Source organism: Syngnathoides biaculeatus, chromosome 11, assembly GCF_019802595.1.
Source record: "Syngnathoides biaculeatus isolate LvHL_M chromosome 11, ASM1980259v1, whole genome shotgun sequence".
NCBI lineage: Eukaryota > Metazoa > Chordata > Actinopteri > Syngnathiformes > Syngnathidae > Syngnathoides > Syngnathoides biaculeatus.
The window spans coordinates 22169069-22313247 of record NC_084650.1 but is presented as its reverse complement, the minus strand read 5'-3'; the positions used below and the strand labels follow the sequence as shown (position 1 = coordinate 22313247).

The following is a 144179-nucleotide window of genomic DNA, read 5'->3' as shown; positions in this document are numbered from 1 at the left end:
CAAAACTGTGAAGCAGATGTGCTAATCAGTCCACCAACATGCTGCCTCATAATGTTGCGATTAAACGAATGAGCTAGAATGAACTGACTAATAATTTCCACATTAAATATGTGGGTCATTTTGTTCAGAACATAATATTATGGTCCATACCAACAGCCAATTTTAATAACTAACAATCTACTTAGAGTAAACACTGCTTGTAAATGCATACATCCTCACTTTCTTCATCACCGTCATGTATGTTGGTCCCAATGCTGGGGATAGGCGCATTTACAGTAAAATTTGGATTGACGGTAAATTATAGCTGAATTTAAACAAACCAAAGTTCATATATTTTTTTTGTGTGACAGAACTAAAAGCAGCATGTTAAAATCTCTTCAAATAGCATTGAAATGGAAAGTGTACTTCATATAAATGAGTTTCTTTTCTCAACTTTTTTCATTTTACTCCTAAAAATTGTGAAATTGATTTGTGTTCAGACTTGAAGGGTTAAATCGTATTGGGATTTTGTTTTCTGTTCACATCACACCCAAATGCCACACAGCTGGTACGAATTTACACACCCGCTCCACGCTGTTATCAAACTGGATGTGTAGGTATGATGGCATATGGCAGCAATAAGTCACTCCTCACACTTCATGCCAAGTCAATTCTTAGACTTTTTGCCAGGTTATTTTTAGTCACAACCCTGGGTCATTCAAGTTGTCTTTACGAAGTTTGCCAAGGAAACGAAGCCTTGGCCGTGGACTCTCAGGATCTTTAGGCGCACACAGAAATACAAAAGCGTGTTGGTTTTAATTCATCCTTAAGCTGCTAATTTTATCACCCACCTGGATGTGACAGAAGTAGGACTACTTTTATTGTGTATTTGCATGCAAAAAAAATGAATAATTAGTGTGTGCTCTTGTGTGCCCTCCAGTGCATTAGGTTTATGTTATAATACAAGAGAATTCTGGCAAATGAGGACCAAATAAAAGTAGACCAGATGGTCGCTGATCAAATTTTCTATTAAGTATTTCTGCTATTAGAGTCTCTCTAAGATAAATACGGCATTGCATTTCTGAGCTTTGCAGAAGTAAATGTGAGCTCACACTAGGTCGGATAGCCACGCGCTCCGTATTTGATGAACCGATTCACCGATGGGCAGGAAATGAACTCATCCCTCTGTCCCTAGTGTTGGCTCAATGTCGGTGTTTCTATGTGCACTCAGAGCCAACGGGAACATGGACTGCATCCCAGACAAACAATGGAGTTAATTGATTAACTCAAGTTCAGATCAGGGACAAGCCTCGTCCACAATCAATCCTTTTCTGTCTGTTACTCGCTGAAGTCCAACATTACATCTTTCCATTCATAATGTCATACCTTATTCTGAGCTCTTAGGTCACAGTCGATCTTCATGATGGCTGCCTTTGTCTCTCTTTGTCCAACCTGTTGGACAGTAAAAGAGGATGGAGAGTCGCTTCAGAGGATGTCTGTTGTTGAAAGGCTCAAGAAGATGTTAGAGCAACTGTTTACTTCACTTGGGGAAGGACATCTTTGCTTTATTGCTTCGAGAAGGGAAAATCTGTTCAGGAAAATAGTTTAACATGAAGTTCATACCCTGAACTGGTCCCCGGCCAATCGCAATGCACATAGAAACAAAACGACCATTTGCACTCACATTTACACTTTTGGGCAATTCAGACTCTTCACTTAAGCTACCATCCAAGTATTGGGGATGTGGGAGGAAACCAAACTACTGAGTGCCAAAAATCATCTTCCTTTACAATCAATATTTGACAAAAAGGAGTCAAATGTTTGTATTAATCTCCTGCTGTGACAGAATATATGTAAATGGAGCAAATTTCCCTCTGGAACAATAAAGTTCAGAGTGATCCTGATTTCCTCACTACCAAAGCCATCAGATTACATCTTCTGGACAAGATGTAGTCGACCTGTGCGCTTCTACCAATAGTATGTTCATGCCTTCTCTGGAAGAAATCACAGCGGCCAGTTCCATCCATTGGCAAAATGTTCGACCACCTCCTTCCAGAATGTCTCCCTCTTCTATTCACATTAACACTCGTCATATTAAACATAACACCCTCCGTTTCTATTTTTAGTCTCATCACTTCATGTGACACATTTTTTTCACCTCCAGGACATTCTTAACAACGCTTCCTTTAAGATAAACACTTCTCTATTTCTCTTCCAGTCCACACCATGGTAAAATAATTGAACCCTGGTCCCTGCTCATAAAGCTCTAGCTTCACTGCTGTTCCACCTGCTTTCCGGGATACACAGTCCATATCCACTCTCATGCCCTGTAGTTCCTCTCTGGGTCACCCCCACCTCCCTGTATCTTTCCCTAGTCAGTAACTACCCCTATCAGCCATCCTTTCCACCGGACAAGGGACACCGTCTCGCCCTAGGACTGGGTATGGACTGACTACAATGTGGACATTGCAGATGTTGCAGGGAGGCTTCTTCGTCTCCTGGGGATTGGGAGGGGGCACGCGTGTGTTTGTGTGTGGGGGGTGTCAATGGGTCCCTGCGGCCTCCTCCGAGTAGCTGGTGTTCGGGACAACTCGGTGGAGCCTGTGGTGCCTATCGATTGACTGGTTGGGGTCCTCAGCCCCTGCGGTGCAGGCACAGCAATTACAGAACACTTCTGACGGTCCTTCCTCATGCAAAATGGTTTCAACTCACTTCCATGTTCCACAGACACACACCCCTGGGACTTACTTGCTAAGTGTGGGTCCACTCACTCATTGGACAAATAACTTATGATTATGTGAACTTCTTGGGTATCCCCTCTCTGACACTGTCGTCTTATAGATGTGTATAATTGATAGCCACTCCCACCATACTTACGTTCTACAGCCGGTTTCACCCCTGTTGTCCTGTATGCTTCCCCTCCTGTCCTTGTCCTGTCCTAGCTCATCCTATCCTTCCCTCACCGGTTGTAGCATGACCGCCCCATACAACACTCATCAAATGTGTCATTGTTTTTGGTATATCATGATTTGCTTTCTCTGCCTTGTTTCCAGCGAGTGCTCAGTCTTTTGTTTTGTCTTCTTTTATAACTCCCCTCTAGAGAGCTTGTTCTTTTCAACAGATCGCCTTTGATTCTCAATAAATATCCATTAAAATACTAAGAAAGTACAGCCTTAAAAAGTCCAGCATGACACAGGTAAACTGTTCCAGCATAAACAGGATACAGATGCTCCATTCTGCTTGACCTAACAGTACATCTGCTTTTCTCCGAATCATCATGTCAACAAACCCCCAACATTGGCCACAAGTCCCTTCTGTCAGTTCAAGGTGCTGTGCTTCCCTTTTCTCTTTCTTCCTACAAAGGCATTTCTAATTTCTCCTCTTGTTTATCTACAAAGTACAGTTGCTGCATTTCCACTGGGACATAACATAATTACACTTCATGAAACCAATTTCTTTCTTTCTATTATATTTTACATTTTATCATGTTTTTACAATGCTTTTGTCATTTTGCTTTATTTACAAATGCAAAATTTAAAAAAATCATTTTGGGGAAATGGAGCATACTAATGGCATTTTAATTTATTTTAATGGGGTAATATTGACCTAAAATAGTCAATTTAATTACAACCTTGGTCGCAAAACAAATTAACTCATAAGTCAAGTTAGCATTGTAATTATCTATTGTTCATCACAATCTTTATTGGCCAAGTATGCTGAAACAATTGGGGAAGTACAATATTTGCCACCCGTACTCACTCGAGTATAACAACAAACAGCCACAATGACACAAATCTACATTTAGGACAAAAAAAAAAAAAAATCAAGTACAGACAGGTATAGAGCAATAAATATCAATGTAACCAGTCTGGGAAGGAAACTGCCCATTGATCTCCCTTGGTTGTCCAACTTGGCTTTTTTTCAACTGGCCAAAGCAAAATCAGTTCTCTCCCTGGATCATTTTGACATTTTAGTAACTAAAATTTAGTTCATGCTTTTACCACAAATCCTTTAGACTACAATTATGCATTTATGTTCGGCTCAGTCAGACATCAATTGCACGACCACAGCTGGTTATTCTATTTGTTTATAAATCCCTCCATGGGGTCACTCAAAGACAAAATATGTTGGGCCCGGTCTGTGCTACAATCATGTAGTCTGTTTTAGGTATAACAGAATACTCTCTCAAAGGACCTGAAGTGGGAGACGAACATAAACTCCATCCTCAAAAATGCCCACCAAAGGATGTACTTCTTGCGGCTACTGGAGAAGCATGTTCTGTCATGCGAGCTGCTGGGTCAATTCTACACAGTGGTCATCCAATCAGTACTGTGTAGCTCCATCAAAGTCTTGTTTGGGGCCGGCACAAAAAAGGACAAACTCCGACTGCAACGGACAATCAAAACGTCTAAACGGATTATCAGCACCACTCTACCCACCAGTGAGGACTTACAACGCAAACTAGGTCCAAAGCAGGCAGGATTTTTTCCAGATCCTCCACATCCTGGCCACCAGCTCTTCCAGCTCCTTCCATCCGGCAAGCACTACAGATCAATGAATGTCAAAAGTAGCAGGCATTCAAATGTTTTTTTTCCCGCTGGCAATTAAGTCATTCAATTTTTGATCAGTGAACCTACTATTTTTCTGCCTTGTGCCATGTTAGGACACTCACTCACATCCTGCTGGTCCAATCGGTATTAGTAGTATAGTAATATATATATATATATATATATATAGTAGACCGCATGATTGGTCACTTTAAACTGCTCCCTTTTGCACAATTGACATGGTTAACATACTTAGCTGCATAGATTTTACACGTCTCATAAGGAATAGTCCCTATAAACACGTCTCTTGTTCTTTGTTCTTATTACTATGTTGTTCTTTGTTCTGTATGTTGCACCAGGGCAGCACTGACTCCTGGAGAAAAATTCCTTGACTGTTTTTACACACTTGGCCATTAAATCTGATTCTCACATGATGAAGACAACTGAAAATACCAGGGCCAGATTTGATCAATTCCAGAGTAAAGCACTGACTCATCATCAATAAGCCCCATTTCCAACTCTGCGGTTGTCATCACACACTTCATTTTGGCTATCGTTGGTGCATTGTCATCATTAGTGAGATCCCACCACACAAAAATAAAACAAAAGCCAAAGGAAAAGCAAAATATGCTGTTGGATCAAAATTTTACAAGATGTTGAGTTTCTTTGGTAATTAAAAAGACATTTAACTTCAACATTGGGGTATAATTTGCAAACTTCTCCAATCTTGAGGACTTTTGAATTAAGGTCCACTGTACACAATTCCCTCAATATAAACAAAGTAAAGTAAAAATGTTTTTTAGTTGTAAAAGTCTGTATGCCTCAGTATAATTTCATATATATCTCAGATTATGTACACTATATGTATACTTACTTAAGTATACTTACAGTACACTTGAACTCAAATTGAAGAATATTTTGTCAGGGTTTAACAGATGTTCCATTGTTACTATTTTGAATGCATGGACTGGATTGGACTGTTGGAGTGACAGAATTAATCTACCCAAATCTCCAACTACTCCCTCCGTGCGTGGCGCAATTCTATATTTATTTATTTATTTTGCATGTTTTAATCAACACTATATTCGTGTTGGTGTGTCAGTCCAGCTCATGTCGCGCCAAAGTGGATAATAGATCAGCATTGAAGGTGTGACCTGCTTCCTGCATAGACTCGATTCTTGCTGCCTCAGCTTGGCATTCTCTAGACAGTCGCCACTGCCAGGTGCTCACGATGGTTATTTTTGCCTGAGCGCCAGTGTTGTGCTTGGCCAGCCACAGTAAGAAATTGCCAGCAGTCGGGCCGCCAAATAAAGGCTCGCACACACAATGCCATTGCAGGCAAAAGGCTGTCACATAAATTTAATTTGAATGCATTTTAGCTTACTTTACTGTATGTGTGACTGACTGGTCATACTTGCATAAAGTGATGATTTTTTTTTTTTTTCAAGCATGCTCGTGACCATCGTGAGGATAAGTAGTACAGAAAATGGCTGGATGGATAATTATATCTGGAGTCTGGAGAAATTTTTCTGATATATCTGTGGCTGCCATCTTTGTGGAATTTTCTAAAAGGGAAAAAGAAAAATTGAATGAGAACTTCAAATGCCTCTAAAATTCTCCAAATTCTGAGTGCCTACATTGCTCTTATGACCAATGATGTTCCATTTGCACAAGTTGAGTTTGTAGGGCAAATGTTGCCATTAGAAACGTCACAATAATTTTGACACATCAATGTAATGGAATTTTGGATATAACTGAAACCCGCCAGTCAATTGGAAAAGGAGTTCCCCAAATATCACACAAAATTGGATAATCAAGGAGATAGGTTGGGAAATAAGTGAGTTCTACAGTTTGTTCTAATTTTAAGGTGTTTCTAACCTGATGTTTGAGATTGATAGATACCACACGGAAACTTTGCCCAAAAGAATTTCTTCGGAACGTAGGGCCAGGATGGCAATCAGTAATTTCCGGCAACTCTGGACTGGCCTGGCCTTTCAAGACCGACCTGGGTAAGTGACATTTTTTTTTTTTTTTTTTGGGAATAACATAATTTCTATATAATTTCCAATACGCTTAGCCATCGTTGAACAAAACGTAAATACAGACTTCTGTTCAACAAATACATTTACAAGGTCACCTTATGGCAATGCAACTGCACCAACTCACGGTGCACATGACTGATGCACTCAAAGACGATTGTCCTGGCTGCCGGATTACTGGTGTAGATTATAGCCTGTAGGCTGCAGCATGTGTTTATAATTCGCAGTGTTCAGAGTGACCAACAATTGTTGTTAAGCAGCAGACAAGCCCTCAAACCGTCAACTCCCTCAACCCCTTTCTCCAGGCACTCGGGTTTCCTCCCTCATCCCAAAAACATGCATTAATTGGAAACTCTAAATTGCCCTTAGGTGTGATTGTGGGTGCTGTCTTCATGTGCCCTGCGATTGGCTGGCAACCAGTTCAGGGTGTACTACCAACTCCTGCCCGATTAGCTGGGATAGCCTCCAGCACTTCCGCGACTCTTATGAGGATAAAGCAGCTCAGAAAATGGATAGATGGATTGGTGGATACATTGTAATAGTAGTGTTAAAAAGTGGGCATAGTTACTTCACTTAGAGCAAAATAAATAATAAATAATTACACTTAAATTGAACTACATTAAGATTTCTTTTTTTTTTTTGTAAGAAAGGCAACATGTACATGAACCAAAAGAGGGAGAGGTCCTAGACTGCTGTCTGTGGCTTCTAACTGAGTAAATCATATTGCAGACGTGTAACATCATCACAAATGAACCACTGAAAATCCTTTCTGTATGTTGTCATGACATTTGAGCATTTCTTGTCCTCGCATAATGACCACTTAAATGTTTTCTGGTCAAAATAAGATGTACTGATGGATATGATTTGTCTGATGCACTTTTTCCACCATTCATCACACAGGCAGCAGTTAATGTGTAGGGCACACACAATGGAACATCACATTAACGGACAAATAATGGGAGTGGATAGATTTAACATTCCCCCCCTTTCACGAACCAAAGTGTCCTCCATTGGGGCCAGTGTTCTGACGAATGAGTCAGTTTGTCTAGAATGGGCAGCAGTTTGATACAGTGACATGAAAACGCTCTTGGCAGAAACTTCACAAATCCTACAACAGGCCCTGAGAAACCATAATCACTACTTTCATTTTTCAGTCTTGTTTATTTCAGAGGCTGTGGTTTCCATTAAGACAATTTGCCTTGCAATTACTGGGTTAAAAATAATAAATACAATTTTGGCCTACCTAAAATACCTGCATTTTGTGTAATAAATTTAGGCCATGCAAATTGAAATTGCAATGTGTGGACATTGTCAGAGAGCTGTATGAAGCTGCCAGAGTGATAGAACTATGTTTTTGTGGGTGTTTGTCTGCTCCTGGATTGCTAGAACTTTTTGTCAGAATGCAGCCAAACCCTGCTCCAATTTTCTGCCTGACTTTAACGGGATAATTTTAGCTGCATGCATGTATAATGTCATGATTTACTGCAAGGATTAGTTTTTCAGCAGCCACAACGTAACCGAGGAACATCTCTCAAGGGTCAGTGAGTAAATTTCCCTGTCAGTAACTCTGCACCCACCATCCACTACGCACACACAAACACACTGTGCTCTTCACCACACTATGTACACTAATTTTTCCAATAAAGTCCCAGAGCTCAGCCAACGGCTCTGCTCATGCCAGCAGACAGGGACGTGTAGTAATACTTAGAGGGACATTGTTCACATACATAATGCCAAGACACACACACACACACTTTTAATTTAAAAACACAACATTGTGCCATGAGATACTTTCAACTTAAAATGTATTTCTAAAGGCCGATGTGAGTTTTTACCTCATATTTAAGCTGTCAAATAAGTTCACTACTGTGTGCACAAAAATTAAAGGAGGCCTTCCACAAGCCCTTCGTGTCAATTACAAACACAAGAGTGACTATAAATACCGTACTTGTTCCATGAGTACATCGTTACCATTAGTGAGTTTCACAGAAGAGATAGGCTGACATTCGGTAGTGCAGCATTGTCGGTCATTTTCAACGCAGGCCACATCGTAGTTAGCGGAGTCGTTAGAACTTTTTTACCCCCCAAACAATTAGGTGTTTGGAAAAAAAATTAATTAAAGTCATGGGAGCATTTTTCTACCCAAGAGTCAAGGTTCCAGTTCCACATTTCGTATTCATTTATACTTATTTCTGGACAAGTAAATTTGGACAGATTCACAACATAAAAGGTGGCATAAAGTTCTTAATCCTTACCCAATTCTTACAAACTAAGCCTCATTTTTCTTGTGTTTGAATCTTTATATAATTAGAGTCTTTATTTTGATATATAGGTAGTATGAATTTTTTATACTTTTTATCTCTGACTTACTATAAGTGATATTTAGGCTAACCTCAATCAAACCAACTGCTTTTTTGTTTGGCATTCTTGTGTGCCCGCTCATTCTCTGCTACCCCCAGAGGTGGACTAGCCCTCCAGCACACCGGGCACATGCCTGTGAGCCAGCAGGCCTTTGGGGCCAATTGCAACACAGTTTTTTCTTTTTTCCTTTCCTTTTTTCCAAGAGACCAGTCCACGATTGAGAGGGAACAGCCTAGTAGTACATATTTAATATAGACTGTGGACTGATCAGATTAGAGTGCAAAATCGCTTCAAGCACAGTAGAGGGATGTTCATTGGTCCGCCATTAATGATTAGTCAACCATTAATATAGACACTGTATTGAAACAAGCAGGATCTAGGACAGGGGTGCTCAGTGCGTCAATCGATCGCGAGGCAGTCATGGTCGATCGCAGGACAGCGTGCAAAGAAAAAAGATGTCATCTAATGTTCCCACTAAAGTGCGCGCATGCACAACTGTGCACCGTTGATGCAGTCTCTTCGCAGGTATTCTGCGTTAATTGCAAAAAGAATCCAATGCAAATTGAAACTATAACATACAGCTATTCAGTTTGTGGCATTTTGCAATGGGATTCAATGAGTGAGGGATGACTGGTTGTTACATCCAATGGCACAAGAAGCCACTGGTTTCTTTTAGGCAGCACACGGAACTTTCTCTAACAACGACCGTTGCTCCGCCACACTCTCATTTTCCTTGTTTACCTAACACCCCACACCCCACCCCCGGCTCTTAAAAGACGTACACTCATAATTACAAATGTTACAGTACTTACACAGGCCATCAGTGTTTTATAATGACAGCGTCCACCACCGCTGCTTTAGTTAGGAACACAGTCTGGGCAACGTAGTGCAAAGACGAGCTAGACATGCTGCATATCTTCACTTTCGATATTAATGGAGAAAGTTGAAAAAAGAAATGCTGTTGTTTTAAGATGCAATGACTGTCGGAGCATACGAATAATCAAAGAAAAAGTGGTTAAACTGGATGTGATTTTCTCTTTTCCGAGTGGGAAAGGTCTGGTCTGAAGCCAAAGTAGAAAGTGCAGGATGAGATGGTGTGTCATTTTAAAATGCCACCTTGGCACAGCCTGATCCAGGATGAAAGGACAGACAATACAGTGCACAAAATGCTAATTCTGTATTCTAAAAATAGGAGGCAACATAACATTAACCATAAAACGATTTGGGAGCATCATTAAGCCGCCGAGAGGCTGCCTGCTTGAAAAGTAGATCTTGGGATAAAAGTTTGGGTACTCCTGATCTAGGATGAATGTGGCCCCACCCCTTACTTGTTGGGTCCAGTTTTCAAACTCAACCACACCCGTGACTGCGGTGACTTCTTTTGCTGTGCTATCGGCAGCAGGTTGTAATGTGGAAAACCCAAGAAATGTTGAGTGAAATTAATATTGTGATCTTAGGTGAAGGAGAATGTACAAAAAAAACAGATATGTTGATTTGAAGAGGTGTTGTCGTGCCTACATCTGTGATAGCAGCACCAACAACAGCATCTTAAAAAGCTAAAGACATCAGCAAACGAACAGGTAGGATAGCATCCACAGAGACAGACTTTTGACACCGGTGGTCAGAGTAAACGATAAAGTACTCTGTGTCAAATTTACAAGACTTTTTTTGTTCCTTTATTGGCTCTTTCAGTTTTTCAAAATCATGTCTGTTTTAAGATTAAAAAAAGATTTCATTGCTTATATTCTCATTTATTCACTAAAGGATAGTGAATAAATTCCATTCATTTCCATTAATATTTCATAGCTACATTTACCCGCTACATCTTTTGTAGAATTCGGATGTTCTATTGCAGTCACTTGTCACATCTATTTATGTAAAAGTAACATTATACAAACAATCTACTTTCAGGTTCATCAGAAAAGTATTTTATTACACCATCATCTCGATCTACGAGTCACTCCGAGGCAGTTATGGTTGATCATGGCTCCGTGCCCCCCACCCACCCTAAAAAAAAAGACATCTTATCATCCATCTCATTGCTCGATTCAGGTATGGCCAATATGTCGACTGCATTGGAAGATTGATTGACATTCGGTTTGACCAATCCTGGCCTCTTCTGACATGTTGCGCATGTGCCCATAAAGGCGTGTTCGAGTAATCCGGCTTCCTATTTACCGTCTGTTTCTTGCTTTATCCACGGGTGTCGCTGCAATGCGCCCTCACGCTCCGCACATCGCAGTAGTGATGCACTCAGCCCTCCATCCAACCACCACCACCACTACCCCTGGCTGCTTGAAAAATAGATCTTGGGGCCAAAAAGGGTGGGCATGCTTGGTCTGCTATTTATGTCTCCCTTGAAATTCTTGGATACCCTTCAAAAACAAAATATATCAGTAATTTAAGCCAAGATTCCAGCGCGTAAATTACAGTATATGGGGGTTGTTTTCCAAGTCTTGCACTAAACCTTGAAAATTCTTGCCTATTGGGTTCTCGCAATCCATTGTACTATTAAGGTTGACCTATCAATGGTAAAGGTGGGACAGGCTCCATTGTTTCTCCCTGCATAAGATTTGCCTGACTCTTTTCCCAGGAGAGATCCCCATGTTCAAAAATGTTGCTGCTGCTTTCACAATTGTTCTTTTGTGATCCATTTTTGTTCTCAGCTGGTCTGCACAAAGCAATAAATAAAATGACATTTTCTGACATGACCATATTCTCCCTTGGGACTTGCCTCTGACTTTTGCTTGTCACTTGTGGTTGTGGGCCATCTTTTTGCGGCCTACTCTCCCCATTCTCCATTTTGACCACCTCAGCACATGATAAATTCTTAGTTGCTTGTACTTGTACAACTATTTTTTTCTTGCTAGTCAGCCGCTCTATGTGGCTGAATGACCCCACTACAGCCACAACATTTCCTCCCCGCATCCCCACATTATCCATATTCATGCTCTACACCAGATTTCCCACACCTTTGCTTTCTTCTGCAGACTTTTGCTTTGTCCATATCTTTGGGATTTACAACACCTTTCTGGACAAGGTTTCTATGTTCAAATATCCTACAATATCTACCAGCTACTTCTCTTTAAACTTTTTTTTTTAGCTTACTACTATTCTGTACTGTTTTTTGTCATCTATATGTTCCATTAATTACTTCTAGGAATAATACCACTTGCAATGTGTTATCCTAACGTTCTCACATCAATTACAGTATATCAGTCTTATAAATACATTGAGCTTTCATGACATAAAATACAGACAATTGCATGCAATGGCGTTGAAGGGGCACTCCATTCTTCTGAGAAGTGTTATTTTCAGTTACTTCATCTAGGAACAACACATTAAAAAACACCTCTGAGTATGATGCAGTGTGGTAACTTTGTGAAGCCAGCTGCAGTGAAAGCCTCACAAACACCTCCAGAGAGGACAACTTGGACTTCAGACACTCACTGACTACTAAAGGCTTGGTGCACACATACAAATTATAAGAGAAGATTTCCGCATTTCCCTCCCTTGTGAATAGCGAAGACCTGAGTTTAAGATGTCGCTCATCATCTAATGAGAGATTTCCCTTTGTTGTGGCATATATACAGAGTGATTTTTTTCCTCTCTGATCTGCTTGGGAAATGATCGGGCCCCATTGCATTTATCCAAGGTCAAGTTGCGGGGGCAGTAGCTTCAGCAGGGAAAGCCAGACTTCCCTCTCCCTAGCCATTGCAGCTCTTCTGAGGAGACCCCGAGGCATTCCAGGGCCAGCCGGAAGACATTGTCTTTAAAATGTGTTCTTGGTCGTCTCTGGCATCTCCTCTCATTGTGACATGCCTGGAATACCTCACCAGGGCGGTGTGCACGACGCACCCTAATCAGACGCCCGAGCAACCTCATCTGGTTCCTCTTTCTTCTGACCAATACTGAGGCCACCAAAGTGGACCCCTTTGCCACGGCTGCAAAGATTCTGTCTATAAATGTTATGAACAGAATCAGCAACGACCTCAGCCTTTGCAGAATCCAACCTCACCTGAAACAAATCTGACTTACAGCCAGCAATAAATAAAAAGCTCTGTGATTGATCGTACAGGAATTGAACAGCCAGGGAAATAGGTTGAGTATCCCTTGCTCCCAGAGTACCCCCCACTGGACACCCTGAGGGACACGGTTGAATGCCCGCCCCAAGTCCACAAAACATATGTAGACTGGTTGGTAGAACTGCTATGCACCCTCGAGGACCATGCCGAGGGTTTACTGCTGGTCCACTGTAAATTTGACATAAGGACAACCTAGGCTGCAGTTTGATGATGCTACAGAAGACACCTCGTAGACCTTAAACTAATTAACATTCACCCATCTGAACCTCCAAGCATCAAAGGACCCCCGATGTTTTCACTGGACCATCTATCTTTGAATTGGTACAACATCTGGGACAAGACAAAACCCGCTCGTGTTGAAAGGAACTGCAAACCCAAACTGTGAACTTGGGTACCTGGAACTTGGAACAAGGGATAGGCTCCGAGACCCCCGCGCCGCTCCTAAGTGGCTCAGAAAATGGATTGATGGATGATTATATTCAAAATTATAACAATTTTCCTAATATTAAAAACAAATAGCTGTCCTTATACCGCTAGATCAAACAGTAAGAAGACTACAGCTATATTTGGTGATGGGGAGAATGGTGTGTATACCTTCTGTTTCAGAAGAAAATGAATAATCAAAAATTGTATTCATTTGGTTCATCATAAAAATGTCTGAAATAATATTTCCTGGGTAGCATGGAGACACAGCTGTAGAGCATTGGCCTCACAGTTCTGAGGACTGGGGTTCAAATCCTGCCTCTGCCTGTGTGTGGCTTGCACGTTCTCCCCGTCCCTGTGTGAGTGTTCTCTGGGGCGACATCCGAAAAACATGCATTACTTGGAGACTTTCTATTGCCCCAAGGTGTGATTGTGACTGTCTGTGTCCATGTGCCCTGGGAATGTTGGCAACCAGTTCAGGGTGTACACTCTGTCCTGCCCGATGACAGCTGGGATTGGCCCCAGCACTCCCGGGACTCTCGTGAGGATAAGCGGCTCAGAAAATTGATGGCTGGATAATGTTTCCTTTCATTTTATTTACACGCAAAAATAGGTCATGCAAGTAAAAGAAGCAAATCATACATTTGATGAGCAATGGAAAAATGTGTGTGTGCGCGCGCGGGTGTGTGTTGGGGGAGCGAATTCTGAGTATTACGAGGAGAAACCTAGCCTAGGCTTTCAGGTAGTGAGAGGGATGAGATGATGGTGAAACAAATCAGCAAACAGTAGCGGTATTTCATATGGTATTCGTTGCTTTGATGGTGAAACAGCTGAGATGGAAAACACACATGCAGCCAACCACAGTGGTTGGGATTAAATCTCTTTGGCAGGCTTTCAGTCCACACTGGGAGCTGCTATTGCTTGAGTGTGTCTTGCCTGGGGGCCAACTGAGGTGAGAAAATCATTGTAAGTCATTTGTTGCACTCATGACTGAAAAGAAAAGGCCTGCATCTTGAAATGTCTGAAAGCCGCTAAAAAAAAAAAAAAACACCATTAGAATGGCGCACACATTCTGATCTTTGACATCTTAACCCAGTATTAAAATGTGAGAGAGCGCACACATGATGAGGGGAAAAAGGTTGTGTTTAGTGCTTATATGATTTGCTGTGTGGTGTGTTCACTTTGAAATACACAGGACACCACGCAAATAACGATCGCTCCATTAACAACTGCAAATCCCCCCGCTGCCAAAATAAATGTCTGTTGTGTACTTTGAGAAGCAACGTAGTACCATAGGGCATCCAGACTACTGGAAAATACAAAGAAGCCAACTATTAACTTAGGTGGTGACCACAGTACATTGTGTTTGTAATTAACTCATTTTTTACTGTAGAAGGGGACACGGTATAGAAATATTTACCAAACCAGTTCCTCCTCCATTTCTGTCTTTCCACAGCAGAAGAGCTTAAAGTCGCTTGTTTATTGTTTATCATCACAATCACAGAGGATGGTCTGCTGACCGCAAACATGAGGATTTGCCATTGTAAATATTGAGCAAGTTAATCATTAAAGGTTGTCGGCCTAACTGTTTTTCAAGCAGTCAGGGGAAGGAAAATTACTCTTAACACTACCCACACCACACGATCGTCTTCTGCCACTTTAAATGGTTGTGCAGCCGTGGCCAAGTGGTTACAGCGGAAGGAAACCCCAAATTTTGGGGGGTAAGAATAGGTTGTATGGGTCTCCACTTGTCCAAACACGGTACTCGGGTGAATATTGCATTCACGGAATAAGAATTAATCTGGTAAATACATCAGTTTTCACCGATACCAAAGGCAGCCATGTTGGGCAATCTCACCCTATGCTGTCAACTGAAATTTACTGGAAATCAGGATAGTGGCTTTCCCGTATATGCTGCAATGACTGGCAGAACTACTGTACAAGTTGATTACATGATGGTTTGAACTGAAACTTGCTAGACTATTGCCAATATTCCGTCAACCAGTACGGTCCCAAAACATCCAGAATCTTGAGGAACTCTGGGCAAATTCATCCACTCCTAGGGCCTTGTCACCAAGGAGCTTTTTAACCACATTGGTGACCTGAACCCTGGAAAAAGACTCCAGACTCTGCTTTCTCATGGGAAGGCATGTTGTTGGAATTGAGGACGTCTTGAAAGTATTCTTCTCACTGTCTCACAAAGTCCCATCCCCACCAGACACTGTTGTCTTATGACACCGGATGGTGGACCAGAATTTCCTTGAAGCCATTCAGAAATTGTTCTCCATGGCTCGTCAAGCTCCTCCCATGTCCTGGTTTTTGCCACAGCGACCATCAAAGCTGCAGTCCGCTTGGCTAGATGGTATTCATCAGGTCCCTCAGGATTCCCTCTTATAAAAAAAGAACCTATAGCATTCCTCACTGGTGATGTCCACTAACGGGTTGGGGGACTGCTGCCATGACTACCAGACTGCCAGAGCTCCGGTCGGGTGGCGATGGAGGTGTGGAACATGATCTATTTGGGCTTAATGTCCCCAGATTCCTCAAGATGTGGGTGATGTTCTGTTCTGCAGTAGGAGTTTAATATATACACACATATATATATATATATAGATATATATATATATATACACACATATATATATACACATATATATAGATACACACATATATATACACATATATATATATACACACATATATATATACACATATATACACACACATATATATATAGATATATATATATAGATATATATAGATATATATATATATATAGATATATATACACATATATACACATATATACACACATATATACACATATATACACACATATATATATATATATATATATATATATATATATATATATATATATATATATATATATATGGCCTTCCATGGTCTCCTGTGCTGGCGTAGGTCTTCTCAGAGCACTCCAGTTTTCCCACACATCCCAAAAATATGCATGGTAGGTTAATTAAAGACTCTAAATTGCCGTAGGTCTGAATGTCACTGTGAATGATTGTTTGTACTTGCCTTGAGATTGGCTGGCAACCAGTTCAGGGTGTAACCCGCCTCACGCCTGAAGATGGGATAGGCTTCAACATGCCCGCGACCCTACTGAGGACAAAGTGACAGAGAAAATGGATTAATATATAAATATACTTTTAACCTTACAGCACCCCATTTTCAATTTCTGATAGCATCCTGTCGCTGTGTATTACTTTCTCTTCAAATACTAATTTGCCTGTTTTGCTGTTCAAAGTTTGTTACTCTCCACTGTGTGACAAGTGTCCTGTGCCTCCAAGCACTTAAAGGGCCACTGTCATGAAATGCATGATTTTTAGAATGTTATTAAGGAAAAAATGACAGCCGACATGGACCCATGCGTTTTTTTTAACCACAAAACATGATTTTGACATATACAGCTTTTTATAACTCCTGGCATGAAAATCCTCTCTTTTTGAGAAGAAGCAGTAAGTGACGTACAATGCGGGACCACCCTCAAGTGGACTCGTTTGTTTCTATTAGTTTTACCTCCGGGAAGGCAGCTCGTTGTTCCTTCATGTTAGGCAAAATGCTGGCTCCTTGCATTGTTGGACATTGCTTGAACACTCGGGAGGATGGATTTACCCTTCATAAATTTGCAAGAGACCTGGTTCGTCGTGAAAAATGGATTGCATGGGTGCAAAGGATGAGAGCTTCGTGGGTTCCAAATGACAGGTAGGTGTGTATACAACTACTAAAAAAAAAAAAAAAAAAACTAATAGTTGGGTGGGGGGTGTGCGTAATCCATAGGGTTGCTAGGGTTGCTAAATGTGTTGATGTGCGAATCGGAAGGTTTCTGTGCAGCAGCCGCTGAAGGACGGCCTCCGCAGGCCTTGCGGATCACTACCAGCCTTTTTGACAAGGCCGAGCCTGCTGCTGGCCTTGCTCGTCGCCTCGTGGCTCATGTCCGCCGCGGATGTGGGCGTTTATCACCACCGCGGTGGATAGGGCAAGGAGGTGGTTTGGCCGTGATAGCATGTCATCTAAATATGGCTCGAAACAATAGGGTAATGTTGCCTCTTAACTTCACTTGGTTGTGTGATGTTCTCTTATTCGAAAAGAGCTTCCGTGTCAAAAGGGGCGTGTTCGTCTCCCATAGTAGGGTCCACCACGTGTTTTCAATGGCGAATGTCCGGGATGAGGTCATGGACAGGGGATGGAGCAAATATGGCGACCACTTGGATGTCGTCGAATGACACGTCCGCAACTTTACGCATGGATGACGCTCTCCGCTCATATTTCGTTTTTCGTATAGACATTGAAGAGAATAATGTATTTTTATTTCAATATCTATTTTCAAATGTTTATAGAGATGACACTAGACCTTTAAGCTATGATTTAATGACAATTAGCAATGCTTCTCTATCAGTCTCTTGTAATTACACCTTGTCCTCACTCAGTGATAACTATACTTCTCAGAAATATAACAAATTCCCTTCAATGATTTGTGATTCTTGCTACGGTGACTCAAACTTTCACTTCCTCGGCTCGGCATCATGTTTTGCTCATGTACATGAGCAGGCCAACTGGATCTTGTAGGTCGCTAGGGGCAGCGCAAAATAGCATGCACCAAGAATTTGTCAATATGAAAAACGGAAAGCATGGAGGTTTGGTGACTATTTAATGTGGATGCCTCAATGTTTCTTTATTTACGTAAATGTATTGTTTACTTTGTGAGTCAGTGATGGTGTAGTGGTACACATGCCTGCCTGTAGTGTGGGCAGCGTGGGATCAACGTGATGGTGTCGATATCTGCCCTCTGACTGACTGGCGACCAGTTCAGGGTGTAGTCCGCCTTTCGCCCGAAGCTAGCTGGCATAGGCTCCAGCTTTCCTGGAACCCTTGTGAGGATAAGCAGCTTGGATAATGAAATGACATTGTTTATTTTTTAAATTCTTGAAGCGGCTGAAATGAGTTTCCTCCGCAGGGTGTCCGGCTCTCCCTTAGAGATAGGGTGAGAAGCTCGGTCTTCCGGAAGGGGCTCAGTGCCGAGCCGCTGCTCCTCCACATTGAGAGGAGCCAGATGAGGTGGCTGGGGCATCTGATTTGGATGCCTCCCAAACACCTCCCTGCATGTCCTACCGGAAAGAGACCCCGAGGACGACCCAGGACACGCTGGAGTGTCTATGTCTTTCGGCTGGCTTGGGACCGCCTCGGGATCCCTCCGGAAGAGGTGGAAGAAGTGGCTGGGGAAAGGGAAGTCTCGGTATCCCTGCTGAAGCTACTTCCCCGGTGACCCAACCCGAAAAAGCGGTGGATAATGGATGGATGAAATGAAATTTGAACTGGCCAGTGTCTGAACCGTCTTGGTGCCCTAACAGAGTGAAGTACTGGCCCCAGGCCACGGTTAATGTCAGATGATGGATTTTTTTTTTTTAATATCCAGAACAATTGGTCGTAATGTCCAAGCTATTCTAAACCTTTATGGTAATGTAAGTAATGAAAAACATCTCAAGCTATTAATGCTATTACTTGAGCATAAAGCACATATTGTGTATCATTTTAAAATACATCCACATTATGACTTCATGCACAATATTATCCAATATAAGATCCATAGCTAAAAGAATGTATGTCAGCCAACTGTATGTCGCAACCATCCGATCCAAATCCAGTTCACCACAAAAAAAATGTGCCACACATCATTCATAGTGCCTAACAGCTGCTTTATGCATGAAGTAAGCACACACAAGCACCAAGATGATCCATCATGTTCCACACATGTAGCTGAGGGTAACTGCACAAGCAGTTATAAATAGTGACATATAGGAAATAACATTAATACTATTATGATTATTAATAAGAAGTCGTAAATTTCTGTTTTGAATACATGCAGTGTGACATACTGTACGCTGGAGCTTTTGGTATGTAAACAAACCGTAGTGTGTGTGCACGTATTATTGTCATGAAACGCATGTCCAGTGTTATTAAAAAGAAAGAAAACACACCAATAAAGTTTATGCATAACAAACTATGTAATACGAGCCATCAATTTGAGCCTTGCAGGTTGGCAGTCGAACCATGCGGGGGCTCTTACGCCAGTGCGAGTGCTCTAAGGTTGCATATAATAATTGGATGTGATTTCCTGGCTGATTTGGGCCGGTATCATGTTGCCTGGCCTTAGAATGGTGCAGGGTATTTGTTTCCATCCGCTGGTATCAGGTCAGGTCCGTAGCCCCCAAATACATTTCTCTGTTGATGATTTGGAGAGGGGAAAGTGATACTGCAAGTAAAATTCCCTAACTTATTGAGGGTGTAAATAGATGTGGAGGTTTGCACTCTGGCAGGAATCCGCAGCTCCAAGCCAATTGTCCATGTGGCGACAGTTTCAGCTTCACACAGAAATGAGAAGCATGCAGTGTACAGCAGGCAGCGCTGGCCGTGGCAGTCGGCCAACCATACCAGGTGCTCTCTCTGTCCCTGATAGAGTCTGCGCCCCGTGCTGAATGCGCTCTGCTCCTTCCTGGGTTGCTGAATGATACCACACAAAGATTGCCTTTGACTCTCCTTTTATATTTAGCTTTTTATTAGTTTTTTCCCAAGCAAGATGATCATTTATCGCCTCCTTTCACTATTATGTCAATGTTTCTCCTAAAACAGACCACACGGGAGGAATTTAAATGGAATGTTTTTTACTCTAACTCGAGGCAGGCATCTGGTACATGGAGCTATCCATTAGAAAGAGTTTAGTTTCGCGATCTTCCTTTGAGAATTGAGGTTTTCATTGTTTTTAAGACAATATGGAGAGTGACTGAATTCCATTTGAACTGTTGGAGGACATGAGACTTTTCATAAGGGCACACAAAAGAATCTCACTGTAAAATATATAATATATATATATATATATATATACACTGGGAGCAGGAACACCAATAATTTCATTTGACAGTGCATTTGTTGTAATTTCAGTTTTACAGTAAATTAACATTTTTGATTACAGCTTTTATGTTAAAATTAATTACTGTGTGATAAATTGCAGTAGGTTATCCTAATCTAATGGTGAGTTTTAATCATTTTATTTTGTGTATCTGTATTTTGGATTATAGTATGTTATCATAATTTAATGGTGAGTTGTGGTAATTTACTGTATTTTAACAGTATGTTACTTTATTTTGGATGACCGTACACAATAGTAGGATTACTGTGGGTCATTTTATAGTATGATATATATATATATATATATATATATATATATATCCTTTATCCACGTTGCTATGTCTTCTCATACAGAATTTACAATTGTGAAAACATACAATTTTTTCCTCTGCATTTAACTTGTTAGTGGGGACACACACACTGAAGCATGGTGTATCTTAAGCGACCGGGGTATTGGTGTCTTGCTTAAAGACACCACAGCCGTGGGTCGGGGGAATGCTGGAGTGGCTGACCCAATGCGGCAGGGCCTCTTATTTGAGACTAAATGGCATATCAATCTTGAGGTCAGCCATGTTCATCATGACATCCAGTTAATATCGGAAAGTCCTGATAGAGTTCTTCTTTTGAGTGTAACAAGGAGGAGGCTTTGTTTTCCAAAATCCAAATAGTCGTGTCTTCTCACTCAAAAATGAGTAGTTTAACTAATCACAACATGTTGCCACAAAAAAACATAAGCCCTCAATCTTCAGTAAGATGCCTGGGCTTGGGCATGTGGCGGGATAATGATGCCTACTTCCATCACTTCAGAGCAAGGCACACCGCATCTGTGGTTTGGTTGGTCGAGCCAGTCATCCACTGACCAAAGAGTTGGTGGTTTGAGTTCTGGCTTTGACTGTTTGCTCTTGACGCATCTTTGGGAAAGACACTGAACCCTAAAATCCCTCCAGGTCGGCGTTATAAATCAGGAACATTTCAAATTCCCTTTTCTTGAAAAACAAAGGCAATTGCTATTTTACTGTTCTACACTGTAAAATTACAGTTCATGACAAACAGGCATTGTGTTTTAATTTATTTGACAGGGATGACTATTTTACAGTGTACACTACAATGATTCACAAACATTGTAATAGATTACAGATTGTAGTAGACATTGACACCTACACTTGTGTTCAAAATAATAGCAGTCCAATGTGACGAAATCAAATTAATCCACATTTTTAGTATTTTTTTTTTATTGCTACGTCAAACACATTACCAGTAGGTCCAATAGATTCTCAGAAAATCAACACGACCCTGTATTTTTTACATACACATTCTTAAGTCTGTGCAATTGGGCAATTTGTTGTGTTAAAAAAAAAAAAAACAGCAATCTGCTTTTGCCTTTACAAACTCAAAACTATTTTGTACCCACTGTTTGGTTTCTCAGATTTACCAATCCTTTGAATCACTAAACTCATATTTGACCACAGTTTTTTTGGTTTTGGTCACATCTGTGGAGTTGACCAACTTGTGACACCTTTCAGCTGTTATTCCACTCGAAGATTCCTTGATGGCATTCCGCAATTCATTTACATTTCTTAGTTTTGCTTGACAAACAGTATTTTTTATTTCACCCAGCAAGTTCTCAATTAGATTAAGGTCCGTGGATTGTGCTGGCCACTCCATAACATTAATTTTGTTGGTTTGGAACCAAGACTTTGCGTACTTACTGGTATGTTTGGGGTCATTGTCTTGTTGAGACGCCCATTTCAAGGGGATGTCCTCTTCATCATGCAACATGCCCTCTTCAAATATTTTGACATATGCAAACTGATCCATGATCCATGGTATGTGATAAATGGACCCAACACTATAGTAGGAGAAACTTGCCCATATTTAGATGCTCGCACCAGCATGCTTTACTATTAGTCTTCACTGTGTACTGTGGCTTGAATTCAGATTTTGCGAGTCATCTCACAAACTGTCTGCGGCCCCTGGACCCAAAAAAAGAACAATTTTACTCTCATCAGTCCACAAAATGTTCCTCCTTTTCTCTTTAGGCCAGTTGATGTGTTCTTTGGCAAATTCTAGCCTCTTCTGCACATGCACTGACATTGCGGGGGATTCTTGTAAATAGATTGCTGCACATAGATGTCTTCTCATTGTCGCAGAACTTATAGGTAACTCCAGACTTTGATCATCCTGGACCTGATCATTGGCTGGGCCTCTGCCATTCTTGTTATTCTGCAATCCATTTTAATGGTTGTCTTCCATTTACTGCCAGGTGTCTCTGATTTTGCTCTCCATTATAATGCATTAGAGATCATTTTAGCTGAAGAGCCGATACTTTTTTTTGCATCTCTTTAGAAGGTTTCCCCTCGGTTACATTCCTACAGAGTTATTGTCAGCGCTGATTTCTCGGATTTATCCTCATCTAATGAAGAAATAGAAGTATTGGTTGATTGGGAAAACGGAGGAATATGTCCATACAGATTTGAACCTGTGGATGTCAATAATGTTGAATATTCTGACGGGAATGACGCGGAGTCTGACTACTCGGAGGCCTACGCACGGGACATAAGTGCGTAAACAAAGGCCACCGGAGTAGTATAAACAACCTTTTCCACAATATAAGGCCTACCTTACACTGATGGGTTCTACCAGAGTTGCCTTTTTCACATACTTCATCTTACAAGGGCTGTCCTCAGTGCAGGCTTCCAGAGGACAATGCAATGAAACTCGCTATTGAGGGAAATGCAATCCAGGTCCTCAGCAAATATCTTTCCTTCCAGTTCCTCAAGTTCCTGACAACAAAGATTCATCAGAGGATTGTCCATGGCTCATTATCGGTCGCATGTGCACCATTGATCCGCTGGCAGGCCTAAACGCAAATGAGATCGGATTAACCTCAAATTTGACATGACCTATCTGATATATTGTTAATTCAATGACCGGATGTCCCTTTTAAATCAAAGTTATTTATTATTGCTGTTAAATGACTTATTTAACAGATAATTTACTAGCAAAGCATGACTGTTTAACAAGTTTATAATTTTATTTAACAGTCACTCAGAGTTTAGGACATTAAAAATAGCTCTGGAGAATTCGCTTCCTGTGTTACACGGATAAAACAAAAGTTCTGCTTTAGCAGTTCATGGCCTCAGTTTTTATGTTCACATCGCACGCATCATTATGATTTCATAGCTGTAGAGCAATTGAAAAGTAATTACAGGAAGAAAACTCGAACTCTCAAGCAAATATGCGTTTAGCAGCTCAATACTTTGTGAAATACCAGTCTCTTTTTCATGGCATGCCAGTTTGAAAAGAACACAGCAAGTACGTCGTGTACCTTTTTTGGAACAAGATTATGTTTCTCCTTCAATCGAAGTCCAGTAAACCTCCCTATGACACAGATGGGACTGGACCGGTCTTCACTGACGTCAAAAGACCATTTTCCCGTTCTTTTGTGGTTACTGACTGTACAAGTCAAATGGAATCCAAAGTGAAAAGTGCATCAAGAGCCATTTTTGGGAAAAAAAAAAAAAATTAAAAAAAATCACACCTAATGTCTTGCCTGCCTGCATTTTGTGACACCCCTGACCCACCTCCCCATTATCTCTTAAACAGCATTTTATTATTGTGTTGGCAACAATGAGCTATCACGCGTCATCTATGCTTCTACATGTGAAAACATCTTGGGTGAGATTTTGATGTTATACTTACGGTTCTTTTTGTCTGAATGACATCAGCAAAACACTGGCCGCTTTAAAGACAGTTTCATGTTAAATATCTTATAAATTGCCATATTCCCCGCTTAATGTATAAATAGAGACTTTTAAACAGTTCATGCAAGAAGATGTAAAAGATGGATGTTGTCATGTTTCATTGTTTGTTTTTCCCCACTTGGTAAGTGCTGACCTAAACAAGTCAGGTTATTAAATGCGTGCCCTTCTCCAAACTTTATGTATACATGCTTTCCCAGTTTTGTGAACTTAACTCATTTGTGAGTCAAATTGTCTGACTTTTAGAATTTAGCGTGTCTGGATAAACTTATCCATGTCCAGTTTGGAATTTTGGAATATTTACACTTTCATACTGGCATGCTAACTTACATCTGAAGATTTAGATTAATCAAAACAGGTTGCCTAGCAAATCAAGTTCATTGCGAATCTTTCAGGTCCATTTGTCCCATGTGCCTCCTCCCCCCTGAGTTATGACCAACTGCCCAGTGCCCTCGTGTTGCGTCAGAGTATTCATTGGAAAGTATGCTTGCGGCTTACGTTTAGTATCTTTAAGAGGTGTTCAATTAACTCTGAAATGGTTCTCCTCTTGCAGCCAAACGGCATCTAGTTGTTAGCTTCAATAGGTATTTTCCTCAGGGACTTGGTAAAAAAGGAAACATGTCTGGGTCCAAGGTTCCTGGTTAATGTCCAGTTCTTGCAACCATAAAGTAAGACTGTGAGGAACAGGGCTCTAAATACTTGTCCCGGGGTGTAAATATCTGGAACGCCGAACACTCTGGTTCAGCAACCCTTTTACACCCCACACTCGGCCCAGACGTCTGTTTAGCTCGTGAGCAAAATCACCAGAAAAATGAATGTCGCTGCCAAGTTAAATGAAACTCTCCAAACTCATAGCCCCCACAGATATGGGGCTGGGAGCAGTGTCTGGACGTGCTTTAATTGTGTGTCTCTCTGGTGTGGCTTATACTGTGTCATGATTTTTTTTTTAATTATTTTTAACCAGTTTTATCATTGACTATTATTCTTACCACTTACTATTGTTTATTGTGAGTATAAATTTATCTCAAAACTCAAGTCATTAATTCCATGGATTTTGGTCAGGACACATGTAATCCTAGACAATCACCCTTTCATGTTATGGAGTGCAGCAACACAGCAAATATCATCATCAGCAAAGTCAAGAAGATCAGTGAGTCTTCTGTTATTTATCAACCATCTACCACTTCAGTCCAAATTAACTATAGCTACAAATTTAATGCTGAGGAATATTTCCCAGAAAAAGCAATTAATACGTAACTGAGTTCGCAATAACTGTCCTTGACTTTCTTTGACGTTGAGTTGACTTTCAAAATGAAAATAACATGTAATGAGAAGAGTGTTTCAGGACTGGATCGACGCATTAACAGATTATAAATAAATAAAATATGAGCGATAGTATTAAATGTCTGCAAGAATTCAACACCATAGTTTGTTTGTTTGTTTATTGAACTATTGAAAAAGTTTCCACACTATTTCTCTGTTTTTAAAGCCTCACACAAGCTATTTATGCAACACACCTGTCATATTTGAAGCCCAATTTTGGAATGTTATTATTTTTAATTGCATTTATTTTGTAATCTGTCCAATGTGAATGCACTCCCATGTAAAATTTGGGAAGCATCACAGATCCTTATTTCGCAAATACCACTTCCAAGGCAAAAACCACCATTTGCTCTGGTCCATTTCCAAATAAGTGTTTAACTTCCAAGTGGGAATTATATGTTGTGAGCAATCGGCCAAGTGAGAGACAAGTTTGGTGTCACAACATGCTGATTCAATTGTACTTCATTATGTTGTCTTTGAAAAAGAGCATGGTGTTGTGCTGTCAAAGGATAAATGCATGGTGGCTGACTTTGCCCTGTGTTTCGCTGCCATTCACCATACCCATCATGGCACTGTTTCAGCTTCAAAGTGGGGCCAACATTAATGTGGACTTGCAGCATCTTCCTTGCAAACACCACAGACTAAGCAATATTCCTCAATATTTGAGTGTTTGGTGCCACAAAGCAGGCAGATTGCCTGCTATTTATGGCAAGCATTTCTTTCACTAGTTAGCATTTTGCAGCGACTCCTTATTTGGACTACTGTAATTTCCGGCGTACAGCGCGCACCTGGTTTCAAGCCTGAATGAGTACATTTGTAAAGGAATTACCATTTGGTATATACATACACCGCAGCTGTTTAAAAGCCACAAGTGTCCACATTGAAACCCAAATTGAAACACAAGATACTTACAAAGAAATACGGTACACAGAAAGAGTTTAACGCTAGCGGTAACACTAGTGCCCCGCTAACGCTAACAGGGCTGGTTAAAAAAAAATACCAGTAAATATCACTGAGACACACCAGTAACACAGCAGCAACACACTAGCACAATGCTAACACTTGCGCAGGCTAACAGGGCCGGTAAAAGTCACATCCTCGGCACATATATTCCACCGGTCTCATTCTTACCTTTTATGCTCGAGAGCCCCCTTGCGGCTGTAACCCGGTTAAAAATTGGTACAGGTAAAAGTTCAGTATAATAGAGTAGCTTAGGTTATAGGTTTTCTTTATGCAATGTGGTGGAATATCTGTTAAACTGTGTGTGCTGACTTTATTTTCTTTTGAAGAGATTTGTATTTAAATGTGTTTGATTCATTTGTGAAAAGGAAATACTTTTTTGTTGATTTATTGTGGTAACCTGGGTTTAGAGAGAGAGAGAAAAAGAGAGAGGGAGACAGGGAGAGAGAGAGGAAAAAAGTTGGAGGGTGTGACCGGGAGAGGTGGTTGAGAAAAACAACAAAGAAAGGACAAAGAAAGTGAACGGTGGACATTCATCAAAAGTTGATCGTGTTTGAAAAGGACTGTTGAAAGTTCAACTGGGATAGTGTGTCGTTTGAGTGGACTACTCAAATCACGCTGTAACGTGGTGGAGTTAGCCGCTACCACAGGGGCTAAGTGCATGCATGGGACTTGGCTTGGGCGCTAGCAACCAGCTAATGCTAGCTAGCTAGGCCTGTGTTTGGACCATGAGGGGGAAGGCAAGGGCACTAGCTTCGAACTAACGCGGCCAGCGAGGCCCATGTTTGGACTTCAAGGAAGAACTCCTGCCTTGGGAAGCACCGCAGTGACAATGGGGTTTGAATTTCGTTTACCTTGCCGGCTAGATTCATTTTAGTTTGGGCCCTTAATTTAGGTTAGCCTAGTCATGTGTGCAGGGTGTACCTGTTTTGTTCAATTTATTTACTGAACGACTGTTTGTTGAGCAAAGATATTTGCTTTTCTAACCTTTATTTTGTTATTAAATGTTAACACTTTTTATTACATAGCCAGGTGTATTATTTGACTATCTGCAAGACAGTTAGAAGTGGGGAGTTTATATGAATACTGGGTTATCTACATTGGTTAACCTTTACTCATAAGGGAAACATTATTTCAGAGACTTTTTGATGGAGAATTGAATGAATGTTAGAAACAAATGCACAAATAAGCAGCATCACCGCATAAACCGCTGGGTTGAAAGCGTGTGAAAAAAGTCGCGGCTAGTAGGCCAGATATTACAGTAGTTAGGGACAAATTAATTTTAGCTGTGCTAATGAATAAGGGGGGAAAACACTTGTGCCACTAGACACAAAAATACACTAATTAATTTAATATGCAGAAAGATAACCCAAACCAAAACCAGAAACACCTGTGCCATCTCAAAACTACAGCAAATGCAGAGACCAGCAAATATGATCTTATAAAATGGGATAAAAACATGTTACTATTTTCAACTTGGGCGGCAGGTTGGAACTAATAGCTAGGGGATTGGCCTCACAGTTCTGAGGACTGGGGTTCAAATCCTATTCCCCCCTGTGTGGAGTTTGCAATTTCACCTCGTGCTTGCATGGGTTTTCTCCCGCAACTCGGGTTTCCTCCCACATACCCCCAAAATATGTTAATTGGGGACTCTAAATTGCCCTTAGGTGTGATTGTGAGTGCGACTGTTGTTTGTCTCTATGTGACCTGCGATTGGCCAGCAACCAGTTCAGGGTGTACCCTGCTTCCTACCTGAAAATAACAAAGGAGTAGCTTCAGAACAACTCTGACTGTTCCTGAATGGCCCAGCCTGATTTTAGATGTGTCAATGTGTTTAGATGTGTAAAACCTTGCAAAAATTATGAAAAACCTATTTATCTCATAATCTGAAGGTTGCTACAGGAATTAAATTAGAGTTGTAAATCCAAGACCTTTCTTGTCATATCCAAACACACAAACGATACAGGTCGTGGGTTTTATGTAAAATTTAATGAAATCAAACATGGGTCTAACTGCAGGGAAATAATACAGAAAAAAGGAAAAGTTACAGATAAGGATTCATAATGCAGGTTGAACTTGGTGTAGGTGTAAAATGAGGATGTACGGTGAGCAAGGCATAAAACTGGGATTCCCGTTGTTGTTAATTTAAACCCAAATATGCACCAACCTGTACTTTAGTCGACCGCACGTTGGACTTACATTGGATGAAGCACCATTTAGGCAGGCTGGTTGATGTCCTGGATGTTTGGCCGGTCCGGTCGAAGACAGCTGGTTTTGATGGAAAAAGGAGGAAGAAAAAACCCAAAAAGCTTCAAGTGCAAGGCGGCTGAAGCCCGTGAGTGGCCTGGTTGCCAGGCACTCGGAGCAGACGTGCCCCACCCATTTCCTTCCCAATGGAGCTTTGTCTGTGAGCTGCTCAAGCACCCACACAGGTAGATTAGGGCACTGTAAGAGTGCCTTACGGAGGGTGAAGGTCAGACACGTCTTTGCCACCTTGCGGTGAGGGGTGGGGCTTCCTGGCTTGGTCAGGTTCTTTTGCAAGGTGAACCAACGAGCGAAAGAGAGCAAAGGACAAAGGAGCTTTGGCATTTTATCCACAAAGTAGAAAGAGGGAGTGCCCCATGTGTCTTAATGCTACTTTTTTCAATATATAACTAGGATTATCTGTGTTTTCTTATCCTCTGGATCACATAACTTGAATTAATTACTTTTTTTACACCGCCATGCACATCGTCCAGATGCATAATGGAAGCTAGATGTATCCATAGATCACATGTGGAGTTGAGCGCTTTATAAGTGATAGTGTTTTGTTACCATCTCCACTTAAAGCTACGTCGCTTCTGTTGACAATTTTGCTTTGCTGAAGAAAAAGCACAGCAACAGAATTACTGAGTAAAAGGGAAAAAGAGAGCAAATAACAGCTCTTCAAATGTTTGGATTATGAAACCAGAACATTAGTGCAAACCATAATGGCTGGCCAAGCAACTTGCCACAACTTCACTCTCCCAGGCAATGATGTAACGCCTGCCATTTCATAAGAAACATTCGCTTGTTGCCTTCCTCATAGTCTATTTATACCTTTCTTGCTCTACTCAAAGCAGCCTATGTTCATCCTTTGCCCTTGAAATAGTGGATTTGTTCAAGCCAGTGAATTAGAATACAAATGCAGTGGCGACTTTGTACAATTATTATTAGGTTGTTGTGTTTTTGTTGATGTTGGGGTTTTTTGTACTCATTCTTGTCTGGTGCAAGCAGTTGAGCTCCATAAATAGCTGACTCAGTGGACCTGACGCACCATTTAGATTTTGTGTCTGGTGAAACTGGCATGATAGACCAATAAAGTGTTTGGGTCACAACTAAGCATCAGTTTATCATTCACATCAGTTGTCTGAGTCTGTAATTAAATTTGTAACCCTCCTCAGTAAGGCATTAGCGGCACATGTCAAGATTTTATGTACCTCTGAACCCAACATGAGCTGCACTGACAGATATTAAACCCCCCCCAAAAAAATGCACGCGTGTGAACTCTATGGCTCCCCACACCCATGTGATGCAGGTCTTGCATCAGTCGGAGGCCTCAACTGTAAAATTTGATTTTTGTTAATGCTGTTTAGTTTGTAGGTTACCGATGTCTTGTTGTTTGGTTAAATAACCACGTTTGTAGTTTGAAAAACATAATCACAATAGAAAGATATTTAAGGAGACGCTATCATTTAGTTAACCGATGTCATCACAAGCATTGTAAGAAGATTGCCAGTCCATACATTCCAAGCATCTTTAGATTGAAGAAATATTGTCATCCGATCATATTTTTACAGTTTTATCCTGATCAGGACAGATGTAGGCAGATGTTAACACAGGTTATAATGGTGTACATACCATGCTGTTATGGTATGAAGCACCATGAGACAGAATTGGCATGGATGAAAGAACTTCAATTACTGATCCAAAACAGAGTTTCAATGACAAAGATGTGTTCTTCTGCGTCTTTAATGGCAGGTTTCCACATGATCCCGGTCTCCATCTTGTTTGACTTGTGTCTGATAAGATGGATATTTAACAACAGGATTGCAGCAAGGGGAGGCAGTCTGTGGTGGTGGTAGTCTAGCCTGAGACCTATCAGTCTCAGACGTAGTACAGCTGTTTTTCCTCTTGCCCAATTTGATTCCTGCTTTTTGTGTCAAGTCTCCGGAGCTCAGCTTGGATGTCCGGTGGTATATCGCGATTGATGTCCGTAGGGAAATGACTAAGTCACAGCTGAGAGAAACTCTCCCCAATTTACCATATTCCTCCACACCATGACAGGTGGGGAAGTAAGGCAGCAGTGTTGCTGTGCTCACAGTTAGAATCCAGTGAACAAAAGTTCTCACAAACAACATTGCTGTGTTACGGGAAAGTTCAACACAAACATCTCAAAAGAAATAATATGAGGGATAGTAAAAAATGATCAACAAAAGTGTATCAGTATGAGGATGGGGAGGAGTCCGAGGTCATGCACACACTGAGGTGCCCCCATCTAGTGTGGATGGATCCTGATGCTAAAGATACCATTAAGGGTTAGTGTTTGGGGTCAGGGTTGGAGTAGGGCCATGGTTAAAGTTTGAGGTTGGGGTTACAAATATGTTACGATCAAGGTTAAAGTGATCGATAGTGCTGGGTTAGGAAAATATATTCTTAGGGACAGGATAAGGGGATCTACTTAGGTTATAGGGTTAGGTAAGGTGTGAGGGTTATGGTAAGAATTCGGATAGTGTTGAAGTCCCATTGTTTCTGTTTTTTGGATTTCCGACATGTTATTCCTTATTTTAAAAAAAAAAAAAAGTGGGACAAAGAGGATGAATAAAAAGTAAGGGATCGTGATCGTGATCACTGTGTTCAATTTGGATTGTTTCGGAAAAGTGAAAAGTGGCGTTTATTAATTATCTTAAGTACTGGCTTTGGAATTTAAGACTATTGTCAGAAATTAATAAACATATAATAGGCTTGTCTCTGACATTTGTTTATGATCCAACAAAATGCTGATCGGCACTCATTGATCAAATAAAGTTGTTTTTATTAGAAAGCTTTACCAGAAGACTGGATGTTAGAGTTAAGGTTAGAGTTTTTGTTCTCCTGACAGCATCAGATTTTCATTAACGGATAGGATTTTGTTCCAGTTTGGTTTGGGATGAGTTTTGGATGTATCTTGTGGTTACAATTATGGTTCCAGTTTAAAGGTTGGGATACTACTGAGGTTTGGAGATTAGGGTTAGTGTCACTGAAGCATTTTAGCATTGTATAGAATATGCTATCAAATTTTTGTATTCCCAAATATGAAATCAAACATCAACATATCTGACTCATTCAGCATATTTGCAAGTCCCATGAACTTCTGAAGCTCACTCACTCCTAAGCAGTTGGTTCCATGACACTCTTCTTCCTTTCTCTGCCACAGTCTCCTCTTTCTTTCATACATTCACTCTTGTTATCATCACTGCCATTATCTGTCCACTTTGTTTGCAGCTAAATGTTCAGTCTGACCTCATTTCTCTGGAATAAGATAATTACCAAATTGGGACATCATGTTTTAACAGTGATTTTGAGGTTAACAGCTCGCTCACGTTTTCCTGGTATTTTTGTCCTCTTCTGTGAAACTTTCCAGTGTTCCTGTTCGTCCACCCCCAACCCTCCTCTTTCAGTTGGTGCACAAAAAGTCCATAGTGTGATTGCTGTAGGAGTAATCACTATAATCCCACAGTTTCCCAGGAGTTGGCAGGGCACCCTGCTTGTCTCGCTCGGAACATTGTGTCCAATGCAACACTGTGCAAGTAGTGCGTTGTGAACATGAGTGTGGAGAATGTGGCAGGGTTTTGTAAAATGTTGTCCTTTTAAGTTCAACCATCCCAAAGTTACATTTGTTTTTCAAATGATCAGAGAAACAAACATTTAAAACACAACTAGATTTTGGATGGAAGAGACATCTGAACTAATTTCATGTACTTTTAGCATCTTCTTTGGACCTTCTCTGTCTAAGAAGATCTGGTTCCATCAATCTTTTGCCCAAGATGTCATTTTCTTCCACTGCTCTTGAGAGTTTGGAATGGAGAGTGAGCTCAAACGTTCTCATGCATGTGCATATATAGTACAGTGGATACAGTTTACTCTATATAGGTCAGTATTTGACTGACTCATCTACTCGTGTCCAGTGCAACATCTGGACCCAAATTCCTGGTGATGACCACAGTTTATCATTGTGGCAGTGACTCAAGTTTTTGCTACCTGTTGGTGGACCAAGGAATATCAATCAGATGCACTCTGGACATAATAAGACATAATACTGAGGTATTAAGCTATACACACAATGTAGGTTAAATTGTTTGTACCCTTTAGCTAAAGAAAAAAAATGGCGGGGCATAGGGTGCATTGTGGTGGTGGTGGTGGTGGTGAGGGGTGGGTGTTGAATTGGGTCTCTGTGGCACCCGCCCTGTGGCCAATGGAGAGTTGCCTTGGTGTGGCCAGCAGACCGCCCTAGGTCCCTCAGTGTGGGATGTGGCCCATCCACCGCGTTACTCTTGGGTGGACCCCAGGGGCCAATCCCTCCTCTGGATTGATTGGGTGGGATCGTCAGCCACCGCAGTGCAGCCAGAGCGATAACAGGACATTTTTCGTCAGTCTTTGTGCATCCAAAACAGTGTCAATTCAGTTGCATCTCTCTGCAGGCACACCTCCTGGGGACCCTTTCGCTGGGTCTAGGGCCACTTATTGTGACAAATAATAGATAGTAGATAGATATATAATGATTTACTTTTCTCATCCTGTTTACAATTAGTCCTGTGCCTTTTGTTTTTGTTCCTCTCCTTGCTCCAGAAATGTTGTTCTGTTCGACTGATTGACTCAGGGTGACTAAACTTCAATTCTAATACTAAGACACCACAGATGAATCTCAATAACACCACTTTGACACAGTAAAACTGTTTCGGCATAAAGGGGATAGAGAACCTCCATTTTTATTGACCTAACACAGGACAAAAAAAAAAACAGCAACAAAAAAAAACAAAAAAAAAAAACAACATTGGTCATTGAAATAACTTGAAAGAGACAAAATTACTAGAAAATGAACTAATAAAAATCAGGTGTAATGGACCACAGCACTAGAAGCGGAGCTCAACTCTGAACAACAAATGTTCTAGAATAATTGACACTCCCCTAAAAATGATGATAATTGTCAATGTTAATAGTTTAAAACATAGATATACCACAAACTAAGATCCCAAAACACTTTAATAGCATTTCAAATACTTAAAAACCTTTTCCTTCCAGATATTGTTTAGGGGGGGCTTTGGGCCCCCTGCTGAACAGCCAGAGGCCCCCCAAAATGCTCAGGGTGCTCGTACAGTTGTCGCCATCCCCTCCGTTGGAAAACCCTGCCTGCATGAACACGACATCTGTTCGAATGATGACATTAATGATGATGAGGAATTTATTTGTTGCTTAGTTGCCTGCTGGGCCGACGAAAGTAGTTAGTGCTTGGGTTTTTACTAGATCCACGCATTGACAACATGAACTGCCTAGATATGTCAAATGTTCTACTGAGCTGTTCTTATGGATTCCACTGGTTTTGATGACATGTTAATTCCTAGTTTGCCTAAACTATTTTGAGCCAAAGCAGGCTTGGGCAGTGCCAATGCAGCATCCCTTCCCTACTGCCTGTCCATCATAAATCAAACACGGCTGCTAGATTTGTGAGTGAATGAACGAGTGCAGAGTCTGCACACACAACACCCTCCCGCTGCGGACGTTTGGTTGCATAGACAATTGTTTTGATGTTTTTTTGGCTTACTTAGTGCTGACTGTAACCATTTGTTGTCTCAATTAAGCGACAGTACACAACAATAATGATCATACCTACTGTAGTAGTAGGATTTTGCCCTGGAAAAAAAATATTCAGGCCATGTTACACAATATTGTAAATTGTTGAATTTGTCTTTGAATAAATGGAGGATTGGTTCAAAGAATGCCGAATCACAAATATGGAGCGCTCTACTGTATTACGTTTTATGGTCAAGAATAAGTACTTTTAAAAATGAGTACCGCAATTCCCGGCCGAAAGAGTGCACCCGGTTATAAGCCTCGATACACAGGGTTTAACGCTAGCGCCGCGCTAGCGCGAGCCCCGTGCTAAATCTAGCATTAAACTCCGTGTACCGAGGCTTACAACCAGGTACGCTAACGCTAGCGCCGCATCACTGCATAAACCGCAGGATTGAAAGCATGTGAAAAAAGTCGCAGCTTGTAGGCCGGAAATTACAGGTTGTAATAGAACTAGCCTGGACAAAAATTATGGTCACCCTTACTTATTGGGTTCGGTGAGGCAATCGCTGGCGTTCAACAGAGGACTCGACACATACTGTGTGTGCATACATGCATGTATCCACAAAAGCCTTTTTACACTGCATTTTGAACGCTATGTTCATCCTTGTCAAGATGCACGTTAACCATTGCGACGCTGCATCTCGGGTTAAATTGCTTTGTTCTTTTTCTTTATTTGACAACATTTCAATGATACACTTGTGTTGAGTAGCATTGCTGTGGCGCCAAACACATCCAATCATTTAAAAAAAGCCCCAAAAATGTACACTTAGGCATGAAATGTTTTCAAGTATTGTACAAATAACATAAAGAAAAGGAACAGATTTTGTTGTTCACCACAAAGTCCATTCCTCCGGGCGCAGCATTATGGCGGGGGGAAGTGGGGAGGTGGGGGTGTTGCGGGGCAACCATCAACTATCATGAAAACTTTTCATTATTCAGTTACACCCAGCTGTTGTTGTTCATGTGTTTGTTGATTCCCAAGTAATAATGTTTGCAAACTGGTGGGTGGGGAAAGGGGGGCACAACCCGGAAATCTTATCTCTAAAAAGAAGCTCGTGCCAAAAAAAAAGAAAAAACTTTGGGACCCATCGTTTTAACAATATTTTTTTATGTTCATGACCTGGATGGCTCACTATATACAGTACTATGGCTATACTGTATATATATATATAGAGATAGATATATACATACACCAGTTTTGAATGTGAAATATAGCACATTTTATTTTTCAAATTAGGAAAGGTTCCATAAACTCCAAATGACACCTGCAGGATTCCGTACCCCCAGCAAGGTTAAGTTCGCCTGTCAGTATTTTGACCCACATTCCATGAGTAAACTGTTTCAGCGTTCCTGATTTTAAAGGTATCTCCCCCAGATCTTATGTTGCAACTCCTTGCACAAACATTTTAAATGATTTAGATTTGGGTTTATATAGAATTCAGTGTAGCACAATGTTTTGCTGTTCACCACTCATGTGTTTTACTTTTTTTTTTTAATCCTGTTGGGGCACCCATGCCCTGTGGCTGGCACCAAACTGTCCGATACAGGGCTGCAGATTTAGCTCCAAAATATGTTTATAAATCATGACATTTCATTTTATCCTCCAGAGATTAAAAATACACAGTATTTGATCCAACAAAGCAACCCCAAAGCATAACTGGGTCTCCTACATTTCACAGCAGACGGAGGATTGATCTAATTTCTCTTCATTGCAACATTCCCTGCTCCTAACTCCTAAATATTTTGACCACGACCCAGATATTTTTGTCATGAAACCGTATTGGAAATTACATGATTGACAGGCATCAATTGTATCTTTAGTTGATGTTGCAATGAGTAACAAACACCTCATTTCTCCGAGCATTTGTTCCACCTCACTCCTCTTTTGATTTCCTCGATGAGATCTCTGGTGGGAGGAGTGAGAAAGAAGGACCAAGAAAGTTACACATAAACAATTTATAAATATCAACAAACATCATCAAGTAAGATTTCACCAGTGTTGTTTTTATTCAGGTTTCATTTTTAAATTGCTCAACCTCGAGCTAGTCAGCTTGGCAAAACTTGCTATGTCATGTTTGGCGAAGATCCCAGCAGATTTGTGCCTTGTCAATATAAGAATCATCTTTATTTACCAAGTATGTCAAAACATGAAAGGAATTTCTCTTCAGTAAATGTTCCAGTACGACAACAGACAACATCCATTTTCTTTGCCGCTTATCCTCACGAGGGTCGCGGGGAGTGCTGAAGCCTATCCCAGCCGTACACACTGAACTAGTCGCCCGCCAATCACGGGGGACATAGAGACAAACAGCCGCGCTCACAATCACACCTTGGGGAAATTTAGAGTGTCCAATTCATGTTGCATGTTTTTGAGTGTGGGAGGAAACCGGAGTGCCCAGAGAAAACCCACGCAGGCACGGGTAGAACATGCAAACTCCACACAGGCGGGGGCGGGATTGAACTCGGGTCCTCAGAACTGTGAGGTCAACGCTTTACCAGCTGCGCCACTATGCCGCCATTTGACAGAAAATAAATTTGAGGCATGAAAACCTAAAAAATATATATAGTGAATTGGTCAATAAAAGGTCTCCAATAGTGTGGTAATGCCAATACAGTTACTATTATTTTATTGTTGTGCAACAACACAGAGGCCTCTGGCAATTTAGGGCAATTTGAAATTACTAAGAGCAATCGTCTGGTACAGTGGCACAGTATTTGTGAAAGGATGACAGAGACTTCAAGAAATTCAAGCAGTTTAAAGTTACTCACAGTGTGATAAACGGGAACAATGTCAATTGCGCAAATTGAGAAATACTTCAAGGACATTAGTGACCAGTAATGATCAACAACATACATGCAAAAGTGCAGCATGGAGAGACTACAACTGTGAGCACACAGATAATGTATAATTGGCCCGACATACATGAGAACAGCTTCATGACAATAAAACATTACGATTACAGTGTAGGGTGGAGATTTTTTTTTTTCTTCTTCAACTATTTAACGCAGAAACCGGCAGGAGTGCAGGTTGGGGAAAATATTTTAACGCGAACCAAAATAGCACTTGAGAAAGACAAAAATGTTCATTATTAGTCTACTGGTTTTCATTTTATTGCACAAGTGGTCGTAAAGGTTGTGCGTTTTCAGCTGGATCCTCCGTGTGAAAGCTTGTTTACATCTTGCTATCATTTTATTTGTTTGCATGAAATGATCCTAACAAGGAGGTATTAAGATGACAAAACTGTCATTCACTGTTACAGAGACTGAATTAAATGTGACACGTCTGGCCCGTACTTGCCCATTCATTCCTCAGTTGCATCCATCGCTGCCCAAAGTGCCAATTTGAGGAGCATTTGGGGAATATAACTCATGTTGTACGTGCCTTGAGGTTGTCACAGAAATGAAGCACATAGGTGTGAAGAAATGCTTGAGCCTCTCCATGGCTCCTGGCAGTGTGCTGGCATGGCCCCGGGTGCAGGAATGCTGTGCCCATCTGTCAATATGGAGCTGCCTTCTCTGGCAGATACCACAGAGAGGATTTTGTTACCTGGCTCTGGGTGGATTTTATAACCTGGCCTGGAAGTAGCATTAGGCCTTGGAGCTCCAGGAAGATTGTGAGCTTGAATAAGGAGTTGTAAATCTGTGTGTGTCTACATGAGGACACCTGTGTAGTAAATACAGTTGTTGACTTCAACGGACTTTAATGAGCTATGACTCAACAAATATCGATCTGTGCTGCGCGGTCATCTCGCTCTCAGACCTTCTCCTTTGCCTCCTTGCACTGCTCCCATCGCTCTAATACTTATCATGAATGGTGTTCTCTATGTGGTCGGCTGAATATGTGTGGTCGTGCGGAGGGGCGCACCACCTGAGCTATGATTCTGTCTTTCCTGCTCTCTTTTTACCTCTCTCTCACATTGACACATGAACACACTCACTGCTGGGAAAACAGCGTGTTGCTGTATCAGGACTCTGTGGCAAGTGGTAATTAGAAAGATCCAGACAGAGCACAAACTCTCTTCTCAAACAGTCCCCACGAAAGAGAGCAAGACAGGAAGAGAACAGTCAATCCCTGATACTGCCCTACTCATCTGTACATCTGATCGATTTGTCCTGCTCAGTCCAGAAGTAATATATTTGGAGTTTCGACAATGATGTATTTAATTTGACTTAAATCACAGTTTAGATGTGACTGATATACAGTCAGCATCTTAGAGTTTTACAACCATTTCAGAATAAGAGACGTTTTGTTTCAGAGTATCTCTACTTTTAGTGGTATAATTGTAAACTTCCATCATTTTTATTGTGAGGAGCAAAATACTGCCTTAAACCTCGAACCCTTGGACGTCACCAAGATGTTAGTGATGTTTTGCCATGCCTTCACTGCTGCCACCTTCACAAGCACTTGTTTGTGGCTTTTGATGCCTTCAGTTTTTGTCATCAGCAAGTGAAAATCGTGCTTCTTCAGATTCAGATCAGGCCACTGACCCTCCTGTTACATTGCGGATCAAACTGACTGTTTAAAGTAGTTTTTTTTATATGCAACTTGTTCTGTTTGGTTTCATAAGTCGACATGTACAATTAACATTGTTTTACATGTTCCCAATGAAAAGGTTAGTGTAAGAGCCTAAATATGGGAATGATGCGTCAAGATTAGCCCGTTTAGGAACCTACAGTTAGTTATTGAGTTGCTCAGAAGATTCAAATAGTGCTCGCGCTCAGTGTTTTGTTTCTGACCCTTTTGGATAATCAAACATGCCAATATTGCTTTTCTTGAAATGTGAATGCACCTAGACAGTTAAAGAACATTATAAGAGCAGTTTGTAATCCAAAGCATATCACATAATGTGTCATGCATGGTTGAGGCTGTACAGTGGACTCTCTACAATGTATATGATGGCTAATTAAACGAATCATGTGTGTTTACTGTCAGAATGCTGCCAGGAGAAACAGAGAATTGTGATGTGTGTAGGCAACTCAAGACTTTTGGAGAGCAGAGAAAAACAAATATTCTTTCATGTCCAAGTCAGTGGTCCGATCTAAAGCTAAGAAACTGAGGGTAGCAAAAGTGACAAACAAGCAGTAAGTGACAGTGGCTGCAGTAAAAGGTAGCAAAGTGACTCCAGAGGTCTCACAGCTCTCAGGTTGTGTATGTAGGCCAACTTGTGAAAATACTCTGTGTACTTTTTGACCTAACTGCAATATTTTACATCTATTTTTGTTGTTGTATGATTCTTTATTAGGACCGGACTACAGTAACTCTTGCGCCTCGCACATCTTGTTGACTGTCAATGCAGTGAGTGTCCGCGGCTGTCAAAGCCAAGGAATAATGGGTTGGAACAGACTTGATTCTGTCAGACTCCGTGCATATGCCAAGATGACGACACCATGTTCGATGTTCTAAATACTGTAGGAGTTGCCACCCAATTAAAGAGTGGTGAAAGTGGGTGCGGAGAAAGTCAACAGTGTGTGTTTGTGTGCAGACTTGATGGAAACCAAAGGGCCCATCCTTGACCAAACACGTGCACAGACACCAGTGCTCAGCTTCATGTCCATAAGAACTATGTGTTGGGCCTTGAATGCTCATCAAGTATTATTATTACACTATGTTTGTCTTTTGGTATGTTACAGGTGCTCTTACCTCATTTCTTCATAACCTGTCGGTAGAATGAGTGACTATTCTGAAACTCACTGCAAACTGAAGTGCAATAAGTTTACACATACGGTAGGTGCCAGAACCCATATAACGATCTCCATTGTTGTACTGCAGTTTGTTCCATTGGAACATACACGTAGTTTTTAAAGCTGTTATACTTGGATAAAGTATTTAGTAGTTCGCTCATTGACCAGCTCAAATAAATGTGTGTATTAATGTTTGTGTGTGTGAGTGTATGTCTCAGTGCCCTATGAATGACTGGCGACCAGTTCAGGGTGGAGTCTGCCTTTTGCCTGAAATCAACTGGGACCTCACGACCCTGAGCAGAACTTTTCCAGTATGTCACTGCATTTTTTTTTACATATTATAATATGATTCTGCCCTCTTGTGGTCAAAGTGTGTGCTGTGTTTCCCAACAGTTGACACTATACACATTTTACATCAAGGAGAAAAAAAATGCACACGACTGAGCAAATTCCTCCCCGCAAAAAAAAAATAAATAAATAAAAAAATGGGCCAAATAATTCCTCTGTGTTGTCTAACGGAAGAGAGTTGGACTTTCATCAAACCATGCTGGCATAGAAAGATGAATGTAAGTAAGTAAGTATCTTTCGGCTTGTCCCTTTCAGGGTCACCACAGCGTGTCATCTCAGATGAACGCACATATATGTTTGGCACAATTTTTACTCCTGACGCAATCCTTCTCATGGAGTTGAGGCCCCAGTGGGATACCCACAACCCCTGGTTTACCAAACCAGTGCTCTTACCGCTGAGCTACAGGGCCTCCCATAGAAAGATGAATGTACTGTATATAAATAATTTGTAGTAAATTAACACTTTTCAAACTACGTCATTGAATTTGGATAATTTTCGGTGGAACGAAAAGACACCTTTCAAAACTCTTCCAACAAAGTGGTAGACGTGTAAAATTGCTTGAAATGTCTTGCTAAGTTGAAGATTTGAGGACACAAGCCCAACTAATAAAACCGCTTAGTCTGAATATATTGTATCATAAAAGTCAGGTTTTGGTGTGGAAAGAGACTACTAAAAATCAACAGAGAGCCCATTGATGTCCAGAACCATCCACTTTCTATTATAGGGTCACATATAAACAAGCAATCATTCATGCTCATATTTGCAAATAGCACAATTGTCAAACTCAAGGCCCGAGGCCCAGATGCGGCCAAACACGTAATTGTATATGGCCCACTAAAGTAACTTCTTGTGTCTTGCTAAAATCTGATGGAAAAATTACAATTCGTCTTCACATTTCATAACGTTACGCTGTTGTAAGCATTTTTGTTCCCAAACCACTTTTTAAAATTCATTTCACAATAATTAAACAAATTGATGATACATTTTTATGGTTTCACAGTCATAACAGACCTTTAGGGAAAATATACAATTAAGTCTTCAATTAACCTTTCATGGAGTTGCGAGGCGTTGGCCTCATAGTTCTGAGGACCAGGGTTCAATCCTGATACCACCTGCGTGGAGTTTACATGTTCTCCCCACGCCTGTGTGGGTTTTCTCCGGGCTCTCCTGTTTCCTCCAACATCCCAAAAACATGCAGCGTTAATTAAACACTCTAAATTGCCCCTAGGTGTGATTGTGAGTGCGACTGTTGTCTGTCTCCATGTGCACTGCGATTGGCTGGCAAGCAGTTCAGGGTGTACCCCCCCCCCCCTCTGCTCCTTGACATCTGGGATAGGATCCAACACTCTTGCAACCGTTGTGAGGATAAGCGGCAAAGAAAATAGATGGATGGATTTATATATTTTTTTTGTCTTCATAGAAAGTAATGTGTGTGTGTTGTGTGTGTGTGTGTGTGGTGCCGTGATGCACTTGCACCCAATGTTGACAACCTGCCACCACTGAAAATATTATTGCCTGTACAGGTAGTACATGTTTCATGATGGCAATAGTTTGACCATGAAACAGATTGCTGATTAATATTTATAATGGGAGTTGCGTCAATGGCTTAACAATAGGAATTGTTGAAACATGTGTGGGGAAAAATACATATGTAAAGGCAGTATTATTTACTAAAATTATTAATTATATGACCTCAGGGACATTTGACTTTTATTTACCAGTCCTTTTTGGATGTCCTGTCCGTATGTCACCAGCTGGACTGTACATGTACTGTTTGTCCCTTGATGTCCATTCATCAGCTCACAATAAAGTACAGTATCCTACTCCTGACCTCAAACGTCAGCTGCAGGAGGATGTAGACAAAACTAAAGCAGATGCAGGGTCAAAGTCATCCTGTCTGCTCCCCAAGGGGCCCAAACAAAACCTTCTACTCTGCAAAGTCCCGTGTGAAGTCCTGCCAAACTATGACCGTGACCTGGCAAGTGTGTGAATACGAGGGAGGAAGTTTCACGAAGAAGGTGTTGCTGGCTGCATCGCGCACAAAACAAACGATGCATAGACAGACGGCACTTGACATAGCTATCGCAGTCTATTTTCCCTTAGAACCTGACTCCAGATCAGTGGATGCTTTAAGTTTCGGGCAGTGCAATTTGATAAATGATACGCTTGACTGACTTGAGGAGATGTGAATCGAGATTATGAACTTTAGGGTTTCTATGGCGTGAAGTAGACTATAAAGCATTACTGCATTATGAAGCATGAGTAAAACAATAAAAATAATTACAAAAAAGTCTTAAACAGAAAATACATTTACAATTTGATGTTTCTAGCACTTGAGAATTTAACCCAAATTATTATCTTTTTTTCCTAAAAATATTTCTAGATGAATAATCCAAGACAAAGCTTCACAAAATAGTCAATATTACATATTTTTATTCACTCGTCTGAGATGAGCATATGAATGTGTGTAGTACTTGTCGTCCTCAAGGTCACAGGTGAGCTGAAGCCTTTGAGAGGCGGGCGCCACCCTGAAAAGGTCACCAGTTCATCAAAAGGCACAAAGACAAAAATCTGTCGATTTTCTGAGCCGCTTACCCTCACAAGGGTCACAGGAGCGCTGAAGCCTATCCCAGCTACCACAGGAGACAGCATACACCCTAAACTTTTTAGCAGCCAATCTTAGAACACATGGAGACAGACGGGAGTCATACAATCACACCTTGGGAAAATTTAGAGTCTCCAAGTGTATGTTTTTGGTATGTGGGAGCAAACCAGAGTGCCCAAAGGAAACCCATGCAGGCATGGGGAGAACATCCAAACTCCACACGGGGAGGGCTGGGATTTGAACCCCGGTCCTCAGAACTGTGAGACCAACGCTGTAACCAGCTGCTCCAACGTGCTGCCTCAAAGACAAACATTTACACTCAAATTCATGGCTCTATGCAGTTTAGAGACTGATAAACTGAATGCATGTTTTCCGAATTAGCAGGAAGGCGGTGTACCAGAGGGAAAAAAAATCCCATTTCCATTCTTTTGCCGGCTCATCGATGATTGACATTATCACAAGTTTTTTATTCTTTAATTGGTGAATTAGTGATGATATATATTAATTTCATCTACTATCCACTTATCAACTAATTGTTTCTTTTTTGGTAGGTATTGTAATAAAACTAAAATTGGTAAAATCAACGATATACAAATATATTTAAAATGCATTTTTTATTTAATCAAACAATGTGCCATTAAAATACAATGTTAGAAAAATAAAAAATTACCCATAGAATTATTTAATACTTCTATGCAACAGTGGCAAACACGCATCAGTTTCACCGTCAGGATAGCTGATGAGCCTGTAAGTTTCTCCATTAGTGACCACGTGGTGGCAGTCTTGCACCAATTGGAAAGACCACATGCTTGGAGAAAAATGATGACACCTGCATCCCAGGTAGGTGTGACCATTCTCTATTAACTTTACAAATAAAATACAGAGTGAACTCAGCATGCTTTCCTGAGTACAAAATGCTTTCAAAACAGAAGAGTTTGCATTTCCATGACTGGCTAGGCTACAGCTGCACGACAGCTGTGAGATCTGATGTATTATGGCGGACGTGATTTAAGGTCCAGTTTCAGGTTCATCTGAGGTTTAAAGGTCAATTGAAGAATGAAGTTTCAAGACAGGAGGTCAAATTGATGTTGTCATGGACTCAATTGCTTGACCATAGTACAACATTAAAACAAACAACATTCAAGTTTGTATTTTTTTTTTAAGCAGAAAATTACTGTGATGAAAAGAAATACAATGTAGTAGGAACACTAGAAAGAATCAATGCAATGCAAAACTACAATAGAATTTGATAATTTACAAACTTCTTTTTGTTTACACAGTATGGTGTAAATAAATTCAGCACTTTGCCAGTACTTGGAGGTGAACCTAGCAAAATTACATTATACATTACTGGCTAAAGATTATAATATGATAGATATTGTTTATTTAAAATCACAACAGTGATTTAGTGGTCAACACGTGACGCTCACAGTTCTGAGGGTCGGCGTTTGTATCTTGATTGGCGCCTTACTGTGTGTAAATGTACATAGTGTACATTCACCCTGAGCTGGCATGGATTTCTTCTGGGACTCTGGCTTACTACCACGTTGCAGAAAGATGCATTCAGGTTTCAGTGCAGGCTTTAAATCTAAATCCTGTAATCCATTAGTGTGAATGGTATTATGAATTCTTATCTGTACTCTGTGTGTCCTGCAATTGTCCGGCAAGCGGCGTGTACTCTGGCTCTCTTGCTTATGCTGCTGGGAGCTGAATTTTAGTCTCGCTCATGGTGGTATATAAACATATTCTTCTGAAACTTTTTCCATTACAAATGTGAGAATTTACTTTTAAAATTCATACATAGCTGGGACTATATTCTTCTAAAATATTTGCTCCTTCGTACGAACACAAAAAGATACAACATCCAGTCAAAAAGTAGTGAGCCCAATTTAACTGAACCTACTAATAATTGATGTTTTTTCTGAGCCGTTTGTGGTTTGTTGTTTAAATACTTGTTTGAATGTTTTGAGGTTTTTTTTTTTTTTGTTTTAAGTTTTGTTTAACAATGTCTTCTACCTGTCAACCATTTTGGAAATGGCATCATTTCGCCAGAAGCAGAGAGCTGTGATTTAATTTGTTGCTTTGGAAGGGGAACCACCTCTAAACATTTTCAAAATGTTCCTCAATGAGTATGAGGATTTGTCATGTCAATGGTAATGCATGCTGGTGATGGCAATTGTGACACTATGATCTTTTCGATCCTGGACACGCTCTTTTTGACTGTGCTTCCCCATGCTAATTTTGCAAGCTTTTGAAAATGTTGAGTGGTGGTTCCCGTTCCAAAGCAAGAAACACATACCCAGCTCTCTTCTTCTGCTGGGCATCTAGTGATGTCATTTCCAAAATGGCTGAGAGCAAGAGGAAAGGCTATTAAAAATAAATAAATAAATAAATAAATACATAAATTACTTAATTAATAAATAAAAAGCTTCAAACAACTGTTTAAATTACAAACTGTGAAAATGTCAGCAAGATGGCAATCATCCATCCATCCATCCATTTTGTACTCCGCTTATCCTCACTAGGGTCAGGGGTGTGGTAGATCTTATCTCAGCTATCTTCTGGCAAGAGGCGGGGTACACTCGCAGGCCAGATACATAAACAAACCATTCAAATTCACATTCATACCTAGGGACAATTTAGTCTTTAATGAACCTATCATGCATGTTTTTGGGTTGTGGGACAAAAGCAGAGTGCCTGGAGATAACCCACCCAGGCACAGGGAGAACATGCAAACTTCACACAGGCAAGGCCAGATTTGGACTCCGGTCCTCAGAACTGTGAGGCAGATGTGTTAACCAATCAACCACTGTCCCACCCTGTCAATTATTAAAAGGTGAAATTACATACAGTACGTAGAATAATTTAGCCGCTGGAGGTTAGGGTTGGGCTCGGGGAACCAGAGCCATAGTCAACGTGGAGGGAACTATGGACAAGTCCAAATAGCAGTCAGTTAGCTTTAAAAAAAAAAAAAGAAAGAAAAAAAGGCAGGCCTCAGATAGGAAGAAAAAAAACCTACTGGAAAACCTGAACTTTATTTGTTGTTAGTCAGAGCCACTTTAAATGATGAGAATTGTGGTTGCAGACTCCCACTGTATATGAGTTTGAATCTGATTAATTCTGAACTCAGATACAGTTTTATCCATAAGCGAGTGCACACAGTCGAGTAAACATAATTTCACATTTCAATTGAGTTCTGCTCAATTCTCAAATGTCCTTTTAGCGACATTAAATGGTGGGTCATTTTTATTTTTTCACACAAAAACTTGGCATTTGAATATTTCAACTGCGCAAAGTCACAGCCGATTTGTAGCATGTAAAAAAATAGTACTCTTTAAATATTATCAATAATAGTCATATATTATTAAATAATGTATAATTTGTCAACCCACTGCACTGAATTGTTGATTTACAAAAGCTAAAGAGAAGGATGTTAAATGTTAATTTATTCATTTAATTGGGCATTTAAATTTATTCCAAATTGTTTTTTGTATCTAAAACTATAGTTATTCTTTATAAAACATTTCATTCATATTTCTGGGTGTCTGGAACACATTAATTGCATTTAGACTTTCCTCAGGGACAGTTTACATACGTTCAATTAGCGTCACACATTTTCAAATGGATTATTCATGACAAGCCAGGCCAGGGATCGGGAACTTTTTTGACAGAGAGCCATAAATGCCAAATATTTTAAAATGTATTTTCAAAAGAGACACACAACATTTTAAAAACTAAATCCAGGTGTATTTGCGCAATTATGTAAGACCAACACTTTTAGAGTACAAGTCTCTGCATTCTTTTAAATAACATAGCTACGCTGTTGCTAACCAATGCTGACAAAAGTAGTTCTTACCATGAATGCGACTTGTCATACAGGACGTCGTTAGATGAAACTTCTATCCGTTAATCGTGAACGTAACTCAATTTGATTTGCCATCAGTAGCTCTTGACATGCTTTCTTCCTGTTGCCCCCGCAGGATATTTTTATGCAAACTAGTATGGCACGTGTAAAAGTGGTGCTTTATATTTGAGTGTTTCATCATTGCAACTTTGTCATTATAATTTAGACACACACCAGAACCTTCTCTCTCCACCAGGGCGAATTCCTGTCCATTCTTGCTGAAACCTTTTGCACCTGCGCACACAACTGCCATATTGGACAGCAAACTACGGCTACCTCACTAGGACAAACTGTCACTGCCACATGTGCGTTGCCTACTCGACAGAAATGCCATGTACATTATGTTATGAGGGCTCTGCGAGCCATATGCAACCATCAAAAGAGCCAGATTTGGCTCGCGAGCCATACTGTAGGTTCCGAACCATGAGCTTGGCTCTAGTGTACTGCCGTTATGTACTTATTATAAAAAATATAAAAGAGGTATGTGATCATACAAAATGTTAATACCTCAAGATTTTGAACACACCTAAAAGGATTTGTTTCATCAATTAAAATAATGAAAAAAATAAATGAAGCTCCTTCAACAACCTCAACTGCTTGCCACCAACACAGAGTGGGGAAAAGCTGCCAAATGTATCAAGTAAGAGGACTGTTACTTCAGAATAATTTGATTCAAATCAACGTAAAAAGTAGTCCTCCAAATATTTACTTAAGGGAGTACTCAGTCAAAAACCTACACAAGAGGAAGTCGTGAGTAACTTCTGATTTAAAAAAAAATAAGCATATAAAATTAAAATTGAAATCAAAATAATATACGTGAATACACACGTACAAAAATAAAAATCACATGCGCGAGTGAAACATTTTTTGCTTCACTCGCTTAAATGACTTCATGAAGACCCTGTTTGGTGACCAGGCTTCTTGAGTGTGTGTGTGTGTGTGTCGTGTGTGCAAAATACCTTGCTCTTATCGCAAGGTGTTTCCTCAAGTTAGAAGTGGGCTGAACTATCCAAGTTGGGACAGTCTCAATTTAAGAGCTGCATAACAAAAGTTTTCCCTAAAACGAGTCACTTTGATTGGCCCGCGAAGGGGTTGTGTGCGGTCGTGAGACTGCCTTGTGCCGTCTGATTGGTGAATTGTAGTCAAATGATACCAGTATTGGACTGGCCGCAATGGCGCCATATGTGGAAGATGATGATGTTTAAAAATAAGCCATAGATTGGTTGGGCACCTGTGCATTGCATGTGTTGATACAAGAGTACAGAGAGTACGAGGGTAGGACAGTATTGCTGTGGAGATGACGCCCGCGTGTTGACGACACCGCTTGAGGGCACAGCATTGTGGTGCCTGCATGTCAACCAGAATCACAACCGCAACCAATGCCCACACCTGTGCGCCTTTTCACATCAATGCTAAATTGACATGTGCAATGTGGGAAACACAATTAGGGATCTTCTTTCTTCTTTTTCTTTCGTCTTATCCCGATTAGGGGTTGCCAATATTAATATATATATATATATATATATATATATATAACTCTCCTATAGGACGTGAGCTGCAGCACTAGTGTTCAGGGAAAATCTGCGACCCTTCAGAATTTGCGACCCCAGGCGCCCGAGGTCATATTGAATGAGCTGGAAATTACACGTGAAGATCAATGCCTTGCCTGCAACCCTTGTGAGGATAAGTGGCTCAGAAAATGGATGGATGGGTGGATAAATGCCTCGCTGTCAAATTTGACATCTCCATATTTGAGGACATACATCAAGACACACCAGCTACACAAATGTGCATGCAGTATATACAGTGCAAATATTTTGTCATGATATATATACGAGGGCTGCCCAAATTAAAGTGGTTAATAATTGATTAATCACAAAATATAATGCATTAATCGCGTATTAACTCAGATTAGTCACACAATTGATTTTTGACATTGCCTGAAAGTCTGAGAGGCTTCGCAATTTCCTAGAGGAGGTCAGTGATGAGGTGAAAATGCTTCCGCCAATGCACAAAGGAGTGAGGAGACACACAATTCTGCTTCAAAAGTTACCCCGATGGGGCTCGGGATAAAACAATGCTCATTTGCATATAGTGCCAGTGCTGAACTCTCGCTCCATCCAAGCGCAACAATCTTAAAATACCAATATGTGCTATGCACGCCTGTGAATAATAGCACTTAATCAAAATTCCAAAGTGTGAATAATCAAATTTTATAAATGAATCTATTCACAGCCCTTGTTTATTTGTGTATTTATTTGCACAAACCGCAACCCGAGTGAGGATAAGCGGTATGGAAAACGGATGGCTGGATACTTAGTCAGTGTAGCCATAACACACACACAGACGCGCGCGTTTTAAATACTCACGCATTGGCCAAGCGGAAGTTTTTAAGCATACTTATCTGCATCTTTATCTGGGCTGGAGATGTGCGGCAGGAAGGGAGGTCAAAGGGCACCAAGCATTAGGGATATGAAACACATGCCAGACGTCGAATTTACAGTCAGCGCAACAGTTTCCAAGCCAGCTAACAGCTCAACGTTTCATTTCGTGCGCGTCTCCAACGGACGCAGACTCCCAGTGCGGCGCTTTGGCGAGCGAAAATGTGCACAGCATCTCGGGTTTACTTTATTGGGCCAATAATTAGGACAGTGTTGACTTTCAACGCGGCTCGGAAGGATTCCGCGTCCATTCATCAGCTGCGGCGGCGCACAAATAGTCTTTAAAACTATAAACACCGTCCAGGTTGGAGCCGAGTGGGTGGGGGGTGGGGAGTGGGGGGGGGGACCCATTTAGCCCGTGGCTGAGCTAAACGCTGCAAGATAAAACAAACGATAATACCGTCTGTCTCTTGGCACCGTCTCCACTCGCATTAAGCGGCTTCGCACGTGCACGCAGCGCGGTTAACCCGTCAGTGCACACAAAAAAGTGTCGGGGTTTCTGATTGATTTGAATGGATATTGCTTCGTTTACTCAACAAGCTGTGAATGGAAAGTCGTCCCATCCTGTTCACCGTGATGCCATCTATTTAGGAAAAATATTTATGTATATTAAAAGTGGGTAAAAAAGCGTTACTTGTCAACAATCACGGATTTATTTGCAATAATTGATAAACGCACTATTTTTGTCACAATACAAAATCAAGTTTGAATAGGCCCTACCTTTCCTGTATTTTTTCCATTGCAAAATATTGAAAAGGTTAATTGGAAATTTCATTTTTTTTAATTAATGTATATTAATGTAATGTATATTGACTAAATAAATGTTTTGGAACTCGATCTGGAAAAATGCTATAGTGAAGACTCGTACATACCCAACATGCAAGTATTACAAAAAAAAGAAATAAGATCCTTTTTCGCGATCCCCGTAGTCTCTTGATATGCGGCAATTTCGATTTTATTTTTGTTCACGCTCACCCCCAACTGCATTGAAAAATACAGTTGTTGTTGTTTTTACACCACACAACTAAAGCAAGTCAGTAGCAACTAATTTGGGCGCTGATTGGACGGTTTAAATCGTGGGTGTCACATGCGACACTTGTGCGTGGGATCACTGGGCCGACAGCGTGGGTGGGTGCGTCCAGGTTTGTTGTCGTCTGTTATCACGTCCAGATAAGGCCGACAGTGGCTCCAGCATCTCTCGGAGACAGACGGCGGAGTGTGGAGCTCCTGGTTTCAGGTTCCCGTGTTCAAACCTTTTGTCTCCTCACTTCGGTGACCTCTTGGCTGCCCCATTTCCTCGTCCGCGATGAGCGACGAGATGACACCCAAAGTGTGCAGACACACCAAAGCTTATTTGTCTAATAGCGGGGGGCATCATTTTGTCGATATGTTGAAAAACTAGCAGAACACGGATTCTTTTTTCCGCTCTTTTTTTTTGGTAATGCATCGGCCTGCAATATTTCAGTGGTCATGTAGCCCTTAAAAAACAAAGCAAAACAATTGTTCACCTCGCAGTAAAACCCTGAGCTTTGTTTCACTCAATGAATAAAGGTAACATTCTAATAAATGAATACAAAGATATAATTTCGAGGGGATGCAAGTGGTAATTGAGCAAGAAAGTGCAAGGAAATGTGCAAAATTGGATGTTGTACCAGGGAACTTGTACTTGTTGAGGAAGAAAATAGGTTGTACAACCTTAGAAAACACATTCAATTAATTGAAGTTTGAATTAAGCTATTTACTCTATCGACACAGTTATTATTTCCATTGTTAGTCGAAAAACTGGAGTTAAAGCAGCCTGCAACTGACAAGTGACTCGGTGTTGAAACTGTCGATGAAATGTTGTCGTGCATTTTCGTCCCCAGCTTTGCACTCACACTAAAATGTTTTATTTGGGTTGGTTGGTGTCTGCGTCTAATATTGCAGATTCCCATTTTGCACGAACACGTCACGTTCCGTTAACCCGAACGTTTATAAACTTGCGTTAAAGAGTCATAATTGATGTAAATAACATATATGGAAATACATTTGGAGCGTTAATGTAAAACAACTCTAATACGACGACAGTATACACTTTGCGATTTGTCGTGCCGTGTGACGTCATATAATAGATGCTTCTTCCATCTTGAGCACGGTAAACCGAGGAAATTAGAATCCGAGGAGCCGTAGACGAACAAAAGTCCACATCAATAAAAGGGGCTCATTTAAAGCCTCTGCGTGTGACCAACCTATTCGAAATCATTTCCACAATAATAAACAATTTCTCTTTTTTGCAAAGACAAAAAGATTCGATATTTGCATGTCATTGAGCAGGTGCGAAACCAAGACTTGAGATTAAGACAAACATGCATTCATTAATTCAGAGGAGCTGTGTTCATATTTAATTGTTTCATTGGCTATTTGGTGGACTATTTTTCTTTTCGCTGTACACGAATTACTACAAATGGTTCTCAATCATATGAAGCACGGGCCTTTGTCACGAAAATAAACATAACTGGTGAAAGAAATGATTATTATTTTGTTTGGCAGGTCATTGCGCACGTGTGGGCTACCTAATAAATGGACTGGTGAGCGGAGCAGTTCACCGTCATTATTTTCCACAACATGAGGGACGGGGGTGGGGGGGGGCACAACATGTGTCACATCTCAGTCGTGTCTGTGGCAAAAGCACCACAGGGACGAGAAGGCCCCCTCTGTCTCACGCCCACCTTCTCCGTGCGTCATTAAGGAAAAAAAAAAAAAAAAAAAAAAAGAAAAGAAAAAACTGGGAGGAGAGAGAGAGACCGAGAAAGAGTGTCAGTCTTTGCTAAGGACCAGTGAAGAATAGCAAAGAAATACTTCAATCTGGTAAACATTGTTGGGAAAAACAAGAAGCAGGACTTGTGGTGTTTTTGTTGGCTCCACCTGACAGTTTAATGGTCGCTGAGGATGTTTCCGAGCCCCAGCACGTCCACTCCCTTCTCCGTCAAGGATATATTAAACCTGGACCCCGGCCACGAGCTCATGTCTTCTTTGGAGCTTTCCTCTCGCATGGATTGTTGCGGGCCCCCCTGCGCTGGCGGCTCCCCCTCCTGCTGCTGCGTGCTGGGCCGCCTCAAGCACGAGCCCCTGCGGGAGGTGCCCGCGGGGGTGCCGCTGTTTGACGAGGACCTCCACCCCCAGGAGCCCAAATTCGCCTCGGCTATTTACGGGAAAACTCTGTCGCAGATGGAGGCCACCAAGGACGGCGCGTCAGGCCTCTTACAGGAGATACAAGTCAAAGGTGAGTTCCTGTCAAAGTAAAAAAAAAAAAAAAAAAAAGGATGTATTTCTTAAACACGCAGTCATTTAATATTGGGCCTACTTAGTGGGAGATAAAGTGCAACCCAAAGCGATAAGGTCATAAAAATGTACAGTAAATACAGACACAACTGGTCCCTCCTACATTTTATTTATTTTCAATCGTCTTATTTTCCATTATTACTAATTCATTATTTAAGACGACAGTGGTCATTTTTATAGCTACATTATCTAGGCCTGAACATACACATACATATGTTGGAACTGAAAAGGTGCCATACAACTTAATTCGCAAATATCTAATTATTATGATCAGGATTAAACGAAAGGCACGTTTTCGTCTTTGCTTCCAATGAATGAGAAGAGTTCAGCGCCCCGGCCGAGCCCGCAGACGATACGTCGAAACCCGACGACCCAAACCGACCAAAGGCCCGCAGACGCCGCAAGCCGCGGATCCTCTTCTCCCAGGCGCAAGTGTACGAGCTGGAGCGCCGCTTCAAGCAGCAGAGGTACCTCTCGGCCCCGGAGAGAGACCACCTGGCAGGCGTGCTCAAGCTCACCCCAACGCAGGTGAAGATCTGGTTCCAGAACCGCAGGTACAAGTGCAAGCGGCAGAGGCAGGACCAGAGCCTGGAGATGGTGTCTCTGCCGCCGCCGCCGCCGCCGCCCAGGAGGGTGTCGGTACCCGTGTTGGTGCGGGACGGCAAGCCCTGCGTGGCGGCCGAGGCGAGCCCCTGTAACCCCCCCTACTGCGTGGCCCACGTCAACCACTTCGCGTACAACAACTACCCGCAATTCAGCGGCTACGCTAACGCCGGCTGCGGCGCAAACTACGCGTGCAGTTACCCGGCAGCGGGTGTGCAAACGGGATCGTCCTCTCATGGGAATTTTGTGAACTTGGGTGTGGGGGAGCTCAACAGCGCGCAGCCGACCTTTCCGTCCTCCAACGGCGGGACCTCCCTGCACGGCATCAGGACTTGGTAACGGGCCGCTTTTACTGACTGCATGCGTTACATTACTATCCAGCGTTGGGTTGGAACGTTTTTCTTGATTTGTATCAATATTTAACCTTGGCTCTTTTTTTTTGTTTTTGTGGCATGAGAACAAACTCAAAATAAAATAAAAGATCACATAAAATGTGATATTTTTACAAATGTCTGTATGCACTGAGAGAGAATAAACGGACTTAGTTTCATTATGTAAACATGTTGCACTTGAATAACTGACTTGAAAAGAATAAGTTACCTCATTTTACCACAATTTAATCATACATGTGCAACATGGTCGAATTAAATGCATTCAAACAACTGTTTTTTCAGTGTGGAAGTGACGAACATTAAAAGTAATAATAATTACAATAAAATAATTTAAGAGACCAGCCACAATCATCTGACCACCTGCACAGATTTAATGCCATTGAATTACTCATTAAGAACAGTATAAACCCGTCATATATGTTCCATTGGTGTTGCCCACAAGTCTATATAAATTTAACGTTTATTATCGTGCGTATCCTATAGATAACGTGCAATTATTTTCAATAAAGAAACCGAAATATTATGACAACAGTAGTTGTAAAGCTGTTCTTTGAGTGATCACTGCAATTTAGCTGTCACTGATGATTGGTGTTGAATTAAATGCGTTTTTCCCCCCTGATCCACGGATTATGTAAAAAAAAAAAAAAAATCATGCACAAAAGACCCGTCAATTGCAGCTCAATAATGTTAAATAAAAAAAAAAAAAGAGCATCCAGCAGACAAAAGAGAAGAAGGTGCCCCCGCTCAGTCCGCTTACATATGGCTTGCGTCTAGTTAAAATGTTCAAGTGGCTATTATGAGGCTTCATTCAATGTTCTCAAATAAGGTTAAAAGGTTGTTAGTGGTTTACATGTTTTACAACGTGCTGTCATCCACATGTACACTGGCTCAACATGTTGAATGGCTGCAGCCGGCGCTGAGATGGCTGCACACTGCATGACCTTGCCTCATGCGTACATATAGGGCAAAGACTTTTACTCTTATACAAATTACCCGCTCTCCCCCCCCCCCAAAAAAAAGTGCGTTTCAAGCTAATTTTGTACAGGGTTACTTAAGATGATTTTACCCTACCCACGGTGGAATGTTGTTTTATTCAGCACAGTGGAAAATGGAAGTGATGGTGAATTATTACACATCAATTCGTATAATACACTGGAGTCACGGTGCAAAAAGTTCCTGCAAGTACTTTTGTAACAGTCATGCAGTTCTAGAGGGGAAACAAAAGATGATTAAGCACATACATTGATCCTATTCTTGCATGGCACTTCCCACACTATCATTTTAAACATAACTCAGACAACCAGAAATTGTGGCTCAGTGAACTCTTACAGGAAGATGTGGGAAATTAACTGCTGCAATTTACCATCATCGAGGTTGACGCCCAGGAGCCTCTTTGCATTGAACAACTTCCTGACACATTTTGAAGCATCCATGCAAGAATATGAACATATTTGAAATGACGGCAAGGTGAGACGATTGCGGCGAGGTCACGCAGCTCCTCTGGACACGCTCTCCTACGAGGTGCTGAAAAGCCAACGTCAGATAACAAATCCCCACACACCAAAAATATCCCCCACCACCGCGACTCAAGCCACGTTGGAGAGGGGAAAAACGGGCGGGATAGAGTTTGCTTTTCCGGGTCTTATCTGAAGAAAGACAGGAACGGTCGCTGTTCTGTCTCGGCCATTCAAGGGACGCTCACGGCTACGCGGCGACGTGGACTTTTTCGGCTTGCGAGATTAACAGGTGCATTCGTTGGGAGGCGCCAACCAACACGCTGAAATAGAAATGGGTTCAAAAAGTGACATGTTCCTTTTCTTGTGTCTTTTTTGGGGGGCTAATTATCTGACCTGAGAATATTTTAAGAGACAATTATTAAAGAGTGGTCTGCATGTTCTTTGGATTTTTGTGTGTAACACTTAATCCAAAAGGATGATATTTAACAAGTGGCGATCAAGGAAGTGATATGAGATAAAAAAAAAAATACCCGCAGAAACCCATGTTGACATTATTAAAGGTTAGCTCCTTTTTCATCCCATGCCACATTAACCTTGTGAACTAGATTTTAAAAAGTGCTGACTTTTTTTCCATTTAAACTCAAACGGCAGTCTTCTTTGAATAGTTGGCATTGCTTTTAATAAAGGTTTTATCATTGCAACAATATTTCTATAGCCTTATTTCCTATGGAAATTCATCTGCAGTTTTGTTTCACATTACATGAGTACATATATAATTTGTGCATACTTGATGGGAGGATTTAGAGTTGGTAGGAATGCAGACTTTTCCTGTAAAGCATTTAAAAAAAAAAAAAAGAAAAAGAAATTTTGAGACCACCATTGTCACATGACCAATATATTTTCAGGAGTAGTCTGTTGCCCAAAAATTAATGCTGTCGTAAGGTCATTTGTATTTTGACACAAAACAAATCTTTAGTCAAATATATTTGTGGATTTTACACTAACTACAGGTGGCACTGCTTGAGAGAAGTCTCACAAACAGAAGCTTAGGACACATTACGCTACAAGTACATTTTTTTTTTTTTTTGGTAGAAAAATAAAACCTATTCATCCGGTGACGTGTAGTATTTGCTTCAACATAGTAAAAGGAGAAAGTGAGCGGAAGCCGTCGAGGTAAGAAGACACGTTTGAAATCATTTGCGCTCACTTGGGGGAAGCACCGGAATGTGCTGATGGCTCCTCAAAAGAAGGGAAAGAGTCTCTTCTTCAAGATGTAGAGGACTGTGGCGAGGAAGAGGGCCAGCGCCAGGAAGATGAGCAGTTTGTCAGTGAGCTCTCTGCGGTTGTACTTGGTGATGAGTTTTCTCCCCAGCTGAATGGTCCCTGTCATGGTCTTAAATTCCTCGTTGGTCTCCTGGATGGTCCTGGATGAGGTTGCTAGAAACAGCGGAAGAAACCGTTGCCACAGAATTCAAACAACCCGGCTAAAAGCACATGAATCAACCCGACACACGCGATTGGAAGACTGATTTCGCAGTCCCACCTAGTGTGGTCATGGCCTCCTCGCTTTGATGGACCTGCTGGGCCATCATCCGACTGATGCTCATCAGATTCTTTGTAATGTCACGGGACGTCTGGGCCAGGCCTTCTTTGGTGCTCTTCCTGAAACAATGTCGTTGAAGCCATCATTAGAAAAAAAAAATACAGTTAAAATTACAACCTTGAACGTTACATGCTGTTTCATACCAATGTGTTCTTTTTTGGTTTTTCATACCCAGACAAACAAACATTATTGTGACATATAAATTTCTCCGCCATTGCAGCACAGAAAATACGACTACAGTGGCAATAAGTTGACCATGCAGTGTTCCTCTGCTATATCACAGGTATTATTTATACTCCAACTATATTTTCACAAAATCCTCTCCTATTATTTTTGCACAGAACACATTATGGCGTGCCTTCAGTGTGGTACCGCAACATTGACATCTACTGTACGGCCTTTTTTTTTACGCTGCACTTTTCTTGCTGTTCTCTGCGGGGTAGCACAGGGACGCCAGCGTCTCAGTGCAAGCTTGCCCATACATGGAAGTGGTTGCTTTGGGGCCTACCATGAAGTACCCAGACGTTTTTCACGTTGGTTTAGACCTGATTTGGTGATATGCTGTTATGTGGTCTCTTTAAATTGAGATTTAAAACTATTTTGGGTGGGTTTGGAAAGTGTCCCTACCGATGGATGGGGGTTTACTGGACAGCGGTCCTCCATTTATGTTATAGTTTTATTCAAACAGCAGCACAAAACCCACATTTGTAGTCTATCACTAAGTTCCGCTGCTGCAGTGGAAACTTCATGCTTACAGTAAATATTTTTCTGTAAACGGAACCCCAAAACTATAAAATAAAAAAACTGTCTCATTACCGACTGAGGACTCCCTGTAATAATAAACGAAGAATGAAATTTAGAACGCAATATGTTAATGGGAAGAGTGTCAATAGCAATTCACATCCATTTTCTTTGCCGCTTATCCTCACGAGGGTTGGGGGGAGTGTTGTAGGCTATCCCAGCTATCAACGGGCAGGAAGCGGGGTACACCCTGAACTGGTTACCAGCCAATCGCAGGGCAGATCGAGACAAACAGCCGCACTCACAATCACACCTAGGGGCAATTTAGAGTGTCCAATTAATGTTGCATGTTTTTGGGATGTGGGAGGAAACCGGAGTGCCTGGAGAAAACCCACGCAAGCATGGGGAGAACATGCAACCCGGGTCCTCAGAACTGTGAGGCCAACGCTTTACCAGCTGATCCACCATGCCGCCCACATGACAGATAAGAATGTTAAAATATTACAACATGACGTGTTTTTTTTTTTTTTTTTTTTAAGTGCTGCCTAATGAAGTCAACAACTTGACTCTGGCTTGGGCTATTTCAGATCCGTTTTTCCACGGCGAAAAGTTGGTGTTAAATTGCCACAAACTGGAGGTCAATCAGTGTGGCGGAATGGAATGCGGTTCCACTGTACGAGTTTCAATCCGCTCCAAGTGAAACCCGACTCTGATGCGTTTGCTGAAAGTGACGCACAGTCCCTCACCTCTGCCTGGGGCCGCTATCAGCTCCACTAAGCAGCGCCTGCTTCTCCATATTGTCGATTGACAATTTGCTGGCCAGGTTGGACTTCCTCCAGGCAGTCTGGTTGCTGCCAGAGAACACAAAAACACACGCAATCGTACGTCCTTTCAGATCATCCCAATTGGCGCATTTTTCGCAGCTGCTGAAAACTGACAAAAATTCAATTCTAGAGACAATCCAAAAAAATAGACGACTCCCAAGATTGGTCCCCACCAGGGAACATATCGACACACAACTATTCACACACACACATTGGCACAAAATTAGTCTTCAATTGACTTAATATGCATGCTCTTGGAATGAGGAAGTACAGTATGTCGTAATGGAATAGCTCAGTAAAACTGTATTTTACAAAAAAAAAAAAGATTACCTCAGCATCTGTTTCCTGTGTCCCTCTACCTGATTAATCAAGGCCAGCTTTTCAGACTCTTTGTCCTGCTCCAGCGCCATCTGCTCTAAATCCTGCCGCAGACACAATTAGCGTTGATAACGATATTCAATGTGCAAATTGTCCGATTGAACCTCTCACTTGTATGCGCAGCCGTAGATTGTGAAAACTCTTTTTCACGTCAGCGTTCAGTTCCGTCAACTTGCTTTGAGGACCTCTGCACTCGTTTATGTCCTGGTAGAACATGACAGGGAGCATTTTGATTGGATCGCTACAAGCAGGAGGATAGGATAAATGCACAAGTCCAGACGCTATGATAAAACAAAATAAAAGTTTCTTTATTAAATAACGAACACATGAACTTCAAACCCTCTGGGGAGTAGACCACCATTGAATACCAAACATTTTGGAAATTATAACTTATATTCATTGATGCATACAAAAATATGGAAGGCGATGTACACCTTTACTTTGAAAAACCCTCTTCAGATTCCTCTTTTTATGCTATAGCTAAAGAGCAACTTATTACTTTCAATAAAATAGGATAAGAAAAGTACAACATTTTATAGTGAGATGGAATACGTTTAGAATATATTGTTACTGTCGTTTTAGATATTTTTATGCGAGTTAAGAGATGATCACTTTATCAGAAGATTTTTTTTTACTGCAACTAAAGAGAGTTCATTTTGTGATAAAATCCTGCATTATGATTGAAATAAACGTAGTTGTAAATGTTGCATCTGCTTTTGTCCAGTTTTCGTTTAATTGCGCATTGTTGCCCATACACACACGCAGATAATTACTGAATAAAAACAATTCCTTGAAACGACAAGGCCAAAGACCGCTGTATTCTAACACGGCAACTATTAAAAACGTCAAATAAAAAAACGCACCTGGATGAGAGCCTTGACTTCCAGGTCATATTTTAATATTTCTTGCTCGCATATTCGGACGTGCACTTCGGGAGACGCCATGTTGCCAACGAATTCAAACATAGATCTATAGAGCAGATAGGAGCCTGTAACTGCACCTCCCACCAGCATGCCTATGTCGCGGCCATGTTGGGGAGGTTCACGTTCCCACCAAAGGACACAAACAAATGAACATCAAAGTACTATCTGAGCCACGTATCTTCTTCTTTTACTTTCGGCTTGTCCTGTTCTAGGTTGCCATAGGGCATCATGTTTTTCCATCAATTTTCCATGCATCTTCCTCTCTAACACCAACTGCCCTCATGTCTTCCCGCACCACATCCATCAACCTTCTCTTTGGTCTTCCTCTCGCTCTTTTGCCTGGCAGCTCCATCCTTGGCACCCTTCTGCCAATATACTCACTCTCTCTCCTCTGAACATGTCCAAACCATCAAGGTCTGCTCTCTCAAACCTTGTCTCTAAAACGTCCAACTTTGGCTGTCCCTCTTATGAGCTCATTTCTAATCCTATCCAACCTGTTCACTCCCAGCGAGAACCTCAAGTTCCTCATTTCTGAAGAGAGTCTTCTGTCACATAACACTGCCAGCTGTTCCAACCTGCTTTGACCTGTATCTAAGCCGCCCCTGGAGATTGCAATTGAGTCGTAGCTTGTTCAATTTTCAATTAATTTTCACGACTCCAAAGCGTTTGATATCACTTTGGAACAACTTGAAAAAAAGCTCACCTAATGTATTTTCCATATAGAGGTACGTCCTGTTTCCTGTCTGATTATAAAGCTTTGTCTGCACCCGATAAGGTGGGTTTGAAGTGCAAAATAATAAAACATTGTAAAATGCTTTAGTATTTGTGAAATGTGCAAGTGTTTCACAATTTGTTGTATTGTTTTGCACTTCCAAGCCCTCATACATATCCACTACAATGTCCATGCGGGCATCATTGGATTCTTGGCTTTCCTATCGTACATACACATGGATGATCCGGACGACTTTGACCCTCCTGTTTTAGTCACTGCAGAACCCAACTGAGACGCAGAGTGTGTCATCTACTTATTTATGTCTAGGAGAGTCAAAGCATGAGCCAGTACGGGAAGCCAGAAGGACAATAGTACTTACGCTTCCCGGCCACTGTTATTTACATTACCTCCAAATAGTATTTACGTACATTACGTCATTAACTCAAAATGTATATTAAAAAACTAAAACATCATATACAACAATGTAATAATCTCATCTCCAACCCGATCAATGAAACGCAGAAGAGGTACCAATGGAAACATTTTGATTGGTGGATGGACTAATGAGTCAAATACATAAAATAGGTGTCAGAAGAAAGTAAGTGTCATTAAATGACAATTTAACAGGATCTGCACGAACAAATGGACACCACATGAAGCACAACATCATTTAATGGCAAGTTTATTCCATTTAACTGCAGAAATGAACATTAGTACACTACACAAAACAAAAACATTTGAGGATTTTTACAAGGCACACTTAGCGAGGATGAATTTTTAAAGAAAGTCCATTAAAAATCGTATTTTGTACAAGGCACAGGCGCACGAGTCACTCCGTAAGGCCACAGGGATGTAATTTTAAGACATTTCAAAGGGGTGAACCACAGCATGAAGTGAAGACAGTCCCCAACACTGCAGCAATGTCTGCGTTGAGAGAAATGCAGGGTAAAACAAACATATCATTTCAAAGAAATAAGCAGTAAAAATCACGACAACGTGTACAAAATGAGGACTTGCAACAATCCAAAACTTTTCACCTGGCCCTGTTATTCGGGACCATTTAAGACCAGTGGTAGTTCAGGTACCAGATGGCATCAGTGGACAGAGAAGGTCCGAACAACGGGTTCAGCTGGGCCAGAATGGCTATCAACCAGCTGATGGGGGGAAAAAAAAAAAAAAAAAAAAAAAAAGAAATATGAGAGATGACGTCTCCTGCTCAACAACTAGTTGTCGCCCCCTTCTGTCCATGTGATACGTAACAAGACCCACACTGAAAACTGGTACCGTACTGTTGGTAAATTATTTAGCTACGAACTTGTTTAGGATGTTGAACAAGCGGTTAGCTCAATTCGCCTCACAATTCTGAGGTTCGGCGTTTGAAACCTGCCTCTGGCCTTTGCTCTAAATGTTCCCTAATTAGATTGAATGTGAAGAGTTGTTTGTCTGTATGTTCCCTGGCGACCAGTCCATGGATTACCCCCCAACACACAGCTGGGATTGGCTCCAGGTCGCATGAACTAAAGCTGTCACTATCAAATATTTTAAACTGTGTATCTTACCAATTTTTCCATCAATTAATCATGTAAAAAAATTTGGATTAAAATGTTTTTTCCCCATATTACTGTTTAACCATTTATAATACCGTTTATTTGGCATTTTTTAAACACTAAACAAACCCAAAAAAGCAATATGACATGCGAGCTTGTTTTGAAATTGAGCTGATTATTAAGTAGTTTGGGGATATGGTGGTCGACTGGTTAGAGCGTCTGCCTCACAGTTCTGAGGACCGAGGTTCAAATCCTGGCCCTCCCAGTGTAGCATGTGCGGGTTTTTTTTTCTTCCCAGGCACTTGGTTTCACAGCACACAGTTTCCTCCCATATCCCCAAAACATGTATGGTAGGTAAATTGAAGAATCCCAATCACGTGCGGGTGTGAATGTGAATGCAAATCTTTGTTTGTTTACATGTGCCCTGAAATTTGCCGGCAACCAGTTCAGTGTACTTTCGTAATAGACCGATTGTCCCTGCGCAAAAACGTTGATCATCCTTTTCCAAGGTCAACACAAATGTTTCCAAATGTTTTATTTTGCTAAAGTACAAACAAACTATAACCATTCTGACTTCATGAAGGACTACCGAAACCAGAATATTTATAGTTGAGACACTGAAATCATATTTGGACAATCTGACGGTAAACAATTGCTCAATTCAATCGATTACCAAAAGAGTTGATGAATTAAGCGCACTGCCTCCAAATGTGGCCCTAAGAGGGATAAGTGCCGCAGAAAATGAACAGACGGATGTTTTGCATTCATAATAAAACGAACTCCTGTGAAGTGTTTTACACAGCGCTGCCCCGTCACAACATTGACATTTTGATCCAAGTCACGCAACTAATATTAAAAATCAACCGTATGGGGATCATCTTTAGTGGTGAACTTATATCAAGCGATGGTTATTTTTTAATATGTTTTACTGTTAAGGATGGCGCGGCGGGATCAGATGGAAAGCGTTGGCCTCACAGTTCTGAGGTCCCGGATTCAATCCCGGACCCGCCTGTGTGGAATTTGCATATTCTCCCCGTGCCTGCGTGGGTTTCTTCCCACATCCCAAAATCACCTGACATTAATTAGACAAAGAAAGGTGGACTACACCCTGAACTGGTTGCCTGTACTGTGCAGGGCAGATATCAACAACATCACCAAGCTGGAATCAATCCCACGCTGCCCGCACCAAAGTCAGGCATGCATACCACTACACCACCACATTCCAAAAACATGCAACCTTAATTGGACACTCTAAACTGCCCCTAGGTGTGATTGTGAATGTGGCTGTTTGTCTCTATGTGCCCTGCGATTGGTTGGCAACCAGTTCAGGGTGTACCCTGCCTCCTGCCCGTTGACAGCTGGGATAGGCTCCAGCACTCCCCGTGACCCTCGTGAGGATAAGCAGCTAAGAAAATGGATGGATGGATGGATGGATGGATGAGTGTACTGTTAACACGTGGCATAAAAAAAGTGTATAAAAAAGGTCTTAGTATGAATAGAATGTGTTTCACACAAAAACTGCCTCATAATACTTACAACAAATAACAGCAGACAGAAGTTAACACCAGCATTGTGATGATAACTCTGTGGGGGGAAAAAAAAGACCGTTTGAGGAATAATGCATTGTTTTTTCATAGATGGGCTATTTTTCCCCCTCGGAAAGCAATTAAAAGACGAACATAAAATGGAACATGCACTCTATGGAAAATACGAGTTAGCTTCGCGTTACTCACACTAACGTTCGACTAAATTTAAGGCAACTAAGAATTGTAAACAACACCGGTATTATACAAAGCAAAGCCCGGAACTATACAGTATTAATTATGACAAATGACCCCACCGCAAAATAGTAAAAGTTATAATTATAGAATTATTTTTAGGTCATGCTGGTAGTTTGCTAATGAAACGAAGCTAACGCACTCACCCTCTGTTTGGTCCTTTGGGGATAAACCAGGGCACGACTCCTCCAACTATGCCCCAAAATAAAGTCATCACGGACACGGCGATGACCAAACTTAATTGTGCCATCCTAGCAAAGACCTTGCAAGAGAGAAGTTCAGTCAGGCACAAAACACAAACTTGTCGCAACTTAACGCTAAACGAAGTCAGTTCGTCTCATCTCACGTGACCACATCACGAGCCACAGCAGGAAGTTCCAGTGCGCCTGCGCGACTCACATTGAGGCGTGTGCAGTTTTGTGGGGACACGTTTCAAACCGTATCAACGTCAACGCAAGGAACATTTTATTCCTTAATTTTGTCACACATTATAAACAGTAGGTGTTGGCAAGACTGCACCCATCTCTATTGAGCAGCACTTTCCCTGACAACTGCTATTATCGCCAAGGATACAGTATTTTATATTGATTCAAAATGTAACTTTACTTTGGCCAGCTAATAAGTTTGTGTGTAAAATGTAAAGCACCGTGTATAGTAGTTATAAACCTGAAGGTTGTGATGAGAATGGTAGAATAAAAGTGAGGGGGAAAAAAAGTTAAGCCAACGTGGCCCCCAAAAAGTACCATATCTGAGATATGACATGCTTTTTTTTTGGTCCAACACTATATCAGACATCCAACGCATTAAACACAAAAAATTATTTTTTTTCTTGGGTAAAACACAAGAGCAACTCCATCTAAACCCTTAAAGGCAAAGTCGTTCATTTCCTCTGCGTAATAATGATAAAATAAAACCTCTCAATCTTGAGTGAATATGTGTGGGGTTCTTTGCATAAATGAACCTTTTAAAATTGTATCCATACAAGAAAACATGAGATGGACAAATTATTTTATACAATTTTATTGATAGCAAAAGATGTTTACTCCTGCATCTTCTCAATGGTCTCCTCCTTGTATTTGCCCTTCTCCTTTCCATCAGCACGTGATTTGGCCTTGCGCTCCAGGATCTTTTTGCGGTCCTTGTCCAACTTTAGCCTGGTGATGACCACCTACGATGCAAAGACATTTCAATAAGGATCGTTAAAATGATTCTTGTGGAACGCTGTTAGAGCCACACATATCAGTACTGACTGAAAATCAGTCAATATTTGCTTTAGTGTCACCAACAGTTAAAAGTCCTAATCGCCACTAGAATGATTGCACAGATTGCATCCCTCAGGGTACAGTGGACAGATATTCTGTAGATTAAAATTATTAGTGAAGTAGATAAATCTAACAATATAAATAAATACCCCATTCACTCAGGTTATCAAAGCCATCAGTCTGGACTCTTAATTTTTTGATTAACTAATTAGGTGAATAAAAAAAAATTACAGGACAAATCTATGTGTACCGGCTTCTTACATTAAAAGCTATTGTGGAATCCTTTTGGATTTTGTTAAAAACAAACAAAAAATAACTCACACCATGTTGCTATTTAATTATTGCAGCATTTTAGAAGACTGGGAAATTGTGAAAATAGAAAAAGTGCATTGGAAAACTGTTCCAAGTCAACATTGTCCATTTTTTTTTTTGGGGGGGGGGGGAGAATACAGTAAACCCTCACCACAACAACACCCACAAAAATAGCCAAAACAAACACATGGCTTTCACTAAAAATTCCCAATTTGAGCATTTCCTGAGTGTAGTTTGTCACCAGAAGAAGGTGATTGTTATACATTGTTAAATCCTGATCTACTGAGTCATTGGGTATTACCAAGATGAGATTTTAATATGTAGTCGAATCACACTGTTTACAAAAACTATCGCTCTTGTACGCTTGAAAGGTATACAGGTGTCAATATAGAAATTTCTCACTTTGAGGTATGTTAGATATTCCAATCAAGTGAACTGTGGGGAAAAAGGGGACGCTGAATAAAAAGCACCAGTGTTGCCAACAACCTGCGATTCACAAGCCACGTTCATGCAGCAATGTGAAGAAAGTTAAGACTTATGCTCTATTTATTGTAGACACAGGCCCATAAATATTGGAGCCATTATTTTTGTTGCTCTAAACACCACCAAAAACGATTTGAAATGAAAGTGTGTGCTTTTACTACACACTTTCAACATTAAATTGAAGGTATTTACGTCCACATTAAAGCTCCACTGTCATGCCTTTAAAGAGTCCAAAATAGACATTGTAATGAAAAATACATAACAATATTCACTTCAACATCTATATGAAAAAATAAATATGAGCGGAGTGCATGTCATCCATGCGCCAAGTTCCGGAAGTCTCATTCGACATCCAAGTGGTCGCCATATTGCCTGCAACGTCATCATCAGATGTTACACCAGAACATTTGCCATTAAAAATACATAGTGTCAACTTGCTATGGAACACGGAAGGTCTTTTCTAAGGAGAGACCATCAAGACAATCAAGTGAAACGACCTGGGCAATATTACCCCATCATTTTGAGCCATATTTTGATGATACGCGGATCACTTTAACTAACAAGCGTACTCAGGAGTACTGTAATAGTATCTCTCCACACCTTCCTGTCATTTGGAACCCATAAAGCTCTTGTCATTTGCACCTGTGCAATTCATTTTTCACGACAAAACAGGTCCTTTTTTTAAAAGGATGAAGAGTAAACCCATTCTCCCATGTGCTCGAACAATATCCAGCAATACAACAAACCGGCATTTTGGCTTTCACGAAGGGACAACGAGCTACCTTCCAGCAGGAAAAACTAGTATAAACAGACGAGCAAGCCTGAGTGGGTTGCTGCTGTTAACGTCACTTCCTGCTTCTTCTCAAAAACAAATCCCTCGAGAGGATTTCCATGGTGGGAGTTACAAAAAGCCATGTACGTTAAAATCATGTTTTGAGGTGAAAAAACACATGGATCCATTCCGGCTGCCTTTTTTTCCATTAATAACATACTAAAAAGAATTGACTGTTTGTACTGCATAGTTGCCTCCAACTGTAAGGGACCAGAAGTCGAATGCGACAAGAAACAGCTCAGCTGTTCCATGGCAAGTTGTTGTCATTCCCTCATGATCTCACTTTCAAGGAGTACTCATTCCAGAGCTCACGAAATGTGCTATCTGGACTCGGAATCAGTCGCCGTCAACTCTCAGGAAACCCAAAGAGCTCTTGCTATCAGTGAAGCAAGACATCATTACGGTAAGGGTGTGGACATCTGAGATATAGCAAAAATATTTGGTCAGATAATCTTTCTGAAAAATTTAAAAAAATAAGAAAAAGAATGCAGCGGTGACCTCAGCAATAACAAAAGACTCGAAAAACCTGGGTGGATGACCAAAAAACTATTTTCTCCAGTGGAAAAAAAAAAAACAAAAAACATCACATGAGTCGGCCAGATCAAGAAGGTGGGAATGTGTGTGTCAAGGACAACAATCAAGAGAAGACAGAGTGAATACAGATTGTTTAACCTAAAAGTAGATCATTGACGCATCTCGAAAATTGAAAGGCTGGACTAGAGTTTGCCAAACATCTTTAAAACCCCTCACAGTTCTGAACAACATTCTACGGAGAGATGAAACCAAGACTAACTTGTACAGAGTGATGGGAAAGCAGTGTGTGAGAAGGAAGAGAATTGTTCATGATCCAAAACGTACCACCTTAGTTTCCAGGTGATAGAAAAAAATAATGCAGAACACCTGAGTGGTTGAATCCATAGTCATATCCCGTATAAAGCAGAAATGTGTCTTACCAAATGACTTAATGGTAGTATAATGGAAAGTAAGACAATGGGTCATTTAAGGCAATGGCTACTCAAAATGTAAACAAGAGTCCAGTCAAAGGAATGAAAACGTGTGAATGCAACCCAAGCAAATAATGGATATAACATTTGTAACATCCAGTAGATCTAGGACCTTTCCTTGAGCAAAGAAATTGGGACAGATTGATTTCATTTCACTATGTACTGCTATGCGCAACTTTCGTCAAGTTGACATGTTTCTCATATCCACTTGGGCAACCACAAACACTCTAAAGAGAAAAGTGGTCACCTTGCTGGGATGGATGCCGACATGTACTGTGGTCCCATTCGCCTTTTCTCTCTGCACACGCTCGATGTAGATGACGTACTTCTTCCTGTACACCTGCACCACTTTGCCAATCTGCTGGCCTTTGTAGTGTCCTCGGACAACCTGTGTGGCAAACCGAAGGATGAAACTAATCAAGAACATGTGCATTAGTTGTCCTAGCAATAATCAAGTTTAATTTCAGTACCTGGACTTCATCATCTTTGCGGATGGGCATGGACCTCACGTTGTATTTCTGACGAAGCTCTTTGGACAAGGGCGAGGACATGATCTTCCTCCTGATGTGTGAGGGAGCATTGAAGTGCCTCTTGCGGTTTTTGCGCCGGGAAGATGTTACAAACGGGTTCAGCTTCATAATGCTGGAGAAGAAAAGGTAATTTTAAAGGCAAATGTATGATGTCCGAATTGTTACAAATGCTATAGAATTGTAAACGGAAATGCTGACTGAATCATATCTTAACTTAGAATTAAAACGTTATACGATAGTAGTAATCACGGTAGGTCAGGAATTGTGAATGATCGAGAACCTTGACACACCGCGTCATGTTTAAGACTTTATATGCCGAAGATTATGCAAATGGGATCAGAATAGTTATAGTTTTCCACCTTGTAAGTAAGGATACGATAGCAAGGATCTAGAAGTACATACTATAGCTGGCTAAGCATGTCATAACGGCAGCGACTGCGTTAGCATGACAGAATTCTAGTCAATAGGCTCAGTAGATGCTCCCCTTTCAAGTTAACCAACCCAAACACGGACTACATAATCTCAAGCATACGAACTCCGAATGCTCAACCATTCTTCCCCTAAAGACGGGATCTGTTATATTCTTTGACTTGACAACATGCGGATATTGACTGACGCTAACGGAGGGGCTAGCACAAGACGCAGTCATTCAGTCGTTGTTTACGTACATCGCTACAATACGGGTCTATTTGTAATGTTGGACAGGTATATAGAGGTCTTCGGACTTTTATTTAATAAAATTGAAGTGTTATTACGTGGATGGATCATGATTCGTGAGTGAAACTACACGCATCGAGTCTTACCCTGCCGCGTACTGCTCTGTGGCCGGCGGAAAAGAGGCTATCGAAGTACTTCCGATGCCACTAGTTCACACTCAGGTCTCGCGAGATGTCACGCAAACCTAATCAAAACAAAACTATAACGTGTTATCCTGATTATGTCATTCTCAACTTGCATTTCGTGAATTTAATTGGAAAAGTATTCGCTAAATAACAGGAGAAACGACAGGTGTATATTCTATACGGGCACACCAATGCAACATTGTGGCGTGTTTGGTTATTTTTTAGACGTGAAATATCACCACAAGATGGGGCCAAACGTATGGATGTAGACTGTAAACTAGAAATAAGTTGTGTATGATTCATCGAGTTTGATGAAGTATCATTCTTGACACGAGGCCACACCAGTATAACAAATTTATGAATATGTTGGCCCACATTCAATATTTAGCACAGCTTTTCCGTGCAAAAACAAACACCGTCAGCAGTAGTTTACTTTAAAAAAAAATACAGTAAGGTATAAACAGCTAAACATAAAACATTAATATTCTCCATGCGTGTGAAGACGTAAAACAACATTGGGTCGAGGGACGGTTACTGTTCCAGCTCTCCCACCTGAGGAAAAAACCCAAAAGAAAACGGGGGGCCCCGTAGCGGGGAGTTGCTGTCATAGCCCCCCGCGTCGTGGACACGCCGTTTCCCCTCCCGAGCGACCAGCAGGCAGCAGCCCACTGATTCCTCTGGCTGGCTGTCGTGGAGGCAGTGCGGATGTGGAGCCTGCGAGCAAATACTCCACACCCGTTGGTGAGCATCGGAGAAGGAGGAGAAGATGAAATGTTTTTCCCGTTACCTTCCGTACATCTTCCGGCCGCCGAGCACCATCCTGTCGTCCACTTGCCACACCGAAGGTAGGGCGGGACACGGAAGAGATCTGGAGATAAGGCTGTGAGTTGTTTACTTTGTGACATGGATGTATGCCATCATCCATAAATGATGCGCGAGCAAGTTGCAAGCGAGTACGCATTTTAAAGCATGGGCAAGTTGTATGGGACATCCTTGAATGTCAGTATTTGGAGATGCTATCACAGTTGAAAACGACTTTATGGTGGTTTTGATGCATATATATATATATATGGTGTTTGCAGGAAATAAAATATACTATGTATGATCCCTGATTCATATTTTAGACAGCTAATAGCCTTCCCCTTAGTCAGTAGTAAAGTCCCCATATGAAAATGTTCCCCAAAAAGCGTATGGGTGAAGTTGAAATGCTGACCCATGCCCACAATTGCAGAGCAGGCTCATTGAAAACACTAAATTGTCTTTACTGTAGGTGTGAAAGGGAATGCCCCCCACCCCCCTCGTCTGTGTGGCTTGCAGTTTGCTGGTGACCAGTCCGGTGTGTACCTCATCTCCCACCTGAAATCAAATGAGATAGAGTCCATTTTACCCGTGACCCCGAGAATATGTGCAAAAGAAAATGGAAGAATGGATGGATGAAAGTTTATAAGAGATGGTCACTTCATCCTGGTGGCGATTGCACTATCAGACGGTACAGCTCACAAGATTATTAGTATTTGCTATAAACAGCCGATTACTGGGTCATCATGTGGGTACTGGGCCGCTGCATTATTTAGTTTTGCGCGGTTGCCCTCCTTCTAGTACGCTCTGCCCTCGGGAAGGTAGACTAATGCAGTACAGTATGAGCTGGTCAAAGCCTGTAGAATACACTACAACAGAGCACTGCACAGCAAATTTGTAGTACATGGTATGTAACAATTATCACTAGCCACAACATGAGGTTTGCCTAGGGTTTAGTTTTTGATTGACACTTTCAGAGATGTTCATTTCACAATTAACAGTGAAAAAACATAGCATCATTTCAGTACTCGTGCATATATTTAGCTCGAGGGTTTGCATAATCAGTCCCGTGTATCTGCTGGTTACAATAAATGTAAGCATCACAGAAGAAGTATTATCAAGTTTATAGTCTTGGGTGACAGAACAACTGCACTGAAATAAATCATGAAGAGTCACACATGGTTTTATCATGGTACAAGTACTGACGTGACTTGTATGCAAGCTGCAAGGGTTCAGTTCCGACTCAGTGACACTTGGAATATGAGTGTAAATGAGTGAGTGGCGAGTAATCCTGCTGAAATGGGCTCCAGAGCCGCACTCCCCAAAGACTCCGATCAGGATAAAGGCTGTGGAAAATGCTGGAATGGAAGCGATCAATCGTTTTTAAAACAGACCTCTGAGACTTGTACACAACAGTTTGCATTTTCCCAAAATGCCATTGTTGTACAAATGTAAACTCCTAAGTGTCTCTAAACCTTTCATCCATCACAGTTTCTCATTAGAAGACTACAAGAGGCCTTTGAAAGTGCAAAGCTTTTCCCTGTGTACTGGTACTCAATAGCCCCTATTATATTGTTTTTTGCGGGTAACCTTTTCTCAGGTTCCTTTTCTGTCTCAATGGCGTGAACACGGAATGGTGGGAATAAGTTCACAATATTTAGAGTTAGTAAACCTGCCAGAAAAAAAAGCCTGTGTAAAAGGAAATGCTAGGCCACGGGTGTAATGTTTGACACTCAACACTCACTTCCTCCATGCTGTTTTCTGTTGAAAGAAATATTCCTATCGGCATTGAATGTGCACATTTTGGACCCAACTGATGCTCAAGCACTTGTCCCCTTTACCCTGGGTTAAAAGGTGACCTTTTTGGTGCTGCTCCATTTCTTTTCTTCATTGATAAAAAAAAAAATAAAATAAAAAAAGAAAGTAATCAATTCCACCCCAAATATTTTGATATTCTAGGGACCTGTACTAGACTCCTTGTGAGAATATATGTGCCCATCTTCATTTATTTGGGGTGAATCAGAGGCATTTTAAATGGTGGCAGGTGTGTGCTGAGCCCCATTTAACACGAGACTGAATGTGATTGCATAATTCCGATAGCCACATCCCATTTACTGTATAAGAGGGTGTGTTCACTTGTGCAACCATGTTATCAGAGTTGTTTATATCTTTAATTTATGCTCCCTAGAAATGTATTTGTAGAAATTATAGGTTAACTTATAGTGGAATTTTAAAAAATGAGTAATCATAGTGTCATATATAAGTATGTATACCCAACTGTTTTTTTCTCAATTGTATAGATAATTTCAGTGATGGGTGTCCTTTTGTGGGCTTCAGCACCTGCCTCCAAAGATGTCTGTGCATGTGCCTGACTGTCAGCTTGTATGTTTTTTTTTTTTTTTTTTAAATACTGTATACATCTTTCCAGAGTCCTTTAAGGAATTTGCCATATATTTATTTCTGTCTGCGGGAAACTGTGTCACTCCATGAAAGTGCACTTTGTCAAGTTCTGCACAGTTGAACAAATCCCAGCTCTACTTTCATGTACAGTATTCGATACACCACGTTTCCTGGAACCCTCCGAGTATTCTATTTGCTTTGTATGTCAATCAAAATTCAAGTTACCATTTCTGACGTGACGTCAAATTATACAGTATTTGAGGTGTCTATGTGTATGAGTTCTTTCTCTGCTGCTGTCTAAATGGAGGGATAAAGAGCAGTTGGCTGCAGAAAGCAAATATGAGCTTGTTGGCTGTATTGCAGCCTAGTGGAGTATGATGAGACAGCAGATGACCTTGGGAATAACAGCCCCCTGCCCCATGCACGCACACAATCTATTGTATACGGTATGAGTGAGAAATCAGAGAAATACTCATATTCTTGTACACTTAAGTTTGGGATTCTCAGTGTTATAGCACCAACTGACATTGTTAAACTTGTTTTCAAATCTGAGGCGCTTCCTCTTTGCAATGGTAATGGATAGAGTTGACAGATGAGGTTAGACTGGAATCTAACAGGAGAAGGTTACATGGAAAATGTTGACACGCTGTTGTGACCCCTAACTTGGACGAGCCAAAAGGAGCAGAAGAAGACAGCGTAGATGCAACTCTTGTTCCCTGCACGGCACCATTTCTCAGCATTTATGTCCTTTCCCGCTGAGCAGAGTTCGCCCCAGGGAAGATGAGTGTGCAGTTACCATGTCAGTGGAAAATGTATTACATAATCCTGGTCGTTGACCAGAGCGTTCCTCTTTTATTGGGATGGCTGTGAATGGCTGGCACCACATGCATTCACCTGGGTTCTCTTGCACACTTGCAAGTACACGTGTAACACCCCCCACACCTCACAATCAAGCGGGCAGTTTTGAAGTTTTTCTTTTTTTTTACTTCGGCACGTTGAGTCTGATGTGACAGTTTAAGTCTTTTAGGTTTCCGATGGCTATTTTCTGTTACGAGTAAGGGACTTTGTGGCACTTTGTCACATTTCACGTTGTCCTTCAATCAACCAATCAAGTGCCTCCTTAGCCTCAGCATTGTATCCATAGGGTCATCAAAAAAGAGTGACACATTACTCAATGACTTCAATAGAAGCAATGCAAGGAGGTTTCGTGATAAATGATTTCTGCTGGCATTTACTTTATGATGGCTTTTGGTGTCCCCATTCCCGTTGAGCTCAGGGGGATTCTGTTGGTATTTTGATGGTGTAACATTTAGTTTAGTGAGTACGTGTAAATGCAAATTTATGGGTGTGTTTTCTGCATCACCATGCTTCAGACAAGCTATCATTTCACATAGAACATGAAGTGCGCCACAGTGCTTGCATCATACATGTAGTACCATGAGTCCTCATCCACAACCTGTCTGAAGCTATTGGACCAACTATGCTGAGATCCTAAAAGTTTCCATGCTCTAGTATTTAAGATATCTATTTTACTGTAGGCCTGCTGTAGCAACACATCACCAAGCACTTGTGTCCAATTTCTAGACTTCTCATGACCTCTGGCATGAATCTATCTATCTATCTATCTATCTATCTATCTATCTATCTATCTATCTATCTATCTATCTATCTATCTATCTATCTATCTATCTATCTATCTATCTATCTATCTATCTATCTATCTATCTATCTATCTATCTATCTATCTATCTATCTATCTATCTATCTATCTATCTATCTATCTATCTATCTATCTATCTATCTATCTATCTATCTATCTATCTATCTATCATAGCAGTTATATTTATTTAATGCTCGAGTCCACATTTCCCAAAATAGAACTGTAATTTTCTGGCTGTTCATTCCCGATTGTGCACAATACTGCCCTACTAGCATTTCATTCAATTGTCCCATCCTTTTCTGGTAAAAGAGATTAGAGTTTAGTGAATCAATAACATCTATTGACACCGGCTCAAATAATAATGTGGAATATAATACTTGGGGTTTGGGTTGAGTCTGCTGACTCATCACAAGAGAAAAATCAAGTTGGTTGTGCAGGTCAATCTTCAGTGAAAGCCTTCATCTGAATGCTGAGTACCAAGTATTCGCACAGATGGTATTATGTGTCGGAAAATATATATTTTTATTACGTTTATCTTTCTCAGTTTAAAATACTTCTACTCATCTTGGAAATATTTTGCAAGCAGTTCAAAAGTGAGATAATTGATAGAAAAGTCATGATGTCCTTAAAGGAGCAAAGAGCACGATGCATTGCATGATCATCTTTACATGATGCCCTCGGCTGCTCACAGTCACTAAAGTACGGCAGAACCACTTCAGTCGGATGCATCCGCTTATTAGTGTCACACATAACTGAGGCTTATCCTGGCTGAGTTCAGGCGAGATGTGAAGTACATCCTGGCCTGGTCGCTAGTGAATCAGAGATAAACAACCATTTACACTCACACACTTATTGGGAATTTAGAGGCTATGTTGTGTTTTTTTTTTAAATTTTATTTTATATACAAGGAAGCCTGGAGAAAATCCACACAAGGATGAGGAGAACATGCATACTTCAAATAGATGTTCCAGTGAGAAGCCATCATATAGATCTCATAATTGTAGTGCAGACATACTATTGACTATTCCACCAAACTGCTCGTACATTTCCTAAGGGAACAATTTGACTGACAATTTTGGTTGTGTCACATAACGGAAACAAAACACTATTGTGCATGGCATCATGTTAAACATCAACATGTGGGGGAGAATGCTGATGTTTATATGCTGTATTTTTTATACGTTTGATGTAAGGTGATCTAAGTGAGCCTGTGAACGGTAAAACGCTAATTAGGGGTACATTGTAAAGTAGCTTTTCCGTCTTAAAACAGCATGATAGATAAACCAAACAAATGGAACATTAATTTGAAAACTGAAGGAAATCAAGGAGATTGATTGTGTGGGCTTTGTGGAAGGAGGGTAGTCATCATGCTTGCAGTGCAGTAATGTAACTAACTACACATGATGTGATTTTAATGGGCTCAATCCCATCAGCTGAATCTCTGGAGGGAGCTGAAATGTCTGTGAAAACACAACAACAACATGCCTGCGTCTTTCTCTCACGGAACTCATCTGCAATCTCATATTACCGCAAACACTTCCTGGTCAGTCTCTCGCAGGGAGCCGGCACGAAAACAAGGAATGATATGAGCAGTCACGGTTACAGCATGAATCCCCGCATCCGCTGGAGACCGTGTATCCCTACAGTAAACAAGTTTTACTGACTCTTTACCTGTCTTTTACAAGATGTAAACATTGAAGTTGTTTATTTTTATCCTCTTATTCAACATGGTGATACAGCTCAGTGCCGTGATCTCCTTTGTTATCACATTGAGTGTGCTCCTCAGTAGCCTTGTAGTCAGACAGAGAGACTCCTTATCAAGCTGGAGTGTCGGGCCTGACAGGCTGCAGCACGCAGACAGCACAACTATTGGGAGGGAAATTTATATAGAGAACACCAGAATGTGCACTCCCTCTCCCTGCCCATCTGTCTCAGTTGTTTTCTTAAATGCTCCTGAAGGGGTTGCCCCTAAATGCTATTTTATTTATTTCCATCCATCCATTATCCAAGCTGCTTATCCTCACAAGGGTACCGGGGAAGCCAGAGCCTATCCCAGTTAGCTTCAGGCAAAAGACGGACTACACCCTGAACTGGTTGCCTGTCCTGTGCAGGGCAGATATATCAACAACATCACCGGCCAGGAATTGATCCCACGCTGCCCGCACCAAACTCAGGCATGCGTGCCACTACACCACCACATTCCCAAAACATACAACATTAATTGGACACTCTAAATTGCCCCTAGGTGTGATTGTGAGTGCGCCTGTTTGTCTTGATATGCCTTGCGATTGGCTGGCAACCAGATCAGGGTGTACCCCACCTCCTGCCAGTTGACAGCTGGGATAGGCACCAGCACTCTTCGTGACCCTTGTGATGATAAGTGGCTAAGAAAATTGATGGACGGATGATGAGAGTGTTGATGACACTCTTCATGCATACTGTAGCCTAAATGCATTTGACATGTATACTCTAGATAAAGTGTACAGTTCTGTAGTTGCGTCTTATGTTCATTGAAGTAAAATAGCAAAACACACACATGACAATTGTCTATTCTAATTCCGCATATTTCTATATAGCCCTAGATGGTAGTTGACTTTCTGATCATTCAGAGATTCCCTTGGGAGGGAGGGGGAACTTGGACTAAGTGTCACAGGTTAAGTGGCCCCAGGTAGAAACGGAGGGATGCAATTGTCCCCACACAAACCGAAAAAGTCCAGCATTCCTTTGAAATAATCCTCTGAAAATCAAACACAGAGTGTAATTTGAAGTGAGTTAAAGCTGTCAGCTTGTAAACCTCGGTGCACCGATTCGAGTGATGGCAACATTCCATCTTTGACTTTTAATGCTTCCCCGCCCAACACTATTTTCAATCTGTCTCTGAAAATAGCTTTGCAAAGTCATCACTCCTTTGTTTTCTCGGGATAACCTCAGTATAAGTGCGTCGATACGGGTCAGGGATAGAAACATGGCCGAGCAGAGATGACTGCATAGAAAAAAATGCTCTTTTATAAGGGCCACGAAAACTGGGAAGTATGTGTTGGTGCATGTTTGAGAAAGGAAATGTATTACATCACCTGACAAACCAAAAGTGGGGTAGACATATGGAGCAATTTGAGGTCAGCACAGACCCGATTTTTGACCAGTTATCTCGTGATGTGGGCTGTGTTATGAATAATTTGTTTTCCCACTCTAATTGAAAAAAAAGCAGTTGGTGCTGATAATCGTAAATGTTAATACCCGTTGTATATTTATGATGCCCTGTGGCACCAAGCTGCCTTTCATAAGTCATTCTTCTTATTATGAAAGACATTGGTCTAAAAAAGGGATTAAGATGTTAAAAACCCACTTGTATGCTGCTTTACTTCATTGTTGGCTTTGATGCTCTGCACTAGAGAGCAGGCTGGATAAACATAAATTGAACAGAAATACCATTTGGTACATGTGCACGTCACAAGATAATGCAAGAGTTGAATAAAAATTGTACCTTTCCAAAGCTCTATTTTCATGTACTTTGTCCAAGAGGTATGGATTGAGCAAGTCTTGTATTATTGTGGTTGTTATTTGCAGTGGTGTACCACTAACTGCTCTGCAGAATACCGAGAGCTACATAAGCGGTGCAAAATAGTCGGCGCACAACCATAATACACACACAAGGACAAACTCACGGATGGGTGACGCACGAAGCCACAAGCGGAGTCATAACTCCGCAAGCCAATTCTCTGTCTGTCACTGGTCTATGATTCGTTTTCGAATGCCACCTCATTTATTGGCAAGGAATAAAGAAAGCAAGACCACCTGATGTGAAGTACTGTAGTCACCAAAATTTATGTAAGCCAGCAAAATGTGCTCCTTTTTGTCAGATTTAGGCTGTTGTACATGTGTGGTCATATAGAAATTTTTGTCAACCTCATTTTTGTCTCAAGCTACCTCGTACATATTCCCTCAGAGGGCCATAAAAATGAAGGCGATAGGTTATTTTACGGTAGGCCAGAAAACAAAATCCATCCATCCATCCATCCATCCATCCTACACCGCTTATCCTAACTACGGTTGTGTCGTGTTGGGGCCTGTCCATGCTATCTTTTGGGGAGATGTGGGGTGTTACCCTGAACTAGTAGCCAGCCAATCGCATAGCCACAGAATACACAGCACTTGCGAATTTCAATCGCAACACCGAGCTGTTCTATAAATTGTGGCATACATTCAAAATGTAATTTTGAGGTGTAGGCATGGCTAGTAAGCTTCAGTGAAGAAAATAAGTATTTGAACACCCTGCTATATTGCAAGTTCTTCCACTTGGAAATCATGGAGGGGTCTGAAATTTTCATCGCAGGTGCATTTCCGCTGTGAGAGAGATAATCTAAAAAGAAAAATCCAGAAATCACAATGTATGATTTTTTTTACCCATCTATTTGTGTGATATAGCTGAAAATAAGTATTTGAACACTTGTCTATCAGCTAGAATTCTGACCTTCAAAGACCTGTTCCTCCGCCTTTAAAGGTCCACATCCACTCCATGTATTATCCTGAATTAGATGCACCTGTGTGTGGTCATTAACTCCATAGAGACACCTGTCCAGCCCATGCAATCAGTAAGACTCAGACTTGTAACGTGGCCAAGACCAAAGAGCTGTCCAAAGACACCAGAGACAAAATTGTACAACTCCACACGGCTGGAAAGGGCGACGGAGAAATTGCCAAGCAGCTTGGTGAAAAAAGGTCCACTGTTAGAGCAATCATTAGAAAATGGAAGAAGCGAAACATGACGGTCAATCTTAATCGGAGTGGAGCCCCTTGCAAGACATCACCTCGTGGGGTCTCAATGATCCCGAGAAAGGTGAGGAATCAGCCCAGGACTACACGACAGGACTTGGTCAATGACCTGAAAAGAGCTGTGGCCATCGTTTCCAAGGTGACTGTTGGTAATACACTAAGGCGTCATGGTTTGAAATCATCCATAGCACGGATGGTTCCCCTGCTTAAACCAGCACATGTCAAGGCCCGGCGTAAGTTTGTCAATGACCATTTGGATGATACAGAGGAGTCATGGGAGAAAGTTTTGTGGTCGGATGAGACCAAAATTGAACTTTTTGGTCATAATTCCACTAACCGTGTTTGGAGGAAGACAAATGAGTTCCTTCCCAAGAACACCATCCCTACTGTGAAGCATGGGGGTGGTAGAATCATGCTTCGGGGGTGTTTTTCTGCACATGGAACAGGACGACTGCATTGTATTAAGGATAAGATGGCCACGGCCATGTATTGTGAGATTTTGGGGAACAACCTCTTTCACTCAGCCATCGCATTGAAGATGGGTCGTGGCTGGGTCTTTCAACATGACAATGACCCGAACCACACAGCCGGGAAAACTAAGGAGTGGCTCCGTGAGAAGCATATCAAGGTCCTGCCGTGGCCTAGCCAATCTCCAGACCTAAACCCAATAGAAAACATTTCGAGGGAGCGGGAACTCCGTGTTTCTCAGTGACATCCCAGAAACTTGTCTGATCTAGAGAAGATCTGTGTGGAGGAGTGGGCCAAAATCCCTCCTGCAGTGTGTGCAAACCTGGTGAACAACTACAGGAAATGTTTGACCTCTGTAATAACAAATAAAGGATACTGTACCAAATATTAACATTGGTTTTCTCAGGTGTTGAAATATTCATTTGCAGCTGTATCACACAAATAAATCGTTAAAAAAATCATACACTGTGATTTCGGGATTTTTCTCACAGTGGACATGCACCTTCGATGAAAATTTCAGACCCGTCCATGATTCCTAAGTGGGAGAACTTGCAATATAGCAGCGTGTTCAAATACTTATTTTCTTCACTGTAGGTTGGATGATTCAATTCTATACCTTTTGGTCTGAGTCTTGTTTCTTAAGCAAGAATGTTGGGTTGCTGTGACCCTCTGCATGAAGAGGCTGGGCTTCGACCGGGATTGAACAACTGACGGTCCAAACACAACCACAAATATGTTCAAAGTCAAGCAAATACAAACGTACCTAATACAATATATATAAATATAGGAGGGTGTTCAAATACTCATTTTCTTCACTGTAAATGCAAGGTATGGATGGAGAACAGGGGCAAGTAATTACAACTGAGGAACTTTCAACTGCACTTTGATATCCACCAATGCTAGAACTCTCATTTCTAATATAGTATGGGAGGGGCAGCTAATGCCAGATGCCAGTGTCTCATTGAGTGCCATTTTAGAGCCCCATCAAAAAAAAAAAAAGAAAAATCAGGAAAACTGGAATAGTGGAAAACGCTACAGCTCTGTGCAAATCATAAGTACAATGACGTCAGTCCTTACACATATCAGCAGCACCGCAAAGAAAGTCTTGAGGTTCCAGTACGGGACCTCAGAGGGCACGGCAGACTAACCACATTCCACAATGTGCTGCTGACCAGTGGATTTGTGTGTGTGTGCGTGTGTTTTTTTAAAACAGTAATTCACTTTTCCCCCCCACTCTGATGTGCAGATCCAATTAACTTGTATAATGTATCTGGTATCCAATATTTAGGGCATTACAGTATTTTGATAAAAGTGTACTTGGGAATGGCCTCCCAAGAGAGCAGTATGCAGCACTAAAGTGATTTAGTTGACACCACAGTGGGGGTATATTTCACTGAGCCCATCTGGCCTGCTCGAATGTGCCGCAGAGTCTCTCGGCGAGATGGTCGGACAGTAAGCGGTGGGGATGGATGCCGGGGGAGGGGAGGAGATAAGGGAGAAGATTTAAGGGGGCAAAGAGTTGAATGCCGGGCTGGGCGGCGGCACACTGGGCTGCTCTATCCATACCAAGGACTTTGGCACTGGACTATAACACCCACTTGCTGCCACTTTTATGAATCTTTTTCTCGCTTTCTTTTGCTACGTTTACTTCTTATTGTCATCATTCTTTCTCTCAATCTCTGCCTCCTCACACTCTTCTCTTTCTCGATCCCTCTCTCCCTCCGCTCACTGACGAGCTTTTATTCAGGCTTTCCGCTCCTACAGCGTGCTGATGGGATAGGGTCAGGGCCTCCAGGTTACCATAGTGATACTTTGTGTCGTGATGTCATTAGTATTGACAATGTGCAACTGGGCCAAGCTGTTCTGGCACCGGGGTTGTTTACTGTTTACACTAACTTAAAACATCCATTCATCTCGATTTGTACATGTCAACATACATACACTGACGCGCTCATCACTTGCATGCTGTGTTCCTTTGGTGTAAAATATTCCATTTTGAAGACAGGAGTATGCTGGATTTCTTCATTTGCATGACACATTACCTGTCTGCGCTCTTTGTGTTTACCATTGTCTGTTTTCCGGTGTGCCTGCACATGATCTCTGTTGTTTGCATCTGAATTGAAATGGAATTGTAGCGCTGCATCCACGCATCTTTATGCGGTGCCGAGCTCGAGCTCCCATACCAGACCTCAGCTGTCAGCCTGCTCCCTGCGTGTTGCTGGGCATTAGTTCTGCTTACTGTGAGGCCAGGGGCAGGCCAAATATGGATTTAAAATTGATACAGTTACATCAAGTCGGCCCAAATGGCCTCTGTGGCGGTGGTGCGGGACACGCGGGTCGATCAGCTGTTCATTGTTTTGAAATCGGATCATGACTTACAGTGAGGGCACATATTATTACTCTGTATACATAAAATGTTGATTTAACAGGATGATTGATATCAGCTTACGTATACACGTATTTCCTTATGTACTGTAGTACAGTACTAGTATAGTCTTGTAACATTAATATTGACCAGAGGGTGGCGCACCAAGATCACATTGTATTTTTGCAGCTGTTCCTCTTGCTACTGCCTTTTAATGCGCGTGTGATGCTGAAAATAATATTACATTCATACATGCCCCTTGCCCCTAATCATTTATACCCTCCTTAAATAATTAGTCCAATGGTTTTTGTGATCTTTCTGTCTGGAAATGACGAGAGAAGTAGAAAGCCTGGACGAAACTGGGTTAGAGATATTTACAATTTGTTAAGGGGGTAGGGGACGGTGGAGTGGGGGGGTCAAGGGGTCTCATTTGTCAAAGACACCCCATGACGCCCCCCTCCCAGCATCACCAACACACACGCAGACAGTTTTGATTTTGTTCCCCAGCACGCTTGCTTTCTTTTATGTTAATGTATTCATTGCATAATTATCTTTAAAGTGTTACCTTCTTGCTTTTAAAATTATCTAAATGTCCTTGTAATGCACCTGCTCTGCAACTTTGTGGGTGCTGAATCCAGGTAAACGTTGCTGGGACACGGTTGGCCGCAAGGAAGTTTTTTTTCAATAGTTTGATTTTTGAAATGGTTCTCGGCTCGAGCCACAGTGACAGGGCGAGTAAAGCAATTCAAAGGGCCATTTATTCCCAAGGCAAGTCCATAAGGGGGCGCAAATTCCCCATAAAACACCAATAACTGAAATGTAATTTACTGTATAGTAGTGTCCCCTTTTGTTTCTGAATCTTTTTGTAAGAGTCTTCCTCCAAATTTGACTTTGACACTATAGTCTGCTGTAGTGTGCTCATTTCTTGCTCTTGACAACTCCCAATTCCACTGATTTGGGGATGTTATGTAAAACGTAAATAAAAACGGAATTATCCATCCATCCATCCATTTTCTTTGCTGCTTAACCTCACGGGGATCATGTGAGTGCTGGAGCCTATCCCAGCTCTCAACGGGCAGGAGACAGGGTACACCCTGAACAGGTTTCCATCCAATCGCAGGGCACATTGAGAGAAGCAGCTGCACTCACAATCACACGTAGTGGCAATTTCGAGTGTCCAATTGATGTTGCGTGTTTTGGGGATGTGGGAGGAAACCCGAGTGCCCGGAGAAAACCCACACAGGCACGAGTAGAACATGCAAACTCCACACAGGCGGGTCCGGGATTGAACCCGGGACCTCAGAACCATGAGACCAATGCTTTGCAGCTGATCCACTGTGCTGCCTAATTGAATAATTCAGTTATATTCAATTGAATACATTACAAAGACAAGATATTTAATGTTGGCGCTGATGAACTGTATTTTTATCTTTTTTTTGCAAATCTTCTCCCATTTTGAATTTGATGCCTACGTGTAACATGAACAGTGGCAACAAAAGATGGAAGGAAAGTTGAGGAGCGGTCAAAAACCACCTGTTTGGAACATTCCACAAATGAACAGGTTCACTGAAAAAAAAACATAAATCCCTCGATTGGGTATAAAAGGAGCATACCCAAAAGGCTCAGTTGTTCACAAGCAAGGGCAAGTCCCAGGGCTTATCTAAACAATTTCCACTCACATCTACACCTTTGAACCATTTAGACTTCCACGGGTGTCAAACTCAAGGCCTTGGGGCCAATTCTGACCTGTCACATCAATTTATCTTCTTCTTCTTTTCCTTTCGACTTGTCTTGTTCGGGGTCGCCACTTCATGTCAGCTTTTTCCATCTAAGCCTATTTCCTGCATCTTCCTCTCTAACACCAAGTGCCCTCATGTCTTCCCTCTCAACACCCACCAACCTCAGCTCTCTAATAAATTTGTCATGTGTAAATAAAAACATTAAATTTCTCCATCTTCATTTATTTTTTGATAATCCTATCTACTTTATTTGCGAAACAATGGCAAGCGTAATCCTTTTGTTAACCCAAACCAACAGCCGGTATGACCCGCTACAACACCAGTCCTCCAAATTTAGGGACTCAAGCTGCACAAAACACTGGAGTGTTGAACTTACGAGACGTAACATAGCAGCATCTCTCAATCTGAAAAAAAAAAAATGACAAAGATTCAAAGAGAGGGACACGTAACACACGCACTTCCAACCAACTATGAGTGATACATGAGAACGTTTCATTGACAGAAAACCATGATGACAAACACACAGATGGACACACACCCTGCTTGGAGCAATTCTGCTCACACAGTGCTAGTTTTCAAATAATCAGTCCCCGAGGTGACTTTGCAACCGTGATCCCTCATGCCAGATCAATAACATAAGCAATAAAAATGGAATCCGTTCGCAATGAGAATCTGTCTCTGTGAGCCCACAACATGTTTCTATTAAAACAAGTGTCATTTATCTCTGGTGGTGCTGATCCATCTTGAGCTCAAATTTATGTGTGTGTGTGTCCCTAATAAAGGGAAAAGTGTGGCCAGACAGCTTGCCACCCTGTGGGCACCCTAACTACAGACTATATGTGATCCATGCTGCAGCTGCTCTGCCAAATGGGATTTTCCTGAAGATTACAGCCTCTAAATGAGACACGCTCGCAAGTGTTTGCCTTTTTGTTGACAGAGTGCTTTGTGAACTGGTGCAGCAGAGTATTGTGTTTTTTGGTGTGTGTGAGTGTCTTGGGCTGAGGTGCATAGAGAACATGCTCTGCGGTCACATGGGGCTGGTTGGAACATGACTAAATGGCTGCAGGGAAAACCTCTCTGGCAGCATGTCGCCACCAGAAGGGGAGGTGGTGGCAGCAGGTGCCGTAGACCCGCTTTTAACATGAATACCTCATGTTGAATATATATAAGACCATTCTTAACTTAGTTAAAAAGATCAAAGATTTTTTTATTGTTTTTGTATTGCTTTGTTCTTCAAGCAGAATATAAAATGAGAATTACAGAAGCAGAGATTTGCTTCCCTGTCCTGCGGGTTTAGGCCAGGCATGTCAAACACATTTTTGTGGCGGGCCACATTGTAGTTATGCTTTCCCTCAGAGGGCCGTTATGACTGTGAAACCATTAAAATCTTTAATCGCCTAATCATATTTACAAATGAAATTTATGAATTAGTTTTGGAACCAGAAATCAAGGGTAATGGCTTTTTCAACTATTTTTCGTCTTTGGAAACACAGAAATGCTTGCAATGTATCAGTTATCATTTATGATATGACAATTTGAAATTTTGGTACAGATTTGATGCCCTGCGATTGGCCGGCAACAAGTACAGGGTGTCCCCTGCTTCCTGCCTGTCGACAGCTGGGATGGGATCCAGCACTCCCCGCAACCCTTGAGAAAATGGGTGCATGGATCGATGATACAGATTTGAATAAAAACCGTGGAAGGTGATACACATGATTTGCCTTCACGGGCCACATAAAATCATGTGGTGCGCCAGATGTGGCCCCCGGGCCTTGAGTTTGACACCTATGGTTTAGAATAGCTTTCTATTTTCTTCTGAGGAAAAACTCATTTTGTCTTTTTCCCCTCCCACAGCTACAGTGGTACGAACATTAGCACCCGTTACAGTAACGAGGACGTTATTTTGCGCCATCGAGCGTTCTCAATTTATCGGCCTGCAAATAAAAGACACATTTTAATGGACCGTCATCCGTAGTGAGGCTCTTCAGCGGTGCCTCCGCGCTGAGCTCATGTCACCTCGCACGCTCACGGATGAACTCAACTGGACTGAGAAAGGAACAAATCAATCCAGGAAGTGATTGATCGTTGTTTATTGACATTAAGCTGTTGTGGGGTTTCTCTTGAGTGACCATATAGTATTACCAAAAGCTTTCCAATGAAATCCAACATTTTTTATTTCACTGCAACTCCCTCGGGACATGGTGAGCCGCCATCAGGTCGCCAACTAGTCTCCAGTTCTAAGTCCGGTCTAATTCTGACAGTTTGACGTCTTGGAATTTCAGCCCATATAAGTGATTGGTAGATCTATTTTCTGGAACTGAAAGAGGGCTTCCCCAATTAAAATGAGACGGACGAAGAGATAACTTACACTTTTATATCATAACAAAGATGTTCACCAAAAAAGCTTTTTTTTTTCCAGCACAAAAAAATTAAATTCGTCTGGAACGCATCATCCGATTTCCCAAAATTCTTGCTGTGTCTTACTTCGGTTGAAGGGCCATTCTAACCAGCCTCAGCAAATCTTTTATTTTCTTTTATATGTTATGATATGTTACTGTACTCCCCGCGACCCTCGTGAGAATAAGCGGCAAAGAAAATGGATGGATGGAGCTTCAACTGGGTTGCAATCAACACCTCGATGCCTTTCTTTTTTTTGGAAGAATTGACAAACTGTCGCTAGTTGTGAAGCAAATTGCGTTCAGTGCCACATTACAGCACCTGTATCGCCACTTTTTGCTTAGAAATCAAAGTAAAAAAATTGACTAAAAGTGGTATGTCTTGTCTCTAACAGTACTGTGGTTTGGGATATTGGCCTCGGTCTTTTTCAAAACACACATTTGTTTAAGAACTCATGTTTTTTGAACGCAGAATGGAAATAAGGGAATCTTCATACACACTTTTTTTTCCCCCTGATGTTTCAAAATCAGGAATTTTCTGCAATTGCTGCCATGAGCAGAACTGTCCCCGGTCCTGAACCCAGTGTGCATTTGCATGTTCATTTACTGTACGTACTGAATGGGGAGGCGGCTTTGTATTCACTCTCTAACCTGCTTAACCTACTTTCCACTTGGCTATCTTTCATCCGTCTACAGAGATAAATATAGCAGGCTTAGCAACATGCACAGTTTGTCCACGTATTTCAGGACACACAAATGGTTCCGACTATTGTCTGCACCTTTACCCTGAACGCATCACTGGTTGTTTGACTAATGAAAGCCCATTGCTCTGAGAACATGTACTTCATATTCACTCCATTAACCCGACCGGTATAAAACATGCTGGGACATGTTTGGACCTTCATTGAAATGAATATGAACAACATAAAGACATTTTATGTTGTTAATTGTCCAATTATGTTGACAGCTGTTGTACTGCATTCCAATGTCAGTTGAATTGCAGTTTCCTAGCAACCAGAGTGGTGCAATGAAATGATTTTTCTTCCCTCTTAAGTGGCACCATTTCCACTCAGCACGTTGAGTCTATATTCCCCCAAATCCACAGCGTGTGCATGCTTTTTCAGCTTTAGGGCAAATTGTTTGTCAAATTACGTTTTATCGCTCATATTTTATTGGTCACGGGGGGCGCTTGAAGCCCAAAAACACTTGTACAAATCGTTCATTTGATGAATTCTGTCCCAGAATCTTCCATCCTGAGCTAATGATTGTACATGCATTCTTTTCAATTAATTCACTATCAAGGGAGTTCAGAATGGGGATTTTGGGGGGAGGGTAAAGGAGAGCCAGTGGAGAAAAAAACAAAACAATCGTGCTAGTCTGAGGATTCTGAGCAATACAGCATTAGTCACATGCTGATGTAATTGGAATGGCAGCAAGAGTAAAGCTTGCAGGTTTACCCACAGCCTGTACGCTTGATGTAAAGCCCACACACAAACTATCCACCCCATCCCTTGATGTCTTTCGCTTCTCCCCTTCTCCGTCTTCTTACCTCCCCCACCTCGCCTTACTCTATTCATTGACCAGCTACCGCCATGCATCTCCGTCTCTACTCTTTTAACAGAACAGTGTAACAGCACTTGATCTCATTTCTATGCTCACAAACGGCATTTTTCTTTTTAAAACTGCACCTTTACACACTTGGCCGAGTGTGCACACAAAGGTTTGGTTTTAGTGCTGAGTAAATATCTCCCGAGCAAAGTGCAAAGCTAGAACAGGATGAGCAGGTGGATCCGGGCCAGGGTGCTTGCTCGCTAGGCTTTGCTGCTGCTCGGTCCCCTGACAGATGGACTGGCAGGGCAATCCTATTACCCCCATGTGTTGAGCTCCTTTAAATGCCAGGGTGGGTTGCATAGTTAATGGGAGCCAATGCATGTTTGCTGGTTGAATCTCATGCTTAAAAATCATAATCATCCCCATTTGTTTGATAACACAGTGGAGAGACAGTATCTCACCCAGAACCCATGCGACAAAGTGCCTCTCTTTTTACACTTATTGTCACAAAACCTAATAGAACATCAACCTGCCAAAAAAAAAAAAAAAGCTATCACAAATAGGCTTTCTGTTTTCCGTGGATGTACTCGAATATAAATTTGGAAGTATTAAAAACAGATATGAAATGTTTTACATTTGAACCCAATACTCTCAGTCCACCATATAATTCTTCCCCCTCTCGGGATTACTAAAGAATTTAATTTATCTTTGAAAATATGACCCACCTGGGGTTTGTGGCCTGTGACCTCTTCCACTATTTGTGATTGGCTTGCACTGATTTTTGCTGTAATTTTGAGTCAATGCATAATGAGGATATGCCGTACTCTATATCTTAAAAAACAAACAAACAAACTACTGTGCAGGTTGAGGCGGCACGGTGGGTCTGCTGGTAAAAGCGTTGGCCTCACAGTTCTGAGGACCTGGGTTCGATCCCGGCCCCGCCTGTGTGGAGTTTGCATGTTCCCTCCGTACCTGTGTGGGTTTTCTCCAGGCACTCCGGTTTCCTCCCACATCCCCAAAAACATGGAACATTAATTGGACACTCGAAATTGCCCCGAGGTGTGATTGTGAGTGTGGCTGTTTGTCTCGATGTACCCAGCGTTTAGCTGGTAACCAGTTCAGTGTGTACCCCGCCTCCTGCTTGTTGACGGCTGGGATAGGCTCATACGCTTCCCATGACCCTCGTGAGGATGAGTGGGAAAGAAAATGGATGGATGTATAGGGTGATGCCATGAAAATGACATTGGCTGCCATTTGCATCAACTATTTAGCAAAATCAAAGAAAAATATTTACATAACAATTTGGGACACACACTGGATCACTGGATCTCCTCTCATAGAGTCCTGTTGTGGTTCAGGTTTTGGGTTTGAATCTCTGTTCAAGCCTTTGAGGGAAGTTGGCATGTTCTCCCTGGGCTTGTGTGGGCTTTTTTTTTTTTTTTTGCATAATGTGGTTTTCATCCACATTCCAAAAACATATGTTAGATTAACTAAAGAGGAATTTTTCTGTGCATGGATGGATGGAAGTGACTGGTGTGCATACTCTTTCAGGATTGTATTACATATTGGCTTTTATATTGTAAAATTTTGAGAATATCTACATATACAGTATGTTGTTATGGTTATGGGCCCATGGTTCTTAAATTGATTTGTTGCATTAACTGGATGAAATCTTGAGCAAATGTTGGCTGTCAGTGTTGATATATCCACGCCTATATACGACATGCACGTATGTTACTTGGTATGCAGACTGTGGCCTTTCACCAGCATCCCGGAGTCAAGCAATTACCACACATCAAGAAAAGCAATTGGGCATGACTAAAATATCATTGCCCCGTGATTTTCCCTATACGTTTGGATCGGTAGAATCTAATTTAGCCCACTTTGTCGAGGAGAATTGAGGACACGCTTTCCATTTGCCGAGTGCTCCCCCCTGAGCATTTCCTGCAAGCGTGAAACACGACGGGCCGGCCGTACAGGTGCGCTGTCACAGGTCTTTACCCAGCGGACGTGCAGTGCAATGAGCAATTCCGGGAGGCAGCAATGAGCCACGAGATGCAGAACTTGAGATCCTTCAGGGGAAAATGGTTATCGATCTCAGGTCACGTAAGGGGGACAATTTACGAGGCACAGCGTTGTTGTTCTTAGCCACTTCCCTTTAGTTTGTTGGCTATTCTCCGCTGTCACATTCGGAATTGGCTCCAGAGAACTATGCGTGGAGTGGGTTGGCGGGGTGGAGGTGGAGGTGGGTGGAATGGATGAGAGGAGATGTGATTGAAATACAGTATACAGGCGTAAGTGCAAAGCAAGGCGACATTGATTCCAGGCTTTGGCTCCATGCAAGCATCCCTCCTTAGACACATAATTCTGTACCTTTTACGTCCTTATCTGCCCTTTATTTGTCTTTCACAGACACACCACAGCTCTCTCTTTACTCTTACAAAAATGAACCTTCCAAGCGTGTAACTGCTTTCTATCAAATCCATTGTCTCATTGATTTCGGTTCCATTCAGGTGTGCAGCTAAGCTGACTTCTCAGTGGCAGAGTATCCTTATTGTCCTTCTAGAATGATTCTGTTTAAATATTGATAGAGACGGGAAACACCGCGGACCACTCAGTCAGATCTAGGAGGTCAAGGATGGATGGCTTTTTCCGCAAATTTCATTAGGGGAGCAAACGGATGTAGAGAGAGAAGCACACAACCACACAATTCTCCAACAGCTTTCATTATTCCCTCCGTGGATAATTCCCTGTAATGTATTCCAGTGGAGGTGAAGGGTGATGGTGTGTAAAATAGCATAATGTAGGAAGGTCGTAGGAAGGTTTTTTCTTTCTTTTTTTTTTTTTTCATTGACATTCTGCCTTCCTCACAGCCAGATCCCCATTAGAAGTGGAGCTGAAGATCTGATGTGCAAATGGTCCTGTGGATTAGAGAGCTAATGCATTTAAGAGAGGGGGCTCCCCAATCCCTTTATTGCTGCTGCTGCTGTGCACTGGGGGCTTGCACAAGGGGGTGATACCCGGTCCCTTTGTGGAAGCGAAGAGATTTAGGTTGAAGTGAGTAGATAAGAGCAGGGACTTATGCTTTTCTCACATGCACAAAGAGCCATCAAAGATTTCGCTACGTCCAGGGGAACGCAAATCGTGCTGTTATTAAACTGTAAATGAGATCTTTCTTGAAGGAGGCGCAGACGGCAGCTCTACTAATGTAATTAATCAGCGTCTTGGCTCCTTAGTTTTTTTGTCTTCTTCTGCATCTTCCTTTCTTAACAAAGATGCCTGTCTTCTCTCTGTCTGTTTTTCTAAGCCTCTCGGCTTTGATTTATTTGAACGCATTGGCTGTCCTGCAAGATCTAGCATAGACTCCAACGAAAGCCTCAGTTGTCTTTGCTGTCTGCTGCTTTCTTTCTTTGTAAATACAGTTTATGAGTCTCCTAAGAAAAAGTTACAACAGTGCTACACACTGGTAATCATATCGAAGTGACCAAAGTGAAATAAATGCAGCCCATGTGCCTTCATATTTTTGACAAAATTCATATTTGGTGTATTAAATGCATATGCATATTGGTATACAAATTAACTGCAAGCTGTCAATGTCAATGCGCAAGGAGCGAAAATGTATAAAATGAAGGAATTACATTTCAAGAGACTTTTCAGTGTGCTAAATTGTTTGACCGTTTATAACACCTCAGAGTTTAATTCCCCTCCTAGATCTGAGTGATTTTGAAGTGGACGCCAAAGACCTTTTTAAGTGGTACTGACTATATATGGTGATTTTTGGCCCTTTGTTATACCATTTGCGATTTATTTATTTATTTGGGTCGTTTCAATGTTATAACCCGCCCACTGGGAGCAAAAAACCCACAAGAAAACAAATTTCACACCCTGACTTTTTTTTTAAATGCTATTATCTATAAATCAATTTTAGAAGTGTGCAGTGACAATTAACCCGCACGGGGTTTTCGGAAATGGTCGAATGTGATGGTTTAAGAGGCAACCTGCTACCAAGCCATAAGGCTGCTGTCAGATTAACACGCATTTACGTGACTGGTGTTCATCATGAAAGCTTTTTAGATTCTTCTTTGGGTGTGCACGAGAGTCACTTGCAACTTGTGAGTCTGTGCGTTTCTCACCCTGCATGGGAGGGGCCCTTCGCTGCTCAAGTGCGGAGGCAGTGGCATGCACACTGAATCCGCTCCGTGTATGAGAAGGAGGACGATCACGCTCGGCTGGGAGGAAGAGTAACGGAACCGCGAGAGGTGGCGAACTTGGCAGCTCGGAAGTGTGCAAACGGTGTTGACGCATAATCCCGCCCGCCCCTCTGGCACTGGGAGGGGGCAGCGGAGCCATCCTCGGCCTGAACTCAAATCCTGGAGGACAGATTTACGAGTTGCGCCGCTGCACCTGGCTTCACATGACATTTTTTCTCTCTTTTTTGGGGGGGTGGGGTTTCACGTCACTCAATGGAGATTAAGGTGATGGAGAGGACAACATTTTAAACCAGCGCGATTGGAGGGGGGGAAAAAAATCTGCAATCGCCACCCGGCACCGTTTGATCACCTGAGTGAGTCGACTATTTGATCGCAGTGGTTCCACCGCAATGACAAGCGCCCCGCTGGTTCCACGGCGCACCTGCTGACGGAACCGGGCCAGGATGGGAGAGAGGTCTGCCGCTGTCAGGATCCCGAAGCAGCCGATTCACCAATGGAGGAGGAGAGCGACACCCGCAAAATCAACAGCAGCTTCCTTCGCGACCACAACTATGCAACCGAAGGTATTTCCATGTTAAACCTGGTTGGCGTGGTTCTGTTCCAGCAGCAACACTGTTAAATGAATGAAACAGAAGATTTGGGCAGTGGCTCTACAATGTAATGACACAAGGTAGAATTTAGAGCATCGTCCCGGAGTAGCCTAATGGAGGAATGGTGATGATGAAGTGCGCTCCAGTCATGCCATTTTAGGATGACCAAGCCTTTTTAACATGTGTGGACTAGACAGAGAAAAAGGCGTTAAAATCTTCGATTGTGAACACGTGATGTCGTCAAGCTCATGAATAAAAAATGTCAAATATTTTCCAACAAGGAATTATAGTTTCAAGTCTAAATTTGTCCCGACTGGTGTCTCGCTCCCCTCTCCTTTGGTTCACCGCTAATATATAAAAAAAAAAAATGGAGAATCTATTGCATCGTTTCACTGAAAATGGAACCGATGAACGTTCAAGGTCTCTCATGCACACACAAACACACTGATAACTGAACACTGGACAAAAGCTGTTATTTCCGCTTCAGAGCATTAATTGGTGACGCTTCTATAGTGTGTGTGCGCGTGTGCGTGTGCCTGCGTGCGCGGGCGTGCGTGCGTGTTGTCTTCCCTGACCACAGATCGGCCTCTTGATTATCTGCTTGTTAGGTGTTTGATGCTTAACAGTTCCCTCATGTAACCACCAATCAGCTCGGCAAGCTGTTTGCTCAACATAACCCCCCCCCCCAAAAAAAAAAACAACTTAATTTAACTTAAGCTAAAGGCATTCATCAATCAAATCACGTGTCTCGTTAGGACTGCTCTGCCAGCATACTCGCTAATTATGCAGATTGTTTTGCATTTTCATGGCTGATGTGGGACAAGTAAGAAAATAACAATAATAACTTTCACTTGCAGTGATTAACTAAATGTGCTGCTATCTTGTCATGCATCATTTTGGAGTGCTTTTGACGGTTATTTATTTATTTATTTAAAAGTACATTCTCCCTATATACTGAAGCACCAATGTTTTTTCATGATGTTTTTATTTCATACCAAAGCTCCTCAAAGCCTTCCGGTAGTTTAGTTTTAAAGACACCAACACTACATTTTGCATGTTCGCTTCTTGCTGGGGTTGTGCAGGTTTGCCATGATGGGTCAGAGGCCGCACCCTAAATCCTGCAGAAGTTGCAAAGCTTGAAATGCAGTGTACTGGCTGACTGCTTGTTTCAACACAGACGAGGACACTAAGAAGTGGGGGATGGATGTGATGGATATCTTTGATGAAAAACCGGAGCATCTTCCGGTTGCTTTTTCCGCCCGAGTCCTTCAAAAGAGTCATTTCCTTGTTCTACTCAAGTCAAAGTGGATGAAAGGGACACAGGTTGTCAACGACTGCCTGGCCTGTGGACCATCTGTGCTTGTTTCAAACACGCCAAGCTTACTTTTGTTGAATTTTATTGCTGTAATTTATGATCGCTGCACCTCGTATATCATGAATGGGCGGGCGTGTGCCTATTGCTTGCTCCCTTTAAGTGATATGAAGTCAGACTGCAGCCAGAGATTATAAGAGCAGGTGTCTGGGTCTACATCCCAGCCTCATGATTCACACACAGGCCTGGTTCTTTCAGAACACACACAGAGATGATGTAGCAAACTATCATGGGCCCCCCCATCCCCTCCGACGGCTCCCCACCCTCCTCCAGGCAGTGCTTGCCCGGAGCAGCAGGACCCTGTAATGATGTCACATTTTAATGATATCAATGGGGCTGACCTTTGCCTTGCACCAATCCCATGCCTGGCTGAGTGTGTGGGCAGTTACAGTGATGAGACGCAATGTCGGTAACTACACATTCACAGTCACGTCTCCTGTCAAAACGCCATCATTATTTCAAAGAACGAAAATGACACGATGGTGTCATTTGCCATATTCACCAGCAGCCACCTGCAAATGACACATCCATCGCTAATGGCAACTGCGTAGATGGTTCTGGGACCCATGACTGCATGATTCGCTGTTAATGTGTGTGCCGACTTAATGTTGTTCTCCTACAACGCAGACCAGTGATCAATTTAATACTATCACCTTAAGAGGGTAAAAAAAGATGTAAATTGTTTCCTTGCTGTGAGGCAGGACCCAGCCTAATGTCTGCCTCGCTATTGATTTTGACTCCTTTACGGAACAATGACCTAAAGATCTCTTGGTAGCACACGTAATCTTTTCCTCCATCTCTCCCCCGCCCCCACTTTCTCTCATGTTTGCAGCTTATTCATGTGACTATGCGGCAATGTGTGATATGAACCCTTCGTCTGACTGAATACTGAGGCAGAGCTCATATCACAGAGCTCCCAATTCTTATTGGTCCCGCTTGTGAGTGCAGCTCAGCTCGCCTGTGCCAAGGCAAACGGCCTGGGGCTACACTTTAGGACCCCGGCATGAAAAGACTTAGCCCACTACACCCCCAGGTCCCATCCATTATTCACCACCAAACGTTCATAAGACCTCGCCTCACCACAACGTGCCAGTCGAATAAAATGTGCGTGCGTTACAGGGGTAATGGGGGTGGGCGCTTAATGGCGAGCTGTGAAGTTGGGGCAAGTCACACTCCTTATTCAGCAGCTGCTTTCTTGCCCTGATTAGCTTCATATTAAGTCTGCAGCGCCATGAAAATTTAATGAGAATTTATGAAAGTATAGCAGTGGCTGTAAAGCTGCGTGATTACATATCTATCTTTTTTTTCTCAGCTCTGCTGCAGTTTCCTGGTCAGCTATGCTGAGGTGCTGTGATGGCTTCACCATGTGGGAGTCTTTCAGCGTGCTGACAGCCAAGAGGCTGAGCAACGTTTGACCTCTCTGAACTTCATAATTGGGCGCATTATGATACATTTTGATAGCAGGGCGCTGCGTTCGTATGGGACACCAACACAGATTCTTTTATATTCTGGTGGTTATGTCCATGTAGGAAGATGATTTGCGACTCTCCCACTGACATCCCATCTTTGATTGCTTCAGCCTTGAAAACAGGATGAAAGGATTTCAGATAGAAAGCGTGGGGGGAGCTTTTGTTTTCTTGGTGGATTAAAATTCAATGTCCCCCGTTACTCCCCCCCCCACACCCCCCGATGCACTGCTCCTCACTCCACTCCCTCCAATTTCAATGCAATATCAACAAGAAAGGTTGGAAGATTTGTTGGTGTTTGATGGGTGCTTGATTCAATCATCGACTTCATTCTAATTAATGTCTGTCCTGTGCTGTTAGTTCGCCATTTGCCATGCATTGAATGACGTAGTGACACCTATTTCTCTAGAGTAGGGCAATGCCGAACATACTTACACACACGGGCCTACACATACACACACACACACACACACACACACACACACACACACACACACACACACACACAGACAAAAGGACAAAAGACGCAGCCATGCTCTCATGGGGCTGATCGAGGAGAAACCAGGTTAATTAGCTTGTTCACATCAGATCTTTACTAAGAGTCGTGCTCCTCTCGTGAAAAAAAATGCTGCTTTATGCTCTTTGGCTTTGTGTGGAGTTCATAAAGCTTAATAAAGCCCTTAATCGCACGGTTGCCAAACCAGTTGGTTAGCTGCAGGGTTTGTTCAAAGTTTTAATTGATCTCTATTGTAATACAGCTCTCAATGGAGGCTGTGATCAACTGTTTATTTTCGACAGAAAAACAAAAGATTCAATAATGCTTAATATACTGCACGTGTGATGAAGTGGACCTGTTAATCCCAAACACAATTTGTTCCAGTACATTGGTTGACCTCCATTTTGGGTGCATTTTCAAACAAAATGTTCCCGTCTCAATCATAAGACCTTTTTCTTTTTTAAATCTTTACAGAGAGCATTTTATGTTTTTATTTTAAGTAAATGGGAATTCCACACCAAAGAGTATTAAATGAGACCTGGAAAAATAATTATGGCCACACAAAATATAAACACTTGCGGTACAGTAGGGCTTTTTCCACTTAGGAGTGTAATCACTTTTGTTGCCAGCAATTAGTACATGAGTTGATTTGTGTTGAGTGATTTTAGGGGCTCAAGTATTCTGAACTGCTGAGCCTCATTTGCACTGAAAAAATGCCTTCAGATGACCATATATGGGAGCAACAACCCCTTCAAAAATTCACATATTGACATTCCTCTCCGAAAAGCAGCACAAACAAAGACAATGTCTCTGTGGGCTTGACAATGACTGGAGTTCTTGGCAGAAAAAGAAGTGGAAATGTAACCCAGCTATAATTTTAATGTTATGGATGACAGAAATGGTCAAAATGGTGGAGGATTGGTTAGCACATCTGCTTCACAGTTCTGAGGATCCTGGTTCAAATCCAGCCTCACCTGTGTTCTCCCTGTGCCTGTGTGGCTTTTCTCCGAGTGCTTGTTTATCTGCCTCATTCCAATAACAGGCATGACCTTGCATTAATTGAAGAGTCTAAATAACTCCCAGGTGTGTATGCGATTGCATTTTCTTGTTGTTGTTGATATGCACCCTGTGATTGGCTGGCAACCAGTACCCCGCCTCTCTCCCAGATTCAGCGGGGATTGTTGCCGGCATGCCAGTTACCCTAGTGAGGATAAGCAGTGCTGACAAACAAACCAAAATGTACAGTATGAAACAATTATTTCATGCTACAATAGGAAAAATGGAGATGGTGGGAGGATTTAGGAATTCCTATTAATTCAGATGGCTTTGGTGACTCTCCTGATGCGTTCAATTTGCAGTTTTACTGTTCTATCGCTAGGTTTTTTTTTGTGCAGGCATGGAAAGAGCTGTGTGTGTGATTTATGCACTTCCCCATGCATGAGTCCAGCTGGCTAAATCGTGTACTTTGCTTGGGAATGTTCATACGCACGCCTTACACGCACTTTTGGGGTTTCTGACGCTTGATAAATTTGGGCCATGGACTTCAATGTCTTTTCAGTTTCTTTATCGCTATGAGAGCCACTTTGAATGCAATTCAGTGCTACTTATATTTTATTCATGCCTGGTGGTGATTTATTTCTGTGCGATTGTGTGCAAATTAGTTGTGAAAATCATGAAGAATTAATTGAATTTTTCTTAAAACAAAGTGGCAAGATGCATTTAGGAGACCCTTACTGTATTTGACTCCAGATTACAGCCATCGCATAGGTTACAGAATTTTAATGGCATGCATAGTTGCGTATTGTCAGCAAAACAGTTCAAGATAATCTTATACTGTATTTGTGTGTGACATCACCAAGTGGCAGCATATAAACACTGAGCACAACAGGGCCAAGTCCTGATACCTGCGGGACTCTCCAAGTGATATTACAATAGTCATCAGTTACTTTACCACGGTATATATGTTGCATCCTGTCTAAGAGATAAGAGCTAAACCTAGAAAGTACTGAGGCTGTAATAGCGATACACTTCCGAGGTGATCTTGTCGTACGTTATGGTCGACAGTCTGAAAACCAGCCCTGAGGACAAGTAATGAAAGTATTGATGTGGTGTCGCAGTCCATAGATCTAGACCCATAGTTCAAATCAATAGTTCAAAACAATTGCTGGAGCCCTTCTGATCATTAAGATGTTGTGTTGCATTTTTTTTTAAAGAACTTTCAAAATAAATGAGATTTGAATGGAGTAAAATTGCAAAGACTTCCTTCTTATTTTCTTGTCATGCTCCTCTTCTCATAGCCCTTGTCTTAGATGGTCCCTTGTTTGGTGGTAAAACCCCCCAAAAACCTTTCAATCCTTCAATGCCAGCTGAACTGACCTGTTGTGAAGAGTGTTGAATACATACTGGCAGTTTCAAGTTTGATTATCCACATTTTGGTTAGTCTGTGAATTGTGTAAACTTTTGGGGGCCTTTAAATTTGGAGGTACCTTGCATTCCTGGGCCCCTTGATAATACTCGGAAAAATCAGATGGCATGCATGCTGTTGGTTGTCATAGTGAAGGAACGAGAGCGTGATGTGAATTATCCCCATGAGTCTGATCCTTTGACGTAGGCAGCTCAACGCAAGTGCTTTAATCCTGTCCTCACCGCGTCTATAACAAAGGCTTTACACGACTCTGTGTTCCTCTCCGGATTTCGATCCAAATTCTGCTTTCCGCACAGGTAAACGGTTTTGCCCTGCTTGATTTTACACAAGAACGCCTCTCGAGGTTGACCGAAACCTCACTTTGCGTTCGGCACTTGACAGGATGTCAGAAGAAAGTGTTGTCTTGAGCTGAGCCAGGATGCGTCCATTTTCGTTTGGGTCAGTCGGTTCCAATCAGAGGATCTGCACTACCATTTATTGACCTACTTAGTGGAGCAAACCCAAATCTTCACCTGTAACGAATCACTCTTTCGCTCCTCCCTCCCTTCTCTCCATCACAAACAATTCTCATCCTTCCTGTTACACCCGATGGACGTCGCATACGCTGGTCTATAAATACATTCGATATCCAGCACCCTGCTCATTCTCCTGGCTCCCTATTGCATTTCAGAATCAATAATACATACTGCATCTGTATTTCCATTTAGATATCTGGACTCGCGATTCCATTTTTGACGGCTGAATGAAAACCAGAAGAGATTTATAGCGGCTCACCTCGTCACAGAGCAGCAGTCCAACACGCTGTTGTTATTTACACGTTGTGATGAATGTGTGTCACGTGAAGCATGGCGAGAAGCACTGACCTGTCCGTGTCAGGCCTCGCTGGACCCACAATTGATGGCTTTTGTCTGGCTAGGGTCTGCTGATAAACCACGCTTGTGTGTGCATGAGCATTTCCGTATATAATTACATGGGAGCTTCCTAATCACCCCCATACTGTTAACCTCCCATGAGCCTATAGATAATAACAAATTCAAATGTATTGGCTTGCAATTGCTCTATTATGAGGTATCTAACTTGACTGTAAAAGAAAACATTAGTAAGGTTAAGACACCAACACCAGGCACACCCTTGGGCAAATTCTGAGTTATAGCGATGTGAGCGGCAAAAGACATTCTCTTTATTTTCTCTGTATTTCTTTTCTTGTGTGTGGATAAAAACTGTTAAATGGGTACAGTATTTCCAGTAAAATGCTCAAAAATAAGAAGATCCTAAACGCAACAACAGATTCTTTTTTCCTGTTTCCCCACTTTTTTGTGTGCAGGACCAGAATGTGGGCATTGAGCAAATAAAAATCTTCTTCAACTCAAATTTTGACAAGGTATAAATCACTTTGGGTTGCAACCCGTCAAACCAGAGTTCCATTAGTGCCTGAGATAGAATGGATCATCTGCTTTGAAGCCATTTGCATGCAGAAGTCGGGGGAAAAAACTAATTTAGGGGTTTCATCTTGACTTTCAGCTTCAATGACTTTTGGTGTCTGTTTATTTCTGTGAAATGACTGAAGGATGTATTGGTGTGTAAACTTGTTAAATGGTGTCCATCAATTACTGCTTCTCCTCAATGACTTAATGAGTTAATGAAAGGAGAAAAGGAGAGGGGTAAGATTGGTGGGGAGAGAGAGAGCGAGAGAGAAAGCAAGAATTAAAACAGGTTGAAAAAAAATGTTGGATGCTTTAATATGGTGTGCTCAACTGATTCCTCTGACAATTTGTGTTTGTGTGTGTGTGAGGTGGAAACCCTGAAATACACAAAGATGGGGATGCATTTGTTAGTACATGTGTGACTTGTGCAGTACATGATGAACTGTTTTTTTTTATACAGACTGTTATTAGTTTTGCGGCACGGTGGATGAGCTGGTAAAAGCGTTGGCCTCACAGTTCTTAGGACCTGGGTTCAATCCCGGCCCCACCTGTGTGGGGTTTCCATGTTCTCCCCGTGCCTGCATGGATTTTCTCCGGGTGCTCCGGTTTCCTCCCACATCCCAAAAACATGCAACATTAATTGGACACTCTAAATTGCCCCTAGGTGTGATTGTGAGCGTGGCTGTTTGTCTCCATGTGCCCTGCGATTGACTGGAAACCAGTTCAGGGTGTACCCCGCCTCCTGCCCGTTGACAGCTGGGATGGGCCCCAGCACTACCCGCGACCCTAGTGAGGATAAGTGGGAAAGAAAATGGACAGCTGAATTAGTTTCCTGATTGAAACGTGATCAGTCATGGCGCCACCTCAAGTCTTCAAGAACAGGCTTGAACAATAAGGCATGCAATTCAACAGGGCTGAGAACGTTACCTTTTCTTTGGCGTATATGTGAGGATATTATTCCAAGCCAGCCTCTCCCTGGCCCCTCCACCGCGCTTACGTGGCAGCTTTACTCGGACGCACAGAAAAAGCTGGTCTGCAGGTACTCTATTGTGAGGACATCACATCCTACGCTTGCATAATGTGGTAGCAGATTTTCACTCTTTTTCTGCACTCTCGCTGAATTACAGCTAGCATCAGCAACAAAGTCTATTGGCACACACACATACACACACATACACACACGCACACAACCCCGCTGACTGCTGCTTGAGAAGGAAATGGTCTCCATAGCAACATCCCCCTCTTCTTTTCACAAGAAGGTCCACAGAGGGTGTGTGTGTGTGTGTGTGTGTGTGTGTGTGATGGGGGGTGGGGTGGGGCAGAGATACGAAACAACTATAGCTCTTCTCCTGCTCTCTCTCCTGACTAAAATAATTTTCAGTGTTAAAAGAGAGAGGAAGCCTCTGCTGTACAATGTGTGACACACATACTAGCTCAGGGATGTGTAATCATCACACCCACAGTGTTTTTTTTGTAGAAGGAGAGAAAAATCTACTGTATCTTAAGCATGCATTAAGAACTGTAGTTAGAAATAGCAAAAAATCAAGTACATATGTATTGACGTGGCGGTACGGTTGAGCAACTGGTTAGCGCGTTGGCCCCATAGTTCTGAGCACTCGGGTTTAAATCCCGGCCCCGCCTGTGTGGAGCTTCTATGTTCTCGCCGCGCCTGCGTGGGTTTCCTCCGGGCTCTCCGGTTTACTCCCACATCCCAAAAACATGCAACATTAATTGGAAACTCGAAATTGCCCCTTGGTGTGATTGTGAGTGTGACTGCGATTGGCTGGCAACCAGGTCAGGGTGTACCCCGTGACCCTTGTGAGGAATAGCAGATCAGGAAATGGAATGATATTTTGACATCACCAAATACAGTATTTTCAGGCATGGGTTACAGGAATTACCTGTACTATATACTCACAGTCATCAAATTAAAAACACGCCTTTACAACAATAATCATGCTTAGTAACCTCAGAGAAGGCATTGCTTAATACAATCAGTGTTTTTAATCTCTAATTCCTCTTATCGGCAAAAGATATCGATCTTGTATTGGATCTGGAGTACCAAATATGGAAGATGCAGATGAAGCTGCAACTATGCTGCAATCAGGCACTTGCAGAAAAAAAACAGCAACATATTTTGGAAAACACAAAAGTGTAATTATTTGAGGCAAATTTGGCTCTCATTGCTGAAATATGGTGCTGGATATCAGCCAGTCACTTTCTCGTTACGCGAGCGTGTTTGAGATGTGTCCTCTGCTACTTAATGCCAGTGTTCTTCAAAATTGCCGCACTCTCTAATTTGTGTCTGCATTTCGAGGACGATACGCCTCGTGTGCATCCACACTGACATTTCTCTCACTCTTCTCTGTGTGCCGCAGCTGACATTATCTCAACAGTGGAGTTTAACTCATCAGGGGAGCTGCTGGCCACCGGGGATAAAGGAGGGCGCGTGGTTGTCTTCCAGAGAGAGCAGGAGGTAGGAAAAGCCCACCAAGCAATGCGGATCATGCTGGAACTCTGGTGCACTTCGACAGCCTCGATACAGTACAGCCTTTTTAAAGTGTGAAAATGTGATTATTTGTACCGTAATTCGCGGCCTACATTGCGCACCTGGTTCTAAGCCTCACACAGTAGATTTTTCAGGGAAATACCATTTGGTACATATATACATACGCCGCAGCTGTGTAAAAGCCGCAAGGGCCCACATTGAACTCCACATTGAAACAGGAGATATTTACAAAGAAAGACGGTACACAGAGTTTAACGTTAATGCTAATGCTGGCACCGCGCTAACGCTAGCGCCGTGCTAACGCTGTCTAGTAGGGCCGGTTAAAAAAAAAAAAAACATACTGGAAAAAATCACTGAGACACAACAGTTACACACTAGCGCAGCGCTAACAGGACCCGACCAGGAAAAGTTTCTGCCTTGGCACATATATTCCACCTAACCCTAACCCCTAACCACCGGTCTCACTCTTACCTTTTCTGCTTGAGTGCCCCCTTGCGGCCTTGAGAAAAAATGCACAAATAAGCCGCATCACCGCATAAACCTCAGGGTTGAAAGCGTGTAAAAAAAAGTCGCAGCAAATACGGAAGCTAATCTCTAAAACTAATCTGAAATTCAGAACGACGACGTCAAGAACTCCACAAAATGATTGTAAAGAATTCAAAACAGTCACTGCTGTTCAGATATACCAAAATGCATTAAACTTCCAATTTTCACACACACAAAAATGATCCAGTTTGCGTTTTTAATTATTGTACACTTACCTGACCAAAATTCTGTAAGAGATGTACTCATCAATTAGTTTACTTTTACCATATGGCAGTGTAGGACTGCAATGCATCATAGTAAAAGCTTCATGGGGGTTATTTCATTGAGCGCAAATGTATTTATACATAGTGTTGCAACATTTTGCAAACCTTCTTCGATTTTTATCATGGATCTATGGAAATATACAGATATTAACGGGAATATCCCGGAAATTATGCAAATGTCAGTTTAGTCTGTAACATGTCTTAGACAATTGAATTAAAAAAATAATAATAAGTTGATCAGTATGAGGTGGCACGGTGGATCAGCTGCAACGTGTTGGCCTCACAGTTATGAGGTCCCGGGTTCGATCCCGGACCCACCTGTGTGGAGTTTGCATGTTCTCCCCATGTCTGCGTGGGTTTCCTCCGAGCACTCCCACATCCCAAAACATGCAACATTAATTGGACACTCTAAATTGCCCCGATGTGTGATTGTGAGTGCGACTGTTGTTTGTCTCTATGTTGCCCTGCAATTGGCTGGCAACCAGTTCAGGGTGTACCCCGCCTCCCTCCCGTTGAAAGCTACGATAGGCTCCATCCCGCCTCACGAACCTTGTGAGGATAATTGGCAAAGAAAATGAATGGATGGATGATCAATATAATTGACAATTAAAAACCATGATCATTTCCTAAAATTCATGTGGAAACTTCCCAAAATGTTTCAGGAAATTTCCAAATCTTAGGAAAGTATAAACATGACCATTATAGTTTCATCCATCACTAACTGATCTTGTTAGATTGCTCAGTCACACTGTATTTAATATCAAAGACGGAAAATATGCATGTACCTTATTTGTCGTTATTTAGTATATGTTTTAACTTTGCAGAGTAAGAGCCAGCCCCAGCGTCGAGGGGAGTACAATGTTTACAGCACATTTCAGAGTCACGAGCCAGAGTTTGACTACCTGAAGAGTTTGGAGATAGAGGAGAAGATCAACAAGATCAAATGGCTGCCGCAGCAGAACGCCGCCTACTTCCTGCTCTCAACCAATGGTCAGTCATTTATGCTGACATTCCAGTAAATAAAAAAACGGGATTTGATGAGACTAATGTCACAGAAAGTATCTTCTCACCTGCTCGTGTGAACGTGTTTGCGTTCCACTCAGTTGAGCGTGTGCCACCAACAGAAGCCTTTAAATTTGGACTTTCACGCATGGCTACCACAGCACACGTAGACACACATGCACACATCAAATCATATCATCTCTTCACTTGCGCGCCGAGACCCGCGGAGGAGACGTCTTGCAGATTGCGGCCGTCACGCACGGCTGCTACGGACGCGCCGGCGGAGGCCGGGGCAGATGGCGGAGGGTCCTGGGGCGACGGCCTCGCCGCCGTGCCACCAATATACACAGCGGATATTGAAAGAAAAGACGGGAATGACACGAGTGCTGCCACCATCTTTCTCACTGGACCGAGAAGATGAGATGTAACTGATGTTTGTGATGCAGAATTGGAATGCACCCAGCTGGCGTTTTCAAGGCGGGGAGTCATCATCAACTTGTAGATTGGTATCGGTGACATTGCGCTCTGTGCCACCATTCATCATCCCGCACCCAGCTACATGCCAGATTGGATGCCGCCGCCCCCTCGCATCTATCTTGTATCCAAGATTGACTGTATCGGGAGAACTTTTCCAAGTGATTTTCTTTTTTCGTCTTCTTTTCTTCATTTCTCAGACAAGACGGTGAAGCTGTGGAAGATCAGTGAGAGAGACAAACGGCCAGAGGGCTACAATCTGAAGGATGACGATGGCCGCATTAAAGACCCGTCCACCATCACATCCCTACGAGTAAGATCCCAACTCTCGACTGGTTTTGGTCAACAATTCTGCATAGAATGATGTAAAATAGGAAGTCATACATATCCTGAGAAATGCTTTGTCAAAAAGTGTCAAAGATATACAACAATAAGGACTTTACTTTTGATTGATACTCTATGTGCCCTGCGATTGGCTGGCCATGAGTTCAGCGTGTACATGTGCCCTCTCGCTCAATATCACCTGGGATAGGCTCTGGCTCACCTGTGACCTCAATGAGGACAAGTGCAACATGGCAAATGGAAGGATGTTGCCTGTGTCACTATCCAAAAAGTCCAATCTTTTTAGAGCTAACAAATAATAGCTCACCAAGAGAAATACAGTATTAAAAATGCACAAAAGCATTAATATAAATACTTCCATCCACCCATCCATTTTTTTAACCGCTTATCCTCACAATAGCTGCGAGCAATGCTGGAGCCTATCCCAACTGTCAACGGGCCGGAGGCGAGGTACACCCTGAACTCGTTGCCAGCCAATCGCAGGGCACATTGAGACAGACAGACACATTCACAATCACACCTCGGGGCAATTTAGAGTGTCCAATTAATGTTGCATGTTTTTGGGATGTGGGAGGAAACCGGAAATCCACACAGGCACGGGGAGAACATGCAAACTCCACACAGGCGGGATATCAGAACTGTGAGGGCAACACTTTCCAGCTGCCCCACCGTGCCGCCAATGTACTGTAACGACTTATTCACATTAAAGTTAAGAAATAAAGCAACACGTTATATAGTTTTATTACAACAACAAAAAAAATTAATAGCCATTCCACTACAATGTTCAACAAAGCAAATGGAAATACTTCAGTGCGTTTTTAAAAAAAAAAATCTGTTGTTTGACTTCACTCATATTGGTGCATTGATTTTAATAATAATGTTCTGCTGCAGATGTTGTTTAATTTGATCTGATCCAATTTATTCCCTCGACGTCAGATTAAGGTTTCATTTTTTTTAATCTCAACACCCATGTGCTGCCTCTCAAGTGATGTGAAGGCAGAGAGAAGACAGCCAGAGGAACGAGTGATCGATACGTGCAATGAGGCGAAGACCACGGCAGAATCATCCTCGTTATAATTCCTCCTGCCATTTTCATAGTGACAGGGAACACACATAGGACAGTGCGTGTCATAATAGATTAGTGCTGTCTTCAGCGTGTCTGTACCTCTTTGTCTGGCTGGCCAGGGGATCACAGACACATAGAAGACAGGCTGGGACTGTGGAAATCCTGTTTGAGAGGTGCGAAATCTACATGGGCAGAGGGATGGGGTAAGAGTGTTGCTAAAATTTCATGTCCACAGAGCCTAAAACAAAAAGAGTATGAATATACTTGTAATTGACGTGATGCTGTGCTTTGCACAGCAGAGAGAATTGCAAAATATTACATCTTTGTTTCCGAAAGGGAGGGAGTTTATCGGAAAGGTGTACGGGGCCAGCTGAGGAGTGTTATTGTCATTGTAGGGGGGCTATGGGTTAATATGCTGTGTCTCTCTGGACAGCCTATGAAAGACATGGAAATGAAGTGACACCCGTGAAGATACAGCAACCCGCTGAGCTGACGCGTCTCTCTGTCAGTGCCAGCGTCGGACTAGAAAAAAAAAGGGAAGAAGCTGTCGATTTGTTCTCCTTGTTCGCTCCCTTGCTCTTGTTCTTTGTCTGGGTTTTATCTGGCCAACGGGGGGCTGCGTGCAGACAGGGACTGGGGCATCTTTGAAGCTTCGGCGCAGCAACTATTTATATGCATGGTGTGTGTGTGTGTGCAAGAGCTTTATTGCAAATTCTGGCGAGTTCAGTTATCATTCCTCAGCAGGATTTATTGACACCCTTAGGGTATCGCACTCTTCTTCCATTTTACCCTTTACTTCCTCTCTTGCGACCACGCACACACATAAGACTGAGAATGCTATTTTAGCTCTCGTGTGTGAGTCTTTGAGTTCCACTGTCTGATGGAGGTGGCTCATCAAACAGCCCCAAGCGTTTGCGTGGCTCCCTGCGCCTCATTAAGGATTGTAGCGTAAATGTCATGTGAATCCCTGCAATCTCAAGCTTGTGCCTCGTGTACACGGTCGCGATCTTTGTGGTCACACTTGCACACGTGTTGTCTGCACTAATAACAGATAAACAGACTCCAGCAAAACCAGCTCCCTAAAAACATGGATTATCATTCCAGTGATACCAGGCACATGAAAGCCTTCACCACGTTTTTTATGGTGACTACATTTTGGAAAAAAATAATCATAACCATAATCAAGTTTATCTTAAACATGATTTTTCATCCATCCATTTTCTTTTATGCTTATCCTCACAAGGGTCACAGGAGTGCTGGAGCCTATCCCGGCTGTCAATGGGCATGAGGCGGGGTACACCGTGAACTGGTTGCCAGCCAATCGCAGGGCACATAGAGACAAACAGGCGCACTCACAATCACATCTAGGGCCAATTTAGAGTGTCCAATTAATGTTGCATGTTTTTTGGGATGTGGGAGGAAACCGGAGTGCCCGGAGAAAAGCCACGCAGGCACGGGGAGAACATGCCAACTCCACACAGGCGGGTGCAGGATTAAACACAGGACCTCAGAACTGTGACGCCAATGGTTTTCCAACTGATCCACCCTGCCGCCCATTTTTCAGTCATTTCAAATTTGAGTTTTTATTCAACTACAGTACCATAACTAAACTTGAATATACATTAAAAGAGGAACCTGAAAATAAATTCCAAACAAGTAAAATATTAATATGTTAAAATAAAACCAATAATAAAAAAAAAAACTGCTGTTCCTGCGTTGCACACTTTGGCCTTTTAGGGTCGGTGAGGTGCACACATACACTTTATTCGGATATGAAGAGTAGAAGAAGAAAGTGTTGCACTTTATACATAGAAGATACACCAACATACACCACCCAAGCTGTTGAACAAATTTTTCTTCAAATGTAATGTTTTTATGATTGTGAGAAGCCAAAATCGAAGTAACGATGACATTTTGATTAATTGCCCAACCCCAGTTTATTTTCATATTATTATTTTATTTTTGCTCCATCTTTCCAGGTGCCGGTTTTGCAACCGATGGATCTGATGGTTGAAGCCACAGCCAGGCGTGTGTTCAGCAATGCCCACACCTACCACATTAACTCCATCTCCGTGAACTCCGACCTCCAGACCTTCATCTCCACCGATGACCTCCGGGTGAATCTGTGGAATCTGGAGATCACTGACCGCAGCTTCAGTATCCTCTTTCCTTGCTGAATTTATACTTATGGGCCTCAGTGCGGCATCGTGAATAAATATTTGACGCAAATCCAATGCTTAACGACAACAGTTAGTCCTTAGATCCCTGATCTCAGACATTGTGGACATCAAACCAGCCAATATGGAGGAGCTAACTGAAGTGATCACCTCAGCTGAATTTCATCCCCAACAGTGTCACACGTTCGCTTACAGCAGCAGCAAGGGCTCGATAAGACTGTGTGACATGAGGCAGGCGGCGCTCTGCGACAAGCACTGCAAATGTGAGTACCAATGGGTAACAGATGTGGGGAAAATTTCTTAGATTAGAGAGTAGCCAAATTCAAGATTTAAGACCCTACGCCAAGAATAAAATTATCCAATGGACTTAATAGAAGAAGATGAAAACAGAAGAAACTGTGAAGGAACACAAACCAGACAACACGGAGCAAATAAAACCAGGAGATTAATATACAGAATGAAATGAAAAGATGACACACGAGTGCAGTGACTATAGGCGAAGAGAACTAGAAAGTTAGCCAAGGCACATGAAGTGTTGTGTGAAACAAACAAGTACAATTGACATTCAATTATTTCTGACTGGACTCCAGCTTTGTGTGACTGTGACATGCAGCTGGTCCTCTGTTCAATACGCCAACCACTGATAAGCCATCAATAAATCTCATTGTGTGTCCTAAAAAATGAACTGCCAAGGCTCTGAGGCGTAACATCACATGTGTGCACTTAAGTTGAATGAGTAATGAATACATTGACATTTTAAGCAGAATAATCGATGGCAAAAGCAATCACATTAGGCCTCCACGGACGCACCTTGTTGTCCAATCATCTCCTTCATTTCCTTCAATGTATTGGCGTATTCACTGGTGCATGTGTTAACTAACACAGCCTGTTGTGAGGCATGGTGCATTTTGGTTCATTAGGGAACGTTGCAATTGTGAGCGTCGTGGAGTGGATGTGAGGCGCAAAGAGCACTGCAGGTAGGCGTTAGCTTCAAGCAAGGCAGGTTACTATTGACCCTGCGATGAAGATGCGTATGTATCCTTGTGAAAGCTGTATTTCCACACAACAATTTTGTGAGTATCACAAAACAACAACAACAAAATATATTAATCATTGTGCCCCCACACTCACATACGTACAACAATAAATCACTGAACTAAAATTAATCAGTGTCGCAATAAGATGGATGGACATATGAGAGAGGGATGAACGGAGAGAGTGGAGAATGGCAAAGATAGTGAGCTCCAGGATGGAAAGGAAGAGAGTGCCCCCCCCAACTCCCCAGGAAGCCTATTATGTGCCCCTAGTGGGGGGTGTTGGGCAGGAGCGAGGCCAGGGACCCACACACATGCATACAAACATGTATTACTGACACACACACGTAAATCCAGCGGGGCTCGAATGGGCCCAACACTTAGACATTGATTTGTTTTCTCTTATTTTTATCTCCTTCTAACCCCCCCATCGCCCACCCATTTTTCCATTTTTCACTCTGCATCCCTCATTAGACTCCCCACTGGCACAGCACAGTAGAGGGGGAGGATAGAGATGAGGAATTGAAGAAAGGCAAAAGAGGAGGAGGAAGAGCAGAAAACGACAATAACTTGACGGCTCGCGATGGAATGTCTGCCTCTCGTCGGCTGCGTGTGGATGAGCAGCTGCCAGAATCAATATGAATCATAACCAATATTTACCCATCCTACTGACCCACGCCTGTCTCCCCAAACACACACACACACACTCACGCGCACACACACACACACCACACACACACACACACACACACACATGAATAATCCAGTTGCATTGTTGGCATTGTTGTGTTCTTATTGTCGGTGGATGACGCCTCCGCAGCGAAATCGAGGCGTGTTGCAACGTCAAATCCGCTCTCTATGTTGAAAATATCATTGCATTTTTTTTCTTTTATAGATTTTGAGGAGCCGGAGGATCCCGCTACACGCTCCTTTTTCTCCGAAATCATCTCATCCATCTCCGACGTGAAGTTCAGCCACAACGGCCGCTACTTGATGACAAGGGACTACCTCACTGTTAAGGTGTGGGACCTGCAAATGGAGAACAAGCCGCTCGAGACATACCAGGTATGCGTACGCACATCCGTAGCAATGTTGCAATCACAACGTATTGATTTTGGCCTAATCGCGCGACATAATCCGGTTATACTGTCACACTGCAAACACGCCGCATTTAGCGATCAAGCCAGGATTGCGTATTGAGCCCCCGTCCTGCAAGAAAACAGATTGGCGTAGTATTGACTCAGCCTGAAGGGTAAAACCTCCCACCGTGCCGGGTCACACGGGTCACACCCACACTGTCTGATCATGGGGGGGCAATCTGAGGGTGGATCATGATTGATAAGGCGTCCGCAGGGCTCAAGGGATTTCCCTGTTCACTTCCCTGCCCACCTGCTGCCCATATCATCATCACCATCATCATCATCATGGTCGCTGGGTCTGGTGAGTCAAGCGTGTGAACACGCAGTTTATGGGTGCCCGCTGATTCTCTTGGGAGGCGGCATTGTGGAAAAGTGCGGGCATAATTCAACACGTTGACATGAACACAAAAGCACAACCGAGGCAAAGCCATAAAGCTTTGGGTGCTCGTTTGCATCACTTGCTTCTCAACACTCACACGCTTAAGGCCTTTGACAACGTCACTTTTAAGGCAAACGTTAATATTCACAAGGCTGTACATAAATTCTAGTTGCCCACATAAGCGCTGGCTTAACGTCATGTCCAAATATGGGAACTGTCAATGTCCAATATTAGTAAATTCCACATTTTTTTTCACAATTCTACACAGTATTGGTCTATCCCGACATGTGTGAGTGTTATTTTTACAATTTATTGACTATCCTGGAAAGTTTAGAAATTTGAGTGCTTTCCTTTGACAGTGCAATGGTAATGGCTCAAACACAGAGTTTTTGGGGTTTTCTGAAAATAAGAGTTGTTTTTGGAGGTAGGAAGATTCCACCGACGGGAACGGTAGAAGGTTTTGAAGGAGTTTTTAAAACTCAAGAATGTTAACTGTCCCGAAAACATATTTTTTTCCAGAACAGTAGAAACCCTGAAATATCCACGGCCAAAAGTAAAGAGACCAACAGTTTGGTATAAAAGTGCTTTCTCTATCATTTCATTGGTAAAATAATCAAAATTGTTCCGTGCTGTGTGCTATAATAGAGGCAGAGTGTGTGTGTGTGTGTGTGTGAGAGAGAGAGAGAGAGAGAGAGAGAGAGAGAGAGTAAGAAAGGAGCATTAAAGGACGTGTACCTGTGCGTCCATCCATCCATTTTCTTTGCCGCTTATCCTCACGAGGGTCATGGGGAGTGCTGGAGCCTATCCCAGTTGTCAACGGGAAGGAGGTGGGGTACACCCTGAACTGGTTGGCAGTCAATCGCAGGGTATATAGAGACAAACAGCTGCACTCACACCTACGGGCAATTTAGAGTTTCCAATTAATGTTGCATGTTTTTGGGGATGTGGGAGGAAACCAGAGTGTCCAGAGGAAACCTACACAGGCACGGTGAGCACACGCCAACCCCACACAGGCGGGGCCAGGATCGAACCCGGGTCCTCAGAACTGTGAGGCCAATGCTTTTCCAGCTGACCCACCATGCCGCCCCTGTGCATCCATGTTGCACAAAAACAATAAAGCTACTGCAGAGAGATCTTTACTGACCCAAACTTGTTTTCTATCTATTCTATTTCTATCTATTATTTTCTATCGTGTTGCCTGGAGTGCATAAATAAAAACATCATCCTGCAATTTGCATTCATATGTCCCCACATTTTGATGAAAAATAAAAACCCAGATGCATCACACATGAAGAAAAAGAAAGATTGTTGAGTGACCAAAGTATATCAAGTGACATAGGAGGGTGCTTTGACTGTCCCGACATGATAACATTTTGTGTTTGTTTTCTAGGTTCACGACTACTTACGGGGCAAACTTTGCTCCCTCTATGAGAACGACTGCATCTTTGACAAGTTCGAGTGTGTCTGGAATGGATCAGACAGGTGACATCCGTAGACCCTCCTCTCATCAGATTGTCAGAACAAATAACACTCTACTTTTCTCTCACTCTCTCTCTCTCCTTTCTGCTGTTGAATCAGCGTCATCATGACCGGCTCCTATAACAACTTCTTCCGGATGTTTGACCGCAACACCAAACGGGATGTCACGCTGGAAGCATCCAGGGAAAACAGCAAGCCCAGAGCCATTCTCAAGCCTCGCAAGGTGCACGCATCATTTCACACAAACTTAACCGTGGATACGCCTGCCCCTTTGACAAACAAAACAAAACAAAACACATCAGCAGGGAAAGTGTCAATTTGGAGCTTCTTAATTTGACCACTGCACAAAATAGTTGGCAGCATACTGTGTTTTTTTTTTTCAAGTGGAAGATTTGATGCATGTCAAATAAAATTAGAGTGTGCTGCGTGTGTTAATATCGTTGTGACTGCTTAGTGTAGTTTTTAAAGGCTGTAAAACTAGGCCTCCTGTCCTTGCAGGTGTGCGTGGGCGGAAAACGCAGGAAGGACGAGATCAGTGTGGACAGCTTAGACTTCAGCAAGAAGATCCTTCACACGACGTGGCACCCGCACGAGAACATCATCGCCGTGGCGGCCACCAACAACCTTTACATCTTCCAAGACAAGGTCAATTAAAGCGTGCCGATCCATGTGTTTGTCTAAACAGAAAAAAAAGCAGTATGGAGTCCTGATGTCCATCCTGCACCTCCCCTCGGGGCGGAGGGCTTGTCGCTGCTAACCTGATTTGCGCTAAGAACGTGCAGCGGTTTTTTTTTTTCTTCTTCCCCTGCAAGTGGACGTACAGTTCTGGAATCTTTGGGGACGTGACAAAGTTTTCCAATCATTTAATTTATTTAGCCATACGCACACAAACGGAAGGGAATCCTGCGCAACAAGATTACAGCTGCATGAGCAACAAGATGTAGCAAAGACACTGGAGACAAAGGTGGGGAGGAGAGGTGTGTGCGGATTCAATGGCCGCAACAGAGCACGTGATAGTGACTCGTTGTCCTGTAGCAAGAGCGCCCCCTCTCTTTCGACCTGCTGCAGTGCAAGTGAGGCATCATTTGGGACGGCACGACCTGCTGCTGCAAATTCAAAGGGCAGAAGAAGAGACTGTGACACGTGACGAGTCTTTCTACTTTAGTCGTTGATGTGAATGAGGCTATTTTTGATGCTTTTGATTTTATCAATGATTGTGATTAGCTGCTGTGGTGCCTTCTTTTGGTATGTGGGGGTTCAATGTAGGGGGTGTGAGGATGAGGGGGGCAGGAGTGTAAATGTTTCCACTTTAGGGGTTTTGTTTTTTGTTTCTCATCCGTCTCTTAAATGAACAAAATGATTTGAAGGCAAAACATTGCTTGAGATGACAGGAGCAACGACGACTCCAGGGGCTTGAAGGTAAACACGAAGACGTGTACAATGTAAGTCCGCCACAAGCCCGTCGGCGATGTGACGCCAGTTTACAAGTGACATTCGAAAGCCATGTCATACCCTTCCTTGAAATAAAAGCACCAATTGATTGAGCGATAAATGTACAAAGAAAATCAAGCTGTGATTTCCACTTAAAGGAGACATAATATGGGCTCTAACTCGCGGAGCAAGCCATTTATATGCTTTACTGTGTGTATGTGGCGCATGTCAATTTTCCACAATATGTCGCCTTTAAGAGACAAATTACAATTGTAAAATGTTGCATGTGATGGACGAAACATGATGACATTTAGATAACTGAATTCTGCAGACCGTCTGCAGCACTCTGTGGGGTCGTAGTTGTTTTCCTTAAGTCGCGTTTTTATCTCCGCTTGTTCGTTCATACTCGTTGGATGAGTGCGGTCACATGTTGCAGGTTGGAATTTAGCACCTGTCTGAAATTTTGTGTGCAGAGCCAGCGTCCACCGAGGTAAGCACTAAATAAAAAGGTCTAAGCAAACTCTGTCGAATCAGGGAATTCATACTGTACAAACTTTAAAACAAACCGAATTTGTGAAAACTTTTATAGCTCAGAATGTCATAATGAGAATGACCATGCAGTCTTCATGCTTACTGGACTTTTTTTGATGAAAAAAAAAAAATGGAATAAAGATGTGCGAGTTCAAACCCAACCTGTGGTTTTGTGTACGAAGGAGACTTTGAATTAAGTGCGCCCTCATGCGGACAAAACGCTACAATCATCATCGTCGTGTATTGCAAAAGTGTGCAGTAATGATCATAGATGAATTCATTTCTTTATATGATGATGATCATTGTGATATGATAACACTGAATTTAATCTTTATAACACAAACCCCACCCCCAATGAAGTTGAGACATCGAAAATTTAAACATAAACAATATAATGATGAGCAAATCCTTTACCTACTGTCTATTCAGATGAATAATCCATCCATCCATCCATTTTCCTAGCCGCTTATCCTCACGAGGGTCACGGGGAGTGTTGGAGCCTATCCCAGCCACTGCCACACTCACAATCAGACCTAGGGGCAATTTAGAGTCTCTAATTAATGTTGCATATTTTTGGGATGTGGGAGGAAACCGGAGTGCCCTGAGGAAACCCACACAGGCACGGGAAGAACATGCAAACTCCACACAGGCGGGGCTGGGATTTGAACCCCGGTCCCAAGAATTGTGAGGCCAACGCTTTGCAGCTGCTCCACCATTCCACACAATCAAATTAATAAAGCATTTTTAAAGCATTAATTCATCTTAAATTTGATGCCTTCAGCCTTCTTCTTACTTCTTATTCAGTTGCTCAACAGTCTGGGGTCTTCGTTTTGCAGTATTTTGTACTTCTTGTTGTGCTGCACATTTTCAATAGGACGCAGGTCTGGACCGCTGGCAGCCCAGTCTATGATTTCTGCATAAGTAGTAAAACTAAGTTAGGGTTTCAAAATAGATAAGTAATAGTTAAGTAAATTTAATGGAGATTTTGTGGGAATGGTTCTCCAACATTGGGGAGGGGGCACTTGGAGTCAAATGCGGAGCAACAATCTCTGTCATCTTTCATCAGGGTTTCTTCTTAATTTGCACGAGTTACATAATCCAGATATAATCTCATATCGAAATTAGTCGGACACATGATGTAATAAAAACAACCAGAAAAATAAATGTCTACTTTATTTACTCAAATGTCTGATTATTTTATTTTAAATTATTATATCATACTGATATAGTTGCAATTAGGGTTTGTATATATAAAAATATAAACAGGAGCAACAGACTGAACTTGATTTACTTTCACACAGCATCAATAAATTGCAGTTTTGTTGTTAGTTTTGTCTTTAGTGAGCTAGAACGTATTGCTATGGAATAAAATAATCCCTGTCACCTGCATGTGTCAAGTGGTGCAAAATGGTACTTATCGCTGCGGTCTTCTTAATTGGCCCCGTGAGATCTGAGTCTGGCTCCTTTTGTCGGCTGCACGGCACCCCAGCTGTCAATCAAACGGCATCTTTATAAGTCGCCACCCGAGCTGCAGCTTTATGTCTCCAAATAAATGCGCAGGCGAACAGCCGCGAGCCTCAGTCCACAGACTGGCGAGCACTACAGCAGTATTCAATCGGTTTGATTTATATCTATACATACAGCATACGGGGTGAAATCTTTTTCCTTGTTTTAATTTATTGGGGTCACTTTTGACATCATATTTCATTGATCTCATTTTTCCAGGTGAGAGATGAACAAACTGTCTGGGAACAATTCGACGGTGATGAACAGCTCCTTGACCAAGTGGTCATTCAACGATGGCGGCTCTTTCCAACATTTGGACCCCAGCGAGCTGAGGGTCCTGGTGCCGGCCATCCTGGGCTTCATATGTGTCCTGGGCTTGGCTTGTAATTTCACCGGCGTGGCCATCTTGTTCTCCAACGCCCACAGGGGCAAACTGTCTCTCATCAACTCCCTCATCTTCAACCTGATGTTCGCCGACGGGCTGGTGCTGCTCTTTACCGTGCCCTTCCGGGCCGTCTCCTACTCCAGGCCGAGCTGGTCCCTGGGATGGGTGGCGTGCAAGACGTCCGACTGGTTCTTTCATTCTTGCATGGCAGCCAAAAGCTTCACAGTGGCCGTCATGGCAAAAGCCTGCTACTGCTACGTGTCCAACCCAACCAAGCAGGTGAGCATCCACCTGGGCTCCATCTTGTTGGTCTTCCTCTTCATCTGGCTGTCGGCTTGCACCGTTCCCATCCCTCACTGGCTCTTTGCCACACTGCAACCTGGGCTCCACGGGCTCACGTGTGTGCTGCAGGTCCCCCCTGAAGCATGGGGGTTCATGTTTGTGTACATAAAGGCGTACCCGCTGGGGGTGTACTGTGCCCCCCTCAGCTTTTCCCTGCTGTACTTCTGGAAGGCTTACAGCCAGTGCCAGCGGCGCTCCAGTAAGACTCAGAATTTGCGCACACAGATCAGGTCCAGGAAGCTCACCTTGATGCTCTTCAATCTCACCATAGCCACCGCCGTCCTCTGGCTTCCGCAGTGGGTGGTGTGGGTTTGGGAGCGCCTCTCGGCAGACGGAGCGACCGCAGGATCGCAGAACTTCATCTCTCCTCCTCCTCTTCTCATCGCCCTATCGGCACAACTGCTCAGCTTCTCGCTGTCGCTCGTCAACCCTCTCATCGTGCTCTGCCTCTCCGAGGAGTTCCGAGAGGGCTACCGCGGGCTGTGGAGGCGCCTCACCCTGCGCAAGCACCCCCCCTCCAAGCCCGGACCACACAAACCCACCTCGCTCCAGTCGCCTCGCCCAAGACCGGAGACTTCTGGCCAGGAGAGGGATGAGAGGCGCGTTGGACCAATGATCACCAAGCCGGGGACCAGCAGAGATGCCGCACCGGAGCAAGGCGCAGTGCGAGCAGGGGGCGATGTTGACAAAGATGGGCTCGTCCTGCCGGACGTGGAGCAGTTCTGGCATGAGAGGGAGTCCGGATCACATTTGGATGAAAATGACCCGGTACCGTGGGAACATCAGGACCACTGCTAGAGAAATTAACAACCAGCTAAATCTTATAATTATATCAGCAACATTTTTTTGTCTCTCTGTGAATTGGGCTGCACAGTATAATCGCTGATGTTCTGTGTATTTTTGTGTACATCTTTTGCAGGGTCCAATTAATGTGGAATACAAATACCTTTAATTGTATGGTAGTACTATCTATCTGTGTAAATTATTGCTTATTGTTGGTTGGAAGAGGATATGCTTTTTGTGTCAATGGAAGCAATATGTACCAAAAAAAAAACAAAAAAACTAGACAGTTAAACCCACTATAATGTGTACCTGGGCCTTATTTTGAGAAAGTGAATGTTTCTATTTGTTGAATGATCATGTTCTTGCTGCTGATGACACATAAATGGCAAAGGTTAAGGACATTTAACGTCATTTGTACAGCCACAGAGCAGTACAGGTGCATGGGAGTTTCTTGTGTAAGTCTTATTGAGTCCATTAATGTAAAAACATTTGAAATTAAAAGGCAGTTTGTGTACAGTACAAAGTTAAAAAGAGATTGCTATTTTCATTTTTTTAAATAGTTTTTGACTATTTTCCACATCCCAAATTATTCAGAGAACTCTAAATGTATAGTTAATAAGAAATTTCTAGAATGTCTCTGAAGTTCCTGGAATCCTTTATAATGCTGCCAAAGTGAGTTGCGATTTCTCAAAAATTGTCCAGGAGATCAACCATTTTCAAATAAAATATTAATGTTTTAATTCAACAATTTAGAATCTTTTGCCACTTTCTTGTGTCATTTCCTGCTAAAGGACAATCCAAATAAATAAATAACGATTTTGAGCTTAATATTACATAAACCTTTGTATTTTGCTGGCAATGGATGCTGTTTGTAAAGTTGAGCTTTTGTGAAATATATACAGTACAGTGACAAATCCAAGTTCATTCTCTTTAATATTGACATCTCCACTTTTAGAAAGAGTTTTAAAAAGTTGAACACCATTTATGTTAAATGTCAGTGTTTACCACGTGTGCAAGTCTGTAATTCCAGTCACGTTATTTTTGTTGTTGTTGTATTCACCAATAAAATCATCTGTAACAAAAGGGCCTTTTACGTCCTGTCTGTCAAGCTCTGCCAATGACGCATCAGCGAGCTGGATCATAAATCACCGGATGATCCCCCGCTGACATCAGCTCATTAATATATTTTCATAAGGGCATCCACGACGCTGTCTAATTGGTCTTTTCCTCTGAACTCAGACGGAACCCATTCAGTGGACTCTCTGTGTACTCCCCCTTGATCCGCTTGAGGCTGATAGGTCAAGACCTCTCACTTCAAGCGATGAACCACATGAAAGAAAACTGCGCCCTGAGTTTTTTTTTTTTTTTTTTCTGGGACAGATCGAGCCCGTCTGAGTCTCTGCTTTCAAATGACGCCGCCAGCCAGCCACCTGTTATCAGAATCACTTCAAATTCTGAATGTAAGCGTCTGCGCTGAATTCCTCTTACTACGGCCTCGCCTCCCTGTGACATTTCCCAACTCATTAATCATTGACGTTGACCTTTCTTTGCCTGAAGCAAGCGAGCAACACTTAACTATATGAGGCGCCACCCGTCCCAGGGGTGGAGACTTGGCCATAAATACTCAGGCCAAGAAGACGACTACACAACAATACAGTTGGTCGGACCCATTGTTAATACGTAAGGACCGCTGAATCAGTCTGCGTCCATGCAAACCAAATATTTCTCTATTCAGCTCTACAATGCAGGCCCTGATCTGATGATGACGATGATGATGATGATGGGGATCTCAGTGAATAAAATCAAGGTTTAATCAGCGACTGATTGGGAGCAAATGTTTTGAAAAGGTCTGACTAATCTAAATTAAAAGTAAAAAAAAAAAAAAAAATCCCCCAAAATGTGATTAGGTCTTTCGACGAGGCTGCGGTGGTCTCTTTCCCAGCCGCTGGCTGCCCCCTCCCGCTCTCCCGCTGTGAGAAAAGGCGGGGGTGTTTCATCCTCCAGCCAATAATCATCTCTTATAAATGAATCACAGCAGGGAGGGACACGCTAGTCAGACACTAATTGTGCTCAGCGGGTGGGGGCGGGGAGGGGTGCGCTTGCAATTAAACCTGTCGGCTGGTGCAGACAAGTGTCCCTCAAGTGTCACACTCTCATCACTACTATTGAGTGTCATGAGTACACGCAGTACTTTTCAATGTGTGTGTGGTTGTGTGTGTGTGTGTGTGTGTGCGTGTGTGTGTGTGTGCGTGCACATGTTTGTTCGTGTGGTCACATTTGACAGGGAGAGATCAAAAAGTATCTTTGTAAACGATATTTTTTGGATTAAATGATGGGGTTGTTCTTTGTTCTGTTGTTCTCTCCGCTTTCTGTGTAATCAAAGTGTTTCTTTCCTTTCTCTTCAGTGCTGGGCGACAAATGTGAGTGACCTGCCACCCCCTTTTTTTTTTTAACAGTGAAGAAAATAAGTATTTGAACACGCTGCTATATTGCAAGTTCTCCCACTTAGGAATCATGGATGGGTCTGAAATTTTCATCGTAGGTGCATGTCCACTGTGAGAGAGATAATCTAAAAAGATAAATCCAGAAATCATAATGTATGATTTTTAACAATTTATCTGTGTGATACAGCTGGGAATCAGTATTTGAACACCTGAGAAAACCAATGTTAATATTTGGTACAGTATCCTTTGTTTGCAATTACAGAGGTCAAATGTTTCCTGTAGTTGCACACACTGCACTAGGGATTTTGGCCCACTCCTCCACACAGATCTTCTCTAGATCAGACAGGTTTCTGGGCTGTCGCTGAGAAACACAGCGTTTCAGCTCCCTCCAGAGATTTTCTATTGGGTTTATGTCTGGAGACTGGCTAGGCCATGCCAGAACCTTGATATGCTTCTTACGGAGCCACTCTTTGGTTTTCGTGGCTGTGTGCTTCGGGTCATTGTCATGTTGAAAGACCCAGCCACGACCCATCTTCAATGCTCTGACTGAAGGAAAGAGGTTGTTCTCAAAAATCTCTCAATACATGGCCACCGTAATCCTCACCTTAATACAGTGCAGTCGTCCTTTTCCATGTGCTGCTGACATAAGAAATTGTTCACATTTATTTCCACATGGCTGCCGCACAAAGCATGATGCTACCACCCCCATGCTTCATAGTCGGGATGGTGTTCTTGGGATTGAACTCATCATTCTTCTTCCTCCAAACACGGTTAGTGGAATTATGACCAAAAAGTTCCATTTTGATCTCATCTGTCCACAAAATCTTCTCCCATGATTACTCTGTATCATCCAAATGGTCATTGCGAAACTAAGATGGGCCTTGACATGTGCTGGTTTAAGCAAGCTTCCGTGCCATGCATGATTTCAAACCATGACGTCTTACGTGGATTACCAACAGTCACCATGGACACGGTGGTCCCAGCTCTTTACAGGTCATTTAGTAAGTCCTGTCGTGTTGTCCTGGACTGATTCCTCACCTTTCTAAGGATCATTGAGACCCCACGAGGTGATGTCTTCCATGGGGCTCCACTCCGATTGAGATTGACCGTCGTGTTTCGCTTCTTCCATTTTCGAATGATTGCTCCAACAATGGACCTTCTTTTCACCAAGCTGCTTGGCAATTTCTCCCCCGCCCTTTCCAGCCGTGTGGAGTTGTACAATTTTGTCTCTGGTGTTGTTTGGAAAAGCTCTTTGGTCTTGGCCACATTACAAGTTTGAGTCTTACTGATTGCATGGGCTGGACAGGTGTCTCTATGCAGCTAATGACCTCACACAGGTGCATCTGATTCAGGATAATTCATGGAGTGGAGGTGGACTTTTAAAGGCGGACTAACAGGTCTTTGAGGGTCAGAATTCTAGCTGATAGACAGGTGTTCAAATACGTTAAAAAATTATACATTCTGATTTCTGGATTTTTCTTTTTAGATTATCTCTCTCTCACAGCGGACATGCACCTACGATGAAAGTTTCAGACCCCTCCATGATTTCTAAGTGGGAGAACTTGCAATACAGCAGGGTGTTCAAATACTTATTTTCTTGACTGTATCTCTTTGAAATGATTTCTCCCTTGTAATTTTACATTTATATACACACACACTCACAGACATGCAGAGACAAGATTCATCTGTAATGGGCACGTGTGGAAAAGAAAACTTCAAAAGGGTGACAAAGAATGTCAAATATTATATATTTTTAATGTCTTCCAGTTGGAAATTCAATGTTATAGTGCCTGAGTTTGCATAGATCTTCGGAAAGGACACATTATGGCAGCTCCGATTCCATCTTACTTAGTTCCCAAATCGTTTAATAGTAACTTAATTTTGACACTTCCCCATTGCAATGCCTACCACTGACAAACATGTATACAGGTACATCTCAATAAAATAGAATGTGGTAGGTGTTTTATTTCAGTACTCATACACTATGCAGCTTTATTAAACTCTTGGGAAAATACATTTCAGAGGGCAAATTTGTGCCCAATTTCCACATTAAAAATGCATAATATTACAGTTTCTACAGATGAAGAAATTGGGGGTTTTGTTTGCTGTATGCTGTAAGGATTAAAATTATACATAATGCATTAAATATTCCTTTTTGAGTGGGGGTAGTGTATCATGTACGAGAGACACTTTTGGAATTAAACTACTTAAGTAAATTAAGCTTTTGACGCTATTCTTATTTATTGAGATGTTCCTGCACATGAAGGAAAAGCAACATATACAATCTTCAATTACACAGATTCCAAATCTGATTAAATTAAACCACGCTGCAGTTCAAGAGGGGTTAACAGACATGAAAAATAAAACAAATCAAATAAAAATCTTGGACTGAGGTTTTGGGTAAAACAACAAAAAAAAAAATCTCATTAGCAGTAGAATGTAGAAATGACAATATTGTACCGAATATTGATTGTATGCACAAAGGTTTTGAAACAAAGGTATAAAAACAAAATCCACATAAAATATAGAATGGCTCTCATTAATAATTTAAAAATTGAAATCATATGCATCTCATCTGTTTGATGTACGACCTTTCCCCTTGAGTCCAGTTCAAATCCAAATATCACAGACAGAAAAAGAGGCATAACCATTTCAGCACCGGCATATTTTCTTAATGTAAGACATCCATTTATAGCCGACACTCTTTCAGAGGCACCATGTAAACATTCATTTCATTTTTTTTCTTGACTTTGGGAATAAATACTCCAGCCAATGTATTACAACACTGCTGACATAAGAAATCGTTCACATTTATTTTCACATGGCTGCCGCATAAACAGAATGCAGTTCTCCGCAGGTCCAGGATGTCAAGTATCTATGCACATTATGCTCACGTGATCCAATTGGTCCTCAACATCTCCCTGAGATTTTAACTTCAAAATCTAGAAGGACTGAAACAATAAAATTAAGAGCCACAACTGAGACACTGTTGGACAAATAAATGACATACAATACAAAAAAAAATGTTGTCATATGCAGTATTATTTCCGAGTTTGACTCTTTGTACCGTTTAATAAAGAGCTGAAAGTGCAACAGTGACTGAAGTGCTGCTTTATTTTCACTTCACACGAGCAGCACTCAAAATCAAACTGGCTCATAAGTCACAGTAAGGCTCGTGAAAAAAAAATGTTCCAATGAAAATAAATCCGGTAAGCAATGCCTTTTAACTCTAAACAACATTTTCAACGTTACGATGTGTCATGACGTGTTTTTCAATAACAGTCTTTCGATTTACCCATCACATACATGTACATTCTATTTTCATTAATGCAATAGACATATTGAACTGAGCCACGTGAGAGAAAAGCAAATCAGAATTGATTCACTAGAGCAGGGGTGCCCAGACTTTTTTTTTACCCCAAGATCTACTTCTCAAGCAGCCAGCCTCTTGCGATCGAGAGGAGGAGGGGGCCTTTTTTTTTTTTTTTCCAATGACCAATGATAAAATAGAATGACCAAGTCACAAAGATCTACCCACTACAAAAATGCAAAACATTTATTTTAAAGCATATTGAGGATTCTTCATGTGTAAATGTATTTTTGTGTGCCTTGCATAACCGCATGAGCCAATTATTACACAACATAATTACCTTTAAACATTTTTTTTAACTATCTGAGTTCATGGTGATGATCACTAAATGTCCAACTGCAGTGAGAAACACATCAGCCATGGCTGTACTCCTTTACAGCTGCAGAGATTTTATTGAAGACAATATTTCCGTCTTATTTTTAAAGGATCGGAACAACGAGTCAGCTATGCCTCTTTACGTGTGATGTGACGAACCCGGAAACGATGCTTTGTGGTGGCTTTCGCTGTTGGACTATATTGTGTGAAACGTGGCTGGTGTGCAGCCAGTTGAGATTTTAGTTTGTTCACTTTTCTCATTATCAGTTTGCTTTTCGGCGGAATGTCGGTGTCGTATTTTCCATAAACAGTTCAAAGATGCCATTCCACATTTCATTCCACTGACAGATGAGGCCAATGCACTTTAAAAATGACATCGTGAATATAAAAGCCTGCCGCACATTCCGTATGAAAGTAATACGTTTTTGTCTTCTTTACTGCAACATCCATACTCATGTTTGTTAAGATTTATTAAGCTTGAGCTTAAAATAGGGGGCTGGGGGGAACTCAATCGACCAGTCGATGGCGATCGATGCATTGAGCACCCCTGCACAAGAGTTATGCAGTATGAATCCAGTCTAACATATCACCAGACAGTTTACCTGCTTGGCTTTTTCAGTTCAGCAGACTGAGCCGGGGCAGACTTTCCCTTCAGCAGCACATCAGTGATGACAGGTTGGCCTGTTGATCGGTACTGTAAGTCACAACAAAAAGACGTGGCTAATAATTCGTGTAAGGCTCCGTAAATGTTGATCAACAAAATCCGACTCACTTTGCTGCCGGGAAAAGGTGGCGGAGGCCTGGTCGGTGGCTCCGGTCGGGGTGCGGAGGGAGAAAGTGCAGGCGAAGGCGGCGGAGGAGCCTGCTTTCGCTTCGGCTCAGCTTTAAAGGGACTGTTGCTTTGAAGTGAGGATTGTCTCGGGGTAAGAATCGTCGGCTCACTCTGTTGAGCGGCGTGCGCTGGTACAGGTGGGGGCTTCACGGCAGGACGCACGGCAGCATGTCTTGGCCGGCTTGGGTACGCTCGGCTCAGATGTGGCGAGGTCTTCGCCTACGGGAAAAAAAATACATTTTACTAATGTGTACTTATATTGGAAAATGATCTGATAATTCCTCCTAAAAGATGTACTGTACAGTGAACTGTCACATATTTTCAGTTTAGCATTCACACAAATCGCCCATCACTTATGATGCGAATATTTGCTCATAACTCAAGACAAAAAAGTCAGAGCAATGGCTCACATCTCTCAACACCGATCACACTTGAACACCATACTTCAAGAAGTGTGAACCAGGAATATTATTTTCAACTCCCATTACATGATTACACGCTGCTATATTGCAAGTTCTCCCACTTGGAAAACATGGAGGGGTCTGACATTTTCATCGTAGGTGCATGTCCACTGTGAGAGAGATAATCTTAAAAAAAAATGCAGAAATCACAATGTGTGATTTTTTTAAACGATTTATTTGTGTGATACAGCTGCAAAAAAGTATTTGAACACCTGTATATCAACTAGAATTCTGACCCTCAAAGACCCGTTAGTCCGCCTTTAAAAGCTCACCTCCACTCCATGTATTATCCTGAATCATGACAGCGGCCATGTATTGTGAGATTTTGGGGAACAACCTCTTTCCCTCAGTCAGAGCATTGAAGATGGGTCGTGGCTGGGTCTTGCAACATGACAATGACCCAAAGCACACAGCCAGGAAAACCAAGGACCAGGAAATCAAGACTCTGGCGTGGCCTAGCCAGTCTCCAGACATAAAGCCAATAGAAAATCTTTGGAGGGAGCTGAAACTGAAACTCTGTTTCTCGGACTCTAGAGAAGATCTGTGTGGAGGAGTGGGCCAAAATCCCTCCTGCAGTGTGTGCAAACCTGGTGAACAACTACAACGTTTGACCTCTGTAATCGCAAACAAAGGATACTGTGCCAAATATTACCATTGGTTTTCTCAGGTGTTCAAATACTTATTTACAGCTGTATCACACAGATAAATTGTTAAAAACCATACATTATGATTTCTGGATTTATCTTTTTAGATTATCTCTATCACAGTGGACATGCACCTACGATGAAAATTTCAGAGCCCTCCATGATTCCTAAGTGGGAGAACTTGCAATATAGCAGCGTGTTCAAATACTTATTTTCTTCACTGTAGGTTGGATGATTCAATTCTATACCTTTTGGTCTGAGTCTTGTTTCTTAAGCAAGAATGTTGGGTTGCTGTGACCCTCTGCATGAAGAGGCTGGGCTTCGACCGGGATTGAACAACTGACGGTCCAAACACAAGCACAAATGCAAAAATGTTCAAAGTCAAGCAAATACAAACGTACTTAATACAACCATTTCAGCATTAGGTACCTTGGTACAGGGAGCGGAGTCGACGTTTTAAGTTGCTGGAGTTTATGTTTATAGCAACACCAAAGTCCAATAGCCAACAGAACAAAGAAAAGCAGGAGAAGGACCAGCACGACTGGAAGGAGGCTCCCTGTTAGAATACAATGCATGAAAATAGTATTGTTTCAAATATGTACTATTCATACATGGGCTGCACGATGTTTTATTTGAGCGTCTTCATTGCGATGATGGGCACAACAGTCAAATTGCAGTCTTCTGCGATTTTGGAGTAGTGCAATATTCAGTGAATCAACTGTAATATAGAAAGTGACCAGGAGAGGGAGACACCATACAAGCAACAGCTATTTCTTCATGTTTATGTGATCGTAGTGTGAAAGCTGCAGATAAAGACAAGTGTGCACTGAAAGGATGGAAATAATAGAGAAGTGAAATGCCGGTATTTGAAGGGTAATAGCCCATGAGAAAAATATTGAAAAATGAATTTTTTGAACGATGAAATTAACTTTGAACTGGCTGGGATTAAAAAAAAAAAAAAAGAACATTCCCAAACTGATCCTGCATTATTTTCACATTGCAATTTATCGTTTTTTGTTTTTTTTTTCTTCACCAAATATTGTGCAGCCCTAATTCATAACACTTGAGGATGTGGTCTCACTGTGACTGACGACAGGTCCGCTGTCCAGACTCCCGCCGGGCCCCCGCTGGTTACACGAAGGAGGGGCCCAGCCGCTCTCACAGTGGCAGTTGTGGTTGTTGTTACACAGCTAGCGAGAGAAGAGGAGACACATTTTTGCATAACTAGTTCCTGTTTGAAACATCCAGTTGTATGATTTTCAGAGGCACATTGCATGGACAAAAGTGTTGGGCCACACGACAGCAACCAACAGGAAGTGACAATGTAACAAAATACTGAATTGAGCCCTCCTTTTGCAACTACATTTGTGTAAATGATTTTTATTAATACTGACTAATACTAGTAAAGAATTTACATTTTCCACAAATAAAGAGAAAAACTTAATTTGTAAATTAAGAGTACATATATATTTTTTGGCAGCATGGTGGCACAGCTGCTAAAGTGTTGGCCTCACAGTTTTGAGGTCCAGGGTTTGATCCCGGCCCTGCCTGTGTGGAGTTTGCATGTTCTCCCTGTGCCTGCATGGGGTTTCTCCAGGCTCTTGGGTTTCCTCCCACATCCCAAAAAAGATGTAACATTAATTGGACACTCTAAATTGCCCCTAGGTGTGATTGTGAGTGCGAATGGTGGTTCGTCTGTATGTGCCTTGGATTGGCTGGCAACCAGTTCAGGGTGTACCCCGCCTCCTGGCTAGGCTCCAGCACTCCCCGCGACCCTCGTGAGGATAAACAGCAAAGAAAATGGATGGATGGATAATACTAGGAAAGAATTTACATTTGCCACAAATAAAGAGCAACAGTTAATTTATAAAGTAGAGTACATACATATTTTCTGTTTATAAACATAACATAATAGCAAAGAACTATGTAAAATTGGAGATTGTGATAATCTAATCGTGCCATGAAAAAAACAAATGGATCACAAATCATTCCTGATTTTACAAAAAAAAAGAAGGGTTAATGTGGTAATGATGTGCAATGTAATGGTGGTACAGCATGACTTAATCTATGTTACCTTCATAGTTATTATTTCCTGAGGGGTAAAAGGAAGGTGTTCATTTGAGGAAAGGGCTTTTGCAAAATACACTCGAGGCATTTGTTGACGCACACTGTCTATGTGAGTGGAGAGCACTTTTAAGGGACTTTTTTTTATGACAGTCTTACTGAAACACAATACTGTACTACAGCTAACATTAGTCTCAAATGGGCGTTATGGGCCTTTTTACTTCCAAGGTACTCAAAGAGCTTTCAAAATGTGAACTCATTCACATTTACACAAAACTCACCCCATGTCCATTACATTTGCTGTGGCAGTCATCAGCTCTGAGGAAAGAAGCATTCCGGCATTCGCCATTGAAGCAAATCTAGTGAGAGTGGCAAATGAATTGAAATGAACAAACTCAAATATCGGTGGAAAGAAACAGACGAGACCTCATGATTTTATGTCATTATAATCTCACCGAGTCCTCGCCACATTTGGTGCCCGTCATGACGAGGCCTGGGTCAAGCGTGTCGCCCTGCGCCTCCTCATCCCGCTGCCCGGGCTTGTAGACGTGCGTTCCCATGCACTGCACCCGCCTGTTGCCCACCGTTACTGTGGTCTCGATGCGAACTGCATTACTCTCAATCGGCTTGGACGCTGACGATAAACACTGGATCTTCCCGCATTTAGCATCTCTGGCACAAACAAAGAAAAGCGATCATCAAATTCTTAGCTTTGCATGATGTATATATATATATATATATATATATATATTATATATATATATATAATATATATATATATATATATATATTTTTTGATTATTGCAACACATACTGCAATTAAAGTGCAATATGTTTAATGTGCATCTTACCTGTCCTTACAGCTCCTGTATTTCCCAAACAGATCTTTGCCGCAGTTCCCGTACATGTCGCCGGCTTCATTGACCTTCCTAAAACACACGTCGTGGGCTGGACGGCCATCTGTAAAGAACACACACACGCGCACAGCGTGTTATTTGACCACCTTGATGGAGAGCAGATGGCATCCCTCACTGTTCTGTGTGGGACTCCCGTAATACAACGCTCCAGGGAAGTTTTTTCTCACTATGAATTTGGACACCAGCCAGCAGCCATTTTTGAGGCTCCGCCAATAAGGATAACGTCTGACCTCTGTTACAACCTTCAACAACAGCTTTTCGTGTACTCTGAAATCAGCTACTGTACTTACAAAAATCATTTTTCTTTTTAATGAAACCTTTAGATGACTGATTAATGAAATCTATGTTTTACCTTTCATAGGGTGAAGAAATATACATTTACATGGATGGCACATGATCTTCATGTATGGTCCCTGATTATGATATCTTTTTGAAAAGTCATCTGGTGTTGAGGGAAATTTTTTATTTCATAAAAGTTTTGTTTCACCACATGCATTTTCACCCAGCTATTTCGGACACCTTCTGTTTAATTGCATTAAGTATCAGATTGAAACAAAATGTCAGTAACATTGTTTGCTACTAATAGAATAATAATCCTAAAATTTGTTTGGCTTTAGCAACATTTACTTTGTAGTCCTGCATGTTTGGAACGCCTATAAATAATCCTTAAATCAACCACGAGAGAGTCCTAGAGAGACATTACTAGATCAGGATTTGAGCCTTAAACAGGGAAGTAATCGCTGCACTCTTTATTCTTCATAGTGATGTTGAAATCAACCCATTTATTTTCTATCGCACTTGCCCTCATCAGAGTTGCATTTGGGCTGGAGACACAGCTGACATTCAGCGAGAGGCGACGTACACCCCGGACTGGTTGCCAGTTAATTCCGGGGCAAATCAAGACAAAAGACCATTCACATCCACACTGTGACCGAGGAGGGAAACGATTGCAACAAGGGACATTTTCCATGTCTTAATTGAGTTTTCAAATCAAAATTCTCATAACTAGCATTCTTCCCCCTCTTTGTTTCCATTGTGACCAATAAAAAATAGTCTTATAATAGTAAATCTATGACATTCATTAAGCACAGTTCTATAAGGCTTACATTACATTGTCCTGCCACTTTATTATGTTAAAATATTATATGTTCAGAGCATGTTGCTTCCATGGTTTGCAGTTTGGCTCTTGTATATACTTGAGTTTTTATTTCTGATGTGCAGTACTCATTGTGGTGTACTTGTGTCTCCATTGTGCAACAGACAATGACGTTAAAAACGAGTTTTCCTGCGCACAAGGCGTACCCACCTCGTCCCCAGAGTGAGCGGCACTGTTGCTCGAGCGTGAGGCACATGCCAGTATAACAGTAAGCCTTCCCATCTGCGCACGATGTGCCATCCACCAAGTAGAAGTTAGCCGGGCAAGACTCAGCCTTGCCGTCGCAGTACTCAGGCAGGTCACACTGGCCTGAGGAGGCTCGGCAGAGCACCCCTGGACTCTTCAGCTTAACACGACGAAATGAAAGGAGCGTCGAAGTGAACAAAATCCTGATCACATGGCTGTCACGCTCATGACGACGTGCGTACCTTGCAGTTATGACAGCAGACACCGTGGGCACACTCAGCTCCAGCTTTTAAAGTGCAATTGTTTGCGTTACAGCAGGGGCTGCTACACTCCTGTGTAGAAGGTAACGGATGAGTCTTTTCATCATACGTACGAATACGACACTGACAGCTAAACACTGACGTCTTCTTCTCCGCAGTCACATTCCTCCCCATCCTCCAGGTAGCCATTGCCGCAGCGCTGTCCTCCATACATGGCTCTGGTGTTTGGCTCGTTGAAGAGACACTTTCCTCCTCCGGTGCTCAAGTAGCTCTTCAGCTCCCGCATGTTACAAGTGTTAAACACTCGTGGAAACGGGTGCCTGCGAGGTATACGGTGCAAATGAAAATAATTATACACTCATGGGACACAGAGGCGGCAAAGTGGCTCAGCTGGTAAAGCGTTGGCCTCACAGTCCTAAGGACTCAGGACCCTGAGCTCTTGGCCCTCCCTGTGTGAAGTTTGCATGTTCTCCCCGTGCCTCCGGGAACTCCGGTTTCCTCCCACATTCCAAAAACATGCAACATTAATTGGACACTCTAAATTGCTCCTAGGTGTGATTGTGAGGGCGACTGTCTCAGTGTGCCCCGCGATTGACTGGCAACCAGTTCAGGGTGTAACCCGCCTCCTGTAACCCTTGACAGCTGGAATAGGCTCCAGCACTCCTCATGACCCTCGTGAGGATAAGCGGTGAAGAAAATATATGGCTGGATGGATGATCACTCTAATTTTACACGAGGCACTGTAAAAACTGATTACTTATTCGTTCTGGTTAAGTCCCAATTGTTTTTATGGAACTAACTTTTGTTAACAGTTTTGCCTTGTTGGAAGTTTGCCCTGAAATGAATAACATTTAAGGTTATTATATTTTTGGGTGTAGAATTTGGAGTCTATCCGAGCTGACTCAGCGCACATGTAAAAAACCATTTGCACTCATTTCCAACTACGGGCAATTTAGAGTCTTCGATTAACCTAGCATGCATGTTTTTGGAAATGTGGGAGGAAACGGGAGTACAAGGAAAAACCCACGCAGGCAAACTCCACACAGGCAAGGAGGGATTTGAACCCACGTCCTCAGAAATGCGAGGCAGATGTTTTACCCAGTCGGTTACTGTGCTGCCTGTTGTAAATTTTGTACAACACAGCATTACGGTCAATATCAACAACAACAAAAAAAGGATGTTTGTAATCCCTGTGTAGCTACCCTGTAGCAGCTGCCATGATGCAACCCCCATCTTCGGCTTTGGCCTGGCAACAGCCAGTGCTGTCATGACTCATGCCGAAGTTATGGCCCATCTCATGTGCCATGGTGGCAGCAACGCCAACAGCTGACTCCGAGTGGTCCTTTTCCACAGTCACAGTTGCAGAGAGACATTTTCAATGTTAATGTTTTGAATGGAGGTTGAGTCTCCCCATGAATACGCACACTTGCAAAACAAACAAAATGCCAAGACCAAGCTGAATCTTTTCAGAACTTTGCACTCAATGTTAATTATAAGGTGAACAAATCAATAAAAACAAGGGAGGAATGTATGTAACGTGACACCAAAAACACGCCACTGCAAAAACGGGTGTGATTAAAAAACAGGAGCAGAGAGATGTAATGACATTAGAATTATACTAATATGAACAAAATTATCTGCCACCAGAACAGGAAATGTGGACTTGGCAAGACTTCCCCAAATCAAGCAAACATAGACAGCCTAGAGAGAAAAAAAAATCGACAACGAGAGCATTTATACTAATTACACCTATACTAACTAGACTTATAGCATATATGTTAGCCTCAGGCCTGCCTGATTTGGGGGGGAGGGACACCCAGTGAGGTCATGCGATACCTAATCGAGAGAACGAAATAAGAGCGGAAAGAAAATGGTAGGACAGGATGACCTGTAAGAACTTGCAAGTTGATACCAGCAGGGATGTGCCGGCACCTGGCCCGGTTCGAGTCCCCCAGGGGACCCTGAATGAGACGAGGGTGCCCATTATGAAGAGTATGCACAGTGTGAGTACTACACAGGTGCAGTTTATGTAATGTAAGAGGCTGGACTCCTGCAGGTCTGGCCCAACTGGCTGGCAGAAAACCGAGAATAGTTGGGGAACCCCCCCAACCCCACCTCCTCTACCCGGCAGTCTCAACTTCTTTTGTGTGGGGTCTTCATATTTTAAAAGTTGTTTATGTTTTTAAAAGTCGTGATGGGTGTACCCTGCATACGATAATCTTTAATTCCGGTTAATGACCGAAATTTTTTAAATGATGTCAGCTATGTATTGAAGAGGCCCCGTAGCTCAGTGGTTAGAGCACTGGTTTGGTAAACCAGGGGTTGTGGGTTCGTATCCCACTGGGGGCCTCCACTCCCTGAGAAGTGTTGCGTCAGGAAGGGCATCCGGCGTAAAAATTGTGCCAAACATATATATGCTTTCATCTGAGATGACACGCTGTGGCGACCCCGAAAGGGACAAGCCGAAAGAAACCTATGTCACGTATGTATTGTCTACTATCGAACATTAAATAAATCATTTTAACATTGGAATATGATTAAAAAATAATTTTACTTGTTTAACATGTAATATTTCATTGCATTTTTTAGATGACATTGATTAATCTGAATTACAGAAATAATCAAATATGAAACTGACCCTTCTCTTAAAAATCAAATGTGGCCCTTGAACATAAAAAATCTAAAATCTGGAATTTTAATAGGGCGATGAAGACTTTTAATTTGTATTTAATACTAACACGCACAGGAAAATTTTATAGTGAGTGTACTTAACATCTACAGTAAATGCGATATCCGTTTCTCACCGTGTTCACGCCCCCAGACTGGTATTCAGAGCACATGGCTTTGAGAGGTGCCAGCCCGATGGTGGTACCCTGGAATGACTTTCCCCTGGTGGCACAAAATGCACATTATTTCAAAAGCAGGATTGCACGGAACCTGAGAGCACACAAAACACTGATGACTTCCTATCTGCGACTTCAAACTCTCCTTCTATACCTTCTTAAAGTTGCACAAGTGCCGAAAATACTGTAATGCTTAAAAGGCAAAGTCACTCATACACCTTAAGACAGACGAAAAAAAATCCAATCATTCATGTTCCAGGTTCTGTATGATTGCAACTCTCACAGGCCAAGATAAAGTTGAAGATGATACTGACGTGATGAGCTGAGCGTTGTCGTTGCGGAGCGTGTGAAGTTGTCGGCGTCTCCAGGACAGGAACGCCGCCAGCGTGCTGTGCGGGTTGTCGGACACGTCGATCATGTCCTGGCTGGTCCACACCTCCAGACCGATCAGCGCCACACGGATGCGCAAAGCTTTGTAGTACTGCGTTTTGTGGACACAGTGGATCGAAAGGGGGGGAAAATAAGAATATGAAGGGGCTAAAGGATAATTGTGGTGTCGAGATCTGATACAAAGGGATTGATTACCTTGTCGACTAAATTGGCGGCTTCCAGTAATTTCAGTTTGGTCTTCTCGAAACTCCTCCCGTGTTTGTCAAACTGAAAACCACATAAACCGCATAGTTAAGAGCAAATAAGACACATCCATACAATGTTCTTCTTCCTCTGTCTACTAAAAAAAAAAAAGGAACCTGTGATTTGCATCTGTAGTTCACGTAAGATTTAACCTACAATGGAAGAGAGCTGCATTGGAAATGTTTGACCTTACAAGTATAACTATGCTTTTGCTCTGATTTTAGACCAAGTAATATGCACTTGACAGCAATTCCTTGCTTGACTCTTTGGGAATTTACCAATCAAGCCACTCAATGTTTACCTTATTTTAATGGGATGGGAAAATGTCTCTTAAGATTCCTCTGAACTCGAGCTTTGATGCTGTTGAATAAAACAAACTGCCGGGATGTCTGAGTGGATGAAAGTCTTAAGTTGACGTCATGTTGTTATTCCTCGCAAACTAACATATCAATAATGCTTTTGCTGACTTCAGCCAGTATTTCCAGTGCACTCTATTTTGTCTTTGAGACTCCATTGATCAGAAATCTGTTTGTAACTGACCAAATACACAACACTGGACAACAACTCCAAAACAATGGCGATGACTATCACTCGTTAAAAAAACGTGAGCCCGCGGCTTGCAGATATAAAATAATTATAGGATTCTTACCTCAGCCTTGTCTGCCACCAACAGCAGCTCCACATACTTCATATTCTGACTCAGGTCTCTCTGTTCCTTTCATTGATTGGCATAGTTACGTCGTGAGTTGCCGGGGACATTATGCGCTGTATTGTTTCTTTTCAAGACCGCTCACCCTTGACCTCTGTGCTGATGCCATCCCATGGAGGAAGGTGCCAAGTGCCTCCTCGTTACTATGACGCTGCAGGCAGTTTCTAGGAGGTAGATGGAGACTTTCAGCTCGGAAAACTGCGTGCTGAGACGTCCCCGTGGAGACGGGCTCGATGAGGTAGCTGACGCTTGCGTTTAGAGAAATTAGTCCCCTGTGGGGAATAAAAAAAAAGTCCTGCTCATGGTTCCATACAGCGGGAGCAAATCACTATGCAGTAGATCTGTGTTGCTAAAAAAGCACCAACAACAAAAACATTTTAAAAAAATCATCCAAGCATAATTGATACCTGTAATTGTTAGATTGGTAAAAATATTTCAATATATTATGAATGGACATAAAAGTAAATCTTAACGAATACCATATATGCTATATTGAACCCGAATTTATCCACATTCAGACATAAATTGTGGGGGCGAATTATAACTTCATTTGAATTTTGCCTCTCAATGTAATATACATATTATATATTACAATAAATGACAGACAATAAAAGCATTAATTTAATTTTCACTTAACAAACTGCCAAAATTACACCAATTAGTGAGTGAACTGTTCATCCTGACACACCACAAAACACAAAGTCGATTTTCCATATTTTGACCCCTTTAAATGTTGTGGACTTGTTAAAAACCTTCTTTTCTTTTCCTATAGTTTCTTTTCTAACAGACAAATATTCCCAAAGGTTTTGGGAGCAATGTAAAATATTAGTGGCTGTTGGACAAAATACTGAGAAAGTAATGTGTTATAGTACCTTGTGATAACAGTACTAAAACACAAACTATTTACAGTATATCCATTAAAACGGAATTTCACTGTCTTTGATGTCCAGGCACAAAAAAAAATCCACTTTGTTCAAACATCACGCCTCACACACAGTTTTGTTCTTTGTCAAAATACGGTGATACTGTAATATTGTAACATATGTATTTCTTTAGCTGCTCCACCTCAGGTGTTTCTTACCTGAGTCCTGAGCACGTGCTGACAGCCACACTGGAACCGTCTACACCCACAACCTCTCCATGGTACAAACAGTGATTCTGGAACAAGAAAATCCAATATATTCATGCAGCTTATAAATGTACAAGCAACCTTTAGCAAAGTGATGTATTTCTCATCTCTGACATGATTATTTACGTGTCCCCACCACCATTGAAGCTCACTGAAATGTTTCACATACCACGTTGATAGGGGAGAAGGACCTGCGACTTCCATTCGGAGTGTACCATGTTTCCTGATACCCAGGGGTCAACAGCTGCCTGGGGAAGACATTTCACTTTTATTTATAGTACCCATTTGGACAGACTCATTCATTCATTTTATTGAAGGACGTTACAGTAATTCAATCCACTTTGGATAAATCCAGTTAACTACCGACCGTTGGCAAATCTACGTCGTGACTTTTTTTTTTTTTGGTGTGGCGTGGTGGTGTCATTGCTAGAAAAAATCTATTTGCACCTTTGTTCCCTGTAACTTGATAGCTGATCAGCTCGCAATGGCTAGTTACTCAATTGAAGGTACATATTACTCAAGTAACTGCCGAAATGGAGATTAACAGTTGTTTTCAATATACAGTGTGCACTGGCATCTATCTATCTATCTATCTATTATCTATCTATCTATCTATCTATCTATCTATCTATCTATCTATCTATCTATCTATCTATCTATCTATCTATCTATCTATCTATCCACCCATTTTCTGAGCTGCTTATCCTCACAAGGGTCACGGGAGTCTTGGAGCCTATTGAAGCTTTCAACATGCAGGAGGTGGGGTACACCCTGAACTGGTTGCCAGCTAATCGTAGGGCACATAGAGACAAACAGCCGCACTCACAATCATACTGAGGGGCAATTTAGCGTGTCCAATTAATGTTTCATGTTTTTTCGGATGTGGGAGGTGATGCCTAGAGAAAACTCACGCAGGCACGAGGAGAATATGCAAACTCCACACAGGGAGGGCGAGGATTGAACCCGGGTCCTCAGAACTGTGAGCCCAACACATTACAAGCTGAGTCACCGTGCCACCATGCTGCCCTAGAGTTATCATGGTGTTTATAATTTGGAGTGGGTCTCTGAGATCAGGCCTTTTAATCTTTTTTTGGTCCTTCGTCTGTGGAGTTTGCGTTTTTATTAACTAAATAAAAATGCTATATCCCTAACAGTACTATTTAGAAGTATGTGAAATTATCCATCCATCTATTTTCTTTGGCACTTCATGCTGGGTCGCGGGGAGTGCTGGAGCCTATCCCAACTGTCTACGGGCAGGAGGCGGGATACACCCTGAACTGGTTGCCCAAACTCCACACAGGTGGGTCTGGGATTGAACCTGGGTCCTGAGAACTGTGAGGCCAACGATTTCCAGCAAAGCCACGGTGCCATCATCTACATATTCTGAATATTTATGGATCACTGAATTTAAAACATAATGTAATGGCGAACACGAAAAGGCTGATGGACATATTGCTACTGCCACATGCCAAGAAGAAACAAAATAAAAGTAGACAAAATAAATTGTTGCATCCACGGAAAAATGTAATAAATATATTGTTGACAGCAATTAATGGAGCTACTGTTGGATCTTCCAGAACAGCATGTGCATTATGCAAAAGCGACAGTGTGAAAAGATTTACTCCAAAATCTTTTCAGAGCATTAGAACCGACTCGTCCAGATGTTTGTCATGCAGTCCTCCTCCCTGTCACCCTCTAACCATCCATCCTTCCTGTTTTCATTCATAAACCTTCCCTGCTCCACAGCTGTTTTTGTCTCTCCCCCACAAAAAAACAGTTTAGATTCCTCCTGCCATACAGTTTTGCTAACATCCACCAAACCATCTGTAGCCATGACGCATTGAGAACAGGCAGAGAAGGGATGCTGGATTGGAACTGAGGTCTCAAGCACATATGGAACACATCTTTTGTGATGCTCCTCCTTTATATTTTAGATTCCACTTTATGCATTTTCTATAGCAGCAAGCTTTGCAGTCACGTCAGAAGATTTGTCCTTAACTGTCATATTCCTTTTCTTGCTTTGCCAGACGAAAAGTAGGTTGACAGAAATGAGCACGTTAAGATTTGCGGCTCTCATTCGGTGATGTTGGTTAAATAGTAAAATTGCCGTCTGCTGCATAAACCCTGCTTTTGACAAGAGTCTCAACCCTTCTATACGTACTTTTTCTTCTTTTTCGTAGGAGAGCAACTACAGTTGAACTTCTCCAAAAAAAATTCAAGAAAAAAAGGTATATTGAATTTAATAGTAACACTAAAGCGGCAAAGAAAATGGATGAAGTAACTTTTAAACATTAATCACCGTCCATCCTTCAATTTTCTATATCCGCTACTCATTAGTCACACTTGGGCTGTAGCGTACCCCATCTGACTAAGCGGGGTTGTAAAAAGCATGCAAAACAAATATGCGTTCATCTGAGATGACACATTGTGGTGACCTCTAATCAGACAAGCCGAAAGGAAAAGAAGACACTGGGTACTTTAATTGTTAATAGTAACATTAAAACAACAAAACCCTCAAAACACATTTAAGTATATGTCACGCACCTCACTTTCTAACATTTTTATTTGGAATATGAATATAAAAACAAGTTAACCACTTTGCCAGCAAATGACATGCAAGGTCAAGTCGGACAAAAGTATTGGGACATCACAGGAGTTGAATGGCTAAGAACATGAACTGGTAACTTTAGGTGTATAGTCTTCTTTTTTGTCTTCTCTTTTCATGCCACCAACAAGTCTTGTCATTGGTTTGAACTCAGTGTTGCCAAAAAAAAAAAAAAAAGCCAACGAAAACTACCATTGTAGATGTATTTCAAACTTTTTCAGTTCTGTGATTGTAGTGGTGTGTTTTTTGATGAAAAATGTTTTTTTTTTTTTTACTTTTCACCTCAGGGGTATTCAGTGAAAGAGGTCCCACTGTGTTTCCAAATAGTTAGCATTTTAACCGCTGAGAAAAAAGACGAAGAATTTTTTCCCCACTATCAGAAGCCCTGGAAACATTGGCTGTTTGTTGATGTCATCACAAAGCAAGTCACAGACAGAAGAAAGACTTTTAAAGATGATGCAAGAGAACTTACACATATTTGTTTAATACTTGTTTTTAACCTGGTGCTGTTTTCAATCATATAGGATGGATGATATCAAAGTATCTCTTGCTTGCTACATTTATGATCCTCTACTCCTCCTTTGGGAATGACAGCATATGCACAAGAGAGCAGGCTTTTAAATTTGATAATCAATAAGATATAGACACAACATACCTCTAATAAAAAGATATAATCACTCCTAGAGGGTATAATTTAATTAACATTCAGATTAAGAAGAGAAACATAAGTGCTTTTGGTTGCAGTTTGTAGTTTTCTGCTGTAATTGTTAAACCAGTAAAAATATAGTCTTTGATATCATCTGTTTCTCCACACGTCCATAGGGATATGAAAACATAATTCAAAAAAATTAAACATCTCCACATGACTGACAAATAATGTCATGATAGATTTACTTTTTGTTATTTTTACATCAGTTTTAACTTGATATCCTGAAGACTGAAATATGCTGATATTATTTTTCACAAAGTGATTCAAAATTCTGTACCAATGTCAAGTACTAAAGTTAAGTTATAGGGACTTTTCATTTGGTAAATGGGTAGGCCGGACGCTGGACGTGTGATTAGCACGTCCACCTCACAGTTCACAGGTCCTGGGTTCTAATTTGCGCTCTGGCCTTTCTGTTTGCATGTCTCTCCCCATGCCTGCGTTGGTTTTCTACGGATACTCCGGTTTCCTCCCACATCCAAAAGACATGCAAGGCAGGTTAAGTGAAGTGAAGTTGTGAATGTGAGTCCATATAGTTGGTTGGTAAAATGAGCCCTGCGATTGGCTGATGACCAGTAAAGGATGGACCCCGCCTCTTGCCCAAACATAGCTGGAATAGGCTGCAGCACACCCGCAACCATAGTGAGGATTAGCAGTTCAAATAATAGATGGATGGATAATTTGGGGCTTAATACTCTATATACTTTCATGGGAAAATATTTTTAAGAAACAGTTATGCAATCAAATATGTTAGAACGAAGTTACATGAAACTGAACCAAAGATCAGTTGAATTTGGACACAAAAATCAAATCCACAATCACTGAAATAAAAAAGCTCTGTATTGTATAATGACTGAAAAAGGTGAAGAAAGGCTGTTTGTCCCTCCCCAGAAAGTTACACAACGTCAATTTCTACATTTGCCCGAAAGTTACAAAACGGAGGTTTAACTTGTTCTGCTGCATACTGCATTGCTTACATTATGCCAAATTTACTGAATCCAAACTTTCTAAATGGGCTTTCAGTACGCTGCTAAATGACGCAAACACTTTTCAATGAAAACTATAAAAAAGGGGTAAATAAATGTGCTGGCCTTCTGGGACTTTTCAGAGTTTGGATGAGGTCCAGGATGAGGACAGATGCTGTGATTGAGGAGCACATTGCCGGTTGAATCACGCCTGTCGGGCAAGTGAGACAAAGACTTGGTTCAGCTTGTCTTGGAAGGGTGGGGGTGGAGGGTGGCAATGAGAATATACTTTGGAGATAGTGAAGGGGTTGAAGAGAAGCGATGGAGATGTGGGGTAATGCATTAGGGTCAGTTGGCCGCATTCTCTCATTGCATCAAATGACATCACCGCACACAAGGAGAGGGAGGCAGGAGGCTGACGCTGGCAGCAGATGATTGATAGGCTTTTATTGCACGGCAAAAACAGTGTGGTCTTTCGGCCTGCTTTTTTTGTCATGAGCAAGCGCAGACGTCTGCAGGAAGACAGGAGACTATGCCTAATGTGAACCAGGGACTGCAGAATACAGCTTCTCTCTGATCCCTAGCCTTGATATCCATCAGCTCAAAGATTTAAACCTAGTTTGTGTATTTTGTGAGCATTAGCAGTGAGCCACCATGTGGTCATAAAGTATGACACCAGTCAACTGGATGGAGATAGATGCATGTTTGTCCTGGGAGCTCTGGCGAATGTCAGGAGATGAAAAGAAGGGAGACTGGGATGCTCGTTTTTCTAAGGAGTGACAGTGGAAGACGTGGTGAAGGTGGGAAAACAGGAAAAGCGATGGATGAGACAGTTATGGGTAAAGCTCCTGAAGGCAATATTTGTTTAAAATTAGCAAGAATGACAATTAGAAAGTCATTTATTACAAAAAGCTCATTATTAAAGACCAACTGTTTTATATTTGTGACTTATGCGGTATCTACCGTAACGCTGTGTGGAAGATGGTTAGACATGGGTTGATAATTTCATGCACCAGCTCACGCCAGCATATTTAACAGAGGGACGTTTATCCTGCTGTGGGTATGATGGAACCCAACTTAGATCCTGTCCAATCAAAATGGCTCCTCCCATTCCCTTTCAATGCGACACACTCACACTCTCACATGGAGTTGTCCAGGCCGATTGCAGAGCTATCTAACCAAACCCCTGATTGTTTGTGTGATTCCCACCGATGTAGCTGCATACCAGTCTTGTGGGATGATGTAACAAATATTGATAATGAAGATGATAATAATAATGCATTCAGTTACTTGATTTTTAAAATGTTTCAGAGAGTTTGAAACCCACTATTTATATATTTATGAATTGAATAAGTCTGACATCTACCAATCATGTCCGCGGATCTCAGTGTCTGTCTGCCTGGCTGCACCCCAGTCAAATTTATTAAAATCACATTAATCACTGCACCAAAAGTTAGATGAAGTATCAGCAGGTGTAAGTTTGAACCAATTTCCTGCCACCAGACTGCCACGCCGTCAATGGTACACCCTCAGTGTGTTGAAATGCTCAACTCAGCCTTGTGCTTGCAGGATAATCAGGATACGCCAGCATTTTAAGCACCGCTGCAGAACCCCAGTCCATGAAAAAAGAGCCCAGTGGGATATATTATATATAAAATTATTTCAGAGGAAAAGATGACCCACTTAACTGTTTTCATATTTTCTCTTTCCTTACATTGACCATTGAAATCATCTCATCATTCACCATTTTTTTAACCTCCCTTTTCCAGCTCTTTGAGGCAGCACACTAATCCATACCTGGCCCTTAACCAAATTCATCAAGATAAAAGCTCAGGGAAATGTACAAACCAAAAATGGAGGACATACAGTAAATGGATTCTGGAAACCGTCCAACTCTGACCACCACTTAAAAGCTGGGGGGAAAAATGTCACCCCTCTCATGTAGCTGAATATAGTATTGTCGGTATCAGTAACACCTCTACAAATGACGCAAACAACTCCCACAATAATGAACTTATTAAGTCAATTCTACGCCACATTGTTTTAGATCTCCTTCGGTGCAGGAATGAGTACATTTTTTTCTTCATAGGAAGTGGGAGTTTGCTCGAATTTTGCACAATTTATATTTCTATTCCTCCAGCTGTTTAAAAGAACAGTTATGAGTGGTACACAAGAGTAACTCATGTTCAGAAAAGGGAGGAGGTGCTCCTGAAAGTGTGAAGTTGAGTGTTTATGGCCTTGTGGGGGTTGATAAAAAGGGAAAGCCCCGTAGACCTTAGCAGAATACCTAGTGTCTTTCCATTTATACCGTGTCATTTCATTCCCTTTGACTGACATATAAACATAACATTCTCTAACTTTAAGATTTGGCTTCATGACAGGACCAACACAAGAAACACACCTCTCAGTGTGATGCAATTAGATTGACTTTAATTTATATTCCAGGAAACTGCTAAAAATTTGCTTAAAAATTGGTTCAAAACTGTTCCGGCCAGTCAGTGTATAATGTAATAAAGTAAAACATGCTCTTATCATAGTGTCGACTTGCTTATCCCTCCACATCCAGTACACAAGCAAATGATTGATGAAGCATCCCTGCCCAGAAGGAAATACAAGAGCGGGACCACCTCCTGGGGAGGGAGCACATAGAGGGTAAATCCCTCGGGGGCGAGCCAGTCAGACGGACCGGAATTACGATTTATTATTTGTTTGTGTGTGTGAGGGTGAAGGAATGAAGGAGTAAAGCCATACATTAGTGGGGAAAAATGTGTTTCTCATGTTCATGGAAGCCTCCTTGCGTATTCGTTGTCACCACTGACCGACAACCCACCAATCCACCGCGCTATCCATGAAATAAGATGGTGCCTGATTAATTCACATATCATAAATACAGGACGGGAAGCACTCAGAACCACCAGATTGCAGGATACGGCACTGTCTGACTTTCTGTTAGCCAAAACGCACACAATCGGGTGTCAACATAACACTGTCCCGTCCAAATACATCACCGGTAAATGGCAATCCCAGTACTCGTGGGGTCCCTGACCTCATTCGTGTGTCAACTAACATCTGGTCAAACAAACAAGCCGGTCGGGACGTCTAGTCTAGTGGACCTCTAGCAGACAGTATGGATGCCTTGCATGTATGGAATGAGTTGAGCATCACCATAAACGCCTCTTAACTCGCCCCACGTACTGCACATGCGAAGACTCACTCATTCTTCTCCAGGCGCAGCTGCAGCTTCTGACCTTCAGCTGAGATGACAACTTGAGCCTCGGCAGGATGCTGGGAAGATACAGTAGCAACTCAGATCTCCAGAAAAATGTCCCTTTGTGTCTTAAATCACCTAATGACATGAACATGGCGAGACGACTCACCTCTCTTTTGGCAGACCTGCTGTGCCTGTGAGGATGCAGCCATCTGGGGTAGGTGATCTCGTAACCCTCCAATGCATCGTGTTCTCCTGCATAAAAGATATTCCAAAAAAGTGTTTTTTGAGCATTCCTTAACTATCCCTGTCTTTTTTTTTGCCCCTTGTCCCGACATTTTGGTAATGAATTTCAGGCAACAAATTCAAAATGAGAGAATTCATTTTAATTGGGGGTTGAACATGGTTCTGCTGGAGTGTCACCCAATGTGACTTCAATTTAGATGACCAAACCTAATATTAAATTATGCACTCATCTCTGTCACTGGGTACAATACAGCTGTATGAACTGAGACACGCACACAGTGGAAGTCTTTGCTAAACAAACTAAATATTCACATAAATAATTGATATACTAACACACCATGCACTGGGGTATCCCTGAAAGGTCTTATAGGCATGATTCTACTTTTTTAATCCAGTTAATCTTGGATTAGATTGCATTCCCCAGAGCTATCAACTCCCTGAACTCAAACCACTGAACATAACAACAATGTAATGTAATATTTTGAAACTGCACGTTTGTGCATTTATTTAATTTAGCAACAGTTGGTCCTTGATGTTTTATTTATTGTTAATTTTTTTTTTTTTACCCAAGATGTTCTTCGATTTTTATTCTATTTTATTGCATCTTGTGGAGAAGCACTCATCATTTCATTGTATGCACAGCATATAATGACAAAAAAGGCTTTTGATTGATAGATTGATGGTAGCGTCACTTTTGTCTGAAGCGGGATAGTTATTGGCATAATTAAATACTGATATAATCGTTAAAGCCATAGTATTTTTACCAGCCCATATCTTATACACTACAATGTCAGTTTTTCCTTTAGCCTATACTATAGGCTCATTTCAGTTAACAATTGTACCTAATATTATGACCATGTGACTGTATATTGCTACAGCCAGCGATTTTACATCATGCAACTTTCATAAATACCCAAACACTTCATTTAGCTGTGCAAGGCTGCTTTGAAGGCATCTCATCGATTGCTTCAAGCTATGGCGAGTGTCTCTCTAAATTGAAAGGAATAGTCGAGAAATATGCTTTGATTGCATCAAAGTCATTCATCGCTGTAAACAAGATGAGACCGACTCACCCCGGCCAAGAGCGACTTGCACGGCGGGTTGAGCGCAATGGAGGAGCGCGATGAGGCAGAGAAGGAAGGACGGCGCGCCATTGAGAGGAGGAGGAGAAGTATGCATCCTAAACACAAGAGGCTCCAAGCGGATTCGGACAGGAGAGACATCAATGTGCACGCTCGCTGGGGTCGCTTAAATCCGACGCAAGGAGGCTCTCCGTCGGTGTGACATGACGACGAGGCGCCGGTCCTCTGACGGATAACGGACTTTCTCGTCGAGCCCACCCCTTCGGGACACGCGCACCCACACGCATGCGTGCGCAAATGGGGGCAATTCAAAACAATACCGGATGATAAAAGCGTCCAACAAGACATCGCAAGTCATAATTTCTGCACAAAGGAACCGCGACGGCCAGAAATCCACCCTGGCATTCCATCTTAAAATAGTCTATGAGTTGAACGACCAAAATCAAACAGTAAATTCATGACTTGAAAATTATGCTGAAATTTATCCCCACAAATACTATGAAAAATGCACTGAGTCAGTGACCCATAAGAACATGAGAGAAGATATATCAGGTCTTAAATGAGTATTATTGCATTACGGCCCACTGTCATGCTTAAAAATAAATAAATAAATAAATAAATACATGAATACAAATACCATACCCCTGATAGTACTATTTAGAATTATGTGAAATATGCACCGTTATTTAATAGTATTATTTATTTATTTATTATTGACTTTAACTTTAAAAAGTGTGTGTACAATAATATGCTATATCCCAAGTGGACACCTGGTACTCACTGATAAGTAAATAAACATTCCGGGCCAATACTTCAGGAAACATGATAAGCCTATGGCGAGTTTCAACTAGCAAGCTCGAAAGTAAACAGATACTGTGTTCAAATAAGTGATCCACTCTCCTCCATATGTTCTGCTAAATGAAATAAATGTGTTCTGTGAGGCCACGAGTTGGGTCAGAAACTGTTGTGGTTGGCTGCGCCCCAAAGCGAATTGTCCTAAACGCAGCTGCATTTTTTTTTAAAGCATGCCAATGCATTTAGCAGTGGGACATATTCATGCACTGGTGTTCCAAATCCAAAGCAGTCATGAGGGCATCT

General features: G+C 42.0%; 7 protein-coding genes and 1 long non-coding RNA gene across 14 annotated transcripts; 3 read left to right on the top strand and 5 right to left on the bottom strand.

The window, feature by feature from the left end:
• Positions 1-42707: 42707 nt before the first annotated feature.
• LOC133508778 (uncharacterized) lies at positions 42708-47193 on the bottom strand. Of its 3 annotated transcripts, none has more exons than XR_009797144.1 (4): positions 46752-47193; positions 43063-43193; positions 42886-42968; positions 42708-42818 (listed from the first exon to the last, which is right to left on the bottom strand). It is a non-coding gene; the product is annotated as an uncharacterized LOC133508778 (long non-coding RNA). The 3 variants fall into 3 exon arrangements; XR_009797145.1 differs by having other exon boundaries at positions 43063-43189; XR_009797146.1 differs by lacking the exon at positions 43063-43193.
• A 4811-nt stretch (positions 47194-52004) lies between these two features.
• nkx2.5 (NK2 homeobox 5) lies at positions 52005-55874 on the top strand. Its single transcript, XM_061835345.1, has 2 exons — positions 52005-52502; positions 52884-55874. Exons 1-2 carry the CDS (start codon positions 52169-52171, stop codon positions 53501-53503), a joined length of 954 nt encoding a protein of 317 aa, XP_061691329.1. The 5' UTR covers positions 52005-52168; the 3' UTR covers positions 53504-55874.
• LOC133508855 (vesicle transport protein SEC20-like) lies at positions 55778-59551 on the bottom strand. The gene is made up of 6 exons (XM_061835346.1): positions 59423-59551; positions 58671-58763; positions 58512-58603; positions 58104-58208; positions 56557-56675; positions 55778-56450 (listed from the first exon to the last, which is right to left on the bottom strand). Exons 1-6 carry the CDS (start codon positions 59522-59524, stop codon positions 56254-56256), a joined length of 708 nt encoding a protein of 235 aa, XP_061691330.1. The 5' UTR covers positions 59525-59551; the 3' UTR covers positions 55778-56253.
• A 1309-nt stretch (positions 59552-60860) lies between these two features.
• Positions 60861-63916, bottom strand: atp6v0e1 (ATPase H+ transporting V0 subunit e1). The gene is made up of 4 exons (XM_061834794.1): positions 63666-63916; positions 63278-63325; positions 61232-61348; positions 60861-61118 (listed from the first exon to the last, which is right to left on the bottom strand). The coding sequence occupies exons 1-3, from the start codon at positions 63767-63769 to the stop codon at positions 61255-61257; spliced, it is 246 nt and encodes an 81-aa protein (XP_061690778.1). The 5' UTR covers positions 63770-63916; the 3' UTR covers positions 60861-61118; positions 61232-61254.
• A 607-nt stretch (positions 63917-64523) lies between these two features.
• Positions 64524-68843, bottom strand: rpl26 (ribosomal protein L26). Its single transcript, XM_061835099.1, has 4 exons — positions 68746-68843; positions 67883-68054; positions 67660-67800; positions 64524-64687 (listed from the first exon to the last, which is right to left on the bottom strand). Exons 2-4 carry the CDS (start codon positions 68048-68050, stop codon positions 64559-64561), a joined length of 438 nt encoding a protein of 145 aa, XP_061691083.1. The 5' UTR covers positions 68051-68054; positions 68746-68843; the 3' UTR covers positions 64524-64558.
• A 499-nt stretch (positions 68844-69342) lies between these two features.
• On the top strand, positions 69343-113431 carry ppp2r2ba (protein phosphatase 2, regulatory subunit B, beta a). 2 transcript variants are annotated; one of them, XM_061835094.1, is made up of 11 exons: positions 69565-69629; positions 91522-91708; positions 101297-101394; positions 103061-103226; positions 103913-104025; positions 107100-107277; positions 107396-107560; positions 109227-109396; positions 111240-111331; positions 111428-111551; positions 111827-113431. In XM_061835094.1, exons 2-11 carry the CDS (start codon positions 91639-91641, stop codon positions 111980-111982), a joined length of 1332 nt encoding a protein of 443 aa, XP_061691078.1. In that variant the 5' UTR covers positions 69565-69629; positions 91522-91638; the 3' UTR covers positions 111983-113431. The 2 variants fall into 2 exon arrangements, with proteins under 2 accessions (XP_061691077.1, XP_061691078.1); XM_061835093.1 differs by lacking the exon at positions 91522-91708 and having other exon boundaries at positions 69343-69629.
• gpr151 (G protein-coupled receptor 151) lies at positions 112615-117148 on the top strand. 3 transcript variants are annotated; one of them, XM_061835097.1, is made up of 2 exons: positions 112615-112747; positions 115016-117148. In XM_061835097.1, the coding sequence occupies exon 2, from the start codon at positions 115023-115025 to the stop codon at positions 116319-116321; it is 1299 nt and encodes a 432-aa protein (XP_061691081.1). In that variant the 5' UTR covers positions 112615-112747; positions 115016-115022; the 3' UTR covers positions 116322-117148. The 3 variants fall into 3 exon arrangements, with proteins under 3 accessions (XP_061691081.1, XP_061691080.1, XP_061691079.1); XM_061835096.1 differs by having other exon boundaries at positions 112632-112770; XM_061835095.1 differs by lacking the exon at positions 112615-112747 and adding an exon at positions 113182-113249.
• A 3336-nt stretch (positions 117149-120484) lies between these two features.
• adam19b (ADAM metallopeptidase domain 19b) lies at positions 120485-143457 on the bottom strand. 2 transcript variants are annotated; one of them, XM_061835615.1, is made up of 23 exons: positions 143073-143457; positions 141923-142008; positions 141760-141830; positions 134439-134517; positions 134222-134298; positions 133226-133412; positions 133081-133140; positions 132384-132455; positions 132113-132279; positions 131760-131844; positions 130158-130297; positions 129098-129275; positions 128938-129027; positions 128660-128855; positions 127288-127396; positions 126892-127108; positions 126718-126795; positions 125454-125562; positions 124802-124928; positions 124621-124711; positions 123208-123486; positions 123038-123129; positions 120485-121701 (listed from the first exon to the last, which is right to left on the bottom strand). In XM_061835615.1, exons 1-23 carry the CDS (start codon positions 143176-143178, stop codon positions 121686-121688), a joined length of 2712 nt encoding a protein of 903 aa, XP_061691599.1. In that variant the 5' UTR covers positions 143179-143457; the 3' UTR covers positions 120485-121685. The 2 variants fall into 2 exon arrangements, with proteins under 2 accessions (XP_061691599.1, XP_061691598.1); XM_061835614.1 differs by having other exon boundaries at positions 133081-133146; positions 143073-143453.
• Between the last annotated feature and the right edge of the window lie 722 nt (positions 143458-144179).

What these genes read in the sequence shown, in the direction of transcription:
- rpl26 (XM_061835099.1), bottom strand. Translation starts at nt 68,050, where the DNA reads ATGAAGCTGAACCCGTTTGTAACATCTTCCCGGCGCAAAAACCGCAAG. An exon ending in GCAAAGATGATGAAGTCCAG is followed by an intron (nt 67,801 to 67,882) that starts GTACTGAAATTA and finishes TTTGCCACACAG; the next exon opens with GTTGTCCGAGGACACTACAA. An exon ending in TCGGCATCCATCCCAGCAAG is followed by an intron (nt 64,688 to 67,659) that starts GTGACCACTTTT and finishes TTTGCATCGTAG; the next exon opens with GTGGTCATCACCAGGCTAAA.
- nkx2.5 (XM_061835345.1), top strand. Translation starts at nt 52,169, where the DNA reads ATGTTTCCGAGCCCCAGCACGTCCACTCCCTTCTCCGTCAAGGATATA. An exon ending in ACAGGAGATACAAGTCAAAG is followed by an intron (nt 52,503 to 52,883) that starts GTGAGTTCCTGT and finishes ATGAATGAGAAG; the next exon opens with AGTTCAGCGCCCCGGCCGAG.
- LOC133508855 (XM_061835346.1), bottom strand. Translation starts at nt 59,524, where the DNA reads ATGTTTGAATTCGTTGGCAACATGGCGTCTCCCGAAGTGCACGTCCGA. An exon ending in AAGTCAAGGCTCTCATCCAG is followed by an intron (nt 58,764 to 59,422) that starts GTGCGTTTTTTT and finishes ATGTTCTACCAG; the next exon opens with GACATAAACGAGTGCAGAGG. An exon ending in ATCTACGGCTGCGCATACAA is followed by an intron (nt 58,604 to 58,670) that starts GTGAGAGGTTCA and finishes TGTCTGCGGCAG; the next exon opens with GATTTAGAGCAGATGGCGCT.
- atp6v0e1 (XM_061834794.1), bottom strand. Translation starts at nt 63,769, where the DNA reads ATGGCACAATTAAGTTTGGTCATCGCCGTGTCCGTGATGACTTTATTT. An exon ending in CCCAAAGGACCAAACAGAGG is followed by an intron (nt 63,326 to 63,665) that starts GTGAGTGCGTTA and finishes TTCCCCCCACAG; the next exon opens with AGTTATCATCACAATGCTGG. An exon ending in TCTGTCTGCTGTTATTTGTT is followed by an intron (nt 61,349 to 63,277) that starts GTAAGTATTATG and finishes TCCCCCCATCAG; the next exon opens with CTGGTTGATAGCCATTCTGG.
- adam19b (XM_061835614.1), bottom strand. Translation starts at nt 143,178, where the DNA reads ATGCATACTTCTCCTCCTCCTCTCAATGGCGCGCCGTCCTTCCTTCTC. An exon ending in ACTCCGCTCCCTGTACCAAG is followed by an intron (nt 124,712 to 124,801) that starts GTACCTAATGCT and finishes TTGGACCGTCAG; the next exon opens with TTGTTCAATCCCGGTCGAAG. An exon ending in CACCTTTTCCCGGCAGCAAA is followed by an intron (nt 123,130 to 123,207) that starts GTGAGTCGGATT and finishes TGTGACTTACAG; the next exon opens with TACCGATCAACAGGCCAACC.
- ppp2r2ba (XM_061835093.1), top strand. Translation starts at nt 69,551, where the DNA reads ATGAAATGTTTTTCCCGTTACCTTCCGTACATCTTCCGGCCGCCGAGC. An exon ending in CTTCCTGCTCTCAACCAATG is followed by an intron (nt 103,227 to 103,912) that starts GTCAGTCATTTA and finishes TTCATTTCTCAG; the next exon opens with ACAAGACGGTGAAGCTGTGG. An exon ending in AGCCGCTCGAGACATACCAG is followed by an intron (nt 109,397 to 111,239) that starts GTATGCGTACGC and finishes TTTGTTTTCTAG; the next exon opens with GTTCACGACTACTTACGGGG.
- gpr151 (XM_061835097.1), top strand. Translation starts at nt 115,023, where the DNA reads ATGAACAAACTGTCTGGGAACAATTCGACGGTGATGAACAGCTCCTTG.